Here is a 140,084-nt window from a genome sequence, read left to right as displayed (position 1 = left end):
GCTGACCAGGGACTGTCCCTCCCTCAGTGGTCACCACTGGCCTCCTGTCAGAACTAACCAGGGACAGTCCCTCCTGCTGTGGTCACCACTGGCCCCTGTCAGAACTGACCGAGGACTATCCCTCCTGCTGTGGTCACCACTGGCCTCCTGTCAGAGCTAACCAGGAACTGTCCCTTCACAGTGGTCACCATGGCCTCCTGTCAGAACTGACCAGGGACTGTCCCTCCCTCAGTGGTCACCACTGGCCTCCTGTCAGAGCTGACTAGGGACTGTCCCTCCAATCAGAGTCAGCCAGGGCACGGCCCTGATAGTGGGTGTGGGGACGGGGAGCCACAGGCTAGAGCCAACACTCGGGGCCACGCCCAGCCAGGCCCTCAAACAGTCCCCAGCACCCCCACCCCAAGAGCCCAGGAGTGGCCCTCTTTGTCCCCATGAGGAGTGGGCCATCTCTGTCCCCGTGAGGGGTGGGCCCTCTCTGTCCCCGTGAGGAGTGGCCCCTCTCTGTCCCCGTGAGGAGTGACCCCTCTCTGTCCCCGTGAGGAGTGGGCCTCTCTGTCCCCGTGAGGAGTGGGCCCTCTCTGTCCCCATGAGGAGTGGCCCGTCTCTGTCCCCATGAGGAGTGGCCCCTCTCTGTCCCCGTGAGGAGTGGCCCCTCTCTGTCCCCATGAGGAGTGGGCCTCTCTGTCCCCGTGAGGAGTGGCCCGTCTCTATCCCCGTGAGGAGTGGGCCCTCTCTGTCCCCTTGAGGAGTGGGCCTCTCTGTCCCCATGAGGAGTGGGCCTCTCTGTCCCTGTGAGGAGTGGCCCCTCTCTGTCCCCGTGAGGAGTGGCCCCTCTCTGTCCCTGTGAGGAGTGAGTGGGCCTCTCTGTTCCCGTGAGGAGTGACCCCTCTCTGTCCCCGTGAGGAGTGGGCCCTCTCTGTCCCCGTGAGGAGTGGGCCTCTCTGTCCCCGTGAGGAGTGGCCCCTCTCTGTCCCCGTGAGGAGTGCCCTCTCTCTGTCCCCGTGAGGAGTGGGCCTCTCTGTCCCTGTGAGGAGTGGCCCCTCTCTGTCCCTGTGAGGAGTGGGCCTCTCTGTCCCCGTGAGGAGTGGCCCCTCTCTGTCCCCATGAGGAGTGGGCCTCTCTGACCCTGTGAGGAGTGGCCCGTCTCTATCCCCGTGAGGAGTGGGCCCTCTCTGTCCCCTTGAGGAGTGGGCCTCTCTGTCCCCGTGAGGAGTAAGGCGGTGGTGCACCTGGTTAAGCGCACACACTACAGTGTGCAAGGGCCCAAGTTCAAGCCTCTGGTCCCTACCTGCAGGGGGAAAGCTTCCTGAGTGGTGAAGCAAGGCTGAAGGTGTCTCTGTCTGTCTCTCTCCCTCTCCCTCTCCCTCCCCCTCTCCCTTTTTACCCGAGCACTGCGCAGCTCTGCCTTATGGTTGTGCGGGGGTGGGGGGGATTGAACCTGGACTTTGGCGCCTCAGGCAGGAGAGTCTCTGCATAACCATTATGCTATCTACCCTCCGCCCTCTCTATCTCCCCTGCCCTCTCAACTTCTCTCTGTCTCTGTCTAATAGTAAATAAATAAGACTGGACCTGCTGCCCAGACTACAGAAGGTCACTCTGTCACGCAGTCTTCACAAAGAGGGTGACAGTGCTGTGGTCATGGTCACTCACAACTGGAGGCAGGACCCTCAGAGCAGAGCAGCACTCTGTCCTTAGAATGTCGGGAGCATCCGGAGGGGAAGCACCTGGCCACAGACAATTGACGGGGGGACACCTGGCCACAGACAGTTGACAGGGGGGACACCTGGCCACAGTCAATTGATGGAGGGACACCTGGCCATGGCCAATTAACAGGGGGAGCACATGGCCATGGCTGTCGAGCTAGCTTCGCGGGCAGGAGAAAGAGACGACCAGGGACTCATGCCTGAGTGGTACACAGTTCAGTCTTTATTCTGTGGAACGCAGCGCAATCTAAGCTATCTCTAATCACAATCCTGTCTTTATCCTGAGGCGGAAGAGTCAGGTCTGAAGAGGATGTACGTAGGATAGGGGGTGGGGAGAAGGAAAAAGTGTGCAAAACAGGGAGGATTAAACCAGTGCCCTGCAGGCAGGGCGGTGCTTAGTTAACAGTGGTTATGTAAATAGAATACAGTGTTAAGCAGGGGGGATTAAACCAATGAAACAGAAGGGGTCTTAGAAGCAGAATTAGAAGCATACCAACAATTCCCCCTTTCTTTTTAACTAATGGCCATAGTATCAGGAGTGTGGGGTGAACAGAAACCTATATCGTACAGGCATTTTCAAAAGAACTGGCAGAAGACATGGAGGAACAAGTAAGAGAGCAGCAAGAACAGTGTAATGCCAAGGGGAGGCCTGAGGGGGAGTTTCCTGCCTCAAGGGCAGAGCCTAGCGGACGAAAGGGTGTTTCCTGCCTCTGTGGGCATCTCTTTCCTCTAGGGGTGTTTCCTGCCTCAAAGGGCATTTCCTGCCTCTATGGGCATTACCTAGTGAGGGGGGGTTTCCTGCCTCTGGGGACAGGGCCTGCAGGTGAGGGGACATTGCCTATGGAGTCCCAAGGCTCTGGCTGCAAAGTCCATGGACTGCTGCGGTCAGTCTTTGAGAAACCTAGCAGTGTAAAGGGAAGCTGCTGTAAAGTTGTGTAAAGTGTCCACAAGGTGTGCCAGTAAGTTCGATAGAAGTGTCAGTCCAAAGCAGATGACCACGGATGAAATGCCAGGGGATGAAACGCTGCACGTCTGTCTTGATGGGGAAGGTCAACCACTATGATTCTGCTTTTCTGTCGAGAGTGAGCTCTGGAGTCTGTGAATCAGTTTCTTCAGGTCGTGCCAGGTCACATCATTGGTTTCAGGGGCGGGGGGCTGCTGTAGTCATGCCATCTTGTGGGTGATGTCAGAGGACAGGGGTCCAAATGGATTTCCGGGGATTCCATTTGAGCAGATGTTTTTTCATGTGAAGACGACAGCTGTAATTTACTTACAGAAACAAAACTTTTTAAGGTTGTTTAAACAACATAAGCTCAACAGAAGAACCATGGTTAGAAGCCTCAAGATGAGAATCATTAGCATAACCATTATGCTATCTATCCCACCCATATTTATACAGTTTTCACAATTAAACATTTCACATTTATGCCAAGACGTAAAAAAAATCAAAAGAGAAAAAAACAATTTTTGGATTGTTTCGGGATATCTCTAGAAATCATGACTGCGTCCAGCTTTTTTTTTTTGTAAAGTCAATGTCATACAAAAATTCAGTCATTCAAATCACTGTCTTATGAAACGCAACTGAAAGCAGACAGCAAACAAGATATTCAGAGAACAATGAAGAGGGAATCGAGAGAAAAGCCGTAGGCAGCTTTTGCTTCTTTCACCTTGAACCAGATTATCCAGATCTCACCATGGAGCATCATGAGTCCCCAGAGGGTGCCCTAGTCCAAAAAGCTCTTTGAAATTCCATTTAGGCTGCTTCTGACTGTTCCTGCAGGATTGCTGCAGGCACCCATTTTTAAAAACATCTTCCCATCAAAGAAAGAATCGAATCAGGAGGGTAGAACTAACCACGTGTCTCCATTCTCGGGGACTGTCAGGGTACTGGAGAATGCTCTTCAAGTTAGAGTAGTCCTTCTCCATGGGAAACATGCGAGAGGGAGTCCAGAAAGTCCCAGGGGAAATCTCCACATATCTTCCAAGCTCTACGATCACAGTCGTAAGAAACCAAAGTGTGGCCAAGAGCAAAATGTAGTCCTTCTCGGGAAACATGGGAGAGGGAATCCAGAAAGTCCAAGGAGAAATCTCCATGCATCTTCCAAGCTCTAAGATCACAATCATAAGGAACCAAAGTTCCCAATCAGGGAACCAAAGTGTGGCCCAGAGCAAAATGTTCCAGAGTCAGAGAAACTGTCTCATGACGGAAGAGTAGAGGCTTTGGTAAACCTCTTCATAAGTAGAAAGGCAACGCATGGCGGATGGGTAGCCAAGTTTACTTATCTGGGATATGGGCGGGTTAGGTCCCACGTTGGTTGGGACACCTGGCCACGGCCAATTGACGGGAACACCTGGCCATGGCCAATTGACAGGGGAGCACTTGCCCACGGCCATTTGACGGGGGACACCTGGCTGCTAGGTCCTGATGGGGAGGTGATCGCTCACTGCTGCTGCCATCAGGGCTCCCTCCGGCAGGCTGGAGGAGGCCTTGAAGGCTGGAGGAGGCCTCTGGCTTCCCGTCCCCCACAGCAGCTCCCCACAGACTCCCTGCCTCACTTATCAAACTGTTCTGCTGCTTGCTGATAAAAGTCTACAATCCCAGGGTTTGGCTCAGCTAGTAGGAGCGGGCGGCCCAGTGCACAGGGCTTCACCACCTACCGTCTGTCTTGGGGAGGGTCGCTGGAGCCTCTGAAGCCAGAGTCCTGAGGATGGTCCCTGCACTGCAGCCTTGAGTCCCCCAGGGAGGAGGGGAGGGCCAGAAGGCCAGGACTGTTTGGGCATAGGCAGGGAGGTGTTCGTGTCCCCCTGTCCTTCCCTCCACCCGGACCAGGGACCCACACCACTGGCACAGCACCCAAAGGTCTGCCTTAACTGGCCCACATTGTCACATCAGGCAAAGTGAGTAGGAAGGAAGTGGGCTGGTGTCCCTGGGCTGGTGTCCCTGGGCTGGTGTCCCTGGGGTGGGAGTCCCTGGGCTGGTGTCCCTGGGCTGGTGTCCCTGGGGTGGGAGTCCCTGGGGTGGGAGTCCCTGGGCTGGTGTCCCTGGGGTGGGAGTCCCTGGGCTGGTGTCCCTGGGGTGGTGTCCCTGGGGTGGGAGTCCCTGGGCTGGTGTCCCTGGGCTGGTGTCCCTGGGGTGGAGTCCCTGGGGTGGTGTCCCTGGGGTGGGTGTCCCTGGGCTGGTGTCCCTGGGGTGGGTGTCCCTGGGGTGGTGTCCCTGGGGTGGGAGTCCCTGGGCTGGTGTCCCTGGGCTGGTGTCCCTGGGGTGGAGTCCCTGGGGTGGTGTCCCTGGGGTGGGTGTCCCTGGGGTGGGAGTCCCTGGGCTGGTGTCCCTGGGGTGGTGTCCCTGGGGTGGGTGTCCCTGGGCTGGTGTCCCTGGGGTGGTGTCCCTGGGCTGGTGTCCCTGGGCTGGTGTCCCTGGGCTGGAGTCCCTGGGGTGGTGTCCCTGGGGTGGGTGTCCCTGGGGTGGGTGTCCCTGGGCTGGTGTTCCTGGGGTGGGTGTCCCTGGGATGGTGTCCCTGGGCTGGTGTCCCTAGGGTGGGTGTCCCTGGGCTGGTGTCCCTGGGGTGGGTGTCCCTGGGCTGGTATCCCTGGACTGGTGTCCCTGGGGTGATGTCCCTGGGCTGGTGTCCCTGGGGTGGGTGTCCCTGGGCTGGTGTCCCTGGTGTGGGTCTCCCTGGGGTGGTGTCCCTGGGCTGATGTCCCTGGGCTGGTGTCCCTGGGGTGGGTGTCCCTGGGGTGGGTGTCCCTGGGCTGGTGTCCCTGGGCTGGTGTCCCTGGGGTGGGTGTCCCTAGGCTGGTGTCCCTGGGGTGGGTGTCCCTGGGGTGGGTGTCCCTGGGCTGGTGTCCCTGGGGTGGGTGTCCCTGGGGTGGTGTCCTTGGGCTGGTGTCCCTGGGGTGGTATCACTGGGCTGGTGTCCCTGGGCTGGTGTCCCTGGGGTGGGTGTCCCTGGGGTGGGTGTCCCTGGGGTGGGTGTCCCTGGGGTGGGTGTCTCTGGGGTGGAGTCCCTGGGGTGGGTGTCCCTGGGCTGGTGTCCCTGGGTGGGAGTCAGAAGCTGGACTCTGCAGAGACGTCTCTGGAGAGTGACTAAACCAAGGACAATGGCCGTGGATTGGTTGTCCATTTTCAGAAGCAAACGCTCCCCCCCCCCCCCCCCTGCCGACTGGTCCTTCCAGAAAGGCCGCCTCTCCCTCACATGTGAGACTGACTGGCGGGCGCCGGCACCCGGAGTGTCTCCCTCAGAGAAGGAGTAGGGAGTCCCGAGGCAGCACTGTCCTGCAGCACAGCCGGCGGGTCTGGGGACAGAGGCGGCTGACAGGGACACCAGGGCCCGGCAGCACCCACAGTCCCTCCCCAGCCTCACGGACGGTGGGGCAGATGGGAGGTGACACCCTTATTTTAATTCATAAACAAGAGAGAAAGGCAGAGAGGGACGTCCTCCATCCTGGCTCCAGTGCAGAGTGTGGAGACCCGCTCTAGTAACAATGTCCTCCCCACCCCAGGGTGACACCAGCCTCACCACTGACAGACCTGGGTGACTGCTGAGTGGACATCAGTGTAGGAGGGGTGGGTGCTGGGGGCTAAGTGGACCATGGAGGGGATGGGTGTTGGGTGGGCGGTGGGTGAGGAGAGAGTGGGTGCCGGGTGAGGAGGGTGTTTGCTGTGTGAGGAGTGGTGGGCGCCGGGTGAGGAGAGGGTGGGCGCCGGGTGAGGAGAGGGTGGGTGCCGGGTGAGGAGGGTGTTTGCTGTGTGAGGAGTGGTGGGCGCCGGGTGAGGAGAGGGTGGGTGCCGGGTGAGGAGAGGGTGGGTGCCGGGTGAGGAGAGGGTGGGTGCCGGGTGAGGAGAGGGTGGGTGCCGGGTGAGGAGAGGGTGGGTGCCGGGTGAGGAGAGGGTGGGTGCCGGGTGAGGAGGGTGTTTGCTGTGTGAGGAGTGGTGGGTGCCGGGTGAGGAGAGGGTGGGTGCCGGGTGAGGAGAGGGTGGGTGCCGGGTGAGGAGAGGGTGGGCGCCGGGTGAGGAGAGGGTGGGCGCCGGGTGAGGAGGGTGTTTGCTGTGTGAGGAGTGGTGGGTGCCGGGTGAGGAGAGGGTGGGTGCCGGGTGAGGAGAGGGTGGGTGCCGGGTGAGGAGAGGGTGGGTGCCGGGTGAGGAGAGGGTGGGTGCCGGGTGAGGAGAGGGTGGGTGCCGGGTGAGGAGGGTGTTTGCTGTGTGAGGAGTGGTGGGTGCCGGGTGAGGAGAGGGTGGGTGCCGGGTGAGGAGAGGGTGGGCGCCGGGTGAGGAGAGGGTGGGCGCCGGGTGAGGAGAGGGTGGGCGCCGGGTGAGGAGAGGGTGGGTGCCGGGTGAGGAGAGGGTGGGTGCCGGGTGAGGAGGGTGTTTGCTGTGTGAGGAGTGGTGGGTGCCGGGTGAGGAGAGGGTGGGCGCCGGGTGAGGAGAGGGTGGGTGCCGGGTGAGGAGAGAGAGAGTGCTGTATGAAGAGTTTCTCCCTCAGAGGCTGGCTCCTGGCTCTTAGCTGATGTCACTACAGAGAGCTTTCTGTTCACAGCAGAATGGACCTCTTGTCCAGGCCCTCACTACTGTCTCCAGCACATAGGTGACAGTGTTTATTTTCTGTCAGTTAGCCCTTTGTCAGTGAGGACAATCACAGAACTCAGCAGGAGTGGGTCCACTGGGATTAACAGTCACCCAGAGGGCCCCCACTCTGTGTGCTGCTCCTGGTGCCACCAGCCTGGGTGTCCTGGGCTCTGTCCTGTCCTGTCCCTGTCCTGGGCTCTGTCCTGGGCCCTGTTCTGTGTTCTTTCCTGGGCTCTGTCCTGTCCTGTCCCATCCCTGTCCTGGGCTCTGTCCTGTCCTGGGCTCTGTCCTGGGATCTGTCTTGTCCTGTCCCATCCCTGTCCTGGGCTCTGTCCTGGGCCCTGTTCTGTGTTCTTTCCTGGGCTCTGTCCTGTCCTGTCCCATCCCTGTCCTGGGCTCTGTCCTGTCCTGGGCTCTGTCCTGGGATCTGTCTTGTCCTGTCCCATCCCTGTCCTGGGCTCTGTCCTGTCCCATCCCTGTCCTGGGCCCTGTCCTGTCCTGTCCCATCCCTGTCCTGGCTCTGTCCTTGGGCCCTGTCCTGTGTTCTTTCGTGGTCCCTGTCCTGGGCTCTGTCCTGGGCTCTGTCCTGTCCTGTCCTGTCGCATCCCTGTCCTGGGCTCTGTCCTGTCCTGTCGCATCCCTGTCCTGGGCTCTGTCCTGTCCTGTTCCATCCTTGTCCTGGGCTCTGTCCTGGGCTCTGTCCTGTCCTGTCCCATCCCTGCCCTGGGCCCTGTCCTATGTTCTTTCCTGGCCTCTGTCCTCTCCAGCCCCAAGCCCTGTCAGCAACTAGACTCCTTCCATCTCCTCACAGTGGACCCTGGACAATGGTCTCCACTCTCACAGCCTGCTGCCCATGGCTCCAGGCCCAGTATCTGTTTATTTATTTATCTATTAATGTTGGCTAAAGACAGAAACTAAGAAGGGAGGGGAAATAGAGGGAGAGAGACACCTGTAGCCCTGCTTCACTGCTTGTGAAGCTTCCCCTGTGGCTGGGGAGGGAGGGCCCATGACCCATGAGTGGCCCCGCCTGGGAGCCCTGCAGTCACCTTCCTCTGCAGACATCTGTCCATCCGTCCTCAGCCACCAGCCACTGGGCCCTGCAGGCCCTCTGAGCCTTGGGCATCTGCGGACAGGCGGTGAGCCCCCAGCCTGCCCACGGGAGGCCTGGCCCAGTGATCAGCCTCCTCCCCACAGGGCAGCGACCACTCTGCTCCCGACCTCTCGCTCTGTCCCTGTCACAGAGGGACCCCCAGACGAGGGTGTCTGAAGGGCTGACGCGTCTTCTTGAGTCACAGACACAGCCGCCACGGTGCTAAGGCGGCTGGGACATCAGCTCTGTCATCCATGTCTCCAGACAGAGAGAGACGAGAGAAAAGAGAGATGGAGGTGGGGAGAGAGATGAGGAGGAGAGAGACACAGGGAGGGAGGAGAGAGATATGGAGAGAAAGACAGAGAGAGGAGAGAGATGGGGAGAGAGGGAGGAGAGAGAAATATGAGGGAGAGAGATAGGGAGGGGAAGAGATAGAGACAGAGGGAGAGAGAGGAAGGGAGGAGAGAGAGATGGGGAGAGAGGAGAATGAGAGATGGAGAGAAAGACGGGGAGGGAGGAGACATGGGGAGAGAAGGAGTAGAGATAGAGACAGTGGAAAAGGAGGGAGGGAGGAGAGAGATGGGAAAGAGAGAGGGAGAAGAAAGAGGGAGGAGAGACAAAGATGGAGGAGAGATAGAGGCAAGGGAAGAGAGGGAGGGAGCGAGAGATGGAGGGGAGGAGAAACAGATGAGAGAGAGACTTGAGGGAGGGAAGAAAGATGAGGGGAAGAGATGCAGAGAGCAAGGAGAGACAGGAAGGAGAGAGGGAGAGGAGAAGAGAGAGAAAGGGAGAGGGGAAGAGCGAGGGGAGGGGGACATAGGGAGGGAGAGGAAGAGACAGAGAGGGAGAGACAGACAGACAGAGGAGCAGAGCTCCCACGTGCTGGGGGCTGAGCAGACGTCCCCCAGCTGAGCTGTGTCCCTGTCCCCTCAGAGCTGCCTGAAAAGCAGATCCGTAAGTTCGTTTGATGAGAATGAGAGAGGCCAGACACCATGAGGCCAGCCCCAGCAGACTGCAGAGCCGGGCCTCGAACCCAGGGCCCTGGGCCGCAATCCCGTGCTCCAAGGCTGAGCTCCCCACCGGCTCCCCTAAGAGTCCGGGGTGGGGCATGAGGGAACGGAGGCCACGGGGGCTTCCAAGGCATCTTAGGACCCCACTCTGGGCCCGGGCAAAATCCTGGATCAGTCCCTGCCCACCACAGGGCTGAGAAGGCCGCTGGGTCCTCACTCTCCCTTCCTGAGTGGTGGAGCAGGGCTGCAGGTTCTCTCTCTTTCTCTCTCTCTCTCTCTCCCTCTTCCTTTTCCCCCTCTCTCTCCCCCCCATGAATGGTGGGACAGTGATAGTCTTTGTCACTCTTCTTTCCTGAGTGGTGGAGCAGGGCTGCAGGTTCTCTCTCTCTCTCTCTCCCCATGAATGGTGGAGCAGTGACAACCTTAGTCACTCCCTTCCTGAGTGGTGGAGCAGGGCTTCAGGTTCTCTCTCTCTCTCTCTCCCCATGAATGGTGGAGCAGTGACAACCTTAGTCACTCCCTTCCTGAGTGGTGGAGCAGGGCTTCAGGTTCTCTCTCTCTCTCTCTCCCCATGAATGGTGGAGCAGTGACAACCTTAGTCACTCCCTTCCTGAGTGGTGGAGCAGGGCTGCAGGTGTCTCTACCTCTCTGTCCCCATTCTCAGTTTCTCTCTTTCTCTATCTAACATACATGAATGAATGAATGAATGAATGAATGAATGAATGAATGAATGATTGAATCTGGATACTGGGCAGCAGACTGTAAGAGTAGAAACCATTGTCCAAGTTCTGCCGTGAGGAGGTGGAGGGAGTCCAGCTGATGGGGCCTGGGGATGGAGGGACAGAGCCCAGGACAGGGGCGAGGACAGAACCCAGGACAGGGGCCAGGACAGGGGCCAGGACAGAGCCCAGGACAGGGTCCAGGACAGAGCCCAGGACAGGGGTCAGGACAGAGCCCAGGACAGGGGTCCCCAGGATGGGGACCAGGACAGGGGTCAGGACAGAGCCCAGGACAGGGGTCAGGACAGAGCCCAGGACAGGGGTCAGGACAGAGCCCAGGACAGGGTCCAGGACAGAGCCCATGACAGGGATCAGGACAGAGCCCAGGACGGGGACCAGGACAGGGGTCAGGACAGAGCCCAGGACAGGGGTCAGGACAGAGCCCAGGACAGGGGTCCCCAGGATGGGGACCAGGACAGGGGTCAGGACAGAGCCCAGGACAGAGCCCATGACAGGGATCAGGACAGAGCCCAGGACGGGGACCAGGACAGGGATCAGGACAGAGCCCAGGACAAGGGTCAGGACAGAGCCCAGGACAGGGGTCAGGACAGAGCCCAGGACAGGGACCAGGACAGAGCCCAGGACAGGGACCAAGACAGAGCCCAGGACAGGGGTCAGGACTGGGCCTAGGACACTGGTCAGGACAGGGGTCAGGACTGGGCCTAGGACACTGGTCAGGACAGGGGTCAGGACTGGGCCTAGGACAGGGGTCAGGATGCCCAGGCTGGTGTCACCAGGTGCAGCATGTGGGGTTGGGACTCCATGGCTGACTTCTTTTAACCCCACATAAGTCTTTAAAATATATGAATGATGATAGATAGATAGACAGACAGACTAGACAGACAGACTAGACAGACATATGGAAGCAGCCCAGTTGTTGCATCCTGAGTTCAATTCCTCCCACCTCCCTCTCCCTTTTTCTGAGCTATAAATAATGAAATATTTACTTTAAGAAAGTTATCTTTTTAAAAAGAACATTGTTTTTAAAGGAAAGGAAGTGAAGTGGAGCTGGCTGACCCTACCGTTAGTTCCTTTTTTTGTCTGGTTTTGAGTCTGGTGATGATTCACGCTGAGCCAACAGGCCAAGGCTCAGTTACTCTGCACCAGTCTCCCTGCTGTACCCTCCTTTCTCTCTCTTCCTTTCTCTGCCTCCCTCTCTCTCTTCCCCCCCTCTCCCTTTCTCTCTTCCTCTCGTTCTTCCTCCCTCCCTCTCTCCCTCCTTCTCTCTCTCTTCCTCCCCACTTGATTTTCTGTCTCTACCCAGCAAACAAATAAGAAGGAAAAGGTCCAACCAGAAGTATCAAATCTTGTGTGAGCCCCAGCTCAGAAACAAAGTCCAGTGGCGGGGGGCTGCGTCTCCCGCCAGCCCTGTAGCCCTGCTCTGCCCTCCCTAGGGACCCCCTGCCCACCAAGGTGGAATCCTACACTCCTGCCTCTGGGCCTGGCCCTGGGTCAGACCCTCAAGGTGGATGCCAAAATGTCACTGGGGCCACATTTCCTCACTTTGGCCCCTGCCGCTGGACTGTGGGCCATCTCTCTCTGTGGACAGTCTCTCCCTGCAGGCTGTCTCTCCCTGTGGACAGTCTCTCTCTGCACACTGTCTCTCCCTGTGGGTCATCTCTCCCTGTGGACTGTCTCCCTCTGCAGGCCGTCTCTCCCTGTGGATGGCTCTGAATGACTGACTGAAGATCTGTCACCCACACTCCAGATAGTGGTTTCAGGGAAGTGGTTCAGAGTCCCCAGGGCTCAGCACGGCAACCAGGGGAGTGGGGCTCAGTGATCCTCACAGTGTGGGCTCTCTGGGTCCAGGGTGAGGAGTGGGGCTCAGTGATCCTCACAGTGTGGGCTCTCTGGGCCCAGGGTGGGGAGTGGGGCTCAGTGATCCTCACAGTGTGGGGCTCTCTGGGTCCAGGGTGGGGAGTGGGGCTCAGTGATCCTCACAGTGTGGGCTCTCTGGGCCCAGGGTGGGGAGTGGGGCTCAGTGATCTTCACAGTGTGGGCTCTCTGGGTCCAGGGTGAGGAGTGGGGCTCAGTGATCCTCACAGTGTGGGCTCTCTGGGCCCAGGCTGAGGAGTGGGGCTCAGTGATCCTCACAGTGTGGGCTCTCTGGGTCCAGGCTGAGGAGTGGGGCTCAGTGATCCTCACAGTGTGGGCTCTCTGGGCCCAGGCTGAGGAGTGGGGCTCAGTGATCCTCACAGTGTGGGCTCTCTGGGTCCAGGGTGAGGAGTGGGGCTCAGTGATCCTCACAGTGTGGGCTCTCTGGGCCCAGGGTGGGGAGTGGGGCTCAGTGATCCTCACAGTGTGGGTTCTCTGGGTCCAGGCTGGGGAGTGGGGCTCAGTGATCCTCACAGTGTGGGCTCTCTTGGTCCAGGGTGAGGAGTTTGGACTCAGTGATCCTCACAGTGTGGGCTCTCTGGGCCCAGGGTGAGGAGTTTGGACTCAGTGATCCTCACAGTGTGGGCTCTCTGGGCCCAGGGTGGGGAGTGGGGCTCAGTGATCCTCACAGTGTGGGCTCTCTGGCTCCAGGGTGAGGAGTTTGGACTCAGTGATCCTCACAGTGTGGGGCTCTCTGGGTCCAGGGTGAGGAGTGGGGCTCAGTGATCCTCACAGTGTGGGCTCTCTGGCTCCAGGGTGAGGAGTTTGGACTCAGTGATCCTCACAGTGTGGGCTCTCTGGGCCCAGGGTGGGGAGTGGGGCTCAGTGATCCTCACAGTGTGGGCTCTCTGGCTCCAGGGTGAGGAGTTTGGACTCAGTGATCCTCACAGTGTGGGGCTCTCTGGGTCCAGGGTGAGGAGTGGGACTTAGTGATCCTCACAGTGTGGGCTCTCTGGGTCCAGGGTGAGGAGTTTGGACTCAGTGATCCTCACAGTGTGGGCTCTCTGGGTCCAGGGTGAGGAGTGGGGCTCAGTGATCCTCACAGTGTGGGCTCTCTGGCTCCAGGGTGAGGAGTTTGGACTCAGTGATCCTCACAGTGTGGGGCTCTCTGGGTCCAGGGTGAGGAGTGGGACTTAGTGATCCTCACAGTGTGGGCTCTCTGGCTCCAGGGTGAGGAGTTTGGACTCAGTGATCCTCACAGTGTGGGCTCTCTGGGTCCAGGGTGAGGAGTGGGGCTCAGTGATCCTCACAGTGTGGGCTCTCTGGGCCCAGGGTGGGGAGTGGGGCTCAGTGATCCTCACAGTGTGGGCTCTCTGGGTCCAGGGTGAGGAGTGGGGCTCAGTGATCCTCACAGTGTGGGCTCTCTGGGCCCAGGGTGGGGAGTGGGGCTCAGTGATCCTCACAGTGTGGGCTCTCTGGGCCCAGGGTGGGGAGTGGGGCTCAGTGATCCTCACAGTGTGGGCTCTCTGGCTCCAGGGTGAGGAGTTTGGACTCAGTGATCCTCACAGTGTGGGCTCTCTGGGTCCAGGGTGAGGAGTGGGGCTCAGTGATCCTCACAGTGTGGGCTCTCTGGGCCCAGGGTGGGGAGTGGGGCTCAGTGATCCTCACAGTGTGGGCTCTCTGGGCCCAGGGTGGGGAATGGGGCTCAGTGATCCTCACAGTGTGGGTTCTCTGCGCCCATGGTGGGGGGGGACTGGAGACCCTCATGGGGTGTCAGCCTCCCAACATCAGCTGAAGGATTTAACTGGCAACAGACTTTTTGTGTGAGCTTCCTTATCTTTATTTTATTCTATTCACTTCATTTTAATGAGAATGAGATATGCTAGCCAAAAATCCTGCTGAGCTCAAGCTGATGGTGGTGCTGGGAACTGAACCTGGGACCTCAGAGCTTCAGAAATTAAAGTCTTTTTGCAGAACCACTATATTGTCTCATTATTATCATTATTATTATTTTTCCCAGAGCCCTGTTGAGCTCTGGCTGATGAGGTGCTGGGGATTGAACCTGGGACCTCAGAGCCTCAGGCTGAGAGGCTTTTGCATAATTACATTGGGTGAGTTGACTAGAGGAATCAGCCCCCCCCCACACACACACACACATGGCCTGGGGGACCCCCACCCAGTGCTCCCAGAGAGCAGGTGCAAAGGTTTAGAGGGAGTCTGTCCCTGAGGGTCTCAGCTCCAGGGGGCAGCGGCCTCTGGACTGAGCCACCACTGACCCCAGCAGACAGACTGACTGACCTGGGGAGGAGGTGCGAGTGTAAAGGTCCCTCTCAGCCCTTTCCCCACCACACCCTCCCCTCAGAGTGGAAGGTCCTGAAGTCTCAGGGATCTGTCTGTCCGTCTCCCCCCCACCCCCAACACACACACAGCACAGCAGAAGGTTCTGGAGTCTCTGTGCCAGTCCCCACCCTACCCCAGGGCGGAATGTTCTAGATTCCCGGGGCCCTGTGGCTGCCTCAACCTACCCCTGGGCAAAAGCTTCTGGAGTCTCAGGGCCTTTTGTCTGCCCCCCACCAAAGCGGAAGGTTCTGGAGTCTCAGGGCCCTGTGCCATCCTGGCTCTCTGCAGAGCTGGCCGTGACCCCAGCTCATAGGGTGTGGCCGCCCTCAGCTGGGTGCAGGCCTGGAGGAAATGAGAGTCTCCCTTCCTCATCCTGAGGGTGTCCCCTGGGCTCCCCACCCACCAGGACCTGGACGCTTGGGGAGAGGGCCTGAGCTGGTTGCCGCTGGCTGGGAGGGAAGTCTTGCTGGTGAATGGACGCCAGGCCCTGCTGGCCAGAGGTTGGGCATCTGGTGCAGCTGTCACCAGCCAGGACTTCATGTCAAAGGTTATTTTATCCATTTCACCACATAGAGAGAGAGTGAGGGAGGAGGGAGAGCCGGGGCTACGTGCTGGCCTATGCAGTGCGGGGGATCGGACCCAGGGCCTCACACTTGCAGGCCCAGGTTCAAGCACTGTAGGGGCCCCTGCCTGGGCACATATGACGTCATGTGCACAAGGACCAGGGTTCGAGCGCCCAGCCCCACTTGCAGGGGGGAGCTTCACAGGAGGTGCAGCAAGGCTGCAGGTGTCTGTCCCCCTGCCCATCTCTGTGTCTTACTCTCTGTAAAAGGAACCCATCCCCAGGGAGGGGTGGAGCTGTGAGGGTGTGGAGCCCCAGTCACCACCCTGCAGGGCCAGGCAGTGCTGTGCCTGGGTTAGCACACGTTTCACCATATCACATATCAAGCAAGGGCCCTTGTTCAAGCCCCACCTGTCTCACAAGTGGTGAAGCAGGTCTACAGGTATCCCTGTCTCTCTCCCTCCCTGTTTCCCCTCTTCTCTCATGTTCTTTCTGTCCTGTCCAATAAAATAGAAAAACAACAAACAAACAAAGAAAGCATGGCCACCAAGCACAGTGGACACTATAAAACCTCCCAGCAATAACCCTGGTGGCAGTAAAAAAAAACATTTGGCAGAAGGTGGGGCAGTGCCCCTCTTCCCGGGCCACCCCACCATGACTGAGTGAGGCTCAGCGGGCTCCCTGCTCAGATCTGGGGGATGGCCTCCCCAAATCAAGGAGAAAGCGCCCCAAGGTGCAGGCTCAGAGCCTCAGAAGGGAGAAGGCTCCTGACACCTTCAGCCCAGGACAGCCTCCCCCAGCCCTGGAAAGGGGAAGCCAGTGCTGCAGGTCAGACTGGGCACGGCCAGTCTCTGGCTTGGGGACACTCTGGGTGGATGGTGTGTGGCTCCGGCGTGAATGCCCCCACCCCCACCCAGAGCCTGGCCTGAGGGATCCAGCGCCCAGGATTTTCTTTGAAAATTCACAGGGCCAGGGGAGCCTTAAGTCTGCTGTTTTTGAGACAGTCTTGGGTAACAGATGGAGAAATAGGGCCCATGTTTTTTCCTGTTGGTTTATTTTATTTCTAAAGGTGTGTTTCACAAGATAGAAATAGAGCAAGGGAGAGAGAGAAAGCCAGACACAGATGATGTGGAGCTCATGTCTCCTGCACTCAGAGCCGTGCCCACTCAGACATTACCACCCACAAGGACCCGGGTTTAAGCCCCTGGTCCCCACCTGCAGAGAAGCTTCACGGGCAGGGGGCCAAGCTGCAGGTGTCTTCATGTCTCTGTCTCTCCTTCTCTATCTCTGTTTCAACTTCTATCAGAAAGCAGGGGGCCTGGGGGCAGATCTGGGGATCTGGGGGCAGATCTGGGGGGCCTGGGGGCAGATATGGGGGCCTGGAGGCAGATATGGGGGCCTGGAGGCAGATCTGGAGGCCTGGGGGCAGATCTTGGGCCTGGGGTCAGTTCTGGGGGCCTGGGGACAGATCTGGGGGCCTGGGGGCTAATCTGGGGGTCTGGGGTCATTTCTGGGGGGCCTGGGGGCAGATCTGGGGCCTGGGGGCTGATCTGGACCCTGGGGTCATTTCTGGGGGCCTGGGGTCAGTTTTGGGGGCCTGGGGTCAGTTCTGGGGACCTGGGGGCAGATCTGGGGGCCTGGGGGCTAATCTGGGGGTCTGGGGTCATTTCTGGGGGGCCTGGGGGCAGATCTGGGGCCTGGGGGCTGATCTGGGCCCTGGGGTCATTTCTGGAGGCCTGGTGGATGATCTGGGGCCTGGGGGCAGATCTGGGGGTCTGGGGGCAGATCTAGGGGCTGATCTGGGGGCATATCTGGGGGGCCTGGGGGCTGATCTGGGGCCTGGGGGCAGATCTGGGGGCCTGAGGGCTGATCTGGGGCCTGGGGTCAGTTCTGGGGGCCTGGGGGCAGATCTGGGGGCCTGAGGGCTGATCTGGGGCCTGGGGTCATTTCTGGGGGGCCTGGGGGCAGATCTGGGGGGCCTGGGGGCTGATCTGAGGCCCCGGGGTCTCCCCCACACAGGAGGAGCTGTGTGACCCCCGGAGCAGGCTATAGGCCCTGAAGGGCAGGGATGGCCGGCCATCTCAGGGCAGGAGGAGCCCATGCTGGGGGTTAGGGAGGCCACCCCGATGGTGCTGCCCAATGGGCGCTGTCTGTCCCAGAGCCCGTGGCCACAGAACTCACCCAGCTTTCCTTAATCTCCTTCACCTTCCCCACGTGAGTAAAAGATCCTGGGTCAGAGGAAGGGAGACGGAGCTGAGCCACCGCAGGCAGCCCATGCTGGGCTCAGAGCGGGAGCCCTGCTCATACCTGCACCATCCACGCCGAGCTCCTCCCTGGACGACCTTTCATTTCTAAGATGTGTTGACCCATCGTTTTTGTGAGAGGGAGAGCGGCTGGCAGGCGGTGGTGCTGGGGACCGAGCCTGTGGCCCCCAGGCCCTAGGCAGGAATCTGTGTGCTCTGAGGGGGTCACTCTCCTGATCTGGCCCATCGGGTCAGCGGCTGGCAGCATCCTGGAACCTGGCGTCCCCGTGCCCTCTGCACGCGGCGGGGACTCCTGTGTCCTCCCATCCTGGGTGTTGCGCCCACAGGGACGTCCTCCAGCTACTCCAGAGTCATCCTCCCTCTTTCCATAGGACACCATTGTTCCGCAAAGACATTTTATCAGAGGACAGTCTGTCCTGAGACGGCAAGGGAGGGACCCAGGGTGGGAGGGAGGAGTAGGCAGTGATGGTGTGGGGGACAAGGGGACACTTCTTGCATTCCTTTCCTTTCCTCCTTCCTCTCTTCCTTCCTTCCTTCCTTCCTCCCTTCTTTCCCTCTTCCTTCCTCCCTTCTTTCCTTCCTTCCTTCCTTTTTTATAGAACAGAGAGAAACTGAGAGGGGAGGGGGAGACAGAGAAGGAGGAGTAGAGACACTTGCATCCCTGTTTCCCATCTCATGAAGCTTCCCCCCTGCAGATGGGGACTGGGGGCTTGAACCCGGGTCCTTGTGCCTGAGAACATGTGTGCGCTACCTGTTTGACTAGTACTCAGCCCCCCTGGAAAGTAGACATTTTCTCCCTAAATGGAAATTCTTTCCACTTTTTTCCTTATTGGGGGATTACTGGTTTACAGTCGACAGTAACATACAGTAGTTGGTACATGTGTGACAGAGAACTCTCTAAACCCCTCCTAGGTCCACCCCACCCCACCCGAGTCCTTTATTGTGTTGCAATACACCACTAGACATTTGAAGCTCTCACTTTATTTCCCCCTGCAAAGCCTGAGCACAGAATTGATGTGAAAAAGCTTATTTCGCAATTCAGACAAGTCTGTGCCCTTAAGACACCAGCTTTGGGGCCCAGCAGTGGTGGCACAGTGGGCTAAGTGCTCACATCACAGTGCACAAGGACCCAGGTTCAAGCCCCTGGCCTCCACCTGCGGGGGAAAGCTTCATGAGCAGTGAAGAGTGGTGCAGGTGTCTCTCTGTCTCTCTCCATCTCTGTCTTCCTGTACCCCCTCAATTTCTGGCTGTCTCTACCCAATAAAGAAAGATAAAAAATAAAAAATAAATATCTTGTCCACAAGAGCTAGTAGGAACTTCCCTCCTGTTTCCTGGGCCTTGCCCAGCATGGAGAGGCCCGACCTCCGGCCTTCTCAGAGTGGGGGCTGTGCAGTGGGCATCACCATCCAGCCCTGCATCTGACATTATTAGTAGTTAGTGGGAGAGCATATAAGTCAATATTTTCTGACATTTTTTTTTCAGATTTGCTATTATGGCTGCGTTGACATTGGCTTGCCAGAACTGCTGGCTTTCACACTCTCCCCACTTAGGGATATGTGTGTGATGTGCCCACCACCTGCAGCCCCCGGGCCCCGGCGAACTCCGCGGGTTCCATGGGTCTCAGGCGGTCTGGCTGTCACTGCTTTGGCTTCTTCTCTCATTTCATGCTCAGTACCCCACACTTAAGTGAGAGCGTTCAGTAACTGTCTTTTGCTTCCTACTTAGTTTAGGACAATCATCTCCGGTCTGTCCATTTTATCCCAAATGGATTTGAGAGGGGCTGTTTGTTTGTTTATTCATTTACTTATATTCTGTTCCCAATGTCTCCGCTTCAAATCCCATAAAAAGATAGTGTCATCTCTTTCTGAACTGGCGTTTTAAATACCTAATCTCCAAACAGCTACAACATTCACCCCGAGAGCCTTGGTGAAGGGCATCCTCCAGCAAAGGGTCTGAAAACACCCCAGTCTCTGGGAAGAACGTGATAGGCCCCATCGGCGAGTTCTCTTGTCTCTGGACTCAGGTGCCCCAGAACACTGAGTCTTCCTGGGGGCTACACGCTCCTGTTCTGACCTGAGAAGTCATCTGACAGGTCACGTGGCAGCAGTGGGAAGCAAGAGGGACATTGCTGTGGCGTGAGAGCTAGCAACAGCATCCCAGGGCCCAGGACTCCAGGGAGCACCCCAGCGAACATCCCAGGGAGCACCCAGGGCCCAGGACTCCAGGGAGCACCCCAGCGAACATCCCAGGAGCACCCAGGGCCCAGGTCTCCAGGGAGCATCCCAGTGAGCACCCGCAGGGTCCAGATCTCCAGGGGCACCCCAGGGAACATCCCAAGGGAGACCACCAGGCCCCAGGACTCACTGGGAGCACCCACAGGAGGTATGCACCCATATGCCTTAATCAAACTGAGTGGCACCTAGCCAGCCCTGCAGAGCCCTCACACCAGACTCTGATGGCACCAGGTGCTTGGTCTCTGCATCTCACCTCCTCCACCTCCTCCTTCTCTTCTTTCTCTTTCTTTTTTCTTTTTTTTCCTTTAGGGTTATTGCTGGGTCTTGGTGCCAGCACTGCTCCTGGAGGCTATTTCCCCCATTTGATTGGGTAGAAAGAAATTGAGAGAGGAGGAGACAGGGAGAGAGAAAGAGAGACAACAGCAGACCTGCTTGGCCACTCATGAAACTTCCTTTCTGTAGGTGGGAAGCAGGGGTTCGAACCTGGATCCTTAGGCTTATTGATATGTGCACTTAATCAGATGTGCACTGCCTGCCCCCCTCTCCTCCTCCTCTCTCTCTCTCCCTCTCTCTCCGAACTATAAATCCCCCGCTCCTGGAGGCCAGTTTTTCTATTTTCTCTTCTTTCTATTTTTACTTGGCAGGGCAGAGAGAAATTGCGAGGAGGGAGGGATAGAGAGGGAGAGAGAAAGAGAGACACCTGCAGCCCTGCTTCACCGCTCATGAAGCGTCCTCCCTGTAGGTGGGGAGCAGGGGCTCGAACCCAGGTCTTTATGCAAGGTGATACGTGTGCTTGACTGGGTGTGCCACTACCCACCCTGTCCTCCTCCTCCTCCAACTTCTCCTCTTCTTCCTTCTCCTCATTCCGCCTTTTCTATTTATTTTTGGATATAGACAAAGGAATTGAGAAAGAGGGAGAGAGACAGACACCTGCAGCCCTGCTTCTCCACACGTGAAGCTTCCCCCCTGCCCCCCACCGCAGGTGGGGAGTAGGGGCTTGAACCCAGGTCTTGTGCACTGTAATGTGTGCACTCACCCAGGTGCATCCCCTGGGCTGGGGACAGAGGGGTGGACAGGCTGGGGATAATGGCTGGGAGGGAGGGATGCAGCAGGAGGCACGAGGCGTGGGGGTGGCAGGCGGTGCATCCAGGCTCAGGGTGGGGGTAGGGGCCGTCCAGTGGCCGGGTGGCCAGGCCACAGCACCCGTAGCCCCCCCACCCACGGCAGCTGTAAAGGAAGTGACATGGGATGGGGACGTCAGCTGGGCCCACCTTCCCCAGGGCCCGCCCCATGGGTGGGGTCTGCGTCTCCCCTCCCTCCTTGTTCCTGAGACTCTGAGAGCTGGGAAACTAGAGCCGTTTCCTGCCCGGCTGCCTCCCCTGTCCCTGGGCCGTCCACGTGTCCGGGGCTCCCCCAAACAGGTACGTGGCTGCCCGGGCTCCCCTGCCCTGCACCTCTGGGTGTGGCGTGGAGCCCTCCATCTCTCCCTCTCTCTGTCTCCCTCTCTCTTTTCCTCTCCCCTCCCTCTCTCCTCTCTTCCCCTCTCCCCTTTCCTCTCCCTCTCCCTACTTCTCCCCCCTCTTTCCTTTCCTTCTTTCTCCCTCTCTCCCCGCCATTCCTTCTCTCCCAGCCTGGGAAAGGATGGGAAAAGGAGGGTGGGAGGAGGAAGAGCGGGCCGAGGGTCAGGGGCTGGGCCTGGGCCGCATGGTCTCTCTGCTCCTTGCCCCCCTCCCCCCCCCAGCCCCAGCATCCTCCTCATTGCCCCCAGGAAGGTTCCGGACAGATGGTGGCTTTGTGTCCTGCAACATGTTATTCTGCCTGGCGTTGCTGTGGCAACCACAGAAATAAACCCCTGGGGGGGGTTCCTGGGGCCCGGGGCTCCCCACCGCTGGGTCTGGTGCCTGGGCAGAGGGTGGGGGCGGCCACTGGGGGAAGGTCTCTGTAGAGCAGGAGTTGGGCACAGTGACGGGGGCCCTCTGGGCCTCTCAGGGGCACAGATACCCGTGAGGTGTGGCTCTCTGGCTGGCTGCGGGAGAGGACTGTGACTTTGCTGAGAGGAGGTGAGAGCCAGCGGGGGGCCGGCTGTCACCCAGGTGGGGGGGTGCTCTGGCTGCAGCTCAGGGTGATTGATTCCCCAGGGGAGAATCAAGGCTGGGAGTGTCTTCCCTTGGGTGCCCAGCCTCACCCCTTCATGCCCACAGGACCCATCCCCACCCTCCCAGCCCCAGGCTGTCCAGTGAGCCTGCAGCTGGTGCCTCTGGGGAAGCAGAGCCTTCAGGGACTCTCCATGGGCCACAGGGACCCTCCACGGGCCACAGGGACCCTCCATGGGCCTCAGGGACCCTCCACAGGCCACAGGGACCCTCCACGGGCCACAGGGACCCTCCATGGGCCTCAGGGACCCTCCATGGGCCTCAGGGACCCTCCATGGGCCATAGGGACCCTCCATGGGCAGAGACCCTCCACGGGCCTCAGGGACCCTCCACGGGCCACAGGGACCCTCCACGGGCCTCAGGGACCCTCCACGGGCCTCAGGGACCCTCCACGGGCCACAGGGACCTTCCATGGGCCTCAGGGACCCTCCATGGGCCACAGGGACCCTCCATGGGCAGGCATGAATGTGAGTGTGTGAGTGTGAGACCCTGTGACTGTGTGTGGGTGTGTGAGCCCGACACCCAGGGTGTGTGAAAACAGGTGGGTGAGTGTGGCAGAGTGAGCACCTGTAAGGGTGTGGGGGCCGGGAGGCTGCACAGGGGTCTGCAACAGACTCTCCTGCCTGAGGCTCTGAGGCCACAGGATCAATCCCCAGCACCACCATGGTCTCTGTCTCCCCACATTTCTCTTATCAAAATAAGTAAAATACTTTGAAAAGAATACATCTGTGAATGTTGAGCGTGCATGAGTGTGTGTGAGTGTGTGTGATCGAGTGGGCAGGAATATGAGGGGTGTGAGTGTGTGTGTGTGTGTGAGTGTGTGTGATCGAGTGGGCAGGAATATGAGGGGTGTGTGTGAATGTGTGTGTGTGTGAGAGTGTGTGTATGTGTGTGTGCGTGTGTGTGATGAGTAGGCAGGAATATGAGGGGTGTGTGTGTGTGTGTGTGAGTGTGTGTGATTGAGTGGGCAGGAATATGAGGGGTGTGTGTCTGAGTGTGTGTGTGAGTGTGTGTGCGTGTGTGTGAGTGTGTGTGTGTGTGAGTGTGTGTGAGTGTGTGTGCGTGTGTGTGAGTGTGTGTGTGTGTGAGTGTGTGTGTGTGAGTGAGTGTGAGTGAGTGTGTGTGAGTGTGTGTGATGAGTGGGCAGGAATATGAGGGGTGTGCGAGTGTGTGTGAGCATGTGTGAGTGTGGGGCTGAAAGTGTGAGGGGGTGTGTCTGAGTGGGTCTGCGAGTGTGTCCGAGTGTGTCCAGCTGTCTGGATTAGTGTGTGTGTGAGAGTGTGAGCATGAATGTGCGTCTGAGGGAGAGAGCGTGAGTGGTCAGGGACAGCAGAACGGGCAGTGCACGGAGCTTTGAGCAGGAACTGGGAGCCTTCTCTGGGTTAGAGGAGGAAGCTGCCTTGTTTTCAGGAACCCTGGGCAGGAGGGGAGCTGAGTCCACTCACTGGCCAGTGTCCATGTGAGCACTGACTTGGCTGTGACTGGGGAGCACAGGGGTGGCCCAGCCAAAGGCTCCTCAGAGGAAGCCTGGTGGTGGGGGCAGGGGTGCTGGAGGCAGCTTCATCCTCACCAGAACCTTCCAGAATTTTGCTAGAGTGGGAGAGAACTGGGGCCACCTGAGCGGGGCACAGCTCCTCCCTGGCAGAGAGCAGGTTCCCTGAGAAGGGAGGGTCCCAGAAGGCAGTTCCCTCTCTCAGCACCCTGTCCTGGACCCCAGGTTCCCCCAGGGCTGCCAGGCCCTGGTAGCCATTCTGCTCCCCGTGTCCAGGTCTGGGGTTTCCAGAGACCTTGAGGGGAGGAAAAGGTGGCGGGATCCTTAGGAACAGAGACTGTGCGGAGTCAGAGCCAGGCTGAGGGGGTTCCTCTCCTGGACACTGAGGCTGGCGGCTGCTGGGCAGTCGGGGGGAGGGCAGAGGTCACGGTGCCCCACCAGGCTCAAGGCCCTCAGCTGTGAGGGTGCTGGGTGGGGCAGCCTGGGCCTCACACCAGGCCCATCCCTGCATCTGAGCAGCCTGGCTGTGGCCCAGTGCCCTGGCTGGCTGACTGTCTGACTGGCTGTCTGTCTGCCTGTCTGACTGACTGGCTGGCTGCTGGCTGGCTGCTGGCTGGCTGGTTGACTGACTGACTGACTGTCTGTCTTTCTGTCTGTCTGTCTGACTGGTTGGCTGTCTGGCTGTCTGGCTGTCTGGCTGTCTGGCTGTCTGACTGTCTGTGTCTGTCCGACTGACTGTCTGACTGGCTGACTGTCTGTCTGTCTGGCTGACTGACTGGCTGACTGGCTGACTAACTGTCTGGCTGACTGACTGGCTGAGCAGCTGAGCTCAGGGAGACTTGCTTTCTGGCCTTGGAGACCCATCATCCAGATCCTCTGCGTTTCCTTCTGTAAACAGTGAAACAGGCAAGGCCTGAGCTCTGGGGAACTGCTGGCTCCCTCAAGACACACAGACACAGACATAAAGACACACAGAGAGATACAGGCAGACACAGACAAACAGACAGACACAAACACGCGGGCAGATGGAAACACACACAGACACACATGCACAGAAACACACACATGGCAACAGAGACACACAGACAGAAAGACACACAGAGAGATACAGGCAGACACAGACAAACAGACAGACACAAACACGCGGGCAGATGGAAACACACACAGACACACATGCACAGAAACACACACATGGCAACAGAGACACACAGACAGAAAGACACACAGAGAGATACAGGCAGACACAGACAAACAGACAGACACAAACACGCGGGCAGATGGAAACACACACAGACACACATGCACAGAAACACACACATGGCAACAGAGACACACAGACAGAAAGACACACAGAGAGATACAGGCAGACACAGACAAACAGACAGACACAGACACTCAGGCAGACGGAAACACACACACACACATGCACAGAAACAGACACACGGCTTTTGTAATGGCCAGGGAAATAGCTCAACTACTAGGCAGGGTGCAGGACTTGCACGCCTGAGGCTCTGGGTTAGATTCCACAGTTGTGTCCTGTACTCTCTCCTCTCTCTCCCTCCTTATCTCTCCTTCCCTCTGTCCCTCCCTTTCCTTCTCCCTCTCCCTCTTTCTCTCTCTCCCTCCCTCCCTCTCCATCTCTCCCTCCCCTCTCTCTCTGTTAATTTTTTATTTATTATTAGAGACAGAGAGAAATTGAGAGGGGCAGGGAAGATAGAGAGGAAGAGAGACAGAGAGACACCTGCAGCCCTGCGTCACCACTCATGAAGCTTTCCCCCTGCAGGTGGGAGCCAGGGGCTTGAACCTGGGTCCTTGCGCACTGTGACATGTGAGCTCAGCCAGGTGCGCCCCCACCTGCCCCCCTCCCCTCTCTCCCTCACACTCTCTCCCCATCCCCTCAGCTTGGTCTTATATGAAATTAATCAGGCTTTTAATGTAAGAAATGTCTGTGTGATTTTCATGTTCAGCTATGGCTGGGGGTGGTGGTGGTTCCTGAACTGGCCCCCCTGCTACATAGCCAGTGTGCTGTCTGCCTGTCTGTCCGTCCGTGTCCCCTGAGCAAGAAGGGCATTTGGAAGGGAAACTCCAACCCCCTGGCCCGGTGGCCGTGACCAGAGCCAGCTGGTTCCCAGGTCCAGACGCTTCTGCCAGGAAGGTTCCAGAGCCTTGGGAGGCCTCTGCTGGCTCTGCCTGGCCCCCCAGCACCGCTCTTCCTGGGGAAATCACTGCCCTCCACTGCCCTACAACCCAGGACTTAGTGGACCTGTCTAGTCTCCACAGGACAGCTGCCCCGGGCCTGGGCTCCCCTGGGAGGGGTGGGGGGTGCAGAATGCCTGCTCTGTTGCCCTTCTCCCTTCCTCCCTCCCTCCTCTGTCTCCTCCTATTCAGCTCCAGCTCCAGCTGTGGCCTGCACACCTGCAGTTCCCCTGCCCTGAGGAATGGAGCCCCTACGGGTCTGGGTGCCTCATGGGCCCTACCCACTGAGCTGTCTCTGGCCACAGACACTGTCAGCAGGCGCCCCAGGCTATTCCGGTTATCACCACTGAGTATGAGGTGATGAGTACTGTGCAGACAGCAAAAAGAAGTTTAGAAAGAAGTGGAGAAGCCAGGTTCCTGGGCCAACAGAGCTTCAGTGCTGAAAAATGAAATGAAAGAGGCTTCCAGGGGCTCCGAGTTGGGTCACAGGATGGAAGCTGCTAACAAGGGGCAAGGGGCAGACAGGACAGACAGACAGACGGGTCAACAGTGCTCCCTCGGCCTGCTCAGTGATGGCCCAGCCCGTGGGGATGCTCAGCCAGCCTGTCCTGCAGGGAGCTTCCTTCTGCCTGCAGGCCTCCCCCGCAGGGTTCCATCTCTCCTGGGAACTCTGTTTTTCCAAGTGGAGAGTGAAAGGTGGCAGGAGAGAGAGGGAGAGAGCACAGTGCCGAGCTCCCCCGCTGCTGTGGTGCCCACAGCTTCCCTGTGGTGGGGGGCTCAGCAGCACAGGGCCCCGACCCGACCTGGGAGCTGTCTCCCGGCCCTGCAGGGTGCTGCCTGGGTGGGGACCCAGAAGGGTGGGGGTGGAATCAGAGACTGCTACTGTCTGAGACCCGCCCTGCTTATCTGGGGAACTGAGATGGGAGAACTGGCTGACCCACCCTCCCCCTTGGGTGGGGCTCAGCATGGGCCTCTCGCTGGGTACTCACGGGAGGGTCCCCACAGACGCAGCTCTGAGCAGCATCTGCCCTCCCCCAAGGACCTGGGCTCCTGGACTCTCCCTGCCCAGTTGACACGGGTGAGAACCTCCTCCCCACGTAGCCAGCTCAGGGATGAGTGCTCCCTCAGCCTGCTCAGTGTTCCCTCAGCCTGCTCAGTGCCCCTCAGCCTGCTCAGTGTTCCCTCAGCCTGCTCAGTGCCCCTCAGCCTGCTCAGTGCTCCCTCAGCCTGCTCAGTGCCCCTCAGCCTGCTCAGTGCTCCCTCAGCCTGCTCAGTGCTCCCTCAGCCTGCTCAGAGCTCCCTCAGCCTGCTCAGTGCCCCTCAGCCTGCTCAGTGCCCCTCAGCCTGCTCAGTGCCCCTCAGCCTGCTCAGAGCTCCTCAGCCTGCTCAGTGCCCCTCAGCCTGCTCAGAGCTCCCTCAGCCTGCTCAGTGCCCCTCAGCCTGCTCAGTGCTCCCTCAGCCTGCTCAGAGCTCCTCAGCCTGCTCAGAGCTCCCTCAGCCTGCTCAGTGCCCCTCAGCCTGCTCAGAGCTCCCTCAGCCTGCTCAGTGCTCCCTAAGCCTGCCCAGTGCTCCCTAAGCCTGCCCAGTGCTCCCTCAGCCTGCTCAATGCTCCCTCAGCCTGCTCAGTGCTCCCTCAGCCTGCTCAGTGCCCCTCAGCCTGCTCAGTGCCCCTCAGCCTGCTCAGTGCTCCCTAAGCCTGCCCAGTGCTCCCTAAGCCTGCCCAGTGCTCCCTCAGCCTGCTCAGTGCCCCTCAGCCTGCTCAGTGCTCCCTCAGCCTGCTCAGAGCTCCCTCAGCCTGCGCAGTGCTCCTCAGACTGCTCAGTGCTCCCTCAGCCTGCTCAGTGCTCCCTCAGCCTGCTCAGTGCCCCTCAGCCTGCTCAGTGCCCCTCAGCCTGCTCAGTGCCCCTCAGCCTGCTCAGTGCTCCCTCAGCCTGCTCAGTGCCCCTCAGCCTGCTCAGTGCCCCTCAGCCTGCTCAGTGCTCCCTCAGCCTGCTCAGTGCTCCCTCAGCCTGCTCAGTGCCCCTCAGCCTGCTCAGTGCCCCTCAGCCTGCTCAGTGCTCCCTCAGCCTGCTCAGTGCCCCTCAGCCTGCTCAGTGCCCCTCAGCCTGCTCAGTGCCCCTCAGCCTGCTCAGAGCTCCCTCAGCCTGCTCAGTGCTCCCTCAGCCTGCTCAGTGTCCCTCAGCCTGCTCAGTGCTCCCTCAGCCTGCTCAGTGCTCCCTAAGCCTGCTCAGTGCTCCCTCAGCCTGCCCAGAGCTCCCTCAGCCTGCTCAGTGCCCCTCAGCCTGCTCAGTGCCCCTCAGCCTGCTCAGTGCTCCCTCAGCCTGCTCAGTGCCCCTCAGCCTGCTCAGTGCCCCTCAGCCTGCTCAGTGCTCCCTAAGCCTGCCCAGTGCTCCCTAAGCCTGCCCAGTGCTCCCTCAGCCTGCTCAGTGCCCCTCAGCCTGCTCAGTGCTCCCTCAGCCTGCTCAGTGCCCCTCAGCCTGCTCAGTGCCCCTCAGCCTGCTCAGTGCTCCTCAGCCTGCTCAGAGCTCCCTCAGCCTGCTCATTGCTCCCTCAGCCTGCTCAGTGCTCCTCAGCCTGCTCAGAGCTCCCTCAGCCTGCTCATTGCTCCCTCAGCCTGCTCAGTGCCCCTCAGCCTGCTCAGTGTTCCCTCAGCCTGCTCAGTGCCCCTCAGCCTGCTCAGTGCCCCTCAGCCTGCTCAGTGCCCCTCAGCCTGCTCAGTGCTCCTCAGCCTGCTCAGTGCCCCTCAGCCTGCTCAGTGCCCCTCAGCCTGCTCAGTGCTCCCTCAGCCTGCTCAGTGCCCCTCAGCCTGCTCAGTGCCCCTCAGCCTGCTCAGTGCCCCTCAGCCTGCTCAGTGCCCCTCAGCCTGCTCAGTGCTCCCTCAGCCTGCTCAGTGCCCCTCAGCCTGCTCAGTGCCCCTCAGCCTGCTCAGTGCCCCTCAGCCTGCTCAGTGCCCCTCAGCCTGCTCAGTGCTCAGCAGCTCTGCAGAAGTCACCGTGCATGAGACTCCTCATCTCAGGCTTACCCCCTGCCGCCCCTCTGTCTCTCCCTCCTATCCTCTTCCTCCTCTTTCTTTTTCCCCAGGGCCCTGCTGAGCTCTGCCTGAGGCTAGTGCTGGGGGTTGAACCTGGGTCTGGAGCCTCGCTGTCCCCTTCTGTACAGGACTCTGCTCACTCTCTCCCAGGGCTGCCATGCCTGCACCCCCAACATGCCCCAGGGCTTCTGCTTCCCACATCCGCCAGCCTTGTTTCCACTCAAGCTGACGGCGGCTGTCCTTCCCTGCTCGAGAATGTGGGTTCAAGTCCCCGCTCCCCACATGCAGGGGAGAGGTTCACGAGTAGTGGAGCAGGGCTGCAGGTGTCTGTCTCCCCCTCTCCTTTCAATTTCTTGCCGTCCTATCACATACATAAACGGAGTTAAAGAGTGTCCAACTCCAACTGTTGGGGGTCAGGCAGTAGCGCAGCGGGTTAAAGTGCAGGTGGCGCAAAGCACAAGGACCGGCATAAGGATCCCGGTTCGAGCCCCCGGCTCCCCACCTGCAGGGGAGTCGCTTCACAGGCGGTGAAGCAGGTCTGCAGGTGTCTGTGTTTCCCTCCCCCTCTGTCTTCCCATCCTCTCTCCCCCTCTCTGTCTTCCCTCCTCTCTCCATTTCTCTGTCCTATCCAATGACAGCAGTAACGACAACAAGGATAAACAAGGGCAACAAAAGGAGGAACACCGGCTCCAGGAGCAGTGGATTCGTACTGCAGGCACCGAGCCCCCGCAAGGAGCCTGGAGGCAAAAATAAAGTGTCCAGGAGTCCCGGCGTGGGGTGCTGGTCTCTGGGGTGTGTGTGGCTCCGAAGCTGACTTGGAGAGGGGTCGCCCATGGTGCCAGGGATGGAACCCGGGGCATCGGGCCTGCGCGTCCCGTGCTCCAGCACTGAGCCAGCTCCTGGAGTGAGAAGCTGTTTTCTGTCTCCCCACCTTGCTGGTGGTTTCTGTTATAGTCGCTCCTGGAGCCGCCCGGTGCCCGGGGGACACCCGCCATCCGAACCCGCTGACTGCGTGCCCGGGGGACACCCGCCACCTGGACCCGGCCTCCCCGCCTGACTGCGCCCGCCCGCCCGGGGCCATGGGCCTGGTGGCGCTGCTCAAAGCGCACTTCCTGTGCCAGCTGGCCTTCTGCTACGTGTTCGTGGCCTCGGGCCTGATCGTCAACGCCCTGCAGGTGCTCACGCTGCCGCTCTGGCCCCTCAGCCGGAGGCTCTTCCGCAAGATCAACTGCCGGCTGTCCTACTGCGTGTCCAGCCGTGAGTCCCTGGCCCCGCGCCCCTGCACCTGAGTCCCCGTCTCTCCCTGCGTCTCCCTGCATCTGAACCCTGTCTCTCCCCGCGTCTCCCCTCCTGTCTCTCCCCGCGTCTCCCTGCATCTCTGCATCCGTCTCTCCCCTCCTGTCTCTCCCTGCGTCTCCCTGCATCTCTGCGTCCCTGTCTCTCCCCGAGTCTCCCCGCATCTCTGCGTCCCTGTCTCTCCCCTCCTGTCTCTCCCCGCATCTCTGCGTCCCTGTCTCTCCCCGAGTCTCCCCGCATCTCTGCATCCCTGTCTCTCCCCTCCTGTCTCTCCCCGCATCTCTGCGTCCCTGTCTCTCCCCTCCTGTCTCTCCCTGCATCTCTGCGTCCCTGTCTCTCCCCGAGTCTCCCCGCATCTCTGCGTCCCTGTCTCTCCCCGAGTCTCCCCGCATCTCTGCATCCCTGTCTCTCCCCTCCTGTCTCTCCCCGCATCTCTGCGTCCCTGTCTCTCCCCTCCTGTCTCTCCCTGCATCTCTGCGTCCCTGTCTCTCCCCGAGTCTCCCCGCATCTCTGCGTCCCTGTCTGTCTCTGCACCTCCGTGCATCTCTGAGGCCCTGTCTCTCCCTTGTGTCTCTGAGTCCCTGTCTGGCCCTATGTCTCCCACTGTGTCTGTGAACCTGCAAGGAGTTAGCCTGTGAGTCTGTGTCTGTCTGTGTGTCTGTCCCGTGTTAAGCGTGACTGACTGCGCACTAAAGGAGGAATAACACTGCTGGCACTGGTGACCCGATGGACCGAGCCCCAGCAGGCCCATCTGTTACTTGGAGCCCTGTCTGGGGAGAGAGAGAAGACTGTGTCCAGACTAGGGCAGGTGGGCCCTGGTGGGCAGGCAGGTGGGTGGGTGGGCGAGGGCAGCTTGAGGGTTCCACCTGGCCCATCCCCAGTGATGCCCCCTCTGCCTCAGTCCCTGCACACAGGTTCACACAGCTGCCTGTGGAGAGCCAAGCGGGCAGCCCCAGGCCAGGCTGGGCACCCAGGGAACAGGGGGAGGGGCACTGGGGAGGCTCTGAGGGAGGGGGTCTCTGGGGAGGGGCTCGTGGGAAAGGGCTCTGGGGAGGGGCTCTGGGGGGAGGGCACTGGGGAGGGACTCTGGGGAGGGGCTCTGGGGAGGGACTCTGGGGAGGGCACTGGGGAGGGACTCTGGGGAGGGGCTCTGGGGAGAGGGGCTCTGGGGGAGGGGCTCTGGGGGTCACTGGGGAGAGGGCTCTGGGGGAGGGGCTCTGGGGAGAGGGCACTGGGGAGGGGCTCTGGGGAGAGGGCTCTGGGGGAGGGGGTCAATGGGGGAGGCTCGTGAGGGAGGGGCTCTGGGGGTCACTGGGGAGAGGGTTCTGGGGGAGGGGCTCTGGGGAGAGGGGCTCTGGGGAGGGGCACTGGGGGGAGGGCTCTGGGGAGAGGGCTCTGGGGGAGGAGCTCTGGGGAGAGGGGCTCTGGGGGAGGGGCTCTGGGGAGAGGGGCACTGGGGAGGAGCTCTGGGGGAGGGGCTCTGGGGAGAGGGCTCTGGGGAGAGGGCACTGGGGAGGGGCTCTTGGGAGAGGGCACTGGGGAGGGGCTCTTGGGAGAGGGCTCTGGGGGAGGGGGTCAATGGGGGAGGCTCGTGAGGGAGGGGCTCCGGGGGTCACTGGGGAGAGGGCTCTGGGGAGAGGGCACTGGGGAGGGGCTCTGGGGAGAGGGCTCTGGGGGAGGGGGTCAATGGGGGAGGCTTGTGAGGGAGGGGCTCTGGGGGTCACTGGGGAGAGGGTTCTGGGGGAGGGGCTCTGGGGGAGGGGCTCTGGGGAGAGGGGCTCTGGGGAGGGGCACTGGGGGAGAGGGCTCTGGGGAGAGGGCTCTGGGGGAGGGGCTCTGGGGAGAGGGCTCTGGGGGGGGTCAATGGGGGAGGCTCGTGAGGGAGGGGCTCTGGGGGTGGGGGTCACTGGGGAGAGGGTTCTGGGGGAGGGGCACTGGGGAGGGGCTCTGGGGGAGGTGCACTGGGGAGAGGGGCTCTGGGGAGGGGCACTGGGGGAGAGGGCTCTGGAGAGGGGCTCTGGGGGAGGGGCACTGGGGGAGAGGGCTCTGGGGAGAGGCTCTGGGGGAGGGGCTCTGGGGAGGGGCACTGGGGGAGAGGGCTCTGGGGAGAGGGCTCTGGGGAGGGGCTCTGGGGAGGGCCACTGGGGAGGGGCTCTGGCGGCCAGTTGCTGGCCAGGCACCCCAAGGGTTCATGAATAAATCAGCCGGCCCAGCGCCACCCGCCTGCGTGAGGGTTCGGTGTCTGCAGCTCCAGTTACTGCCCCGTAGGTCTCGGGTGTGACCTGGGTGTCCTGTGACTTCCTGGCCCCTGGAGTGTGGGGCAGAGAGCACCCTGCACCTCCCGCACCCGCTCCGACCCACACAGGGTCGCATTAAGGCCTCACACGTCTCAGAGACTATGGGGGTGGGCACAGGACCTGGGTTCAAGCCCCACTCCCCACCTGCTGGGGAAGCTTTGTGAGCAGAGGGCAGGGCTGCAGGTGTCTCTGTCTCCTCTTCCCTCTCAATTTCTCACTGTCCAATCAAATTAAAAAGCAATGAAAATATTTTTATTTTTATAAGAAGATAAAAACAGGGAGTCGGGCCGTGGCGCAGCGGGTTAAGCGCAGGCGGCACAAATCGCAGGGACCAGCCTAAGGATCCCGGTTCGAGCCCCCGGCTCCCCACCTGCAGGGGAGTCGCTTCACAGGCGGTGAAGCAGGTCTGCAGGTGTCTGTCCTTCTCTCCCCCTCTCTGTCTTCCCCTTCTCTCCATTTCTCTCTGTCCTATCCAACAACGACAACATCAGTAACAGCAATAACTACAACAATGAAAAACAAGGACAGCAAAAGGGAAAATAAATATAAAAAAATTTAAAATAAAGATAAAAACAATACAAGAGGCCCATTTCTATGTGTATAAAACCCACATGTTGTAATGGGGCATATTTAGTTCTTGTTTTTCTTTTGTTTGCTGGGGCTGGGTGCCTACACCACAAATCCACTGCTCCTGGTGGCCATTTTCCCCATTTTGTTGCCCTTGTTGTAGTTATTGTTGTTGTTATTGCTGTTGTTGTTGTTGGATAGGACAGAGAGAAATGGAGAGAGGAGGGGAAGACAGAGGGGGGGAGAGAAAGACAGACACCTGCAGACCTGCTTCACTGCCTGTGAAGCAACTCCCCTGCAGGTGGGGAGCCGGGGGCTCGAACCGGGATCCCTGAGCCGGTCCTTAGGCTTCGCACTGTGTGCGCTTAACCCGCTGCGCTATTGCCAGGGCCCCTGTTCTTGTTTATAAACTAGTTTTGGTGCCAGGCCTGAAGGCAGGGCTCAGAATACAGGTGCGTGGGCACACACTGCACCACTGAGCCGCACGCCAGCCCCAGGCTCCAGCTGTTTGCTCACAGGCCCGGGGGGTGAGGGAGCCAGTGCCCCTGTCCCTCTGGCTTCCCGGGTGCTGGACTGAGGTCTCCACTCTGCCACCCCCTCCTCCTGCACCTGTCTGCCAAGTGTTTAAACAGTGATGACTCTGACCTGCTCCCGCCCTGGGCTCAGGCCTCAGGTGTCACAGACAGACTTGGGGCAGCACCTTCTGAAACAGCCTAGTGCCTTCTCACCTCCGTTCCAGCTGACTAGGTGCCGAATCAAGTCGCTTTATTAAGTAGAATTAAGCCCTTCCGGAAGGAAGCACAGGGATGCGGTGGGGCTGACTCCCCTCAGCTGTGGGAGCTTTGGCTGGTGACCAGGAGGAGGCCCTCCAGCCCTCGAGTGAGGCCAGTCCCCTCCCACCGTCCCAGGAACCTACAGGTGTGACAGGGCAGGAGAAGGGTGCTGTGTGCTCAGTCAACACAGAGCAGGAGCCCCTTTCAGAATCAGTGATCCACCTCACCCCGTGATCATGTCCTTGAGTCTTTTTTTACAATCTTTATCTCTTTGTAAAAGTATCCTATTGAGGCCTGGCAGTGGCGCACCTGGTTAAGCACTCACATTACAGGGCACAAGGATGCAGGTTCAAGTCCCTGGTCCCCACCTGCAGGGGGGAAGCTTCACAAGGGGCGAAGCAGGGCTGCAGGAGTCTCTTTCTCCATCTCCCCTCCTCTTTCAATTTCTGTGTCTATCTAATAATAATAAATAAATAAATGAAACTTAGAGAGAGAGGGAGGGAGAGGGAGGAGGCTTCACCATTCGTGAAGCTTCCCCCTGTAGGTGGGGGACCAGGGGCTTGCCTGTGTCCTTGGACGTGGTAATGTGTGCACTCTACCAGGTGCGTCACCTCCTGCCTCCTCCCTTTTATTAATCCTTTAAAGTCTTGTTTCCTCCCTTCCTTCCTTTCTTTTTTAAAAGATTTTATTTTATTTGGATAGACAGAGAAACTCAGAGGGAATGAGTAGAGAGAGAGAGGGACCTGCAGCTCTGCTTCACCACTCGTGAAGCTTTCCCTTTGCAGGTGGGGACGGTAGTGTTTGCGCTTAGCCAGGTGGGCCACTGCCTGGCCCGCTCTAGTTTGTGTTCTAATAGGACAGGGAGAAATTGAGAGGGGAGGGGAGTGGAGAGGAGGGAGAGAGAGGCAGACAGACAGACAGAGAGAGAGGTGGGGCGGGGTAGACAGCATAGTGATGATGCAAACAGACTGTCCTGCTTGGGGCTCTGAAGTCCCAGGTTCAATCCCCTGCACCTTAAGCCAGAGCTGAGCAGTGCTCTGGTAAAAAGAGAGAGAGAGACAGACAGACAGACAGACAGAGTCCTACAGCCCTGCTCCACCACTCGTGAAGCTCCCCCCAACCGCCTGCAGCAGGAGTCTGGGGCTCAAACTCGGGCTTGAACCCAGCTGCATCCCCACTAACCCCTGAAGTCTTGCTTACTGTGAGATAGGGGAGGGAGCTGTGGTGCAAAGGTGTGGAAGGCAGGTCCAGAATAACCCCCCAGTGCTGGTCTGGGTCTGGCTCTGTCTGGTCTGGGTCTCTGGGTCTGGGTCTCTGTCTGGTCTGGGTCTCTGTCTAGTCTGGGTCTGGGTCTCTGTCTGGTCTGGGTCTGGCTTTCTGTCTGGTTTGGGTCTCTGGGTCTGGGTCTCTGTCTGGTCTGGGTCTCTGTCTGGTCTGGGTCTCTGTCTGGTCTGGGTCTCTGACTGGTCTGGGTCTGGGTCTCTGTCTGGTCTGGGTCTCTGTCTGGGTCTGGGTCTGGGTCTCTGTCTGGTCTGGGTCTGGCTTTCTGTCTGGTTTGGGTCTCTGGGTCTGGCTCTCTGGTTTGGGTCTCTGGGTCTCTGTCTGGTATGGCTCTCTGGGTCTCTGGGTCTCTGTCTGGTCTGGGTCTGGGTCTCTGTCTGGTCTGGGTCTCTGTCTGGGTCTGGGTCTTTGTCTGGTCTGGGTCTGGGTCTCTGTCTGGTCTGGGTCTGGGTCTCTGTCTGGTCTGGGTCTCTGTCTGGTCTGGGTCTCTGTCTGGTCTGGGTCTGGGTCTCTGTCTGGTCTGGGTCTCTGTCTGGTCTGGGTCTGGGTCTCTGTCTGGTCTGGTCTCTGTCTGGTCGGGGTCTCTGTCTGGTCTGGGTCTGGGTCTCTGTCTGGTCTGGGTCTGGGTCTCTGTCTCGTTTGGGTTCAAGCCCCTGGTCCCCGCCTGCAGGAGGGAGGCTTCACAAATGGTGCAGCATAGTTGCAAGTGTCTCTCTATCTCCCCTATGAGTTTCTGCCTGTCTATCCAGTAAATAAAAAGATAATAGAACAAACAGTGTTTCCTTTTGTGGCATAAACAGTGTTTCTTTTTGTGGCTAGAGCACAGGACTTGCATGCCCCAAGCTCTGGAAGCTGCAGATTCAGACCCAGTGGTGGCTCCAGCTAGGCTGAACTCATTCACTTACTTACCTGGGCAGGGGGTGGGGGTGCGGGGAGCAGGGCCTACTGGGGCGCCCGGCCCTCCTAGAGGCTCCTGCAGGGCTGCGGGGCTGTGGGGCGCTGTCTGAGCCGCTGTCTGCCCGCACAGAGCTGGTGATGCTGTTGGAGTGGTGGTCTGGCACCGACTGTGTCATTCACACGGACCCCAGTGCCTACGCCAAGTTCGGGAAGGAGAATGCCATCGTTGTCCTCAACCACAAGTTTGAGATTGACTTTCTGTGCGGCTGGAGCCTTGCTGAGCGCTTCGGAGTCCTGGGGGTGAGTGCCCCTGCCCCCGGCCTTTCCCTGCCCTCCCACCTCCCTGGCCTACCCTCCCTTGTCCCCTGCCCTGCTCTGCCCTGCCCTGCCCTGCTCTGCTTTGCCCTGCCCTCCCACTGCACCTCCCACCTCCCTGGCCTACCCTCCCGTCCTCTGCCCTGCTCTGCCCTGCCCTCCCACTGCCCGTCCATCTCCCTGGCCTACCCTCCCTTGTCCTCTGCCCTGCCCTGCCCTGCCTGACATCCCCCCACAGGCCTCCAAGGTTTTGGCCAAGCAGGAGCTGGCCTACGTGCCCATTATTGGCTGGATGTGGCGCTTCACCGAGATGGTCTTCTGTGCCCGGCGCTGGGAGCTGGACCGCACGGCTGTGGCCCGGAGCCTGGAGCGGCTGCGAGACTACCCCGACAAGTACTTTGTGCGTGCAGCCGACTGCACCCCCGACTCTCAGGGCCCATCCCCAGGCCTCATCCCCAGGACCGAGAATCCCTGACCCCTGGGGCCCTGTGCCTAGGCCCTCCGTGCCGCAAAGCCAGCACCCCAGGCCCCTGGACCCCAACCTCCAGGACCCTATGCCCCCAGGACCTCCATCTTCCAGGCCCCGGCCCCGGCCCCTAGGACCTGTCCCCAGATTTATGCACCTGCATACACACTCACACTCAACCAGATACACAGACTCGCTGACACACAGACACACAAACACACACACTCACATTCTCATACATCCTTATTCACACACTCAAATACACATTCAGACACACACACACCACACTCAACAGATACAGACTCACTGACACACAGTCACAAACACACACACACTTTCACATTCTCACACATCCCTATTCACACACTCAAACACACACACACACACACACCACACTCAACCAGATACACAAGACTCGCTGACACACTCAGTCACACACACACACACACACACACACTTTCACATTCTCACACATCCCTATTCACACACTCAAACACACACACACACCACACTCAACAAGATACACAGACTCGCTGACACACTCAGTCACACACACACACACACACACACACTTTCACATTCTCATACATCCCTATTCACACACTCAAACACACAGACACACACACCACACTCAACCAGATACACAGACTCGCTGACACACTCAGTCACACACACACACACACACACACACACACTTCCACATTCTCACACATTCAAACACACATTCAGACACACACACACCACTCAAGCCACACTTCCATACACTTACAGTCACACACTCACTGTTATACACTTTCACACACCACACACACAAATTTATACACATACATTCATACATACGTTCACACACACACATTCACACACATTCATATACACATCCACACTCATTCACATTCACATACCCACATTCTCACACACATTCACACCTACATTCATATTCACACACACCCACATTCACACACTCATTCATATTCACACTCACACCCACATTCTCACACACATACACTCATTCACATTCACACACCTACATTCACACACTCATTCATACTCACACTCATTCACACTCACACCCACATCCACACACACACACTCATTCACATTCACACACACACTCATTCACATTCACACACACACTCATTCACACACACACACACACACACTCATTCACATTCACACACACACTCATTCACACACACACATGCACACACACACACACACACTCATTCACACACACATTCACACACACTCATTCACATTCACACACACACACACTCATTCACACACACACATTCACACACACACACACACACACTCATTCACATTCACACACACACACACTCATTCACATTCACACACACACACATTCACACACATACTCATTCACATTCTCACACACACACTCACACACAGCAGGAGCCCCACACCAGGGCCCCAACAGGAGGGTGGGGTCTGAGCCAGACCTGGGTGCCGTGTAAGCCGGGTACCCCTTGACGCCGCCCGTCCCCCCAGTTCCTGATCCACTGCGAGGGCACGCGCTTCACGGAGAAGAAGCACCGAGTGAGCATGGAGGTGGCTGCCGCCAAGGGGCTGCCCCCCCTCAAGCACCACCTGCTGCCCCGCACCAAGGGCTTCACCATCACCGTGAAGAGCCTGCGGGATGTGGGTAGGTGCTGAGCCCTGAGCCCCCAGACCAGGATGCCCTCCCCGACCCTCCCCAGGGCATGTCAGCCGGCCCCCCCAGAGCAGCCCGTGGGCCTCAGCATTCTCATGTCAGCCGGGACCCCCAGAGCAGCCTGTGGGCCCCCGGCATTGTCACGTCAGCCGGGACCCCTAAGAGCAGCCGTGGGCCCCCGGCATTCCCGGCATTGTCACGTCAGCCTGCCCCCCCAGAGCAGCCCATGGGCCCCCAGCATTCTCACGTCAGCCGGGACCCCAAGAGCAGCCGTGGGCCCCAGCATTGTCACATCAGCCGGGACCCCTAAGAGCAGCCGTGGGCCCCCAGCATCCCCGGCATTGTCACGTCAGCAGGGTGGCAGTGGCCCTGCAGCTGCAGGGAGGGCTGGGCCCCTCCCCCGGACCCCTCACCTGACCACCCTCTTCCCTCTGGGGTGTGGGTGCTGGGGCCTTTCCCGCGGCCCCGTGGCCCCTTTGTGGGGCGAGTGTCCAGCAGGCCTGTGCAGCCAGTGTCCCCTGGGTGCTCGTGGAGGGGGAGAGGGAGAGGAGGCCGAGCTCCAGGTCACACACCGGCCGGAGCCTCAGTCGGCTAGTCCAGGGCTCCAGCCACTTCCCTCTGAAGCACTCTGCTCTTACCCCGCTGTACCTTCTTGGTGCTCGGTGCTCGGTGCACACCCCTGGGTGCTGAGGGTGCTGCTCCGCCTGCTGTGTGGAGCTGAGGTGCTCACACCCCGCCTCTGTTCTGTCCCCCAGTCTCCGCTGTGTATGACTGTACACTCAATTTCAGAGACCATGAGACCCCGACTCTGCTGGGCGTCCTCCAGGGGAGGAAGTACCACGCGGACCTGCACGTGCGGTGAGTGACGGGGCAGCGGGCCTCAGCTGGGCTGTCTGTGCATGTCTGTCTCTGTCCTGCATGTGCAGGGAGGCCCGCTCAGGCCTCTCCTGTCTCCCAGACGCATCCCCCTGGAGCAGGTCCCGGAGGATGAGGAGCAGTGCTCTGCCTGGCTGCACAGGCTGTACCAGCAGAAGGTGGGCACAGGGCCGGGGTGAGGGCGGGTGGGGGAGTCAGGCTGGGGGTATCCAGGCGTCCAGGAGCAGCACCTGGGGCGGTCAGGGCGGGTGGGGGGGTCAGGCTGGGGGTGTCCAGGCGTCCAGGAGCGGCATCTGGGGAGGTCAGGGCGGGGGTGTCAGGCTGGGGGTGTCCGGGCATCCAGGAGCGGCACCTGGGGAGGTCAGGGCGGGGGGGGGTCAGGCTGGGGGGTCCGGGCATCCAGGAGCGGCATCTGGGGCAGTCAGGGCGGGTGGGGGGTCAGGCTGGGGGTGTCCGGGTGTCCAGGAGCGGCACCTGGGGCGGTCAGGGAGGGTGGGAGTGTCAGGCTGGGGGTGTCTGGGCATCCAGGAGCGGCTCCTGGGGCGGTCAGGGCGGGTGGGGGGTTCAGGCTGGGGGTGTCCGGGCGTCCAGGAGCGGCACCTGGGGAGGTCAGGGCGGGGGTGTCAGGCTGGGGGTGTCCGGGCGTCCAGACAGTGACCTGACCCTCGCCCGCAGGACGCCCTCCAGGAGCAGTACTTGCGCCACGGCCGCTTCCCGGGCTCCCCCATGTGCCCACCCCGCCGGCCGTGGGCGCTGCTGACCTGGGGGTGCTGGGCCGTCCTGCTGCTCGGGCCCCTGCTCCGTCTGCTGGTCACCTCGCTGAGTGCTGGAGCCCTGCTCCCGCTGGCCGGCCTGGGGCTGCTGCTGACGGCGGGTGAGTGGGGACAGGACAGGAATGGAGGGACAGGTGGGGGACGGGGGGCAAGGGTGAGGGACGGGACAGTGACAAGGGAACAGGGTGAGGGATGGGACAGGGATGGGGAATTCGGGGACAGGGAGACAAGTAGACGGGGACAGGGGGGACAGGGGATAGAGGACGGGGGATGGGACCTAGGAGACAGAGGGAAAAGGGGACAGGGGAAGAAGGGGATGGGGCAGGGGACAAAAGGACAGGGATGGGCGACAGGAGACACGGGTGGGTGATGGAGAACGGGGGACAGGAGATAGGAGACTGGGGAGGGAACAGAGACGGGTAATGGGTGCAGGACACGGGGGCTTCCTGTCTCCCTCCCCCCCGCCCCGTGTTCAGCCCAGGTGCAAGCTCTCCCTGCCTCCACACTGTTCCTCCTCCCCACCCCTGCCCCATGTCCTGCCCGGTGTGAGCTCTGTCCCCCCACAGCCCCCCTGGCCGTGCGAAGGATGATCGGGGTCACCGAGATCGACAAGGGCTCAGCCTACGGTGATGCCGGCCGCTCCGCCCCACACCTCCACTGACCTGGACCCGTGCCCCTCTGCCAGGGGACACCAAGGGACCCACCAGCCATGGGGACACGCCAGAGGACCTAGGGACCCTATACCGCAGAACTGGGGGCCCGCAGGGGATGCCACTAGGGGACCTGGGGACCCGCCGGAGGGCCGTCTTAGGACGGGGGCCGCCAGCCGTGGGCACCCGCCACCATGGGGACCCGGCGAAGGCCGCTGTCACCCTGCACAGCCCTGTTCCTGAGGGGACCCTGGTCTCTGTGGCCCCCTGCCCATATGCCTGTGGGCGTGTGGGCACGTTCCATGTGTGAGTGAGCATGTGGCCTGTTCTGTGTATGTTCCACATGGGAGTGTGTTCAGTGTGAGCGTGTCCCGTGTGTTCCACGAGCGTGTTGGGACAGGTTCTGTGTGGTATTCCATGTGTGGTGCTTGTGGTGAATGGGGCGGGTGAGAGGCAGGCTGAGCAGAGCTGCTCCCTCCTGAGCTGTTTCCGGAAGTGTGGAGGCTGAGGAGGCCCCTAGACCCCGTCCACCCACTCACCCTTCCACCCCCCACACCCAGTCTCCTCAGGACATTAAAGCCTTTCTCCACACGCAGCCACCGAGTCAGTGTCCTCAGGGCTCTGGGCTCAGCTACACAGGGGGTACTGCTTCTGGGGACGTGGGATGGAAATGGGGGACCCTGTGAGGGGACATGTCTGTCTGTCAGGGCATGTGTGCATCATCTCCACAATTCTGTCTAGGGTTCCTGTCTGTCTGTAGTCTATCTTCTGCCTGTATCGGCCTCGGGCCAGCAGCTGAGGCCAAGCCAGGCCCTGAGCAGAGCTGTGGTGGGGCGGGAGGCCGTGTGGCCTGAGGCTGCACCAGCTCCTAGTGGACACACAGCAGCCCAAAGGCACAACAGTCAGTGCTGACTGCAGCTCTGGACCCAGGTGGAAACAGGCCTTGATGACGCCCCCCCCCCAGGTCAGAGGACAGTGCCTCCTGCACCCATCCTTGGGGGCCTGATTCCTGTCCCCCCATCTGGCCTGTCTGCCTTGGCTACCGCAGTCAGAACCTCACCCCCCATAGGCGGCTGGGTGACACCGGCAGGGGCAGCAGGGTGGACACCGGGGGAGGGGGTCAAAGGAGACACTACAGGGCAAGATGGCAGATGGAAGTTGTCTTCAACAGACAAGAAATCACATCCCTGACCTAGTGGGAGAGAACACACGTGCAAACACTTCCACATGCCTGATTCACACACAAAACTAACAGGCAGGTGTCCGTGGCGGGGGACACAGGTGCTGCTCAGAACCCCCCGGGGCAGCAGAGCAGACCCCAGCACACGAGGGAGGCACTTCCGACCGTGTCCAGTAGAGGACATGACCCCAGAAGACCCAGGAAGCTCCACAACTCGCAAGATGACAAACAGCTCTGTTGAAAATGCTGGACAATTTACGTTAGGCAGGACAGGTGGACACAGTGGCGCAGACACTGCAGACCGGGCGGTGAGGATAGCCGTGCAGCAGTGAGACCGGTCAGACGGGCAGGGCCCGTGATTCTCGAACCATCCACTGGGGTCACACCCCAGGACCCCAGCCCCAGCCTGAGGGGCAGAGTGGCTGCCACAGGCCTTGCCCGCTGCGGAGCTGACCACCACAAACACGCTGCAACTGCTTTCCTAAAATAAACCATTTATTGAAAAAAAAAAAAAAAACCTTTTTCTTGAGTTCCCTTGTCGGCGCCCTGAGGTCCGGGCGCTGCACCCCGCCCGGCAGGACAGTAGTAATGGCACTGGGTACCGGGCGTGCCACCCGGCTGGGCCAGCGGCTGGGCCGGCATCACCTCTGGGCAGGGCTGGCGCTGGGGTGTCTGCAATGTCCCACGTGGGAGGGGATGGCCATCCGTGGCAAGCTTCACTCCTCATCCGTACACACCTGGGGGGAGCCAAAGCTGACAAGAGGCCAGGGGTGTTCTCACCCCCACAGGGTCCTCCCTCCAGACCCCACCCTCTATGGGGGCTCTCCCTGCTGAACCCTTGCGGCTGGGGAGGGCACAGGGCCTCACACCCAGCAGTGTCCGCTGTCTGCAGAGCAGCCCGGCCTCCGACCCCACATCCGCCAGCATGGAAGCCGAGCGATGCAGACCTTGACGAAAGAGTGGTCCAGGAGCTGGCTGGCCGTCCAGCGCGCCCGCGGCTCACTCTCCAGGCAGTGAGAGAGGAAGTCCTTCCCTTCTGGGCTCAGCCGCTCAGGAATGGGTGGCTTGTGGCCCATGCCCACCTTGTACATGATCTGAAAGTTATGCTCGTACTCGTGCCAAGGCCGCTAAGAGGAGAGAGTTGGGTTAGGCCCCACGGCCAGAAGATCCACTGTTTCACCCCGGGAGCCCAAAGCCAAGTTGAGTTTCCGTCTTCACCGCCTCTGTTCTCTAGAGAACTCTCCCTCCCACTGCAGCGTGAACCAGCCAGGGAATAGCCAGGGGAGCACTGCATGTGACTCCGTGACCTCATGAGTGTCTGTGACCACGTGGCCGCACCTGCCAGTGCCTCGTGCCCTCCCGACAGGCCCTTTGGAGCTTCTCCCCGTGGGCTCTGTTTACCTTGCCTGTGACCATCTCTATGACGACACACCCGAGGCTCCAGACGTCGGCCGCGCGCCCGTGGCCCTCTCCCTTGGCCCGAGTGATGACCTCTGGAGCCATGTACGCTGTGGGAACCAGGGGGACGGTGGTCACAGACAGCCCAGAACCCAGAAGAGCAGGGACAGCAGCGCTCAGTGCCGCATGCGGTTCCAGAGGGGAAACATCTGACTCCTTGAGCTACGTGACAGCAAGTACCAAAACTGAAGTTGGGGTACTTTAAACAGATGTCTGAAATGGGTATGCTAGTGGCCCAAGTATCTGCCTCTTTTTCCTTCCAGTTGGGGCCATATCCATGCTGGTTTCACCTCTCCCAACCCGAGATTTTACTCAGCCGAGGGGCTTGGAGACAGACGGGAAGAGAGGGGACGGACCCCTCAGTACCGAGCTGCTCCCTGAGAAGCTGGGCTAAACCCGGCAGCGACTGATGAGGAGAGGGCACCTCAGCCTCCAAATCATCTCTCAGAAGACGATTGCTGGTGTGTGTGCTTACAGGTGAACTGCATTCACAGTGATAGATATGAAAGGAACCTCCCCTGACAGCTCCCAGGAGGCGCAGGACGTACACCCTGTAACAGCGCTAGGGCTGGTCTCTCACAACATAAGGAAGCATCCTGTGTGTGCAGACAGAGAGACCAGCATGCGGCCTCCTTCAACACTGGGGCTGGGGCTGGGGCTGGGCTGGGGCTGGGCTGGGGCTGGGGCTGGGGCTGGGGCTGGGGTTGGGGCCCGGGGCTGGGGCTGGGGCTGGGGCTGGGGCCTGGGGCTGGGCCGGGGCTGGAGCTGGGGCTGGCCGGAACCTGGTCCAGGCGGAGAAGCTGCACAAGGGGCAGGGGAGCTGTTCTTGGGCCAGTGAACTTCTTTAAAACACGTGGACGTAAGCCTGCACTTCAGCTAGTCATTCCAATAGCCCCGCTGTGAACAGAGGCTCCCAGGCAGTGGGGGCCTCCCCCTGCACCCCAGGAACACCAGGCCCCCAGGTGGGCAGCAGCTTGGGGGAGGGGCCTCAGAAGCCTTTACTCCCAGGGCCTGCTGATGGTCAGTGAGAGTCCAGCAGAGATGGCACCCACCTGCCGTCCCCAGGGTGCTGGGGACATAGGGGATGGACCCAGTACCCACCTGCCATCCCCAGGGTGCTGGGACAGAGGGGAGGGACCCAGCGCCCACCTGCTGTCCCCAGGGTGCTAGGGACATAGGGGAGGGACCCAGCGTCCACCTGCCGTCCCCAGGGTGCTGGGACAGAGGGGAGGGACCCAGCACCCACCTGCCGTCCCCAGGGTGCTGGGACAGAGGGGAGGGACCCAGCGCCCACCTGCCGTCCCCAGGGTGCTGGGACAGAGGGGAGGGACCCAGCGCCCACCTGCCGTCCCCAGGGTGCTGGGACAGGGGGGAGGGACCCAGTGCCCACCTGCCGTCCCCAGGGTGCAGGGACAGAGGGGAGGGACTCAGCACCCACCTGCCGTCCCCAGGGTGCTGTTGACTTCCCCAGGCATGGTCTGCGCAATATTTTTGAGCTTCACGGAGCACCCGAAGTCGCCCAGCTTGATGAGGCCGGAGGAGGTGAGGAAGATGTTGGCCCCTAGGAGGGCAGTGTCAGCCTGGCAGGGGACCCCACACCCTCATCCCCAAGGGCTCCCACTCCTCAAAGGCAGAGGGTCTCAAGCCCTGAGTCGAAACCCCTGCAGCTTCAACACAGCCACGATTCTCAGAGAAACAGCTGATGGGGCCACTGCTCAGGCAGAGCTGGGTGGGCAGCCTGCAGGGGTGGGTGGGGGAGGGAAGAGGGGCAGCCATGTAGGGATGAGGGGGGCCGGGGCAGCCTTCCCTGGGGCCAGAGGGGCCAGTAGAGGTGGCGCCCACCCTTGATGTCGCGGTGGACGATGCCGTGCTCGTGCAAGACGTGGATGGCCACGGCGATCTGTTTGGAGTATAGGCGAATGACGTGTTCCTGCAGGCCCAGGCGGGACACCTCCTCCAGGGTGCCCTCATCACAGTACTCCATGAAGATGTACATCTCCTCCTGGGGAGACAGGGTACAGGTAGGTGGGTCCTAGCCCCTCACCCCAGGGTGCCCAGTCACAGTACTCCATGGAGATGCCCATCTCCTCCCTCAGGTGCTGGGGGGGGGGTGTCTGGGTGCAGCACTGAGGTGCTGGGGGGGGTCAGGGTGCAGCACTGAGGTGATGGGGGGGTCTGTGTGCAGCACTGAGGTGCTGGGGGGGTCTGTGTGCAGCACTGAGGTGCTGGGGGGGGGTCTGGGTGCAGCACTGAGGTGCTGGGGGTCTGTGTGCAGCACTGAGGTGCTGGGGGGTCTGTGTGCAGCACTGAGGTGATGGGGGGGTCTGGGTGCAGCACTGAGGTGCTGGGGGTCTGGGTGCAGCACTGAGGTGCTGGGGAGGCTAAATGCAGCACTGAGGTGCTGGGGGGGTCTGGGTGCAGCACTGAGGTGCTGGGGGGGTCTGGGTGCAGCACTGAGGTGCTGGGGGGTCTGGGTGCAGCACTGAGGTGATGGGGGGGTCTGGGTGCAGCACTGAGGTGCTGGGGGTCTGGGTGCAGCACTGAGGTGCTGGGGAGGTCTGGGTGCAGCACTGAGGTGCTGGGGGTCTGGGTGCAGCACTGAGGTATTCAGGGAGCAGCAATGAGGTGATGGGGGGGCTGCGTGCAGCACTGAGGTGCTGAACAGGCTCTTGGGTGCTTCCTGGGGGCAGGCTGGGCCTTGTCTTGTCATGATGCCAGGCTAGTGGCGCCCACCTGCAACTTCCACTGTAGGAAGTTCTCTTCCTCAGTGTGCAGAAGGCAGAAATGGGGAGCCTGGGGGTGGGGTTTGAGAGCTAGGCAGAGCTTCTGTGATGGAGGTGAAGGCCTGAGCTGGGCGCAAAAGCTTACTCTGTGGAGCTCCACCCCAAAGTAGCGCACCAGGTTGGGGTGCTTGATGCCCTCAAAGATCTTCAGCTCGTCAGCGGTCTCCTTGATAGTCTTGTGGTCGTTAGGCTGAAAGCGGATCTGCAAGGGCGAGAGGGCCTTGAGGAGTGGCCGCGTCCCGCAAGGCAGAGCCCCTGGGTGCTCTGAGCCAGAGCCGGCCCTCTCTCGCCCTCCAGGACCTTCCCTCCGCCGCAGTGAAGCCCACGTGCCCACCCAGAGGCTGCTGCTGACAGGATGGTGGCAGTTCAGCTTGCTGTCCTGCTGCCGACTGAGGGAGCGAGGGCGATAAAATGCCCAGGAAGCAGCAGTGAGCTTGGCTGGTGGCTCTGGGTCGTATGGCTCTGGGCGGTGGGGCTCTGGGTCATGGGGCTCTGGGCTCTGGGAGGTGAGGCTCTGGGTGGTGGGGCTCTGGGCTCTGGGTGGTGGGGCTCTGGGTAGTGGGGCTCTGGGTGGTGGGGCTCTGGGTGGTGGGGCTCTGGGTCATGGGGCTCTGGGCTCTGGGAGGTGAGGCTCTGGGTGGTGGGGCTCTGGGCTCTGGGTGTTGGGGCTCTGGGTAGTGGGGCTCTGGGTGGTGGGGCTCTGGGTGGTGGGGCTCTGGGTCATGGGGCTCTGGGCTCTGGGTGGTGGGGCTCTGGGTAGTGGGGCTCTGGGTGGTGGGGCCTGTGCAGTGGGGCTCTGGGTGGTGGGGCCTGTGCGGTGGGGCTCTGGCTGGTAGGCTCTGGGCAGTGGGGCTCTAGCTGGTAGGCTCTGGGTGGTGGGGCTCTGGGCGGTGAGCATGATAAAAGGGGAAGAACCAGCCTGCCCTCAGGCCACAACCAAGCTGGAAGCAGTTTGGAAAGGTGTAGCTGGAGTGGGGAGACTGTTTCTAGAACACTCTCCTGCAGCCCCAGCTGACAAGCATGGCTAGTGCTGAACCTGGGCTCCTGACAGGCCTTGTCCTCCAGGCCTGAGAGACACAGCAGCTGCCCCCAGCTCCCCTGGGAGATGCCCCGAGGCAGCCCCCACTTTGTGTGCAGGTGCTCAGGAGTTCAGCCCCCACACCTTGGGTGCGATTGGTCACTCGTCCTGTGTGTAGGGATCATGCGCCCCCACTGGTGTGTGCAGGTGTGTACTCAACCCTCATATGAAGGGTCAGGAGTCCCTGTTACCCTCACACGCTATCTGGGCCTGGTGTGGAGGGTCTGCCAGGCAGCTGAGTAGGTGGCCCTGTGGACAGAAGCCAGCTGGGCCTTGGGACAGCTTGACACACGCCTCCCACCAGCTGGGCCCCAGGTCGGCCAGGACACACGCCTCCCACAGGCAGTGCAGATGCCCTGTGACCACTTACCTCCTTCATGGCCATCAGCTCCCCAGTGTCCACACTGATGCAGGTGTAGACCTTCCCGTATTGCCCTTCCCCTGTGGACAGGGACACATGAACACTGTCAGCAGCGGTGACCTGCATGGGGCCCCCAGCCTCTCTGAAGGTTCCCAGTGGACAGCAGCTGGGGCCGCCAGTCCCACCTGCCTCACCTTGAGTGAAGGCTCCTTCTGTGCATTCCAGAAGCACAAAGGGCCAAATGTCCATGATCTGTAGCAGGAAGTGGCCCTGGAGTGCGGCACAGCCATGTGTCACCCTGAGTGTCTGGGTGTCTGTCAGGTGCTCTTGGGGACTCGGGTGCAGGCTGTGTAAGGCTGCTAGGAACTGACAGCCTGCTGCTGACAGCTTCATGGGAACCTTGTCCCCAGTGCAAGTGCCCAAACCCCCAGTGTGTGTGTGAGTGTGTGTGTGTGTGTGTGTGTGCGCGTGCGTGCGTGCGTGCGTGCGTGCGTGCGTGCGTGTGAGCTCCTGCTCTTTCAGATGCTAATGCCTTACAGATGTGGGTGGGGCCTTCTCTCACACAGCCCACCAGCCACTGTATACAAGCTATTTCATCTGGAAAGCAGTTCAGCTGCCGATGCTGTAAGAATGAGGCTGCCTGGCCTCTGCTCAGTGAGGCCGCTGAGGGCTAAGGGCACAGGCTGGCTGGGGCGGTTACACCCATGTCCTGCCCATGATCCTGGCCATGCTCAGGACCTGTGCACAGCCGCACAGCGTGGACTATGCCACTCTCTCCAGAATCACTGAGCACCCGGTTCATAGTTTTACAGGTGAGGAAAAAGCAGAACATGACAGAAGCAACTGTAAAAGGCCCAGTGCACTCCTGCCAGTCTCCAAAGGCCCAGTGTGCCCCGCCAGTCTCCAGAGGCCCAGTGCACCCTGCCAGTCTCCAGAGGCCCAGTGCACCCCGCCAGTCTCCAGAGGCCCAGTGCACTCCTGCCAGTCTCCAGAGGCCCAGTGTACTCCTGCCAGTCTCCAGAGGCCTAGTGCACTCCTGCCAGTCTACAGAGGCCCAGTGCACTCCTGCCAGTCTCCAGAGGCCCAGTGTACCCTGCCAGTCTCCAGAGGCCCAGTGTACTCCTGCCAGTCTCCAGAGGCCTAGTGCACTCCTGCCAGTCTCCAGAGGCCCAGTGCACTCCTGCCAGTCTCCAGAGGCCCAGTGTACCCTGCCAGTCTCCAGAGGCCCAGTGTACTCCTGCCAGTCTCCAGAGGCCTAGTGCACTCCTGCCAGTCTACAGAGGCCCAGTGCACTCCTGCCAGTCTCCAGAGGCCCAGTGCACCCTGCCAGTCTCCAGAGGCCCAGTGCACCCCGCCAGTCTCCAGAGGCCCAGTGTACTCCTGCCAGTCTCCAGAGGCCCAGTGCACTCCTGCCAGTCTCCAGAGGCCCAGTGCACTCCTGCCAGTCTCCAGAGGCCCAGTGCACCCCGCCAGTCTCCAGAGGCCCAGTGTACTCCTGCCAGTCTCCAGAGGCCCAGTGTACTCCTGCCAGTCTCCAGAGGCCCAGTGCACCCCGCCAGTCTCCAGAGGCCCAGTGCACTCCTGCCAGTCTGGAAACGCAATGGGCCCGATGGACAGGCTCAGCTTCTGGCAGGTCTTACCTATCTTGTTTCCTCGCTGCCACTTGAAGGTCACCTTCCTCAAGCCCACATGCATGACGTTATCATAGGACTTCGGGGTGTCGCAGACCTGGCCGATGATGTTCTTTCTCCGCATCTCTCGGTGCCTCTTCTCCTCAAACTGCCGCACCGACTTCTGGATGGCTTCCATGGGCCCGTGCTTAGAGGAGGAGTCTGCAGGGGATATCAGAGTCCTGAGCCCTCGGCAGGATGAGCACAGTCACCGCTGACTGTCCACACAGACAGACACACAGACAGACACACAGATAGCAGGTGGGTTACAACTGTCCAGGGCTGACTGCTCCCTGGAGAGTATCCACAGCTACACACCAAGCACAAGGTGCTCGGGCAAGACTGACATGGCCCCATGAAAGGTGCAGGGTGACGGCCATCAGTCAACCCGGCCTGGTCTCACCTCTCTCCAGGGCCACTGGTAGCACTTTGTCACAGCACCCTGCTGTCGGCCTGCTCTCCCCTCTCCCCAGGCCCAGTGGTAGCACTCTGTCACAGCACCCTGCTGCCGGCCTGCTCTCCCCTCTCCCCAGGCCCAGTGGTAGCAGCACTCTGTCACAGCACCCTGCTGTCGGCCTGCTCTCCCCTCTCCCCAGGCCCAGTGGTAGCAGCACTCTGTCACAGCACCCTGCTGTCGGCCTGCTCTCTCCTCTCCCCAGGCCCAGTGGTAGCAGCACTCTGTCACAGCACCCCTGATGCCAGCCTGGTTTCAGATAAGCTCGGCTGCACAGACCCACCCTTGGGGGGCCTACTGGACCTCTCTCCCTCCTGCCTCTCCACATCGTGCTGCCTCAGATGCTATCTTCTCCACAGTGCCCATGGAGTGCGCTAACATTGCCCCTGCCAGGGAGTCTGTCCTGAGCTGGAGCCCAGGTTCCGGGAAGACCACAGACAGCTCTGAGCTGAGCACCCACTGCAGCGGCCCTGAGCTGAGCACCCACTGCAGACAGCTCTGAGCACCCACTGCAGACGGCTGAGCTCTGAGCACCCACTGCAGACGGCTCTGAGCACCCACTGCAGACAGCTCTGAGCTGAGCACGGCTCATCCCAGATGTCGGACAGTGGCCAGACACTCAGGAAGCAGAGAGCAAGTTGAGGCACAAAGCTGTCAAAGCTGTAGGTTGTAGCTGCGGGGCACTAGCCCGGGGCTGAGGCAGGAGCCTAAAGGATGCTCACCACTGACATGGCCCCCCCAGGCTCTCCAGCTCTGCTCGTGCAGCAAGGTAGCCTGGCTCACAGCAAGAAACAGCCTTAGTCCAGAAAGAAAGACAAGGAAGACTGTTCATGAGTCACCCTCACTCTTACCGCCTGTGACTGGGACCTCATCCTAGTTTTGGGGTGCTGATCTGACAGCTCATGCCTCTCCACCAGCTGTGGAACCCTCAATTTTCCAGCAAAGGGAATACTGAGGGCTGAAGCAACCCAGAGGTCAGACTGAGAAAAGAAATTCCCAGAGACTTGCAAGGCTCTACTGACAGACTCAGGACAGTTCTTTCTTAAGAGCATGGGCCCTGGCTTCACCTCCATCTCTGACGTGCCAACTTCACTTGGCTACAAACAGGATTTTCACAGATGTGAGGACACGGGTCTCACTGTCAAATATTGATGGGAAAGGCTTTTTTCCAGTAAAAATTTCTCAAGATTTCTTGGTCTTTCATCTGACATCATGAATTCACCCGGAAGTTTTCAAACATCCTTTGCAGAGATCATAGAAGAGGCCGGCATCTGTGTGAGCCACCAGGAGCTTCCTGTCCCCCAGGCCCAGTGTACCCCACCCCCAATCTGCCCAGGCCTGCCAGGTGTCCCCCCCAAGCTTTCCTGCCTCTGTTCTGTTTTATTTCAGCCGCCTTAGTCCACTCTTGCTCTACAGGGCCTGCTAGGAAGCCATCGTGACCTGTCTGCTAGTGTCCCCTCCTGGTGAGTTGGCTGGCCCTCAGGCGCAGTGGAGATGGACCACACCACTGGCCAGCCTGCTGCCATCACTAGGCCTGCAGGTCCCTTCTCTCCTGGTACGAGGCTGACCCGTCTTTCCTCCGGCTAAGCTCACACCTCAGCCTGGAGGAGTTTCCCCGCTTGCCCCAGGCCTTGCTGGGCCACGGTCCTCCTGGGGTCACCTATCAAGGGGGTGTTGTGGGATGCACAGAGCGGGAGCTTCTGATGCCACCTCCTCACTGACCACTGGGCTAAATTATCTGGACTCTCAGAAACACTTGCTTCTCATTTTAAAAAAGAGAACAAACTCTATCCCGCCAGTCAGCGGGGGTCTTGTGGCAAGAATGTCGGCCTATCCCGGGCCAGGAGGTGCTCCGCAGGGCTTTCCTGCTAGTCACCTTTCTGCTTCCCTCCGGCTCTTCACCGAGAGTGCCCAGGCAGGACGCACGTCCCAGCAGGTGCGTAGCCGGGAGGTGTCTCTACCTGAAGGACAAAGTGGCCTGCTGTGGTGAGGCCGTGCACGTTCGAGGACTTGTCTCTACACACTCACTGTCTCTGTCTCTCTCTCTCCCTGCTCCTCAGCATCTCCACACACTCTGTCTCCATCTCTCTCTCTCTCCCTGCTCCTCAGCATCTCCACACACTCACAGTCTCCGTCTCTCTCTCTCCCTGCTCCTCAGCATCTCCACACACTCTGTCTCCATCTCTCTCTCTCTCTCTCTCTCCCTGCTCCTCAGCACATGAGCTCATTCATCTCCTTGCTCCGGAGAGCAAGCACAGGAAGGCCCCATGGAGGCACCCAGTCACACTGTTCAGCCCAGGCTCGAGGCCCAGAGACGATGGGACCTGCTTCCTGCAGGTGAGCTGCTGGTCCTCCTCCTCCACGGCAGACGCCCACCACGTGGCAGGCACAGCATGGTGTGGATGGCGACCGCACAGCCCGAGGTGGCGAGCGTCAGATGCTCCCCGATGCCCAGGGCAGCCCGCCTCCCTGCGCTCAACTCACCCCTGTTCTGACTGATGAGCGTCCGAAGCTCCCAGCTTCTCCGGGCAGACCCGCTGGAATCCGTTTTGGGGTATGCTGGCTCTGCAAATAAATCCAGACTTAATGAGGCAGACACTTAACGGGTAGTAGGACTAAAAATCCAGACTTATGAGGCAGACACGTAATGGGCAGTAGGACTAAAAAGATGAGCTGGGGGAGTCGGGTGGTGGCGCAGCGGGTTAAGCGCACGAGGCGCAAAGTGCAAGGACCAGCAGAAGGATCCTGGTTCGAGCCCCCGGCTCCCCACCTGCAGGGGAGTCACTTCACAGGTGGTGAAGCAGGTCTGCAGGTGTCTGTCTTTCTCTCCCTCTCTCTGTCTTCCCCTGTCTCCATTTCTCTCTGTCCTATCTAACAACGATGACATCAATAATAACAACAATAACTACAACAATAAAACAAGGGCAAAGTAAGTAAACAGGAAAAAAAATCTTTAAAAAAAAAAAGATGAGCTGGGTGGCTGGTGGCATCAGCCCACCCTTTCCAGTGACCACTTCCAGCCTGGTGGAAGGAGACACTGCCTGGCAGGCACAGTGGGGCAGCTTGCAAGGAGGGGGCTTCACAGTGGGACATCAAGCTGGGAGCTGGGTGCTGGGTGCTGAGACACCTCCCCCCACAACCAACCCTTCAGAAAAAAGAAGAAAACACCCGCTCAGAGCGGCGGAGCCAAGCTCCCGCTGCCCGCTGGAGCAGATGGAGCTTAGGCCTCACGCCAGACTTGCAGGCGGGAGGGGCTCCCTGCCTCCCTCTGAGCGACAAGCACACCATGAGCTCTTCTCCTGGACTCCGTCACAGAGGCCTTGAGGCCACAGACCGGAAGCCAGGGATGGGGTGGGGACAAGGTGGGGGGGACACTGGGGGGGACGAAGCGGATGCCCAGCCCAGGACACTCACCGTCGCGCTCCTCCGTGGGGCTGGAGTGGCGGCTGAGGGAGCGGAACTGCAGCTCTGTGGCGATGGAGGCCAGCCGGTCATTCTCAGGCACACTGGAGCCCCTGAGAGTAAAAGCCAGGCTGTCAGAGCACGGGCTCCGTGCAGACGCGGACTCGACCCTTCCTGGGGGCTCTGCCCAGGACACCTGTGGCTAGTGGCCAGAGGACAGATGGCGTGGGGACTCTGCACCCTGCAGGGACAGCATTGCTGGACACAGGAGAGCCTTGCTGTGTACATTGCTTTGTGTAAGAACCACTGGGAAAATGCTCTATATCGAAGCCTCACTGAAACATGGGAAGACCAGTTCAAGCCCCGACTAGATAAAAATTATCCCCAAACCTGGCTAACATTTCAGATCACAATCAAATCGCATGTGCGTACTTAAGATTCAGCTTAAAGTTCTAAAGTCACTACTATTCTGAAGTGATAAAAGGGAAACAGACACGAGGCCAAGCAGAGGTGAGGCGAGCAGGGAGCTTGCACACAAGGACAAGTTACAGAGGCTGAGACGCTCGCCCGCCAGGACCCTCAGAGGAGAGCCCAGAACTCAGCCAGCCACTAGCCGCAGCTTCAAAGTGTGACCTGAGTGCACGTGGGTGAGTGTGTGTGAGCCAGGAAGCAGGCAGCACCGTGCCCCTTCAGCCACAGGGACAGGAGAAGGGACCCTCCTGACCCTCCTGAGCCCCAGGCTGGTCCCAGCACGTAGCAGCCAGGTCCCATTTCCTGGGAAAGCTGCCGAGCTGAGGAACTGCCTCTCTGCCTCTGACCTGTGTCAGGCTGGGCGTCCGCAGGGAAGCCCCGTGGTGCGCACCTCTCCTTTGCTTGCTTCCCAGAGGGGGACTGGCCGGCTCCTCGTCCTCACAGACGTGTGCCAGGGAAAAGGCAAGAAGACGCACTTAAATGAAGAGATGCCCTGGTGGACACTCAGTGGGCTTCCAGGGGCGGGATAGGGCACAGGCAGCTTCTGTGCTGGAACGGCCAGCCTGCAAAGCCCTGAAACGTGAGCTGTGACTCCTGCGAACAGCTGCAGTCAGCAGAAGCAGGACACTGCACAGACTCTCATAAAAGAAGCTAAGAAACCTGGAGGCGGGGGGCGGGCGGTAGTGCAGCAGGTTAAGTGCAGGTGGCGCAAAGCACAAGAACCGGCATAAGGATCCCGGTTTGAGTCCCCGGCTTCCCACCTGCAGGGGAGTCGCTTCACAGGCAGTGAAACAGGTCTTCAGGTGTAAAAGAAAGAAAGAAAGAAAGAGAGAGAGAGAGAGAGAAACCCGGAGGCCAGAGCCTGACCAGAGCAGCACACTCAGTGGGGGGCTGAGGGCCAGCAGATTCACTGAGCCGATGGTCTCACAGCCACAGCTACTGAGAGCAGGAGACACTACCTGCCAGCCGCAGAGGGGTAGGGCCCTCTCTCCTCTGCCCCCACTGCAGGTGGGCCACCCAGCTGGGGGCATGTCCATGTTACAGGCTGTCTTGAATCCAGGCACAGAGCTACACAGTGGCACCATGAGCCTGACACCAGAGCTACACAGACTTCTCAGGGCTGTGCCGCTCTCCACCCAGTCCCAGGGGCAGCACCTCGGGGCAGAGCTGCACCTCACAGGGCGCGAGCTTGGCTGGCAGAGCACCAGACTGGCTAACCCGAGGCCCAGGTAGCCATGGCTTTGAGTGAAATCTGCTCAACCCACAGCCTTCAATGAGGGCGCAGGTCTGATTTTATGGAGTCAGAGTCAGCTCTGGCCTGCTGGTGGGCCTAGGGCAGGGTCTCTGCTTCCAGGGCTGGGCTGGGCCTGCCTGCATCATGGGCACAGCTGGTGGGCCTGCCTGCATCATGGGCACAGCTGGTGGGCCTGCCTGCATCATGGGCACAGCTGTTGAGCCTGCCTGCATCATGGGCACAGCTGTTGAACCTGCCTGCATCATGGGCACAGCTGGTGGGCCTGCCTGCATCATGGGCACAGCTGTTGAACATGCCTGCATCATGGGCACAGCTGGTGGGCCTGCCTGCATCATGGGCACAGCTGGTGGGCCTGCCTGCATCATGGGCACAGCTGGTGGGCCTGCCTGCATCATGGGCACAGCTGGTGGGCCTGCCTGCATCATGGGCACAGCTGTTGAGCCTGCCTGCATCATGGGCACAGCTGGTGGGCCTGCCTGCATCATGGGCACAGCTGTTGAGCCTGCCTGCATCATGGGCACAGCTGGTGGGCCTGCCTGCATCATGGGCACTGCTGGTAAGCTTGCCTGCATCATGGGCACTGCTGGTAAGCTTTCCTGCATCATGGGCACAGCTGGTGGGCCTGCCTTCATCATGGGCACAGCTGGTGGGCCTGCCTGCATCATGGGCACAGCTGGTGGGTCTGCCTGCATCATGGGCACAGCTGGTGGGCCTGCCTGCATTATGGCACAGCTGGTGGGTCTGCCTGCATCATGGGCACAGCTGGTGGGCCTGCCTGCATCATGGGCACTGCTGGTAAGCTTGCCTGCATCATGGGCACAGCTGGTGAAACAGTCCATAGCTGGTGGCACTGCTGGCACCATGGGCACAACTGGTGGGCCTGGTGCAGGGCCTCTGCCTGCAGGGGTGTGTGGCTACCTGGTGTCATGGGCACTGCCGGTGGGCCTGGACGCAGGGTCACTGCCCGCGGGGCTGGGGCGGCAGGCAGCAGTAGCCGAGGCAGCAGAGGGGCTGCAGTGGCTCCGTGAGTCTGAAGGCACACTCCGAGTGCTGAGATGAGAAGAGAAGCTTCAGCAAAACAGGAGAGACAGGGCTGGGCTTGCATGCAGTTTACAGGCATAAAATGAAAAATGCCCCTGAGGGAGGGGGCCGGGCGGTAGCGCAGTGGGTTAAGCGCACTGGTGTGAAGCACAAGGACCGGTGTAAAGATCCCGGTTCGAGCCCCCAGCTCCCCACCTGCAGAGGAGTCTCGCTTCACAGGCGGTGAAGCAGGTCTGCAGGTGTCTGTCTTTCTCTCTCCCTCTCTCTTCCCCTCCTCTCTCCATTTCTCTCGGTCCTATCCAACAACAACAACAATAATAAAAACAACAAGGGCAACAAAAGGAAAAATAAAAATAAAATATATATTAAAAAATTTTTAAAAACATAAAAAAGAATACCCCAAATAAGAGACGCAAACTGAGACCCCCAGCCCATCTTGGAGTGAAAAGGAGAAGACTAAATTTAGACTAATTATTGAAAAACCAAAAAGCACTGGAAACCTCCTAGCAAATACTGTCAAATGAGAAAGAATCTTCTTTGACACGGTGACATTTACAGGACAGAAGATACGAACTCAGGGGCAGAAACATTTCCATGTTCAAGGAGAGCAGACACACCCAGTAGGTTGTTGAGCTCACTGCGGCCTATAAGCTGCATCACAGCTATGACCACACACAACACTGGCGAGATGCAGTTCTGATAGTACTGTTGTCCAGTGGTGTGTTTGCTGTGCTGTGCACGCTCAGGTCTGTTTTCCTTAGCTCACTTTTCAAAGACAGAGCAGGGTTATTGCAAAGCTAGGAAGCAGTCAGTAGCTTGAGGCTGCAAGTGAGAGCAGAGCTCAGCTGTGAGGGAGGAGGCTCCTGCTCTAGGTGGGCCCATCACGTCCTCCAGCCTGGGCCCCCAGCCAGGCAGACGGGAGCGTCCACAGTCTGAGCCGCAGAGCAGCGGCTCTGTGAGGGCTGGCATGCAGGCCGAGGAGGCCCCAGGGCACAAGCCTCCTCAGGCACCAAGTACCTGAATCCTTCTGGCGTCGGGATGATCAGATGGGGGTTCGGAGGGTCGCTGTGGCATCGTGGTACCTTCACGGGCCGGGGGCTGTTCCGGTGAATGGCTGACGGAGAGAATGGCAAGGCGCGAGCAGTTACGGAGGGAGCCAAGGACCGTGAGGGCTGGTAGCTAAACAGAAAGGGCACTGATTCCCACAGGAGGCTGACACCCAGGGCAGGGCACTGGCAGGGTGGAGCACGTCACCTTTAAGCAGCCAATCTAGGTCACACTGCACTGCTCTGCCAAAAAGGCTTTCTGAACTACTGAGTGCATGAAAGCAGAATAAGGAATTTCACCTTTTTTAGGGTAGGTGCAATGTGGCCCTGTGGCTGTGCCGCCTTCACTGTGCAGAGGATTCTGGGCAAAGGGCACTCACTGCAGGGGCACTGTCCCGTTTGTGCAGAGGGTCCTGGACAGAGGGCGTTCACTGCAGGGGCACTGTCCCGTTTGTGTGCAAGGTTCTGGGCAGAGGGCACTGCAGGGGCACTGTACCATTTGTGCAGAGGGTTCTGGGCAGAGGGCACTGCAGGGGCACTGTCCCGTTTGTGCAGAGGGTCCTGGGCAGAGGGCGCTCACTGCAGGGGCACTGTCCCGTTTGTGTGCAAGGTTCTGGGCAGAGGGCACTGCAGGAGCACTGTACCGTTTGTGCAGAGGGTTCTGGGCAGAGGGCACTGCAGGGGCACTGTCCCATTTGTGCAGAGGGTCCTGGGCAGAGGGCGTTCACTGCAGGGGCACTGTCCCGTTTGTGCAGAGGGTCCTGGGCAGAGGGCACTCACTGCAGGGGCACTGTCCCGTTTGTGCAGAGGGTCCTGGGCAGAGGGCACTCACTGCAGGGGCACTGTCCCGTTTGTGCAGAGGGTCCTGGGCAGAGGGCACTCACTGCAGGGGCACTGTCCCGTTTGTGTGCAAGGTTCTGGGCTGAGTGCACTGCAGGGGCACTGTCCCATTTGTGCAGAGGGTTCTGGGCAGAGGGCACTGCAGGGGCACTGTCCTGTTTGTGCAGAGGGTTCTGGGCAGAGGGCATTCACTGCAGGGGCACTGTCCCGTTTGTGCAGAGGGTTCTGGGCAGAGGGCACTGCAGGGGCACTGTCCTGTTTGTGTGCAAGGTTCTGGGCAGAGGGCACTCACTGCAGGGGCACTGTCCCATTTGTGCAGAGGGTTCTGGGCAGAGGGCACTGCAGGGGCACTGTCTCGTTTGTGTGCAAGGTTCTGGGCTGAGGTCACCGTCCCGTTTGTGCAGAGGGTTCTGGGCAGAGGGCACTCACTGCAGGGGCACTGTCCCGTTTGTGCAGAGGGTCCTGGGCAGAGGTCACTGTCCCATTTGTGCAGAGGGTTCTGGGCATAGGGCACTGCAGGGGCACTGTCCCGTTTGTGCAGAGGGTCCTGAGAAGAGGGCTCTCACTGCAGGGGCACTGTCCTGTTTGTGCAGAGGGTTCTGGGCAGAGGGCACTGCAGGGGCACTGTCCCATTTGTGTGCAAGGTTCTGGGCAGAGGGCACTGCAGGGGCACTGTCCTGTTTGTGCAGAGGGTTCTGGGCAGAGGGCACTGCAGGGGCTTTGTCCCGTTTGTGCTCACCCAGCAGGTAGGTCTAGAAGCTCTGTGGCTACGGTCTCACCCAGATACAAACCTGTAACAGGACTGTGTGGCTTTCCGATCACATGCCCGATACATTCATTCATCAGGGCTTGCAGACTCTGGAGCCAGAAGAAGCGAGAGGAGGCAATGAGCACGGTCTTGTAAGCAGTGCACGTCAAGTTCCCAGCATATTCAAGAGGAACATTCTTTATGTAGTGAGCCTTTTAAGTTAGCTTGAAAGGAAACAGACACAACCATGCAACACACAGGGCCGGGAACAGTGGAGCGTGACACTCCCTGCGTGTTCACAGCCAGTGTCTGGCAGTCAGCTCCACCTCACGGCCTGGTGTGAGGCAAGAGGCCTCTCTCAGTCTCCTCGAGACCTGGAGTTAGACGAACAGCACTGCTGAGACAGCAGTGAAGATATTGAACATTTGGCAATACTTTCTCAAATAAGGCCTAACAACCAGTCCTTATTTTTAACTAAGTCAGCACTTTCCAAAACAGAGAGCTGGCGATTACTCTGCATGTGCCAGCCTTGTAAACAACCAAAGACATTCCAGAGCACACAGACTCTGGGGACTGGAGTCATGATGGGAAGAGGGGAGAGAGTAGTGGGGTATGTTGGCATCTCAGCGCCATCATGATCATGACAGCTGCACAACAGGCTGGAATCTGCAGCTGCAGGCTCACAATCAGGCTCATTTATCTTTTCATAGAAACAGTCCAGTACTCCATACCAAGAAGTCATCTTCTGGTAAAGCCGAAATAAAGGCAGGTTCAATGGCTTGAAGAAAGTCAAAACCTTGAGTTGCCCACCTATCACAAGAAAAAATCCAGTGATCACAAAGCAGCCAAGCAAAGCAGCGACACTCAGAATCTACAGGACACTGAAGAGCAGCCTCACTGGGAAGCGGGCATGTGGCTGAAACACACGTTTGTCACGCAAGTGCCAGGGAGTGAGCATGTTGAGAGCATGGCTCAAGAATGGTGGCAAACGGCTCTACAAAGAGGAACGGATTAGAAGCTTGTTTTCTGTTTATCGTGGCCGTCAGCCTTATGTTTCAGGAGAGGCAAAAGAACTAGCTGCCAGCAATACCTGTCACGGGCATACGGGGACTCAGAGGGGACTCTGCTGGGAGCACTTGGCTCTTTCAGCTCTCAAGAGCTATGGGGCCTGCTAAGCACCCTCCGTAAAAACAACTTCCACCCCCCATCACCAGGGAGTTCCAGGTGCCCCTGTGCCACATGCAGCGTGAAGGCCTCCAGCCCTGTGTGGCTCGAGAAAGAAGAACCCCTCTGGCCGTTACCTGGGCCTGGTACCTCTCCCGCTCTCACACTTGGTCAGGACGTAATTCATCCACTTCCGGGCAAAGCTGATATATTTGTCTCCTATCTTCTGTCTAAAGTCTCCAGACATTAAACGAACAGCCTCCTTATGGTACTGTAAGAAAGATTCGTGCTTATCAAAACTGAGATGAGGGCAGCTGTACAAACACTTACACACTAGAATGCTGTTCCGGCTTCAAGTGTCCCTGTCTAAACACACCAGAGCAGACCCGACTGAAACCAAGAGATTCTGAGCATGCTATTTTCAAGTGCAGTGTCTCAAGTGTTACGCTTAAGTCTGTCTGGCAGTTTAAAAGTAAAAAGAGGGTTGGGAGGCCACTCAGGATTTGCGAGAGAGGCCTGAGAGGCCGCAGGCCCCGTCTCCGGCACCACCATTTGCAGAGCGAAACGGAGAGCAGTGTCTGCCTCTCTCTCCACTTTCTGATACACCAGCACATACATGAGTGGTGACTGCAACCCAAGAGGTTTCTGAGTCAGATGTGGTGACAGTCGACAGTCTTGACTAATGCCACTCGGGACGCAGAGCACTTGTTGCAAGTAGGTCACAGCGCAGCTGCTCCTGACGGGCACTTTCCCTGTTAGCTTGCACCCACCTCGAACCCAAAATTGTAGCCCTGGATCATTGCTTCTCGGTAGTACTGCTGCAAGGTGACAGATTCCGACTCTTCGACTTCAGCATCGAATTCTGAAGTGAACATGTGGTCCACGCGGTCAATGGCGTCACTTATTCTGTTGCAAAGCTCTAAGGCATCATTCTGAAGAGTCCCAAGCCACAATCAATGCAAATGAAAGGAACACATGGAGCTATTTCAGAGGAACACATCAGGCATGGCCACAGACATTATTATTACTCTGGGGGAGGGCTATTCAGGAAAAAAGGGCCCCAAACTGATGGAACCACAAGACTTCTGCTTCTTTGTGTCTGCACCCCCAGAGGGTGTGCGAGTCTCCCATTCTAGTGAGCCAGCGGCAATGTGCTGAATGGCCCCTAGTACTATGTGTCCCCCTACAGCAGAGCAGCTGGGGCTCGAGCCTTGTGTGGGTCCTCGAGCTTAGTACTATGTGTCCTGCTACAGCAGAGCAGCTGGGGCTCGAGCCTTGTGTGGGTCCTCGAGCTTAGTACTATGTGTCCCCCTACAGCAGAGCAGCTGGGGCTCGAGCCTTGTGTGGGTCCTCGAGCTTAGTACTATGTGTCCCCCTGCAGGTGGGCAGCTGGGGCTCGAGCCTTGTGTGGGTCCTCGTGCTTAGTACTGTGTGTGCTCAACCCGGCACCACTACCCTGCCCATCATTCCTTTTCCTCTTTATAGAGCAGTGGGTCAGGTCCTTAAGGCAACAGGTTTTTAAAAATATTTTATTTTATGTGATAGAGAGAAACTGAAAGGGAAAGGGGAGATAGGTAGAGAGAGAGAAACACCTACAGACCTGCTTTACCACTTGTGAAGCTTTCCCCCTGCAGGTAGGGACTAGAGGCTGGAACCTGGGTCCTTGTGCACTGTTAACGTGTGTGCTCAACCAGGTGCGCTACTGCCTGGCCCCCATCTTTTTAAGTTCAACAACAACCAGTGTCTTAGAGAATTCTCAGCTTGCAGAGCTCATTAACTCAAACTAAAAGCAAAGAGAGAGTTGCCATCCAGCACTGGAGTGGGCTGACCATTTAGCAAGATGCGTGCGGAGGAGAGAAGGCAGCTGGGTGGCAGGGGACGCATGTCCCACAGCCAGGCTTGACCGTGACTAGAGGACAGGAGCCATGGCCTGGCGCAAGTGTGGAGGGGGCCAGCCTGAGTGGCGGACAGTGATGGGACCGGCCGTCACAGAGGGCGAGGCCTTGGCTCTCCTGGACAGAAGGGCTTGGTGCTTGGCTGGGAGAGGCTACAGGGCAGTGACTCACTAAATAAGAGAATCAACTCATCTCTTCAGACTCAGGATGCTCTTGGCTCAGACACAACAGAGTCTGGGCTGGGGAGCACATTTGAACTCCAGTCCCTGCGAATGTAACATCTCGGCAAGGAGACTGTCCCCACACGCACCACAGGTTAGGGAGTGGGTGAGGCAGAGCTGAGGGAAGGCCTTACCTTCAGCTGCTGCAGAGCCTGGGCGGTGACCGGCTGGCTGGACGTCTGCTCCTGGCGGAGGGTCAGGAGCCCCTCGATGGCCTGCTGGAAGGCCTTCCTCAGGATGGTGAGGTGAGCTGACTGTGTGACAATCAGCAGGACATTGTCCACCTGGTGAGAACCGGGCACAGGGACTAAGCACGGTGGGGTACTGCTGCCCCTGTGGCTTCCCTCACCACTCCCAGACCCAGAGCAGCCAGGCCACTGGCCACCTGACAGAAAGAGTTTGTCCTCCCAGAGACGCCATGCAGAGGACATGCTGCGTCCAGACAGGGCAGTCCTCCAGGCTGGTGTGCACGGCCTCTGTGCAGCACCTAGAGCCCCAGGAGTGGCAGCACAGGGCAGAGCGCGTGCGCGAGAGGGAGAGACGCGTAGCGCGTCCAGACTGGGAGGCAGGAATCATGGGAGAGGGGAAAGAGCTTTGCATGAAACAAGTTAAGCTTTGGCCATGACTTTTCTCCAGGTGACAGTCACTACGGGCTTCTGAGCAGGTCCCCAGTGGGTTCCAAAGGTGCATCAGAACAGTCCTTCTGGGGGGGAACAGGCGGACACGGGCTTAGGTGTGAGGAAGGGAGGAGGGGGTTGCGGCCAGAGCCCACCTCACCACACAGGGAGGCTGGGCCGAAGCCAACTTCATGGGCTTGGTGACAGCTCACCAGGGAGACCGCCGGTTTCCAGCCCCACACACTCGGCACCCATGATCCAGGGCCTCACCTGCATTGTCCGCAGTGTGTCCAGCGTCTCCACCTGAGGCAGTACCCTGACGGCCAGGCCCTCCCAGGCGGCCCCGCCGTCCCCGGGCTCGAGCCCATGGTCGCTGTGCTTGGTCAGCAGCAGGTAGGCATCCAGGAGCACGTCATCGGCGTCCTTGGAGCAATCCTTCCCCGCGGCTGCGTTGAGTAAGCGCAGCACGAGGCCCTTCTCCTTGGCCAGCACGTCGGGGACGAACAACTGCAGGCCCTCCAGCCCGGGCACCTGGACCTGGGACACAGGCAGCTGCTATGGGGACGTGGCACCTCCAGATGGAGATGTGTCTGTAAGCCACTGCTTACTAAGAGCCAGGCCAAAGCACTGCTCACCAATCAGTTTGTTTTTGTTCTCCGTATCTGTTTCTGCCTTTGATTCACATGGACAGAAAGTGACAACTGGGAGAGATACCACAACAGAGTCCTGCCTGTTGCCACGACACCTCCTGGTAGTCCCAGGGCTCAGATCCGGTGGTTCAGATCACACAAACTAGAGTGCACGGCCAGTTGGTAAGCTTTCTCCATGGCCCCTCTTTCTCTGCTGTGGCACATGGCTGATTGTGCGCCAGTGACCAGGGCCTCACCTGCATGTCTGACTGTGCGCCAGTGACCAGGGCCTCACCTGCATGTCTGACTGTGCACCAGTGACCAGGGCCTCACATGCATGGTCTGACTGTGCGCCAGTGACCAGGGCCTCACCTGCATGTCTGACTGTGCGCCAGTGACCAGGGCCTCACATGCATGGTCTGACTGTGCGCCAGTGACCAGGGCCTCACCTGCATGTCTGACTGTGCGCCAGTGACCAGGGCCTCACCTGCATGTCTGACTGTGCGCCAGTGACCAGGGCCTCACCTGCATGTCTGACTGTGCGCCAGTGACCAGGGCCTCACCTGCATGTCTGACTGTGCGCCAGTGACCAGGGCCTCACCTGCATGTCTGACTGTGCGCCAGTGACCAGGGCGTCACCTGCATGTCTGACTGTGCGCCAGTGACCAGGGCCTCACCTGCATGTCTGACTGTGCGCCAGTGACCAGGGCCTCACCTGCATGGTCTGACTGTGTGCCAGTGACCAGGGCCTCACCTGCATGTCTGACTGTGCGCCAGTGACTAGGGCCTCACCTGCATGGTCTGACTGTGTGCCAGTGACCAGGCCTCACTTGCATGGTCTGACTGTGCGCCAGTGACCAGGGCCTCACCTGCATTCAAGGCATAAAGTCTAGCACTGTGTCACCTCCTCGGCCCAGAAACGTGACTTGGGCAAAGCAAACAGACAAGCAGAGTTGGGGAAGGAGATGAGGGAGGCAAGCAGTGCAGCAGGAGAGGAAGAAAGAGTCAGTTCAGCCAGTCAGGAAGAGGGAGGGGGGCTCAGGGCCACTGGGTCTAGGACCCTCCTCCACTACTTAAAATTTTTTTTTAAATCTTTACTTATTCGATAGTGACAGCCAGAAATCAAGAAGGAAGGGGTAACAGAGAGGGAGAGAGACAGAAAGACGCCTGCAGCCCTGCTTCACTACCTGTCGGGCAGCCCCTGCTCTGCTCCATCGCTGACGCTGGGGTCTGTTTACATCATCACTGTTTTGCTGAGACCCGCCCTGCCTGCAGGGTGCTGGTTAACCCCACTGGGTAGAACCTTCCCAACAGCTGCTACGGAAGCTTGCTACCTTCCCGCTCTTTTCTCCACCTCCTCTCCTAGCCAGTTCCTTTCCCACTTGCGACTTCCGGTTAAAGAGATATATAAAGGCGCTGTCTCTGATCAATACCGGCATCGCACTGCGCTTCCGCTCCGCCACCAGTTCCTGGTCTCGTCTCTCTCCGGCGACGCTAGCCTGGCAACCACTCGCAGAGCTTTCCCCCCGCAGGTGGGGGACCAGGGGCTTGAAGACGCTCAACCAGGTGCACCACCACCTGGAAGCGCCCCCCCCCCCACTTCTTCTTTTTCTCTTATTTATTGATTTATTTTATTGATTTATTGATTTATTTTTGCCTCCAGGGCTATTGCTGGGGCTGGGTGCCTGCACTACGAATCCACTGCTCCTGGAGGCTATTTTTGCCCATTTTGTTGCTTGTTGTCTTATCATTATTGTTGCCACTGATGCTGTTGTTGTTGGATAGGACAGAGAGAAATGGAGAGAGGAGGGAAGACAGAGAGGGGGAGAGAAAGACAGACACCTGCAGACCTGCTTCACCACCTGGGAAGCGACTCCCCTGCAGGTGGGGAGCCGGGGGCTCGAACCAGGATCCTTATGCCGGTCCTTGCGCTTTGCACCACCTGTGCTTAACCCGCTGCGCCACTGCCCGACCACCCTCCACCATGCACTTCTTTTTTTTAAAAAAATATTTGTTTATTTATTGATTGATTCCCTTTTTGTTGCCCTTGTTCTATTATTGTAGTTATTATTGTTGTTATTGATGTTGTCATTGTTGGATAGGACACAGAGAGAATTCTGCCACTGAACCACCCATGCACTAGAAAGGACAGAGGGAAATGGAGAGAGGAGGGGAAGACAAAGGGGGAGAGAAAGACAGACACCTGCAGACCTGCTTCACCGCCTGGGAAGCGACTCCCCTGCAGGTGGGGAGCCGGGGGCTCGAACTGGGATCCTTACGCCGGTCCTTATGCTTCTGCTTTGTGCCACCTGCGCTTAACCCGCTGCACTCCCTCACCTTCCACTTCTAAGGCCATCCTCTCACTGCTCTTTGATCAGCAGCCAAGGTGAGCCCTCCAGGGCAGCAGTGCCCGCCCCTCTGAACGGCCTCGGCCAGTGCGACCTGTGGCGCTCAGGCGCTGGCACTGGGCTTGGCTACAAGGCAGGAGAGGCCGCCGCACGCTCAGTGGACGCTCTGCGAGGTGGTGACAGAGAGCCTTCTTAAGGGATGGTCCACAGGCATGTCTGCCACTGTGCCACTGTGCTGTGCAAACCACACCCAATGCAGGCATCGTAAGACCGTGGGCTTGGGATAGACTCCCCACTAAGAGCATCACATGCAGCTTGCGGAAGTACAAATCCAACTTCCATTGGAGCCAAAGTGGTGACTCATAAGATGGCCAGGACACTGGCGTCAAAGACACACATAAAGGACTCAAGACTATCCCAGGAGAGGTGCAGTGAAAAGCAGAGCGGAGCCATCGTTTCAGAGAGGTGAGTGTCCGCACTTCCCCTGGAATACGAGTCTAAACTACCTAGCACATGGGCCCTCAAGAAAAGGCCTCCTTTTAAAGTACTGGAGGGAAGACACACTGCCAGTGACCCCGCCTCACAGGTACCTTCACGTACTGCTTCGATCTGAGAGCATCCAGCAGGTCTCTGACCGGAGCCGAGAGGATGAACTCTGCTGCTATCTCCAGGTCCTAGGGTCAGAGTGCAGAGAAGCAGCTTTAGACCGGGTCCCGCTAAGTTTCCCTGGACGTTCATTTAATACCGGCTCACACAGTGGGGCTGCAGCTTCAGTCCTGCCCGGGGCGCGCCTGAACCAACACAACAGTCACGGGTCTGTCGCCTCACCTTCCTCAGCATCTTGGCAAAGCCCAGCGCTTTGGAGGCCCTTTCTCTCGCCTCGTGGAAGAGCTCCTTCAGTGCTCTGCTGATCTCGATCACAGACCGCCTGCAGGAATGAGGAGACACAAGGTCATCAGGAAACCGGCAGGAAAGAGGGGCTGAGTCCCAGGTCCAGGTCGCAAGGCGGAGCCTTCACAGAGGGAGCAGGGGAGACTGAGGCTTTGCCAGACACTCACTCTCTGGAAGCCTGTCTGCTCTGCCACGAGCAGGACACATCTATGGCCTCCAGGTGGCAGCAGGCCCACGCTTCTAAAGGGTTCATTATGGGAGGCCAGGTGGCGGAGCACCCTGTTGAGTGCACACAGTATGAAGTGCAAGGAATGTGCAAAGATCCTGGTTTGAGCCCCAGCTCCCCACCTGAAGGGGGGATGTTTAAGATAGAAAAAAAGGAGGGGAGTCGGGTGGTAGCGCAGTGGGTTAAGCGCAGGTGGCGCGATGCACAAGGACCGGCATTAGGATCCCGGTTCGAGCCCCCGGCTCCCCACCTGCAGGGGAGTCGCTTCCCAGGCGGTGAAGCAGGTCTGCAGGTGTCTGTCTTTCTCTCCCCCTCTGTCTTCCCCTCCTCTCTCCATGTCTCTCTGTCCTATCCAACAATGACGACGTCAATAACAACTACAACAATTGAACAAGGCAACAAAAGGGAAAAAATAAATATTTAAAAAGACGAAAGAAGGAAGGAGGGAGAAGTGGGGGAGGGAAAAGCATGACTTCCAGGTGGGGTGGATTCATCAAGGAGGTGCCCCAGTGACAAGCCTGGAGGCAGAAAGAAGTGTACAGGAGGGTAGCAGCAGCCGCCCTGAAGACGTGCAGGACGACACGAGAGCACGGGGCCCAGACCCGCTGAGGTCCCACCCCTCTCCCTCATGCCCAGTCCACATGAATGACTTTCTCCTTTCTCTACAGACACCACCTTGATTCTGCTATATTAATCACACATTTCAAGTTCTAATTCACCTTTAAAGAAAACGTCACGCAGAATGAGATGTGAAACTGTATGGAAAGCGAGGACAGATGTGAATGCCTTTGTGACCCAGAGCTCGGAATCCAAGCTATCCGGGCGCACAAGCTCGGCCCCGACTCCCTGCAAAGCAGATGGCAGGGAGCGGCCCGCTGAGAGCAGAGAAAGTGCGTCTACACCTGATCTCGTCAGAAGCGCTGCTGTCATCCGCACTGCTCCAGAACTCGGCACAGCTCTCCTGCAAGCCAGACTCCAGAAAACCGCCTGTGGACTTCAGCAGCATGCCTGCAATGTCACTGAGGAGACAGGGCATAGGTGAGCGATGGCCCGCTCTGTAGCTCCGGACGAGAAGCTGAGAGGAGCAGCGGCCTTAAGCTTTGAGCCTGGCTGCAACGAGAACAGCTTCCCTGTGCAGTGCGAGTGAAGCTGCAGACGCCGGAATCTGGAGACAGCACTGATCTCCTTTGCCCTGTTCCCACGGCTTTCAACGTGTACCTTCAATTCGTAAACGTCGTTTATAGCAGTTATGTGATCGTTATGCAAACATTCAAAATGGCAGTAAGTGGTCTCAAATACATACTTATAACCAGATGTTTCTCAAAAGCTGATGGACAGCACACGAAAGAAAGTTCCTTAAACACACGAGTTCCCCTTATCAGCACACCCAAACGGACACTGGGAACGCTTCCTGCTGAGTCCAGTCTAGACGCAGGATGAACTGTGAAGCCCAGTGGGTACAGGCCCCCAGGGGCAGGGCAGGGAGGCCCCGGGACGGCTGGGCAGAGGGAGAGGGAGGGACAGGGGAGAGGGAGGGAGTGCAGGGAGACTGCGGAGCTGGCTCTCCTACCAGAAGAGCTTCCCGGCCTGGGCTTCTCCTCCTCGGATGTAGTGGGTTATCTCTTTGGTGAAATTCCATTCTTCTTCTAGCAGATTTTTTAAGCTATGGGAGGCCTGAGGTAACTGCTGTAGCATTTGGATCCAGCTTCTCATGTAATCAAAGTAGACCTTCAAGACAAAAAGGGTCTGGTTGGGAACAGAATACAGCAGCTGACCTCTTCCCCCAGACGAACAGGGAAAAACAGTGGCCCCAACGGGCCAGGCAGCCCCCAGGAGAGAGTCCTCATCTCCAAGGAGTCCCCTTCCACCACGGAGCTCAGCTCTTCAGCAGTGGGAACAGGTGAAGGGACGCAATGTATACAACACAGTGAAGCAAAACATTAAAAAAAGCACAGGGAGTCAGGCGGTAGCGCAGGACCAGAGTAAGGATTCTGGTTTGAGCCCCGGCTCCCCACCTGCAGGGGAGTCGCCTCACAGGCGGTGAAGCAGGTCTGCAGGTGTCTGTCTTTGTCTCCCCCTCTCTGCATCTCTCTCTGTCCTATCTGACAACGACGACATCAATAACAACAACAATAACTACAACAATAAAACAAGGCAACAAAAGGAAAATAAATATTAAAAAAAAAAATGTACAACAAAAAAGCACCAGCAGGAACCACCGTTAACAGATGGTGAACATTTCCTCCGAAAGGCTGGACTCTTCACCCAATTCTTTTAAAGATTACCTGCTGGGAGACAGACACTGGCCAGAGCTCTGCCCCAGTGGGCACGCCGGGCCCTGGTGTTCAGCCTTGGTCCCAGCGCCTCGGCACGGCAGCTGCACTGTTCCTGAACTCAGTTTTCTCAGCTCCCCACCCTGAGTTGTTTCACTTTAGTTTTTTGGTCTGAAATTGGAGGCAAATCCCATTTAAACACTTGTGGGATTGGGCTGCTGTGGCTAGCTCCCTCCTGTGCCAAACGTGGAGTATCCTGCCTCCCTCTGGTGGCTTTCTAGCATATTTCAAGGCAAACGCTGTGGGACTGCCTACCAGAAGCCGTTCCCTCCTTGGCTAGCAGTTGACTGGCCTCTGAGACCTGCTTCCTGAGGACCAGAGCCTTCAGCAGGCAGGCCGTTTGCTCTGCCCTGGGCACGGCCCAGGCTGGACCCAGGTCTCACTGACACACTCTGGACCAGCAGAGATGCCCTGTGGCGTCTCCTCCCTGAGTCAAAGCCAGAGGACAGCCAAGCGGCTCTCGGCCTGTGGGCCCGCACCTGGTGGGCCCTGGGCACCCCCACCCCATTTCAGAGGAAGTGTTGGTGCCGTGGTTGTCTCTATGTGGGGCAAACAGCTACCCTGTTTCAGAGGAAGCTGTGGTACTGGTGGCATCTTTCCCTTACTGTCTTTACCTGGGGAAAAGGAGGCTGCAGTGGAAAAGCTCTGTCAATAATAAAGTAAATAAGCAAGGCTTGGGAGCAGAAACCATGCATATGCAAGGCCACAGGTTAGTGCACTGTGCACACACACCCATGCAAACAAGACACTCACACTCATGCATGCAAGCACAGACACACTCACCCATACATACACACTCACACTCATGCATGCAAACACAGACACTCACACCCATGCAAACACAGACACACACACAAATGCAAACAGATACTCACCCATACAGACACTCACCCATGCAAACACTCACACCCATACAAACACACACACAAATGCAAACAGACACACTCACCCATACAAACACACACTCACACTCATGCATGCAAACACTGACACACTCACCTATACAAACAGACACACTCACACTCATGCATGCAAACACAGACACACTCACCCATACAGACACACTCATGCATATAAACACAGACACTCACACCCATGCAAACACAGACACACTCACCCATGTAAACACAGACACTCACACCCATGAAAACACACTCACCCATGCAAACCCACTCACACCTATGCAAACACACTCAAACCCATGCAAACACAGACGCATACACTCATGCAAACACAGACACACATACACCCATGCAAACACAGACACACACAACCATGCAAACACACTCACAGCCATGTAAACACAGACACTCACAGCCGTGCAAACACAGACACTCACAGCCGTGGAAACACAGACACACCCGTGGAAACACAGACACTCATACCCATGGAAACACAGACACACACAACCATGCAAACACAGACACTCACACCCATGCAAACACACAGCCATGCAAACAGACACTCACACCCATGCAAACACACTCACACCCATGCAAACACACAGCCATGCAAACAGACATTCACACCCATGCAAACACAGACACTCACACCCATGCAAACAGATACACTCATGCAAACACACACTCACCCATGCAAACAAAGACACTCACACTCATGCAAACACAGACACACACAACCATGCAAACACAGACACATACACTCATGCAAACACAGACACTCACACCCATGCAAACACAGACACACCCATGCAGACACAGACACACTCACCCATGCATAGACACATATACTCATGCAAACACAGATACTCACACCCATGCAAACACAGACACACTCACACATGCAAATACAGACATTTACACCCATGCAAACACAGACATTGAAACCCATGCAAACACACTCACACTCATGCAAGCACACATTCAATCATGCAAACACACACACTCACCCATGAAACAGACACACACACGAACACCCATGCAAACAGACACCCACACTAATGCAAAACAGACATAGACTCATGCAAACAGGCACACACACACGCAAACAGACACACACACTCATGTAAACACACACAAACACACATACCCATGCAAACAGACACATACACATATACTCATGCAGAGACTCACAGACACACTCACACACACACACATGTAAACACACACAGACACACTCACACACACTCATGTAAACACACACAGACACACTCACACACACTCATGTAAACACACACAGACACACTCACACACGCACACACACTCATATAAACACACACACACTCACACAGACACATACTCACTCACACATGCACACAAACAGACACACTCACACACACACAGAGACACTCACACACACACACTCACACACACACTCACGCACACACACACTCACACATGCACTCACACACAGAGACACACACACACAGACACACTCACGCACACAGACACACACACATGCACACACACACCCACACACTCACAAACACACACAGAGACAAACTCACACATACACACACAGAGACACACTCACACACACATGCACACAGACACACTCACACACACAGACACACTCACACACACAGACACACTCACACACACGCACTCACACACTCACACACACACTCATACACATGCACACACACACTCACAAACACACACACTCACACATGCACACACAGACACACACACAGATACACTCACACACAGACACACACACTCACACATGCACACTCACACATGCACACAGACACACTCACACTCACACACAGACACACTCACACATGCACACAGACACACTCACAAACACTCACACAGAGACACACTCACAGAGACACACACACACACTCACGTAAACACACACACACAGACACACGCACACACACTCATGTAAACACACACACAGACACACTCACACACACTCATGTAAACACACGCACACAGACACACACACTCATGTAAACACACACAGAGACACACACACTCATGTAAACACGCACGCACACACTCACACGCACTCTCAAACACATTTATACAGTCTCACAGATGGAGTGGTGCGTAAGTGCCCCCCCCCAAAACACACTGAAAAGGAACAAAGAGGTGGCACAGCAGGCAGGTAGAACGACAGGCACAAGGACCTGGGTTCCAGCCCGCAGCCCCTGCCTGAGCCGTGAACCAGGGCTGCAGGTGCCTTGCTTTCTTTTTTCCTAGCTCCCACCTCCCTCCAATTTCTTTCTGTCTCTATCAACAAAAGAAAAAAACAAAAGGAAAGAAAATGGATATCAGGAGTAGTGGACTTATCACTGAGTCCCAGTCATAACCCAGGTGGTGATTAAAGAGAAATAGCAAAGAATAAAAATAGGGGCTGGGAGGCCAAAAGCAGGACAACATATACTCAAGGCTCTGGGCTCATTCTCTGAGTCCATGAAAGAAAGATGCTCAGAACCTCTAAGATGTGGGTGGAGGCCGGCAAGCAGGGTGAGGGCCCCTGCAGAGGCAGACATGGACAATCACCCCCAGTCAGATAGGGATGCCCCACCCCGCACAGAGCAGAGCAGAGAGAGCAGAGAGAGCAGAGCAGAGAGAGCAGAGCAGAGCAGAGAGAGCAGAGCAGAGAGAGCAGAGAAGAGAGAGCAGAGCAGAGCAGAGCAGAGAGAGCAGAGAGAGCAGAGCAGAGAGAGCAGAGAAGAGAGAGCAGAGAAGAGAGCAGAGCAGAGCAGAGCAGAGCAGAGAGAGCAGAGCAGAGCAGAGCAGAGAGAGCAGAGCAGAGAGAGCAGAGCAGAGCAGAGCAGAGAGCAGAGCAGAGCAGAGAGTCAGAGAGAGCAGAGCAGAGCAGAGAGAGCAGAGAGCAGAGCAGAGAGAGCAGAGCAGAGAGAGCAGAGCAGAGCAGAGCAGAGAAGAGCAGAGCAGAGCAGAGAGAGCAGAGCAGAGCAGAGCAGAGCAGAGAGAGCAGAGCAGAGCAGAACAGAGAGAGCAGAGCAGAGCAGAGCAGAGAGCAGAGCAGAGAGAGCAGAGCAGAGCAGAGCAGAGAGCAGAGACAGCAGAGCAGAGCAGAGAGAGCAGAGCAGAGAGAGCAGAGCAGAGAGCAGAGCAGAGCAGAGCAGAGAGTCAGAGAGAGCAGAGCAGAGCAGAGAGAGCAGAGAGCAGAGCAGAGAGAGCAGAGCAGAGAGAGCAGAGCAGAGCAGAGCAGAGAAGAGCAAAGCAGAGCAGAGAGAGCAGAGCAGAGAGAGCAGAGCAGAGCAGAGAGAGCAGAGCAGAGCAGAGAGAGCAGAGCAGAGCAGAGAGAGCAGAGCAGAGCAGAGCAGAGCAGAGCGAGCAGAGCAGAGCAGAGCAGAGAAGAGCAGAGCAGAGCAGAGAGAGCAGAGCAGAGCAGAGAGAGCAGAGCAGAGCAGAGAGAGCAGAGCAGAGAGAGCAGAGCAGAGCAGAGCAGAGAAGAGCAAAGCAGAGCAGAGAGAGCAGAGCAGAGAGAGCAGAGCAGAGCAGAGAGAGCAGAGCAGAGCAGAGAGAGCAGAGCAGAGAGAGCAGAGCAGAGCAGAGAGAGCAGAGCAGAGCAGAGCAGAGAGAGCAGAGCAGAGCAGAGCAGAGAGCAGAGCAGAGCAGAGCAGAGAGAGCAGAGCAGAGCAGAGAGAGCAGAGCAGAGAGAGCAGAGCAGAGAGAGCAGAGAGAAAAGAGCAGAGAGAGCAGAGCAGAACAGAGCAGAGAGAGCAGAGCAGAGAGAACAGAGCAGAGCAGAGGAGAGCAGAGAGAGCAGAGAAGAGAGCAGAGAGAGCAGAGCAGAGCAGAGCAGAGAGAGCAGAGCAGAGCAGGAGAGAGAGCAGAGAGAGCAGAGCAGAGAGAGCAGAGCAGAGACAGCAGAGCAGAGCAGAGAGAGCAGAGCAGAGAGAGCAGAGCAGAGGGCTGAGCACAGCAGAGAGAGCAGAGCAGAGCAGAGAGAGCAGAGAGCAGAGCAGAGAGCAGAGCAGAGCAGAGAGAGCAGAGCAGAGAGAGCAGAGCAGAGCAGAGCAGAGAGCAGAGCAGAGAGAGCAGAGCAGAGAGAGCAGAGCAGAGCAGAGCAGAGAAGAGCAAAGCAGAGCAGAGAGAGCAGAGCAGAGAGAGCAGAGCAGAGCAGAGAGAGCAGAGCAGAGAGAGCAGAGCAGAGCAGAGCAGAGAGAGCAGAGCAGAGCAGAGCAGAGCAGGAGAGAACAGAGCAGAGAGAGCAGAGAAGAGAGAGCAGAGAAGAGAGCAGAGCAGAGCAGAGCAGAGAGAGCAGAGCAGAGAGAGCAGAGCAGAGCAGAGCAGGAGACAGAGCAGAGAGAGCAGAGCAGAGAGAGCAGAGCAGAGCAGAGAGAGCAGAGAGAGCAGAGCAGAGAGCTGAGCACAGCAGAGAGCAGAGCAGAGCAGAGCAGAGCAGAGCAGAGAGAGCAGAGAGAGCAGAGCAGAGAGAGCAGAGCAGAGAGCAGAGCAGAGCAGAGAGAGCAGAGCAGAGAGAGCAGAGCAGAGCAGAGCAGAGCAGAGAGCAGAGCAGAGAGAGCAGAGCAGAGAGAGCAGAGCAGAGCAGAGCAGAGAAGAGCAAAGCAGAGCAGAGAGAGCAGAGCAGAGAGAGCAGAGCAGAGCAGAGAGAGCAGAGCAGAGCAGAGCAGAGAGAGCAGAGCAGAGCAGGAGAGAACAGAGCAGAGAGAGCAGAGAAGAGAGAGCAGAGAAGAGAGCAGAGCAGAGAGAGCAGAGAGAGCAGAGCAGAGAGTGCAGAGCAGAGAGCTGAGCACAGCAGAGAGAGCAGAGCAGAGCAGAGAGAGCAGAGCAGAGAGAGCAGAGCAGAGCAGAGAGAGCAGAGCAGAGCAGAGCAGAGCAGAGCGAGCAGAGCAGAGAGAGCAGAGCAGAGAGAGCAGAGCAGAGCAGAGCAGAGCAGAGCAGAGAGAGCAGAGCAGAGCAGAGCAGAGAGAGCAGAGCAGAGCAGAGCAGAGCAGAGAGAGCAGAGCAGAGCAGAGCAGAGAGAGCAGAGCAGAGAGAGCAGAGCAGAGAGAGCAGAGCAGAGAGCTGAGCACAGCAGAGAGAGCAGAGAGAGCAGAGCAGAGAGCTGAGCACAGCAGAGAGAGCAGAGCAGAGCAGAGAGAGCAGAGCAGAGAGAGCAGAGCAGAGCAGAGCAGAGAGAGCAGAGCAGAGAGAGCAGAGCAGAGCAGAGCAGAGCAGAGAGAGCAGAGCAGAGCAGAGAGAGCAGAGCAGAGCAGAGCAGAGAGAGCAGAGCAGAGAGAGCAGAGCAGAGAGAGCAGAGCAGAGAGCTGAACACAGCATAGAGAGCAGAGCAGAGCAGAGCAGAGAGAGCAGAGCAGAGGGCTGAGCACCCACCATGAGCATCTTGTGCAGGTCCTCCTGGAAGGCGTCGATGTTGCAGGCGCTGTGGCCCGGCTCCCGTGGGACGTTGCGTAGCATCACCTGGTAGTACTGCTTCATCAGCAGCCCACCCTTCAGCACCTCCTTGCACTCCCTCACCAGCTGCAAGACAGGAGCCCGTGGTGTGAGACCCCACCTGAGTGCCTGCACTGCTGGGGGGCGCCCTGAGAGACGCCCAGACACGCTCTGTGCCTGCTTCATGCGCACGTCTCCCTAGTTCAGTGAGAAGACAGGCTGGATCAAAACACAAAAGCGCCACAGACTCGAGGACTGGAATCTTCTATAGAAAATGAGCTTTGCGGGGCCGGCCAGCCTCGCACCAGGTTGAGTGCACTCATTACCCTGCAGGGGAAAAGTTCAGGAGTAGGGTAGCAGTGGAACAGGGGTTCAGGTGTCTGTGTCTCTCTTACACTTTTTAAATTATCTTCATTTATTTACTTTTTAAAGATTTTTTTGATATTTATTTATTTCCTTTTTGTTGCCCTTTTTTTATTGTTGTAGTAGTTATTATTATTGTTGATGTCGTCGTTGTTGGATAGGACAGAGAGAAATGGAGAGAGGAGGGGAAGACAGAGGGGGAGAGAGAAAGACAGACACCTGCAGACCTGCTTCACTGCCTGTGAAGCGACTCCCCTGCAGGTGGGGATCCTTCCACCAGTCCTTACGCTTTGCGTCACGTGTGCTTAGCCCGCTGCGCTACTGCCTGACCCCCTATTATCTTCATTCATTTACTGGATAAAGACTGCCAGAAATTGAGAGGAGGAGGGGAGCTAGAGAGGGAGAGAGAGAGAGACACCTGCAGACCTGACTCACTACTTGCAAAGCTTTCCCCCTGCAGGTGGGGGCCGGGGACTCAAATCCGGGTGCTTATGCCCTATAACATGTGCACTCAACCAGATGTGCCCCTCTCATTCCCTCTCTATCTCCCCCCCCCCGCAATTTCTCTCTATCAAATAGAAAATAAAAGACAATTTTTGTAGAAACGTGACTATTTTCCCTGCGAGCTAACACTGTGAAACAAATAGGAGAAGCTGGTCACTTTAAGCCGGAAGATCAGTGCCAAGCTGTCTCCACAGAGCCTCAGCGCAGTGTGTGTGTGTGAGTTCCAGTTTACAACAACAAGAACCTCCAGCCATGTGAGACACTCTGAGGAATTTGATGGAGTTAGATGGAGCGGAAAGAAGAGCCACAAGCACACACGGGGAGGCAACATGACCCAAAAAAAGGGGAAAGGCTGATGAGGCAGATGGCTGCGACTCCAGTGTTGGTGACACGCAGTCCCAGCCAGGAGGGCCAGGTGCAGCACTGCAGCTCACTTCAGCACTAGCGCAGACAGCTGCAACTCCACTGTGTTGGTGACACGCAGTCCCAGCCAGGAGGGCAGGTGCAGCACTGCAGCTCACTTCAGCACTAGCGCAGACGGCCTGCGACTCCACTGTGTTGGCGGCACGCAGTCCCAGCCGGAAGGGCCAGCTGCAGCACTGCAGCTCACTTCAGCATTAGCGCAGATGGCTGCAACTCCACTGTGTTGGCGACACGCAGTCCCAGCCGGAAGGGCCAGCTGCAGCACTGCAGCTCACTTCAGCACTAGCGCAGATGGCTGCAACTCCACTGTGTTGGCGACACGCAGTCCCAGCCGGGAGGGCAGGTGCAGCACTGCAGCTCACTTCAGCACTAGCGCAGACGGCCTGCGACTCCACTGTGTTGGCGACACGCAGTCCCAGCCGGGAGGGCAGGTGCAGCACTGCAGCTCACTTCAGCACTAACACATGCTGGCTAGGACCCAAGAACTCTCGGCATCCCAGTGGAAAAGTAAACAGGCGAGAAATCCCTGGGATGTTAGACACAGGGTCCACTCACTTCGTGTGGCGTTTTATAGTCAAACAGTAATGGAAGATATGGGCTAAAACTTACATACAATCGATCTATGACAATATAGTTGAAAAAAACAGGGACTGGAGTGCGGGTACATAGCATAATGGCTATGCAAAGAGATTCTCATGCCTGAGACTATGAAGTCCCAGGTTCAATCCCCCACGGTACCATAAGCCAGAGCTGAGCAGTGCCTTGGTAAAAGAAACCACCAGGGACTGACACTCCGCTGCAGGCTATGAGATCTGGCTTTTAAAACATGCCTACGGGTTAAAACTCATAATCGTTTCTCTTTTACCTGGAAGTGCAGGAAATGTCTAAGTTTACTGCTGACAGGATAGGAGGACACTTTTCACTTTGTATCATCGTCCATACTTTCCACTTTTCTACAATAAACACAGAATTATCCACAATGACTGCAATGACTAGAGTCAATCTGTTTAGATCATACCTACAAATGTCTGTTACGGAAGCCTCGGGGGCCGGGCGGTGGTGCACCTGGTTGAGTGCACACATTACCACGTGCAAGAACCCAGGTTCAAGCCCTGATCCTCACCTGCAGGGGGGAAGCTCTACGACCGGCGGAGCAGATGTGCAGATATCTCTGTCTCTCTCCCTCTCCTCTCAATTTCTCTCCATCCCATCTAATACCAAATAGAAAGGCAAAAAAAAAAAAAGGAAAAAGGAAAATGGCTGCTGGGAGTGGTGGATTCGTCGTACCAACACAGAGTCCCAGGGATAAACCTGGTGGCAATAAAAGTAACTAAATAGGGAGTCGGGCGGTAGTGCAGCATTTTAAGTGCACGTGGTGTGCAAGGACCGGCCTAAGGATCCCGGTTCGAGCCCCTGGCTCCCCACCTGCAGGGGAGTCGCTTTACAGGTGGTGAAGCAGGCCTGCAGGTGTCTGTCTTTCTCTCCCCGTCTTCCCCTCCTGTCTCCATTTCTCTCTGTCCTGTCCAACAACAACAACATCAATAACAACAATAATAACTACAACAATAAACCAACAAGGGCAACAAAAGGGAAAATAAATAAATATAAAAAAATAATAATAAAATAAAAAATAAATTAAAAAAGAAAAAAATATTTAGATGCATTTGGCTAATTTTTTTCTTTCTTTTTACATATTACCTTTACGTATCTGTTAGATAAAGCCAACCAGAAATCAAGAAGGAAAGCATGGTAGCGAGCGAGAGAGAGAGACGGCGACACCTGCAGACTCGCTTCACCACTTGCAAAGCTTTCTCCCTGAAGGTGGAGAAGCTGGGGCTTGAACCTGGGTCCTAGTGCACTGTAACATGCGTGCTCAACCAGGTGTGCCACCTTCCCCCCTCCCCCCCCGGATTTCTATTTGTACGCTAGTGATGCCACAGCTCTCCCAGCAGCCTCCCTGGCAAAGGCAAACTAGGGGTGGGGGGACTCAGGTACTAAGTGATGACCTGGCACAGGCGGGAGAAGGGAGGCAGCGAGGAGAGAGCCTGGCGGGGCTCCCAGCTCCTCTGCCCACTCTGCCCCATCTGCCCAAACCAGGCCCACGTGCCCTGACTGCCTGGCCTGCCACTCAGGCAGCCCTGAGCCCTTCGGTGGCCATGCAGGCAACAAGAACTGTATCGGCTTCTCCCGTTAAGATCTGAAGTATTGTGGGCCTGGACAGACATCTCACTGGGGAGGATGTGTGCTCTGCTGTGTGCACAGAAATCAAGTCTGGGTCCCAGCACCATAGGGGAGGTGCCATGGAGCCTGAGGAAGCTCAAGCACTGTCTGAATGAAAACGCGGCCTGGAGTGCTGAAACGACATTCAAGCCACCCCCCCACACACACACACACATACAGACAACTTCAAAAATCCGGGTGTTTTAGATCATGTCACCCTGGTGCTGTCACCAGCATAACAGTAACAGTCTCCCCTCACACTCTGCTAGGTGTGGCTGCTTCCAGTCCTCCTTTCTCCTGGACTAGCAGACTCTGGAAATTCCAGGGACAGCGGATACCCAGCAGTCGCCACACTGCTCACACTGTGCGATTGCCTGGAGTAGGCGGAAAAGCCCCAACGTCTCTTCTTTAACCCTCCAGAGTCACTTCTCTGTTTACATCTCGCTCAAAGACAACAAAAAGGCTTATGGGAGTGGAGCTTTCTCCAGTGAGTCCCAGGCTTCCCACCAGCTAGTAACAGGGTAGAGAGGGGTCACCGCACCCACCGGCTAGTAACAGGGTAGAGAGGTCACCACACCCACTAGCTATTAACAGGGTAGAGGGGTCACCGCACCCACCGGCTAGTAACAGGGTAGAGGGGTCACCGCACCCACCGGCTAGTATCAGGGTAGAGGGGTCACCGCACCCACCGGCTAGTAACAGGGTAGAGGGGTCACCGCACCCACCGGCTAGTAACAGGGTAGAGAGGGGTCACCGCACCCACCGGCTAGTAACAGGGTAGAGGGGTCACCGCTCCCACTGGCTAGTAACAGGGTAGAGGGGTCACCGCACCACCTCCCTTCTCACCGCACCACCTCCCTTCTCTGCCTTGCAGCTGCTGTTGTGTCAGAGCCCAGCTCAGTTCTGGCTCATGGCGGACTGAGAATTGAACCTGGGACTTTGTAGCCTCAGGGGTGATTCTTGGTGTGAAACTGCCATGCTATCTCCTCCCAGCCCAGCATTGTGAACAGGGAGGTAGGAGGCAGAGAGGCTGGCCCAGCTGTGAAGAACACTCTGAACTGCCACACGGAGAGCAGCTGCAGAGCCCTGGCATGCACTCGCTGCTCACTCGTGGAGAATGAGTGTGCAGGGCGAGCCAGCCAGTGCCCAGCGCCCACCGGGCCTCTGAACGGACCTGCTTGATGCTCAGGAGGGACGGCTCTCCGGCAGGCCTCTGCTCCAGACGCAGCTTCAGACACTCGTGGATGACGTTGAGGAGGACCCGGCAGAGAACCAGGAAGGCGGGCTCGAAGGAGGGCAGGTCCATGGCGCGGAGCTCGGCCCAGGAGCCACTGCTGTCCTGCTCTGCAGGGGGCGGCCCGGATAGCTGCACGTAGTCAGAACCCCACATGGCGGCTGGGAACTCGGAGAACTGCAACGGACGCAGCGCAGGTCAGCGGGGCACACAGTGCCCAGCGTGCCCGCAGCCCTCCTCCTCTTGCTGATGCACAAAACTGCGACTGCAGGAAAAGTCATCCTTAGAATACCTCAGCATCTGCCATATCCACTGAGCAAGTGCCGGAAGTATTTGGAAGCCAGAACAAGAACTAAAACAAAACCATTAATTTTTAAAAAGGATAAAAAGGTTCAAGTTTATCTTCATTATTCTTAAAACTATCTAGACACTTACTTTTCTAGACCGTGAAAACCAAAGGACAATCAAAATTCTTTAAAAAAAAAAAACTGCACAGCTAGGCAGTGATTTATTTTTTTTATTTATTATTATCTTTTAGTTATTGGATAGAGACAGCCAGAAATCAGAAATCAAGAGGGAGAGACAGAGACACCTGCAGCCCTGCTTCACCACTCATAAAGCTTTCCCCCTGCAGGTGGGGGCCCGGGGCTTGAACCCAGGTCCTTGCGCATTGTAATACATGTGCTCAACCAGCTGCGCCACCACCCGGCCCCTAGGCAGTGATTTATACAGACACAGAAGGCTGACTGTCCGTCCAGCTCCCGTGGCAAGTACTAACAGAAGTTCCCTATCCCTGGGCCCACCTGCACTAACAGAAGCCCCCTTAGCCCCAGGCCCATCTGCACTAAGAGAAGCCCCCTTAGCCCCAGGCCCAGCTGCACTAACAGAAGCCCCCTATCCCTGGGCCCACCTGCACTAACAGAAGCCCCCTATCTCTGAGCCCACCTGCACTAAGAGAAGCCCCCTATCCCTGGGCCCACCTGCACTAACAGAAGCCCCCTATCCCTGGGTCCACCTGCACTAACAGAAGCCCCCTATCCCTGGGCCCACCTGCATTAACAGAAGCCCCCTATCCCTGGGCCCACCTGCACTAACAGAAGCCCCCTATCCCTGGGCTCACCTGCACTAACAGAAGCCCCCTATCCCTGGGTGTTGGTATCTTCTAATTCTGCTTTTAAAAACCCCTTCTGTTTCATTTGGTTTAAATCCTCCCTGCTTAACACTGCATTCTATTTACATAATCACTGTATTCTATTTACATAACCACTGCCATCTATTTACATAAATCACTTTTACATTTACATTAAGCACCACCTTCCCTCCAGGGCATTGGTGGTTTAGTGGTAGAATTCTCACCTGCTCCACCCCCTCTCCTTGTCACACCCTGATCCTCTCCTTGTCACACCCTGATTTTCACTGGTCACTTTTCTCTCCACCCTCTCTGCGTCACATCCTGTTCACACCCTACTTGGGAAGTATATATAAAGACAACATTGTTCGTTTTAGTTAGTTGTTAGTTTAGCTTAGCTTGGTATAGATTGCGCTGCGTCCTGCATGAATAAAGAGATACTGCTTTTAAAAATGGGTGCCTGAAGCAATCCAGCAGGAACAGTCAGAAGCACCCTAAATGGAATTTCGAGGAGCTTTTTGAACTAGGACGCCCTCTGGGGACTCTTGGTGCTACATGTTTTGTTAGACAAGTAAGTGAATTTCAGCTGTCAAGTCTTCACATGAAAAAGCATCTACTCAAATGAAAATTTCTGGAAATGCATTTGGACCCCTGTTCTCTGACATCACCCACTAGATGGCATGACTACAGTGGCACACCCCCCCGAAACCCTAGATGTCACCTGACGTGATCTGAAGAACCTGATTCACAGACTCCAAGGACAGAACTTTTTTTACTGCCTGTCTGCCTTTCCTGCTTTTGCTTTCACCTGTCACGTTTTGGCGGTTCCAGCTCACTCTCTACAGAAAAGCAGAATTCCAGAGGCTGACCTTCCTCATGCAGCATCTCATCCCCTGCCATTTCTCCCCCTAGTCGCCTACTTTGGACTGAGACTTCTATCGGACGTGCTGGTATACCCTTTGGACACTTTAGACAATTTTACAGCAGCTTCCTTCCCTTCACGTTGCTGGTTTTTCATAGACTGACCCTGAGTAGTTCATAGACTTTACACATTGTTGCCCTGGGCATTAGATAAAAGGAAAGGGGGAGATGCTGGGAAATTGTGCAGATGCAGTCACATCTGCCATGTTGTCCCCTCAGGCTACTGCTAGTTCCCGCGAGAGTTGGGACATTCTCGGAGTGCCTGTTCCACCATGTTATGCCCTCAGAGCATTGTCTATATCCCCGCGATATCCGGAGTGCTTTGGTTACTCCTCCCCCCTCCCATTCTCACAAGAGTTATCATCCTATCCTGGAGTGCTATGGTTACTCCTCCCCCTTCCCATTCTCACGAAGGCTAAGCCTTTCTTCTTCCACACCTCGCTCTCTTGCCAGCGCTCCACTCCGGTGTTCAGACGCAGGAAAGGTTACTGCGTGAGGCAGCCATTTTCGCTACCTCCACGTGGCCCAACCTGCTTCTCTAGCACCCAACTCTGAAGTGCCAGCGCAAATAAAGATTTGTGTTTCCTCTTCGCTCTGGACCCCCTCTCTCTTCTCCGCGGCCCGCGCACAACAACATCTGGCTCAACAACACCTGGGCCCACCTGCACTAACAGATTCCCCCTTAGCTCCAGGCCCATCTGCACTAACAGAAGCCTCCTTAGCCCCAGGCCCATCTGCACTAACAGAAGACCCCCATCCCTGGGCCCACCTGCACTAACAGAAACCCGCTAAGCCATCAAACAGAAACCTGGGGTTGGTCTGTATCACAGGTTAAGCACACGCTGTGCAAAGTGCAAGGATAGGAACAAGGATCCCAATTTGAAACCCCACTCCCCACCTGCAGGGGGGTCACTTCACAGGCAGTGAAGCAGGCCTGCAGGTGTGTCTTTCTCTCCCCTGTCTTCCCCTCCTCTTTCGATTTCTCTCTGTACTATGCAGCAACAACGAAACCAACAACAACAACAATAATAAGACAACGATAAACAACAAGGGCAACATAAGGGAAAAATAGCCTCCAGGAGCAGTGGATTCCTAGTGCAGGCACCGAGCCCCAGCAATAACCCTGGAGACAAAATAAAAAATAAAAACACAGGAACCTCGGCTTGACTTTTCAACTGAAAGCGTCATCAGTTCCTACTCCCCTGCCCCGCCCTTCAGCTGAGTCGCCCTGTCACCTCCCTGTGCTGTCCGCTGCCCCCACTCAGAGTCTCTGATGGAAAGATGGGCTTCTGCATGTACACAAATTCATGCCCAGCTTGCTGTACCCAGCATGAGTTCCTCAAGTAGCATACAACCTTAAAAATGACTACCTGTGATGATGTAATCAGGGTTAAGACTTGCCTGCTAAGACCAGGCCGTGGTGCACCTGGCTAAGTGCACACGTCACAATGCACAAGGACTCCGGTCCAAGCCCCTGTCCCCATTTGCAGGGAAAGCTTCACAGTGCTGAAGCGTGCGGCAGGGCATCTCTCTGTCTCTCTCCCCTCCCAATTTGTCTCTGTCCTATCAAGTAAAGGAGACACGGGCATCAGGAGTGGTGTCTTCATCACGCAGGGGGGAGCCAGCAGTGATGCTGGTGGCAGTTTAGGACCCTGGAATTCTGAAATGAACTCCACAGAGGCAAGGAGAAGAGGATAAATGCTACCAGAAACTGGATAGGTCAGACATCAACTGCACAGATGGTCACTAAAACCCAGAGGAAAGAGAAAAGGAGGGGGTTTGGGGAGCAAATAAGAGATACAAGGAATAAAAGAAAAGCAGTAAAAGGAATAAGGGAGGGAGACAGCTCCCTGCAGCACTAAGACCCCACCAGTGTGTGAAGGGCAGAAGTCACTGGGTGCCCCATAATGTCTGGAGGCAACAGAGGGGCTGCAGAGGCAGCCCAGTTGGGGAGAGCCTAACGGGTGACAGAGTGACTTCTGTGCCCTGTAGGCCTTTACCCAGCCCCAGGGAACCCAGCGGGTGAGAATTTGATGCCTGTGCCCATGGCCCTGACCAGCCCCAGGGAACCCAGCGGGTGAGAATTTGATGCCTGAGCCCATGGCCCTGACCAGCCCCAGGGAACCCAGCGGGTGAGAATTTGATGCCTGTGCCCATGGCCCTGACCAGCCCCAGGGAACCCAGCAGGTGAGAATTTGATGCCTGTGCCCATGGTCCTGAAAGCCCCAGGGAACCCAGTGGGTGAGAATTTGATGCCTGTGCCCATGGTCCTGATCAGCCCCAGGGAACCCAGCGGGTGCGAATTTGATGCCTGTGCCCATGGCCCTGACCAGCCCCAGGGAACCCAGCGGGTGAGAATTTGACGTCTGTGCCCATGGTCCTGACCAGCCCCAGGGAACCCAGCGGGTGAGAATGTGATGCCTGTGCCCATGGTCCTGACCAGCCCCAGGGAACCCAGTGAGTGAGAGATGCCTGTGCCCATGGTCCTGACCAGCCCCAGGGAACCCAGCGGGTGAGAATTTGATGCCTGTGCCCATGGTCCTGACCAGCCCCAGGGAACCCAGTGAGTGAGAGATGCCTGTGCCCATGGCCCTGACCAGCCCCAGGGAACCCAGCGGGTGAGAATTTGATGCCTGTGCCCATGGCCCTGACCAGCCCCAGGGAACCCAGCGGGTGAGAATTTGATGCCTGTGCCCATGGTCCTGAAAGCCCCAGGGAACCCAGCGGGTGAGAATTTGATGCCTGTGCCCATGGTCCTGACCAGCCCCAGGGAACCCAGCGGGTGCGAATTTGATGCCTGTGCCCATGGCCCTGACCAGCCCCAGGGAACCCAGCGGGTGAGAATTTGACGCCTGTGCCCATGGTCCTGACCAGCCCCAGGGAACCCAGCGGGTGAGAATGTGATGCCTGTGCCCATGGCCCTGACCAGCCCCAGGGAACCCAGTGAGTGAGAATTTGATGCCTGTGCCCATGGTCCTGACCAGCCCCAGGGAACCCAGCGGGTGCGAATTTGATGCCTGTGCCCATGGCCCTGACCAGCCCCAGGGAACCCAGCAGGTGAGAATGTGATGCCTGTGCCCATGGTCCTGACCAGCCCCAGGGAACCCAGTGAGTGAGAGATGCCTGTGCCCATGGTCCTGACCAGCCCCAGGGAACCCAGTGAGTGAGAGATGCCTGTGCCCATGGTCCTGACCAGCCCCAGGGAACCCAGCGGGTGAGAATTTGATGCCTGTGCCCATGGTCCTGACCAGCCCCAGGGAACCCAGCGGGTGAGAATTTGACGCCTGTGCCCATGGTCCTGACCAGCCCCAGGGAACCCAGCGGGTGAGAATGTGATGCCTGTGCCCATGGTCCTGACCAGCCCCAGGGAACCCAGTGAGTGAGAGATGCCTGTGCCCATGGTCCTGACCAGCCCCAGGGAACCCAGCGGGTGAGAATTTGATGCCTGTGCCCATGGTCCTGACCAGCCCCAGGGAACCCAGTGAGTGAGAGATGCCTGTGCCCATGGCCCTGACCAGCCCCAGGGAACCCAGCGGGTGAGAATGTGATGCCTGTGCCCATGGCCCTGACCAGCCCCAGGGAACCCAGCGGGTGAGAATTTGATGCCTGTGCCCATGGCCCTGACCAGCCCCAGGGAACCCTGCGGGTGAGAATTTGATGCCTGTGCCCATGGTCCTGACCAGCCCCAGGGAACCCAGTGAGTGAGAATTTGATGCCTGTGCCCATGGTCCTGACCAGCCCCAGGGAACCCAGCGGGTGAGAATTTGATGCCTGTGCCCATGGTCCTGACCAGCCCCAGGGAACCCAGCGGGTGAGAATTTGACGCCTGTGCCCATGGTCCTGACCAGCCCCAGGGAACCCAGCGGGTGAGAATGTGATGCCTGTGCCCATGGTCCTAACCAGCCCCAGGGAACCCAGTGAGTGAGAGATGCCTGTGCCCATGGCCCTGACCAGCCCCAGGGAACCCAGCGGGTGAGAATTTGATGCCTGTGCCCATGGTCCTGACCAGCCCCAGGGAACCCAGTGAGTGAGAGATGCCTGTGCCCATGGTCCTGACCAGCCCCAGGGAACCCAGCAGGTGAGAATTTGATGCCTGTGCCCATGGTCCTGACCAGCCCCAGGGAACCCAGCGGGTGCGAATTTGATGCCTGTGCCCATGGCTCTGACCAGCCCCAGGGAACCCAGCAGGTGAGAATTTGATGCCTGTGCCCATGGTCCTGAAAGCCCCAGGGAACCCAGTGGGTGAGAATTTGATGCCTGTGCCCATGGTCCTGATCAGCCCCAGGGAACCCAGCGGGTGCGAATTTGATGCCTGTGCCCATGGCCCTGACCAGCCCCAGGGAACCCAGCGGGTGAGAATTTGACGCCTGTGCCCATGGTCCTGACCAGCCCCAGGGAACCCAGCGGGTGAGAATGTGATGCCTGTGCCCATGGCCCTGACCAGCCCCAGGGAACCCAGTGAGTGAGAATTTGATGCCTGTGCCCATGGTCCTGACCAGCCCCAGGGAACCCAGCGGGTGCGAATTTGATGCCTGTGCCCATGGCCCTGACCAGCCCCAGGGAACCCAGCAGGTGAGAATGTGATGCCTGTGCCCATGGTCCTGACCAGCCCCAGGGAACCCAGTGAGTGAGAATTTGATGCCTGTGCCCATGGTCCTGACCAGCCGCAGGGAACCCAGTGAGTGAGAGATGCCTGTGCCCATGGTCCTGACCAGCCCCAGGGAACCCAGCGGGTGAGAATTTGATGCCTGTGCCCATGGTCCTGACCAGCCGCAGGGAACCCAGCGGGTGAGAATTTGATGCCTGTGCCCATGGCCCTGACCAGCCCCAGGGAACCCAGCAGGTGAGAATTTGATGCCTGTGTCCATGGTCCTGACCAGCCCCAGGGAACCCAGCAGGTGAGAATTTGAATTTGATGCCTGTGCCCATGGTCCTGACCAGCCCCAGGGAACCCAGCAGGTGAGAATTTGATGCCTGTGCCCATGGTCCTGACCAGCCCCAGGGAACCCAGTGAGTGAGAGATGCCTGTGCCCATGGTCCTGAAAGCCCCAGGGAACCCAGTGGGTGAGAATTTGATGCCTGTGCCCATGGCCCTGACCAGCCCCAGGGAACCCAGTGAGTGAGAATTTGATGCCTGTGCCCATGGTCCTGACCAGCCCCAGGGAACCCAGCAGGTGAGAATTTGATGCCTGTGCCCATGGCCCTGACCAACCCCAGGGAACCCAGCAGGTGAGAATTTGATGCCTGTGCCCATGGCCCTGACCAGCCCCAGGGAACCCAGTGAGTGAGAGATGCCTGTGCCCATGGTTCTGACCAGCCCCAGGGAACCCAGCGGGTGCGAATTTGACGCCTGTGCCCATGGCCCTGACCAGCCCCTGGTGAGAGCCGCACTGAGGCGAAACCAGTTCCAGGTGCTGGGGCCGAGCCTCAGTGGCCCTCCTTCTTCTCTTACTGATAAAAAACTCAAACCGAATTTTAAAAATAAGCAAGAGAAAGGGGCTGTGTGAGACCCCATTTGTGGCCAGCATAAGCAAAGAGAAGCAGCAGCAAAGGAGTCTATTAAAAAGAGACAACAGAAAGATGCGTCTGCTGGTTAGTCCATTTCTAAGGCCAGCTTAAAAGAAACTAGGGCAAAATATTTTTAAAAATGACAAGTTTGTATTAGTAGGGCTCATGAATGAATCTTAAAAAAAAGTCATAAACCATTTCAAGAACTAAAAAAGAGAAAAGAAACATATGAGCCAATAAGTACGGTGCATAACGTCTTCAAAGAAATATGAAGTAAAAAGGAAGCAATCTTACAAATAAACACGAATGAAAATGAAGAGAGCGAGATGAAGAGAAGACAGGCGAATAAAATTCAGAATACAAAGAGATGATTTTCCAAGAAGATCAAAGCAATGAAACAAAAATAAATACTGAATTTTTCAATTAAAATACAAAGACTAAACAGCAAAGGCCTGAAACTCTATTGAAAGGGTGCGCCAAGATATTCAAGTATATCAACGTGAAACAGTCAACACAAAGTGCAATCAGTAAAGCTTAAAGAAAAGAAGAAAGAACCCTCTGGCTACTAGGTTATAAATAAATAAGCCAAGCTCCACATAATGGAAACAGAAAATAGAATCACAGTCATCACACTTCATAACCTCAATGCCACCTGCCAAAAGACAATGACATCTATTAAGTTTATTTGCAACACAGAAAACACAAGTCCCAGATTTCATCACCAGCCAGACTGCAAATGCCAGGAAAAGGCAGAGGCCCGGGGCAGAGTCCTCGGAGGGCCCAGGGCGTCCCCTGACCACAGCGCCACAGGTTCTGCCATAGGTTCTGACAGAAAAGATCTGAAAACAAACCGTGAACTAAGACTAAGGGGCAGGCGCAGAGAAGCCCCTCACTGTGCCAGCGCTGAATGGCCCTGGAGGGTGGGGGCCCATCCTATGGCAATGCCAACGAATACATCTATATACGGTGAGAACGACAACCAGAGAGGATGGGCCTGCCTAGCTCTCCGTTTCCTATCTGTGTCCTCTTCTGTCCATCCTGTTGAACCAAGACTAAGTAACGATGACAAGGAAGAAAGTGTTTTCCACAATGGTGAAATGACCTACAAATGTAGGCAAAGAACAGCCATAAGAATGTGGGAGAAAGGGAGTCTGAAATGCAAGTGAGAAAAAGCCTTTGAATGAGCGTGGGGGTGGGGGACAGGGACTTCCAATGTAGCTCCCAGGTGGGGGCAGGACACAGAGACCCCGGGACCCAGGTGGACAGGTCAGAGAGAGCTGAGGACCCAGGAGGAGCCAGGACAGAGAGACCCCAGGATGCAGGTGGATAGGACAGAGAGACCCCAGGACCCAGGTGGACAGGACAGAGAGACCCCAGGATGCAGGTGGACAGGACAGAGAGACCCCAGGACGCAGGTGGACAGGACAGAGAGACCCCAGGACCCAGGTGGAGTCAGCACAGAGAGACCCCAGGACGCAGGTGGACAGGACAGAGAGACCCCAGGACCCAGGTGGACAGGACAGAGAGACCCCAGGATGCAGGTGGACAGGACAGAGAGACCCCAGGATGCAGGTGGACAGGACAGAGAGACCCCAGGACCCAGGTGGACAGGTCAGAGAGACCCCAGGATGCAGGTGGACAGGACAGAGAGACCCCAGGACCCAGGTGGAGTCAGCACAGAGAGACCCCAGGACGCAGGTGGACAGGACAGAGAGACCCCAGGACCCAGGTGGAGTCAGCACAGAGAGACCCCAGGACGCAAGTGGACAGGACAGAGAGACCCCAGGACCCAGGTGGACAGGACAGAGAGACCCCAGGACCCAGGTGGAGTCAGCACAGAGAGACCCCAGGACCCAGGTGGAGTCAGCACAGAGAGACCCCAGGACGCAGGTGGACAGGACAGAGAGACCCCAGGACCCAGGTGGACAGGTCAGAGAGACCCCAGGATGCAGGTGGACAGGACAGAGAGACCTCAGGACCCAGGTGGAGTCAGCACAGAGAGACCCCAGGACGCAGGTGGACAGGACAGAGAGACCCCAGGACCCAGGTGGAGTCAGCACAGAGAGACCCCAGGACGCAAGTGGACAGGACAGAGAGACCCCAGGACCCAGGTGGACAGGACAGAGAGACCCCAGGACCCAGGTGGAGTCAGCACAGAGAGACCCCAGGACCCAGGTGGAGTCAGCACAGAGAGACCCCAGGACGCAGGTGGACAGGACAGAGAGACCCCAGGACCCAGGTGGACAGGTCAGAGAGACCCCAGGATGCAGGTGGACAGGACAGAGAGACCCCAGGACCCAGGTGGAGTCAGCACAGAGAGACCCCAGGACGCAGGTGGACAGGACAGAGAGACCCCAGGACCCAGGTGGAGTCAGCACAGAGAGACCCCAGGACGCAAGTGGACAGGACAGAGAGACCCCAGGACCCAGGTGGACAGGACAGAGAGACCCCAGGACCCAGGTGGACAGGACAGAGAGACCCCAGGACCCAGGTGGAGTCAGCACAGAGAGACCCCAGGACGCAGGTGGACAGGACAGAGAGACCCCAGGATGCAGGTGAACAGGACAGAGAGACCCCAGGATGCAGGTGGACAGGACAGAGAGACCCCAGGACCCAGGTGGACAGGTCAGAGAGACCCCAGGATGCAGGTGGACAGGACAGACAGACCCCAGGACCCAGGTGGAGTCAGCACAGAGAGACCCCAGGATGCAGGTGGACAGGACAGAGAGACCCCAGGACCCAGGTGGACAGGACAGAGAGACCCCAGGATGCAGGTGGACAGGACAGACAGACCCCAGGACCCAGGTGGAGTCAGCACAGAGAGACCCCAGGATGCAAGTGGGGCCAGCACAGAGAGACCCCAGGACGCAGGTGGAGTCAGCACAGAGAGACCCCAGGACGCAGGTGGACAGCACAGAGAGACCTCAGGACCCAGGTGGACAGGTCAGAGAGACCCCAGGATGCAGGTGGGGCCAGCACAGAGAGACCCCAGGACCCAGGTGGAGCCAGGACAGAGAGGCCCCAGGACCCAGGTAGAGTCAGCACAGAGAGACCCCAGGACGCAGGTGGACAGGACAGAGAGACCCCAGGACCCAGGTGGACAGGTCAGAGAGACCCCAGGATGCAGGTGGGGCCAGCACAGAGAGACCTCAGGACCCAGGTGGAGCCAGGACAGAGAGGCCCCAGGACCCAGGTGGAGTCAGCACAGAGAGACCTCAGGATGCAGGTGGACAGGACAGAGAGACCCCAGGATGCAGGTGGACAGGACAGAGAGACCCCAGGACCTAGGTGGACAGGACAGAGAGACCCCAGGACCCAGGTGGAGTCAGCACAGAGAGACCCCAAGACACAGGTGGACAGGACAGAGACCCCAGGACTCAGGTGGACAGGACAGAGAGACCCCAGGACCCAGGTGGAGTCTGCACAGAGAGTCCCCAGGACGCAGGTGGACAGGACAGAGAGACCCCAGGACCCAGGTGGAGCCAGCACAGAGAGACCCCAGGACGCAGGTGGACAGCACAGAGAGACCCCAGGACGCAGGTGGGGTCCTCACCTCAGACCACCCTCACTCACCTCAGACCACCCTCACACGCTCACACGCTCACACACACACACACACACACACCACACACACACACACACACACACACCACACACACACCACTTATAGAAGGTGTGCTCATGAAACAGAGAGAAAAATACTTCTGCTTCCCCACTAAGAAACTTCTATTTAAGATCTCCATGTCTTGTCAGTCTGAATTAATTCCCAATATGGAAGTTCTTTCCTGGGGCACTTCGCCAGCTGATGAACATTTCCTGTGACAAGGCAGAATGGCAGAAGCTGGAGCAGATCACCGACAAAGGATTCTGATTGTCTTTAATTCACACGCTTAGTAAGCTTTCTGTTTCTGGTTGTTTGTTTGCTCTCTAACAAGGGTAAACTCCCCAGGGAGCAGCTGTGATGGAGCCGAGTTCAGGGTGGCCTTCCCAAGGGGGCTATGTGAACACGCAGCTGCTCTCCACCACCTGACCACGCACACGGGACTGGCCAAGGAGAGCAGGGCAGGAGGGCAGCCTGGGGGAGGGAGCAGAGCCGTTTGCAGAAGTCCCACGTCCTCCATGGACCCAGGACAATCACCGGGGCAGCGAGGAGGCAGTCCCACCATCGTCCTCGATTCAGACTGCTTCAAAAGACAGAGCTCCACAGTGAAAATCGACCCTCAATGCTGCCGTGCCCACACCTGTCCTTGCTGGAACTGCGGCAGGCCCGAGTCCCTAGGCCTAGGCCAGAGGAAGGCGTTCGCCATGGGAAAGTGACAAGTTTCAAGCAAGTCCTTGTCACCGCCCAGTTTCGCTCAGGATGGGGAGACCTGTGCTGCACTCAGAGCCCACAGGGGAGGTCACTGATGGACCAAGGAGCAAAGCTCATCTGCTCTAATAAAAAGATGGATACAGCACCATTCAAAGAAACAGTGGCACTTTATTTTATTTTATTGCCTCCTAGGTTATCATTGGGGATCAGTGCCTGAACTACGAATCCACTGCTCCTGGAGGCCATTTCCCCCCATTTTTGTTGTCCTTGTTGTTGTATTTATTGTTATTGCTGTCATTGCTGTTGTTTTTGAATAGGAGAGAGCAAAATTGAGAGAGGAGGGGAAGACAGAAAGGGAGAGAGAAAGTTAGACACTTGCAGACCTGCCTCACAACTTGTGAAGTGACCTCCCTGCAGGTGGGGAGCTGGGGGCTCGAACCAGGTTCCTTATGCCAGTCCGTGCGCTTTGGGCCACTGCGCATAACCCGCTGCGCTACCGCCCAACCCCCATAAGGTCACTTGACTGCTTCTGATCAGAGCCACTCAGAGTAGCACCTGGGAGGAGCACCACGAGCACACCTGAGTCCTGACACACAGCAGATGGTCTGACTCTCTCCCTTCTCCCTCAGTAACAAGTAAATGAAAGTCCATTATAAAAAGCCACTCCAAATAAACCAGCCTCTACAAAAACTCTGATTCATCTTGCAAATGTCCCGCTTTCCCCGTTAGGCGCCTATGATCAGGTCAATGAATTTCAAATACTAATGCTGCAGACGCAAGAGCCCTGGGAGGTCCCACCATAAAGAATGCCTTCTGTGTTACACTGACTCCAGCATCGTGAGCTGCATGTGGAGAAGTAAGGGCACAGTCACACTTCTGCACAGCTCCTGAAATTTAGGGCCCTGACACAGGGGAAGCGGAAAGCCAGTCCCAGTCTTGCTGCCTTCCTTTATCAGGTGAAGATACGAGCTCAAGCTCTCAGGAGACTCGGCAGAAAACCTTCCCAGTCACAACGGAGCATCAGGCTGTCAAATCCAAATCTGGACTATTTTCAAACCACTTCCTGTCTAGCACATTTCTCTCACAAAGTCACTGTGTGCTTACTACGTGTATGTGGACATATTCAGACTCCCTTAAACGCCCATCTTTAGGAGTGCCAAACAGTGTGTGCTGTGTCCTCTGATCCTTCCTTTAAAAAGTAGGTCTATTTATTCAAAAGAAAGAGCCTGATGGCCAGGGGACACTTCACTGGACCAGGCCACGGTCAGGCCTGGCAGCACAGGGGGTGCTCAGCACCACAAGGTTCAGTCCTATGACACCTCTCCTCCCTCTGAAGAAAGAAGAATGAAAGGAAAAAGCACTGACCTGGGAGTGTAGACCCTGAGTTGAGAGGGAGGAAGGCAGAGGACACTGAGCACCACTCTGGCACCTGCCAGAGAGGAGAGGAGAGGAGAGGAGGGGAGGGGAGGGGGGAGGGGAGGGAAGAGGGGAGGGGAGGGGAGAGGAGAGGAGAAGAGGAGAAGGGGAGGAGGGGAGAGATAAAAGATGGGGAGGGGAGGAGAGAGGAAGAGGAGAGCAGCCGACTCAAGGCATTTCCGTGTTCTGTGGCTTCCTCACTGAGTGGCGTTCACTGTGGTCACCACGGGGTGTTTCTGCTCTGCTTAAGCCAGACTGTCCACCGCCCTGTGTTTACATGGCCGAGCTCTCTCCCTCCCCATTGGGCCTGAACCTACCTCCACAGGGCACTGGTTTATAATCCTGAAATCCTCTTTCCTCCTGCGTTCTATTGTCTGGGGTGGCATGATACCACAATTCCATCAGGCATGCCTTAGTCTTAAACACCTACACCCAGATAATTGGATTTTAGCGACACAGGAACTTACATCAGGCAATTATGGGGCACCCGCTATGACACAGGTTTATGCAGCTACCCCACGTAACCAAAACGGGGCCTGCTTTCAGTGCGGTCGCCAAGGGCACTGGCGTAACCAATGTCCAGATAAGCTGTGACCACGCCTCCGGTCAGGGCAACCCCGCCTCCGGTCATGGCAAACCTGCCTCCAGTTAGAGCTACCATGCCTCCAGTCAGGATAACCCTGCCTACAGTTAGAGGTACCACGCCTCCAGTAAGGGCAACCCCGCCTTCAGTCAGGGAGCCAGAAGCCACATACGGTGTGTCCCAGATGCCGTAGAGGGTTTCATTGGAAGAGAGATTGTTGGTCCAAATTTTCACTAAGATGACACGCCCCTGAATGGTACAAATTCGGGGCCTGAGATTTTGTGGACCACTCCTGTTTTAGAACAAGGTCATCCTACTACGACAGTAAAGATTGACAATATTCCTTTTAAATTTTTGATTGACACAGGGGCAGAAAAGACGATTTTAAGGCAAGTAGAGGTTCCCCAAAATTGGGAACTCCTCCCTAGACCCCGTATACATGGGGTTGGAGGGGTGACCCAATCCTTTCTCACAGGAGATTCGCTCATGTGGGAAGACCCGGAAGGTTCTACCAGACACTTCCGCCCTTTGGTAGCTGATATTAGCACCAACCTATTGGGCAGGGATCTTCTAGAATGTCTTGATGTTAGGATATCCACAGACGCCTCTGCAGAGCGTAACACCCGCTCCTGCGAGACCAGATCTAACCAGCACCCCCAATACTAACTGCTACTGTTCGTATGCAAACTCCCCGCTTAGGCTAGCTTTCTAATGAGCCTGTCTGGGTGGAACAGTGGCCTTTACCTAGGGATAAACTAGAAATTTTAAAGGAGCTCATCCGAGAGCAGTTGTCCTTGGGACACATTCGTCATTCTCGAAGTCCATGGAATACTCCTGTCTTTGTGATTAAAAAGCGCTCAGGAAAATGGCGCCTCCTCCAAGATCTCCGTGTGGTTAATAAAACCATGCAGGTCTGGGGCTCGCCCAAAGGGGTTTGCCTCTTGCTTCTGCAATTCCCACGGGAATTCCAATCATAGCTACTGATATACAAGATTGTTTTTTCTCTATTCCCTTGCATCCGAAAGATTGTAAATGTTTTGCCTTCTCTGTTCCTTCTATTAATAACGCCAGCCCTGCCGATAGATTTGAATGGGTGGTGCTGCCCCAGGGCATGGCCAATAGTCCTACAATTTGTCAAGAAGCTGTTAAATCTGCCCTTTTTCCATATATCCATAAGGGCCTTAATGTTTTTCATTACATGGATGACGTATTAATATGGGGAAAATTAAATACAAATCTCTGTGCCCTACGTGATTTTCTCATTCCTGCGTTAAAGAAAAGCGGCCTTAATGTGGCTCCTGAGAAGATACAGCTAATTCCTCCAATATCTTTCTTAGGTTCAGAGATTTCTCTAATGCAAATTCGTCCCTTAAAACCTAGTGTTACTTTTCCTTCTAACCTCACTCTTGCTTCTTTACAAAGTTTTCTTGGAAATTTAAATTGGCTTAGGCAGTATCTTTATCTGCCTACAAGCTGCCTCCAACCACTGTTTGACCTGTTAAAAGGAAACAAACAGCCCTCCTCAAAACGTAGGTTAACTCCCGATGCCTCCTCGGCACTGGAAAGGGTTAACCAGGCCCTCCAGGACATGCACCTTGTTCGATTCTCCCCCTCCTCTCCGATAAACCTTTTAATCTTTAACTCCACCCCCACAGTAGTAGGGGCATTGTGGCAGAACCATGGGGTTCTCGAGTGGCTTCACACGCCAGTAGGCGGAGCTCCAAGACTCCTCACTGAGATAGACGCATTAGCATTCATGGTTCGCCAAGGAAGAAATAGGTCTGTGCAGGTCTTAGGGAAAGAACCAGATTTAATTATTCTGCCCTTTTCTCTCACAGATACAGAGTGGCTCATATGCCATCATTCCTGCTTTGCCATATGTTTTGTGGGGTTTCCAGGACAAATAGATAACCATTTTCCTTCTAATAAATTGATAGCTTCTTTACCTCTTCTGCCTCTACTAGCACCTAAACTTTTCTCTCAAGAGAAGACTACAAAAGGTGGCTCACAGAGCCCTCTCTCCTACCCCTCCCCTGAATGTCTTATGTTATGACTGGCCAGTTGTGTTTTGTGAGTGAGTGTGTTGAATGACCAAAAATTTTTGTATGACCCAACTGCTCAAAGTACTCTAAATGTTAAAACAATTGTCACTAACATGCGTTAACTCTCTAAGTAACCTGAGTCTGTTTATACTCCAAAGTAAAAATGGTTAAAAATCAATATATATTTTAACTATAATTGGTCTAAAGATCCTGCTGTAGAGACTGCTACAGGAGGTTAGATTAGATGACCTTTTAACAAAATCATAAAGATATTCAAACCAATTATAATCATCGAGGTATCAATTATAGTAAATGTCTAACTTGTTACAAGTTTTAATTTTTTTCACAAGTAAGTGAGTACATCTATCAGGCCTTCATATGAAGAATCATCTGTTCATATGGTAAGGTATTAAACTATAAAAAGTTTCTCCATACACAACCTATGCAAATTAACAACATTCACATATTCTTGTACACTTAACTGGTGTATCTTGTCTTGCCACCATAAGCCATGCCTTTGTCAGCCAACAATTTAAAGATGTTTCCCTTTATAACATCACCCATGCCACAAACATCCTTTACTACCCCCAAAGACAAATGGCTGTTCCCCTAGACATCACATCCACTGACTGTTTCCCTTAGACTTGAGATATGATCCCACCTCTTCATACCAATGGATACATTCCCCCTTCCTTACCTGTCTACCCTTAGTTGTGGGACCCTAGCTTGTTTTACTTCTTCTGCTCACAATAGGTCCCATAATTATTTTTTTAAACATTTTAATTTATTTATTAATGAGAGAGAGGAGGAGAGAGAAAGAACCAGATATCTTTCTGGTACATGTGCTGCCAGAGATTGAACTTGGGACCTCACGCTTGAGAGTCTAACGCCTTATCCACTGCGACACCTCCCAGACCACGGTCCTATAATTTTTAATAAGCTCATGGCCTTTTTGCAACAACAGATTGATGCCATAAAGATGCAACCTATACAAACTCACTATCATAGGCTGGACATGGCAGAACATTGAGTTGCTGTGGAGGATTTGCCCCCCTCCATCAGAATGTCCACCATATAGAGGACTGGCTAGCCAATGATGGGTAAGGGGAAACTAGCACTATCCAGTCAACCTAAGACAGGGCATCTGGTACTACTGGGCAAAAATGACCAGGTGTTCCAATGACGGGTAAGATGGAAGGCTGATCCCCAACCTAAGACAGGCACAGTCCTCCCTGCCACAAAACAAAGTCTGCCAAACATCAAAACATGATATAAGAAAGGGGGACATGTGGGGAGCCACATGTAACCTCAAGGTTGCTATTGGCATGGCCATAGAGTTTATGTTAAAAGATAGTTCCTGGGAATCGGGCGGTGGTGCAGTGGGTTTAGCACAGGTGGCGCTAAGTGCAAGAACTGGCTTGAGGATCCCAGTTAGAGCCCCTGACTCCTCAACTGCAGGGGAATCACTTCACAGGCGGTGAAGCAGGTCTGCAGGTATCTCTTTCTCTCCTCTTCTGTCTTCCCCTCCTCTCTCCATTTCTCTCTGTTCTATCCAACAACCACAAGATCAATAACAACAACAATAATATTACAACAATAAAACAACAAGGGCAACAAAAGGCAATAAATAAATAAATACAAAAAAAAAGGGATAAGTTCCCGCTTCCCTACACCTTAGAGTCTTTGTTAAAAGATAAGTTCTTTTTCCCCATGAATCACCCAGGACCTTCCAGATAACGGCTGATTACCATGACAAATAATAATAATAATAATCAATAAATAGGAAAGATACATCCCCCAATACTCAGTTGGCTAAGGCACCAAACCTCTTTTTCTATAAAAAATTCAAATCAGATGTCCTGCTAACCACGAGAAGCAGGTTGTTTTTGTTTCTTCCACAGGAATCCTGGAAAAAAACTATCTGGACCCCTGCACACCCTGACATTACCCACTAGATGGCACGACATAGTGGCACACCCCCCCGAAACCCTAGATGTCACCTGACGTGATCTGAAGAACCTGATTCACAGACTCCAAGGACAGAACTTTTTTTACTGCCTGTCTGCCTTTCCTGCTTTTGCTTTCACCTGTCACGTTTTGGCGGTTCCAGCTCACTCTCTACAGAAAAGCAGAATTCCAGAAGCTGACCTTCCTCATGCAGCATTTCATCCCCTGCCATTTCTCCCCCTAGTCGCCTACTTTGGACTGAGACTTCTATCGGATGTGCTGGTATACCCTTTGGACACTTTAGACAATTTTACAGCAGCTTCCTTCCCTTCATGTTGCTGGTTTTTCAGACTGACCCTGAGTAGTTCACAGACTTTACACACTGTTGCCCTGGACATTAGATAAAAGGAAAGGGGAAGATGCTGGGAAATTATGCCGATGCAGTCACATCTGCCACGTTGTCTCCTCAGGCTACTGCTAGTTCCCGCGAGAGCTGGGACATTCTCAGAGTGCCTGTTCCACCATGTTGTGCCCTCAGGGCATTGTCTATTTCCCCACCATAGTTGAAGTGCTTTGGTTACTCCTCCCCCTTCCCATTCTCGTGAAAGCTACTCCTATAAAAGCCCTTCTTCTTCCGCACCTTGCTCTCTTGCCGGCACTTCACCTCTCTTGCTAGCGCTCCACTTCAGTGTTCAGACGCAGGAAAGGTTACTCCGTGAAGTGGCCATTTTCACTACCTCCACGTGACCCAACCTGCTCCTCTAGCACCTAACTCTGAGGTGCCAGCGCAAATAAAGATTTGTGTTCCCTCTTCACTCCGGACCTCCTCTTTCTCTTCTCCGCGGCGCAAAACAACAAGGCAGGCACCCACCTCCACGGGGCACTGGGTCCTGACTTGGGACCAGGCAGCACTCACCTCCATGGGGCACTGGATCCTGACTCGGGGCCAGGCGGCCAAGCACCCACCTCCACAGGGCACTGGGTCCTGACTCGGGGCCAGGCGGCACCCAACTCCATGGGGCACTGGGTCCTGACTCAGGGCCAGGCTGGCACCCACCTCCACGGGGCACTGGGTCCTGACGTCGGGGCCAGGGCAGGCACCCACCTCCATGGGGCACTGGGTCCTGATCGGGGCCAGGTGGGCAGGCACCCACCTCCACAGGGCACTGGGTCCTGATGTCGGGGCCAGGTGGGCAGGCACCCACCTCCACAGGGCACTGGGTCCTGATGTCGGGGCCAGGTGGGCAGGCACCCACCTCCACAGGGCACTGGGTCCTGACGTTGGGGCCAGGTGGGCAGGCACCCACCTCCACGGGGCACTGGGTCCTGACTCGGGGCCAGGCAGCACACACCTCCACGGGGCGCTGGGTCCTGATGTTGGGGCCAGGTGGGGAGGCACCCACCTCCATGGGGCGCTGGGTCCTAACCTCGGGGCCAAGCGGCACCTACCTCCACGGGCTGCGTACTGAGCAGCGCAGCGCGCGCCCTCTGCAAGGAGCCATCCATCAGCTTGTGCAGCCTCAGGATGAGCTTGCGCAGGCCCATCTGCTTCAGCGCCTTGTCCACGAACGGCCGGTACACGGAAGTCAGGCAGCGGCCGCTCCAGCCCGGGGGGCCGTCCCCGGATCCCCGCCTCCCGCACCAGGTGTCGCAGGCCTGCTCGCCCTCGCTCTCTTCCGCGCTGCCGCCAGGCTCCCGCAGCCCCGCCTCCGCGTCCTCGGAGGTGTCCCCGGGATCCCCCGAGGCACGTGGTGGGGGCGCTCGGCACACCGGCCAGCCAACATCTGCTAGGTTCTGCAGGCCCAGCACGGTGCCCATGATGCGCAGCTTCTGGTCCAGGTCCTGTGTGACGTTGAGCCACAGGCAGAGCGCCTGCACCCTGTCCTGGAAGTCGGGTGCCGCGTACCTGTCGTAGTCCTTCTGCAGGGCCTGCAGCGACGGGTACAGCGCCTCCATGTACTCCAGCAGCTCCATGACTCGCCGCACCTGCGCCAGGGCCACGCGTTGGCGCCGCAGGTGCAGCTGGCCCGGGCCGCCCGGCCCGCCGGCGCCACCATAGTCCACGCGGAAGGCCAGGATCTCGCTGATGATGTCAGGGATGGCCTGGCGGGCCGTGTACAGGAAGAGATCCTGGTCGCCGATGGAGCGGCCGGCGTGCCAGGCCTGCAGCTCCAGCCAGATGAGCTCGTTGGAGCGGCTGAACCAGAAGGCCGACGTGCTCTCCTGGCCGCGCTGCTCGCGGTCCTTCTTCTTGGACACCGACGTGAGCTTGAGCAGCAGCCGCAGAGTCTCGAAGAACTTGAGGCGGTCGGCCGGGCAGTCGGTCCTGGAGGTCTGGCGGGCCGCCCTGGGGATGGACATGGGCAGGGACACCGGGAGCTTGGCGTGGCTGCAGCCCAGGCTGAGGTAGGGCTTGTGCAGGTCCACGTCGGGGATGGGCTTCGCGGGCAGCGGGCCGACCGCCGCGTCCAGCACGAAGGAGCACTGCAGGCTCTTCTTGTGGTCGCGCTCCGTGCTGCGCAGGGCGGCCCGCTGCTTGCGCTCCTGCCTAGAGGCATGGCTGTCCGTGGGCTCGGTGGGCTCCCCAGGCTCCCGGTGTGCAGGTGGGCCGGCCACACTCGCCTTCTCTGCGGGAGAGCAAACACAACAGCTAGCACTCACACCTGCCATCTCACTCACCCACCTTCCCTGTGGCTCTGGGGGAAAGCACGCCACACACTGCGAATGCAGGCAATAAGACAGGCAGGTAATGTTTCTCTCCAGAATCTCTGGGACATTCTGTCTGTGCCTCTCCGCTACTGCAGTGGCAACTCTCCGTGACTGACCCAAAGGGAGCTGGCCGGCTTCCTACTACAAAGTGAGCGAATGTCCACCTTCCGCCTAAGAAGGGCGAGTGCCTGCCTTGACACACTTGTCACCCAGGCTCCAGCCCCCAGCTGACCCCACGGGGGAACACTTACTACAGCACGAGGGGGTGCTTCAGAGCTGTTGTACCTACCCCTTCTATTTGAAAACCTCAGCTCAGAACAGTGAAACAGCAGCGGAAGGAAAGGAGGGAAGGAGAAGGAGGGAAGGGGGGAGAGAGAGAGAGAAAGAGAGAGAGAGAGAGAAAGGGAAGAAAGGAAACAGCACGACAGATGGGACAACACTGGCAGAGAAAATAACAGCCAAACCCTGCCTTTGCCATGGAACAAATCACTTCAGTTTCAGGGCCAAGAGGCTTTACATGCCAAGTTCTAACTAAAATACTATTAATTAGTGTGATAGCATAAGACAATTGATGTACCGTCTCCAAATACCTAGACGTCACAGTTTGTTTTTGTAGTCCAATTGAAGCAAACCTCCAGAAAGCTCCCTTTATCTCCGGCCTGGCAGCAGCAAAGCTAAAGTCACAGAGGAGAGGAAGAACTGTTGTCATGGAGTGGAATGGAGAGGGCCGGGGTGGGCACCGGGACTGCCTGGCTGGAAAGGCGAAAGGCTTAAGTCCCACCACCGTCCAAGCATAGAAACGGAGGCCAAGAACATGTGTGAAATGCAGCTTCTGTGTTCACTACACTGACCGCTGACACCCAAGACACTGAGCTTCCCAGCCTCGAACTGGGCTGTGCTCAGGAAGGACTGGGCCCTAGCCAGTGGGTCACCTCTAGCCCGCTCTTTACCTCTCTACCATTCAACAATGTCCTAAGCCATCAGATGGTCAGACTGAAGGCTGAGATTATGTAGTTTGAGAAGACCGAGATTATGTAGTTTGAGGCTCCTGAACTTAACGAGAGGCTGGGCATCTCTAAACGTCTTCCTGTGAAATGCAGCCCCCCACACCCCACTCACCGGGACTAGAGGACACCACATTTGGGATCACTGCTCCTTCAGGTAGGGACTCTAGCCACTGGTGTAGTCAACACATGCTGAGGAGCACAGGTGGTCAGACAGATAGGGAAGGTGAGCACCTGTTCTGATGGCCAATCACAGGCGGTCAGACAGATGGGGAAGGTGAGCACCTGCTCTGATGGCCAATCACAGGAGGTCAGACAGATGGGGAAGGTGAGCACCTGCTCTGATGGCCAATCACAGGTGGCCAGACAGATGGGGAAGGTGAGCACCTGCTCTGATGGCCAATCACAGGAGGTCAGACAGATGGGGAAGGTGAGCACCTGCTCTGATGGCCAATCACAGGTGGCCAGACAGATGGGGCAGTGAGCTCTGGCCTCATGCCTTCATAAGGATCCAAGCTGCTCTCTCTTAGGCTCTGGCTGACCACAAGGTGAAGAAGCTGAGGGCTCTGAAGGAGGCCTTGATCTAGAACCCTCGAGACAAGGCCAGGTCCCTGGCCAGGGCTGAAGGAGTCAGATCAAACAAGCAGTAGGGGCGGGGGCAGGGCGGGGGTTGGGTTGGGGAAGGACCCTCAGGCCACGCAGGCAGGTGAGCCTGACCTATCGCCACTTCCACCAGCTGCTGTATCACCAGCAGGGCTTCGGCAAAGAGCGGGAGCAAGGTGGGGCGGCCCTCATCTTCCCAGTGCCACAGTCCCGAGGCTCCCTCCTCCCAGCTGAGCCTGCTTGCCGGCTCGTACCTGTTCTGCCCTACAGCAGAGCTACTTTTTTGCACAGAAAAAGTCGTGTCTCACTACTGTTAGCTAATGGCCACAGACGCCTGCACACACAACACTGAGATGCTTGCCAGTAAAGGCAGATTCCTATGTGGTGATGTCTGTGCTCACGGGTGTTATATCTGCTGCAATTCTTAAAAGCAGATTTTGAGACAACCTGTTTTTTATGTTTAGTCTGGCTGCTGAAATGTCTTAACCGTGCTGGAAATGGTAGCTGCTCAAACTGTGAGGATCAACAACTCGATGGCCTTCTCTTAAAGCAACCTGCAGAAGAAACAACTGCATGTAGTTGGTGGCTGTCCCAAGCTGATGAGAATCTCACTGACCACCGCTGGGTGCTGTAGAAAGCGCTTCTAGCCCCAGACCCTCCTTCCAGGAAGCCCTGGGCTTCTCGCCCCAGCAAGGACCACGTGGCCGTAGGCAACAAGGTGTCTTCTCCCTGTTTCTTTATCACATAAGCGCTGCCTGTCTGGAGTCATGTGTTCTGTCGAGCACACATGTTCCCAGGCGCAAAGACCAAGGTCCAACCCCTGGTGCCCACCTGGTAGGGAAGCTTCCCAGTGAGCACTTGAGCAGTGTTGCCGGTGTCTGTCCCTCTGTCTCTCACTCTCCATCAGAGGAAAGAATGGCTGAGAGTGGAGTCACTGTGCAGGCACCAGGCCCCAGTGATAACCCTGGCAGCAAATCAATAAATAAAGACAAATTAAAAAAAAAATAGTTTCCTCTCCCTAGTCTCACTTTGCGACTGTCTTCGTCTTCATGAAGTCTCAAATGCTACCCTCTAAACCTCTTTCATTCATTGTTTTCTGACAGTAGCTACTCACCATTATTTAAAAGTACAATCTTTCCTTTTTTAGCACTGGGGAAGGAACCACAGCCTAGCACATGCACTGTATTGTGGAGAAGAAAAAAACAGAGAGACAGAAACACCCAGGCACTCTGACATCCAGGGACTCCCTGGTCCTGTGCCCAGTGCTCCTGTGTGGTGCTGGAGCTGAAACCCAGGGCCTCGCACCTGATGTGTGTTCCACCCTGCGAGCTAACTCAGAGCCTATAAGCACGATCCTAAGAGACGCCAGGGAAGCTCTGTTACTCATTCTGGTGAGAACTGACTCAGGAGCAGAGGCAGACTCCATGAGCAGACCTGCCTTCCTAGGCAAACAGGCTAACTGTCCTTCCCAGATGCCAAGGCACTGTGGCAGGCTGACCACATTCTCAAAGCAATGTTGTCTCTAAGGTTTCCAGGGAAACTCTGTGGGCGTGATGTCTGCCTCTGCACACAGCTAGCCATGTTCACCGCCAACAGCACACACAGCCAGAGCCCACTCCTGCACTCCTCCCCCACACCCCCACAACGACTCTGACCTCAGGCAGTCACAATGACCCAGGCTGGTGGTTCCCACATGCGTATTACGAATGGCATAGCAGACGGCAGGTGGCACAATCACTCTGCAGCCTACACCAGGGGAGCTGGAGTCCCACACCACTCCCAGGAGGGGGGCAGAAGGACAAACACGCTCCAGGCACTGAGCTCCTGGAACCCTTGCACACACATACCCCCACCGGTGCATGATGGACGTGTCTCTCATTATTCGGAAGAAACCCCTTTAATCAAGTCTAAATGTGCACTGATGTGGATGGGACCTGCTGGGCTCAGGAGGGTGCTGGTCATAGTGGAAGCCAGTGGTCTGAGGGCCAGAGTTCAGTCCTCAGGCTTCCAGAAGTAGATGGGTTGGGGGAGAAAGCTCTATAAAACCCTGAACAAGAGGGATGGTGAGCTGCCAGGCAGTGTCACGTATGGGATACCTGGGAGCCCCATCCCCTGCCCTGCACCCCACATGTGCCCAGAGGAGTCTGCTCCTTCACCACAGACGGACAGACATACCCAGGCAAAGTGTGTTCCCAGGAGACGGCCTGGGAGCCCCAGCCCCCAACCCCTCTTGAGCCTGGAGGAACCTGGCTCTTCATGACAGACAGACAGACAGGCAGACCGACCTAGGCAAAGTGTGTTCCCAGGAGATGGCCTGGGAGCCCCAGCCCCCAACCCCTCTTGAGCCTGGAGGAACCTGGCTCTTCGTGACAGACAGACAGACAGACCTAGGCAAAGTGTGTTCCCAGATGGCCTGGGAGCACCAGCCCCCAACCCCTCTTGAGCCTGAAGGAACCTGGCTCTTCGTCACAGACAGACAGACAGACAGACAGACAGGCCTAAGCAAGGTGTGTGCCTGAACTGTGCAAACAGCCTCAGCAAGTCGCCAAAGGTGGAGACTCGCAGCTGCGCATGTGCTCAGGACAGCAGCTCTCCCAGTGCTGATGGAGTCCGGACTTTATCTCACTCCCTTTTAACATCTCTGGACCCTCAGCTCCTCCAGGGGGTTCCTGACAGCTTGGCCCAGGACACCCCTCAGCTTCATGCAGGCAGCAGCGAGTCTCTCCCAAGAGCCAGGGAACTTCGTGGGTGCTGAGGCCAGCACCATCCACTAGAGTCCCGTCGGCCCTGGGCGGCCAGAAGGTGAAGAAATGAGCCTTGCAGCGTCCACCTTGATCTCCGTAACACTGGCCTGAGGGAAGCTGGCCGCCATGTGGAAGCCAGCCCAGCAGCACAGAAAGTGACCTGGGAGCCAGCCAGTGCTGCTGCCCGATCCTGAGCCCTCAAACAGCAAAAGGTGAGCAGGAACTCCACACATGCCTTACTGGGACATTCACTGCAATTCAGAGCGTAGTTGTAAAATGATGAGCGTGATTCAGTCTTTGCCTATAGCCAGAGAAATAGCGTGCCAGTTCATGTTTCCCTGGCAAGCTTTTAAAATAAACCTGACCAGTCTAATCAGTTCTAGAAACCTCTTGAAAATAATGGGGGTTATACTGAAAGCTATGAGTCACTGTTGAAGGAAATAGAAAAAGATACAAAGAAGTGGAAAGATATCCCATATACATGGATTGGAAGAACTAACATCGTCAAAATGGACATTCTACCCAGAGCTATATACAAATCTAACGCACTGCCAATTTGGTGTCCAGCAGATACTCTTCTCCCCAGAACTGGGGCTGCTTCCTCTCCTGTGCTGCAGTTTGAAACCCCATTCCCTGGAAGAGGAGAGGTCTTCTCTCTTGCTGCTGTGCCAGACTGCACTTCTGGTCTCAGCTGGCTTTACTGTTAGAGAAGCCTTCACACCCTGTGCATGGAGACACTGGGCACGTTCACACCCCTGCAAAACACTGAGTTCCCGCTTGAAAGGTGCATATTTAATTTTTTTTATTGTGGGAGGGATAATGGTTTGTAGTACAGTTGTGGCATCTAATCTGACTGCCTTCTCTCCATCTTTTTTTTTTTTTTTAAAAAAGATTTTATTTATTAATGAGAAACATAGGAGAAAGAGCTAGACATCACTCTGGTACATGTGCTGCTGGGGATTGAACTCAGACCTCATGCTTGAGAGTCCGGTGCTTTATCCACTGTGCCACCTCCCGGACCACCTCTCTTTGTCTTTTAGTGCATGTAGAAACATTTACAAGTAGTCAGCAGATGCTGCACAGCCTCACAATATTACTGTCTAGTGACTCTGCATTCCTTCTAGAAAAGTCTAGCTCTCTGTCTAGCCGCAGCAACACCTGGGATGGGAGCTCCACGGATGGCAGAGGGCAGAGGAAGCAGCGCTCTGTGGCACGTCAGTGTGTCTGTGTCACCCCACCTCCAAAACAGAAGTTAAGCTGTAGTCCTGGGAAGGCCACTCAGCGGTCCCAATGTGTGTGGAGACCTACTGTGACCTCTGCACCACAGGACAACACACAGTGAAGGGCTGACTGAGATCACCAAGGGCCTCGCCTTCTGTCACCTCACCTCACGCTGTCTGTCTCGGGGCTACACTCTCATGGCCCCCAAACCAAGGGCCTCGCCTTCTGTCACCCCACCTCACGCTGTCTGTCTCGGAGCTACACTCTCATGGCCCTCAAACCAAGGGCCTCGCCTTCTGTCACCCCACCTCACGCTGTCTGTCTCGGGGCTACACTCTCATGGCCCTCAAACCAAGGGCCTCGCCTTCTGTCACCCCACCTCACGCTGTCTGTCTCGGGGCTACACTCTCATGGCCCTCAAACCAAGGGCCTCGCCTTCTGTCACCCCACCTCACGCTGTCTGTCTCGGGGCTACACTCTCATGGCCCCCAAACCAAGGGCCTCGCCTTCTGTCACCCCACCTCACGCTGTCTGTCTCGGGGCTACACTCTCATGGCCCTCAAACCAAGGGCCTCGCCTTCTGTCACCTCACCTCACGCTGTCTGTCTCGGGGCTACACTCTCATGGCCCCCAAATGCATCAGTAAACTTCAACCATCACCTTTATCATTCTTTTAAAAACTTTTTTTATCCTTTCTTTTATTTGACAGGACAGAGAGAAATTGAGAGGGGAGGGGAAGGTAGAGAGGGAGAGTAACAGAGACACCTGCAGCCCTGCTTCACTGCTCGTGAAGCTCTCCCCCTGCAGGGGAGACTGGGGCTCACACCCGGGTCCTTGTGCGTGGTCGCGTGTGCACTGCGCTGGGCACACCACTCAAAGCCCTCGTTATCCCTGCTGGTTAAGGGAGACAGGGTAGAGAGCAGGGTGAAAGCCGGCTTCAGTGCGGGTGGTGGGGGTGGGCTCGACCCGGGTGGCACGTGCCGCCCAGGTGAGCTGTGCTGTCTCCCGGGCTGGAGACCCACCTTTCGGCCCAGCCCGGGCGGCAGGCCTCCCCACACCGCCCCGCTGGTGCTTGGCCGCCATGCGTTTCATCTGACGCGGTGTGCTGGGGGGAGAGGTGCCGTACAGGCTCTCTGTGCTGGCCTCGTCTGAGGAGTCTGCAGGGTCCGAGTCGGAGTCCGAGTCCTTACGGGGGGGCTCTCCCACAGGGCTCTCCTGCCTGTGAACAAGAAGCAGAGAGGCGCTCAGGCTGTGGAAGGGGCTCCAGCCTCCGCACTGGGCACTGCCCCCGCCATGCCTGCGGGGGCGCCGGCTTCCCTCTGGCGTCCTCCTCCTCCTCCTCCTCACAGCCAGTTGTGGGCTGCAGCTTCTAGATTCCAGAGGGCTAATCGGGCATGAGTGAGGGCTTCAAGGGAACATGTGGATTAAGGGTGGGAAGACCAAAGACCAGGACAAAAGATCACACAGACTAGATGTGGGCTGTGCACCAGCCTAACAACTGAAGAGCAGACAGGCCCACCCTGCCCCACCGAGCACCCGTGACTGAGCCCACGCGGCCCAGGACCCAGCTCACCCTGCCCCACAGAGCAGAGCACCCGTGACTGAGCCCACGCGGCCCAGGGCCCAGCCCACCCTGCCCCACCGAGCACCCGTGACTGAGCCCACGCGGCCCAGGACCCAGCCCACCCGGCCCAGGGCCCAGCCCACCCTGCCCCACAGAGCAGAGCACCCGTGACTGAGTCCACACGGCCCAGGGCCCAGCCCACCCTGCCCCACAGAGCAGAGCACCCGTGACTGAGTCCACGCGGCCCAGGGCCCAGCCCACCCTGCCCCACAGAGCAGAGCGCCCGTGACTGAGTCCACGCGGCCCAGGGCCCAGCCCACCCTGCCCCACAGAGCAGAGCGCCCGTGACTGAGTCCACGCAGCCCAGGGCCCAGCCCACCCTGCCCCACAGAGCACCCCTTGTATCCTGAGTCCACAGCACTGGACTCTGCCCCATCTGCACCACAGTCAGCAAGCACTTCCCACATCTGTTCAGCTTCAGGGTTGTCTGCCTGGTGCCAAGTGCTGCAGTCCCAACTCAGCCTCAGGTGGGGAATTGGGCACAGGAGGCTGCTGCCAGAGGGAAAGGAAGGATTCTTTTCACCCTCAGTACACAGTCTTCATTAATTCATTTTCTGGAAACAATTCCTGCCAATATCTATCCTCAGCCAACGTCTCAACTTTTATTTTGATAAAGTTCTGAAAATAAAATTTCACGATCCGGAGAACAAATTCAATTCCAAAGCAGACTCCGGGCCGGGGGTCCAGGGGCTTTCCAGCTGCAGAGGATACACCTTGCTTGGTGTGGCCCTGGGGTCCTTCCCCAGGAACCACACCACAAAAACTCAAAGGCAGTGTTAACACAGCAACCTGGAAGGAAACACCCATTAAGTCCCGTTCAAATGTGTAGTACTGGGCTACTTCACTCAGACTGGTGGTGTGGACAAGACATTTTGTGCTTTATAGTGACACCTGCAGACCACATGGAGAGGCCGGCCAGTGCTCCTCTCGGTGGTTACAATCTGATATCAAACCTCTTTCAAGATCCTTAAGGAAAAAGAGCCACTCAATTTGTGTGATAGTGTTACTGTTGAACTGGACAGAAGATAAAAGATATTTTTGAAAAGTTAACAGCTGCAGAATAACAGAAATGTACAGCCCTGGACTCTGCAAAGAATCCGCTGGTAGGTGCCAAGGTGACCTCGAGCAATCAAGCGGACCCCACCACACAGCCTGGAGCAGGCTGGGAGGGAGGCTCTCCACAGTTACACCCAGAGCAGCCACTGCTGCAGCTTGGTCTTAGGGTCACAGGACAACAGCCGCTCGCAGATAATCACACGGTTCCTGAGACCCACTTCTTCAGGCCTGCAAACCCCTCGCGGACTGGCTGCTGTGAGAACTGGTCGAAGGCTGGGTGGCTGACCCCTTGGCAGGGGTGGCTCTGTGCTATGAGGACGTAGGTTCAAACCTCGGCTATGCTGGCCACTAGCTGTGTGGGCCTGGCCAGGTTAGTTCAAACCTCCCTGACTGCACACTTACAAAACAAGGGTAATAAGAACTCAGACTCCATATCCACAGGGACTGAATCCACTAACATGTGCTTAACAAGAGTGCTGACAAGTGAGGCCAGCTGAAGACTGGTCTTCCTCCTCCCACCACCAGGTTCTCCACACAACACCCAGCGAGCCTCAAGTCCCCACCCCTCTGCTTCCCGTCACAAGTCAGACCTGAGCTCAGCACAGAATGGCTGGAGGCACTCACTGACTTTAGCAGCTCTGGGTTCTTTCAAATTTAATATCATGATCCTTTTGTTCCATAAGTTTCCTTCTGAAAACATCAGAACAAAATAGAGGGCTCTGGAGATACTAAAAAGTCTCTCAGGCATATAAAGTGGTACCTGGACTAGCACCAAGCAGAACCGGGCAGGTGAATGGACAGAACGCAAATACAAGTGGCAGAGAAGTCTCTGGAGGGCTGAGGAGTCCAGGTAGCAGTGGAGCCCAGCAGAGGCCATAGCCGTCATATCAAGGCCAGGAAGGCCCATCTGGCCTGTGTGTCTGGGAGCCAGGCAGACACATAGCAGCCAGGGAAGCATACGTCCTGGAAGGGTCGCTGTTCCTCTCAAGACCTCACGGGGGCCCTGCCTGCCTCGCCCCACCACACCTGAGCCTCACAGGGGCCCTGCCTGCCTCGCCCCACCACACCTGAGCCTCACAGGGGCCCTGCCTGCCTCACCCCACCACACCTGGGCCTCACGGGGACCCTGCCTGCCTCGCCCCATCACACCTGGGCCTCACGGGGACCCTGCCTGCCTTGCCCCATCACACCTGAGCCTCACGGGGGCCCTGCCTGCCTCACCCCATCACACCTGAGCCTCACGGGGGCCCTGCCTGCCTCGCCCCATCACACCTGGGCCTCACGGGGACCCTGCCTGCCTTGCCCCATCACACCTGGGCCTCACGGGGACCCTGCCTGCCTTGCCCCACCGTGCCTGGCAGGCATTTTCTAATTTGTTTGTCTATTCTCAAATAGCGGGTAAAAGGCAGAGGGAGAGAGAAGGGCAAAGAGGAGGAGAGTCCACAGCACTGCCTCACCCTGTAGGAAGCTTCCTCTTGGTATGACCGGGTACGACTGGTGGCCGGGAGCTTGTCCCTGGACCTGTACGTGAAATAAGCCATCTTCCAGCCGCCAACGAGTTAACTCTTTTTTTAAAGAAAAAAAAAAATCTTTATTTTGTTTATTTATTTATTTTCCCTTTTGCTGCCCTCGTTGTTTTATTGTTGTAGTTATTACTGTTTTCGTTGTCGGATAGGACAGAGAGAAATGGAGAGAGGAGGGGAAGACAGAGAAGGGGAGAGAAAGACACCTGCAGACTTGCTTCACCGCTTGTGAAGCAACCCCCCTGCAGGTGGGAAGCCAGGGAGCTCAAACCAGGATCCTTAGGCCTGTACTTGCGCTTTGCACCACCTGCGCTTAACCCGCTGTGCTACCACCCACCTCCCCATGGGTTAGCTCTTATGAAGACTTTAACTTGCAAAAAGGAAATTTGTATAGTACTACCCCCAACTATGAACATGTCATGTCTCTATGTGTAAAAAAAATTCACCTGTCTGCTCTTTGAAGATAAAAGGAGAAAGATAAATCCTTCCGATTAATTACCTTTGTTTATTGGATAGAGACAGCCAGAAATCGAGAGGGAAGTGGGGGAGATAGAGAGGGAGAGAGGCAGAGAGACACCTGCAGCGCTGCTTCACCACTCGCAAAGCTTTCCCCCTGCAGGTGGGGACCGGGAGCTTGAACCCGGGTCCTTGCGCATTGTCACATGTGCCCCGTCCCCCAAGATAAATCTAAAACTTCCACAGAAGCCGAAGCTCTCCTTTTCAGTCTCACCTCTACTGGGAAACAAAACCACAGTCCTCAGTCTCTAACCCTCTGCCCTGGGAATAACGAACAACAGCTGATCTCAAAGTTTTTCCTCAAAGCACTACTCTTCTAAGACCAAGCATACATGGGATGAAGATGAATGTGTGACAAGCAGTATGTCAAGGGGCTGGGTGGTGGCGCACCTGGGTGAGCACACATACTACAGTGCCTAAGGATCCATGTTCAAGCCCCTGATCCCCACCTGCGGGGGGGGGGGGGAGCTTCATAAGTAGTGAAGCAGGTCTGCAGGTGTCTCTCTTTCTCTCTCTATCTTCCCCTGGCTTTTCAATTCCTCTCTGTCTCTATGCAATAATAAATAGGCAAACTTAAAAAAAAAAACTATATCAAAGTAAGATATAATGTATCTCATCCCTCCTCATTCATCATGCTTCTCAGAAACTAAAGGGGAAAATGAAATATGGTGCTGTCAGACACTGCATTTTAATTTCACTGTTTAAGTTTTAGGGCAGGTCTTACACAAAGGTGAGACTGTGTACCTAGAAGTTTCTGTACTTAACTTTGTCAGGAGAATTTCCACACTTGTAAATATTACTGGTTTCCATTCCATCAGGCAGCTTACTAGTAACTGAACTGCACATCAGAACAAAACCAAGCTTATTTAAAGAACCGGTTTAAGAGGTCTAGCACCCAAAAGATAAAGCTCAATATCTGCCACACTATCAAAAGTCACCAAAGAAATAGAAAAATACAGCTCAGGTTGGGAGAAAAACCAACAGACATAAACAAGAAATTAAGCCGGTGAAATTTACAGAGATGAAAAACATGCTTGCGATAAAGACTTTGGGATGAAAATCAGTAAGACGCGGCAGACAAGATGCAAAGATGGGCGGACCTGGAGACAGAGCAACAGAGACCTTCAAAACTGAGCAGAGATAAAACGACCAAAGGGAAGACGGTGAGCATGTCAGCACACTGGGGAAGCAGCGACCAGTGAGCAGCACGTGGCGCTGGACTCCACAGAGGACAGGGAGGTGGGGAAAGACATCTTCCGCGGCTGTAGGTAGGAAAGTGGAAATCAGACAGGCACGAAACTCAGCTAACTCCAAGCAGAGCTGTAGAGAAACTGCAAGTCCCTCATCTACACAACCAAAAGTGAAAGCCAGGGGTGAAGAAAAAGCCCAAAAGTAGTCAGAGGAAAACAACTTCACTGGGAAACCTCTTTGAAGTAGAAATTAGAAAAGGTGGAAAGGAAGAGAAGCAAAAGCTTATTCTGCTTTCTGCTTTTTCTTGAAAGCACGTGGACACAGAATCGAAGAAAATAAACACTTGCTGTCAGTTCGAATGAACTTGCATCCTTCAGCAGCCCTGTCCAGAGCAGCCAGACCTCAGTCTCCGTTGGCTTCTGGAGATGTGCCTGCTGGCTTCTCAGTGTCCCATGGATACCGGCTGCTTTGGAGGAGGGAAGCGGGACAAGGTCTACACCGGCTGACCAGAAACATCCCAAAACATACAAACGTCAAGTGGCTTCTGGGTTTTAAACTTCAACAGTCACAGAACACCAATGCCTCAGTCTTTTAACATAAATCTGCGATACTGCGCTACTCGCTTGACACTGAGAATCTAGTCTGCGAGTTTTAAACTTAACTCAGGGAGTTTGGTGCAGTTTTCAAGTACTAATTGTGCAGCTGGGAGAAAACTGCAAGTAACTGGGGCAAATAGTTCTGCTGTGATCTAGTAGGTGAGTCACAGGGCACCTGAAGAGACTCATCCAGAAAATGAGGCAGCTGGGTGAGTCTGAAGGCAGCTGTGATTACGCAAAAAGCCTACTATTTTATTTTAGCTCATTCACTGAAGTCCTGAGAAGTGAAGTACTTTACTCACTCATCAGGCGGCACTTACAGACCTCCACTGAGTACTACCTAAAGCGGCACTTCCAGGCCTCCACTGAGTACTACCTAAAGCGGCACTTCCAGGCCTCCACTGAGTACTACCTAAAGCGGCACTTCCAGGCCTCCACTGAGTACTACCTAAAGCGGCACTTCCAGGCCTCCACTGAGTACTACCTAAAGCGGCACTTACAGGCCTCCACTGAGTACTACCTAAAGCGGCACTTACAGACCTCCACTGAGTACTACCTAAAGCGGCCTCCACTAAGTACTACCTAAAGCGGCACTTACAGGCCTCCACTAAGTACTACCTAAAGCGGCACTTACAGGCCTCCACTGAGTACTACCTAAAGCAGCACTTACAGGCCTCCACTAAGTACTACCTAAAGGGAGCTTGCTGCTGCTGGGGAGGACGGAGGAACACCGAATTTTCTAGAGGGTTAAGAAAGAAAACAAGAAAAAACTTGCGTAACTCGCTCGGTCTGCGTACTACATCAAGGGGTCGTTCCGACTGAGCCGAGCTGAGCAGGTATTGGCTGGCCTCAGGCGTCCCCAGCTCCCACGTGTACACGGGCTCCTTGCACAGAATCACTTACAAACTCAGCAAGTCATTTTCCAGCACAGAAATTCAGACTTTGCTTTTCAACTGAAAACTACCTTTTAACAAAAGTAGATTTAAAAAGCAAAACTCCCATGGAGATGAACAAGGAATTGTCCCCACAACCAGCCGCAGGGCAAGGCCCCACCTGGTTCTGCAGGACTAAGAATAGCAGCCACTGACTGTCCGCTGAAGAAGGGATTCACCCCTGCCCACTGTCTGAGAGCCACTAAACTGCAGTCACGAGCATGCACTTAAAGATGTCCCTCTGCAAGGCTGCGGCAGTGAATGGGTGCAGATCTCTGGCTGTCACTGCAGATGTGATGCTGGGCACCAGGTGCCGAGGCAGCATGGGCTTTGTTGAGGGAAGAAGAGCCTGGCCGGCAGATCAGCACAGGCACGATCCCTACGGCCCTGGTGTCTTGGCAAAACAGCTCACCTGGACAGTGTGAGGCCCAGATTCGAGCCCGGCTCCTATCTCACTGGAGCTTCAGTGTTGAGGCCTCGATCTCTCTCTTCTCTTTCTGATAAGAAGGAGGAGGAGGAGAAGGGGAAGGAGGAGAAAAGAATACAAGTCTTAATCAAATTGTAGGTCTACTTGTAAGCACGAACACTAGACCTCTATCAGATGTCAGCTTTACAGATATATGCTAGTATCAAAGTCCATTGAAAAGCTGGGTTTTTTAAAAATTATTTTTATTTATTCCCTTTTGTTGCCTTGTTTTATTGTTGTAGTTATTGTTGTTGTTATTGATGTCATCATTGTTGTTAGGACAGAGATGGAGAGAGGAGGGGAAGAGAGAGAGGGGGAGAGAAAGACAGACACCTGCAGACCTGCTTCACCGCTTGTGAAGTGACTCCCCTGCAGGTGGGCAGCCGGGGCTTGAACTGGGTTCCTTGTGCCAGTCATTGCACTTCGTGCCATGTACACTTATCCCACTGCGCTACTGCCCGACTCCCTTAAAAGCAGTTTTTAAATGAAACACCTAAATTTAAAAAAAAAAAGAAAAGAAACCTTCTGGCGCTCTCCTACACACAAGCCTGGCCTCTAGGGCTCCCCCCACCCCAGCAGCCAGCCCTGAGGTTGGGTGCTATTTGTGAAGCCCCCCACGAGCCAGGCCTCAGGGTCTCTCCCTAACCTCAACAGGCTGGGGTGCCTGTTGCCCTCCACGACCCTGAGTCCCAGGCCCCCCCCCCCCCCCCGCATCACCTTCTGAGGTTGGATGTCTGCTGTGAAGCCAGTGGAATGTATCAGAGGTGACAGAGGTGGGGAGCGGGGGCTTGCAGAGGTGGCTCTGTCCCCCAGAAAGGCAGCCCTGTCAGAGGTGGGGAGCGGGGGCTTACGAAGGTGGCTCTGTCCCCCAGAAAGGCAGCAGCCCTGTCAGAGGTGGGGAGCGGGGGCTTACAAGGGTGGGCTCTGTCCCCCAGAAAGGCAGCAGCCCTGTCAGAGGTGGGGAGCAGGGGCTTGCGGAGGTGGCTCTGTCCCCCAGAAAGGCAGCCCTGTCAGAGGTGGGGAGTGGGGGCTTACAAAGGTGGCTCTGTCCCCCAGAAAGGCAGTCCTGTCAGAGGTGGGGAGCGGGGGCTTACGGAGGTGGCTCTGTCCCCCAGAAAGGCAGCCCTGTCAGAGGCTGTTATGGTCCTTCCAGCTGCACCCCCTCACCCGCAGCTGATGCCAGCACCTCGAGATGCAGAAGAGCAGCCACTCAATCCACAGCAGAGAACAGGCTTCATCTTAAGCCACTAAGCCTTGGAACGGTTTGATGGACTCAAGCAACAGCTCATATGCCTGCAGACGTAACGTGTGCTTTTCCCTGTGAGCTGGCCAAGAGGCTGGGGCCCACCACAGCCTAATGGGGGCCAGTCTCCAGAGCAGGCTCTGACAGCAGTCACAAGCCAACTGTCCCTTACTCCCCGGCCAGAGTGCACCGTGAACACAGCCTCCACTCTCCATTTCTTCAAAGCAGAGCAAACATCCGAGGACTTGGGTGGAGCAGGTCTTTCTGGACCACCGTGATTTCACTTTCTAAACTTTAACAGTTCTCTCCTAAAGGTAATCTGATAGCAGAGTGCATGTCTGCGACAGACAACAGACACACCTGTCTGGAGGTTTTCGGAGTATTCAATCTGGTTTGCAGAATCATTTCATGTTTTAATAGAGCTAGGACACAGCTCAACAACAGCCAGGAGCGCAAAGATCAACATGTTTACAGTAGGACGGGAAGCTTAGGTCTTGGGAAGGACACAGGAGGAGGGACACAGGCTGGGTGACCTCGGTCTTTCACGGCACTCGGAGGTCTACAGGAAGCACACGTCAATCAGTCACTGGAAATCATGAAAACAAAAAGATCAGACAGGACTGGGAAGACACCTCAGCCTGCTGCTAGGGCACCACCTTTACTGCCTGAGGCTCCAGGGGATGCAAGTTCAATTCCCAACACCACCATACACCAGAGATGAGCAGTGCCCTGGTGGCTCTCTCTCTCTCTCTCTCTCACACACACACACACAAAGTAAATAAACTTTTTTTAAGGAAGACAGCGAATAGAAACATTCACACACACACACACAAAAAAAAAACCCCTACCTGCCCCCCAAACTGTCCTCATCAGAAGGAAAGATAGCTGTTATTTTTAAAAAATCGTCAGCTGTGGTAATTATCAGAGGCAATAGCACAGGAAGCCCAGGGTTCCCTTTTATTTTATTTATTTTATATTATATTATATTAATGAGAGAAAAACACCAGAGTCCTGCTCAGCTTGAGCTGATGGTGGAGCTGGGGACTGAACCTGGGACCTCAGAGCCTCAGGCACAAAAATCTTTTGCAGAATTATGATGCTGTCTCCCCAGCCAGGGTTCCAACTGCTGTGATGAGGAAAAACTGTTGGGGCCGGGTGGTGGCGCACCTGGTTGAGCGCACATATTACGATGTTCAAGAAAAGCTGTGTGAGCAGTAAAGCAGGGCTGCAGGTGTCTCTCTGTCTCCCTCTCTGTCACCCCCTTCCCTCTTGATTTCTGGCTGTCTCTATCCAATAAATAAAGGTAATAAATAAATAAAGATGAAAAGCCGTCTAAGCTGAGAGGAAAGGGGTAGCGTCACGGGGGCATCCGAGAAGCCGAGGAGAACGAGAGCACCGTGGGTAAGTTCAGGGCCTGCTCTGCCCACTCTTTTCAATAGTGAGAGCACCTTCCTCTTAAACCCCACCCTAACTTGAATCTAAGCACAGAAAAGGCTTTTTATATCACGAGGTACTTTGCTGTCATTTTCAGAAATACTTTCTACAGAAAATACATACTAAGCCTCCCTGGCTAAACAGAACTGTTTTTTGTTTTTTCATATGTTTACTGTAAATAAATACGCTCTGTGAGGAGCTCCAGCCACTGGCAGAGCACACTAGGGAATGCAAGCATGCAAGGGCCCTCCTGGCTTTCAGCCAGTGCACATGGCAGTGGACCACTCCCCCAGATGCTGCAGAGCACGCGGCAGCGCTCCACTCCCCAGATACTGCAGATAATTTACAAAGAAATTTAAATGGCAACAAGACATGAAAATGATCCCACCTAAGCGAGCAACCAGCTGCTCAGAACAGGAGAACCCTTTCTGGCTTCTTTTATCAGCAAAGACAGTTTGGAATCCTCAGAGCTAGCCAGGGCGCACACTCTGCAGAAGGAGATGCCTATCAATAGACAGTAAAACTCTGAAGTGTCCACACTGCTTCTGAGTTCTACACTCAGGAAATGATTTTACAAGAGAGTCAGAAGAGCTATGTACCAGGAGTTGGGTGTCACTACAGTGCTGTGTAAGGCAGTAAGGGACTGGTACTGAACGACGGAGCCTTTAAAAATGGTGAGCTCTAGACAATACTTTCAGCCCACCTGCATGTTAGCTGTCAGGCTCAGACAAAAATCAGTAGTCATGGGTTCCTTGGAATATACCTAAAATAGGCTTCCTAGCTTCTTCCAACATGAAGACCTCAAATCTTACCTACTATATTCTTGCCTTTAAATTCCTGATTACTAAACAATTTGTTCTGCTTTATACTTAATGCTTTTCAGCCACCAAGTTGCAGATGCTACTGTGACACCATCCTGACTTTTCTGGGCAGACAACCTCACCCAGTATGTCCTGGAGCCTCCCCTTCCCCAGAGCCCTGCCACACCAGGGAAAGAGAGAAACAGGCTGGGGGTGTGGATCCACCTGCCAACACCCATGTCCAGCGGAGAAGCAATGACAGAAGCCAGAACTCCCACCTTCTGCTCCCCATTAAGGATTTTGGTTCATGCTCCCAGAGGGATAAAGAACAGTTCGGGATAAAGAAAGCTTCCAATGGAGGGGATGGGACACAGAACTCTGGTGGTGGGAACTGTGTGGGATTGTGCCTGTGCCCTTCTTATCCCACAATCTTGTCGGTCATTATTATTTTTTTAAAGATTTTATTTATTATTAGAAAGGTAGGAGAGAGAGAAAGAACCAGACATTGCTGTGGTACATGTGTTGCTGGTAAATGAACTCAGGGCCTCATGCTTGACAGTCCAATGCTTTATCTACTGTACCACCTCCCAGACCACTTGTCGGTCATTATTAAATCACTAATAAAGAAAAAAGGAGGGTAAAATACAGTAACGTTATTAATTTTTTTTTAAAAAAAGGTGAACTGATGGTCCTTACTAGTGCGTCACTGCTCACTATGTACTACATCCGCCTCAGCCTCCAGGAACCTCTTCCTGTGCCTGAATGATTCCTCAGCCATCAGCTGCCCTGTCATTTCTCTTACTGCTCTAACAGACTAAGCCCCTCACCCTGTTGCGATTCTGCCCAAAGAGGCGGCGTGTGAAACGGAACCGCAGCTTCCTAGGCTGACAGACAAGGTGAATCCCGGCTGTGGGAATTCTGCACCCTCGTGTGTCCGCGAGACTCACACCCTCTTTGGTGTACTGCCCCTCTACTCGTCTGCTGCATCCTTGGCAGAGCAACGCGCTCCACCACGCGGGGGAGGCCCCAGGCCCGGGCGCCAGGTGCACACTTAGTATCATCTGTGCGCCGGACCCGGCGTTCTAACATTTCCAAGGCCTTGTCTCTCCCCTGAAGGATTCCTGGTTCCTCGAAGGCAAGACATATTTTATAGTCCACTTATGTATAATAAAGCACTGTCTGCCGGGGGTGTGTGGGGGTGCTCACAGGATAAGTACCATTTGAAATAACGCCAAGACAAAAGAGAGGAAAGGGCAGCTGACACACCGGCACGCCCATGCGTAGGAGAGGAGCTGAGGGGATGGGAAGACCTACGAAGGGCCCCCCTGGGCCTTGGCCTCAAGCTGGGAGGACAGGGCCGGGCCTGGCCACCAGTGGCTGGCACACGTGCACTGGGAGGCAGGAGCAGGTCTCTGTAGATGTGACGGCACCTGGGCTTCAGGGCTCCCAGGGCAGAGCGCCCCAGGGCCTGAGTACAGCTCTGAGGGGCTGGTCACCATGCCGGGCCGTGTCCGTTTCATGCCCCACTGGAGCTGCACCTCCTTGGCCTTACTCTGCCCGGCAGACAGAGCGACGCAGAAATGGGGCAGGAGACTGAGTGGGGAGCTGGGGTGAAGCAGCTGGGCCCCACTGCTGATCAGTGTGGTTTGTCCGATGCGGGCGGCCACCACCTGACTGCCAAGTGGAAACAAGTATCCTGCAGCCACCATCTACACACACACACACACACTCACACGGCAGCAGGGAAACAACGCCCAGCCCAGTGGCATCAGCACCCACTTGGGGACCTGGCATCAGTGGGACAGTGTGAGTTATGAGCCTTTTTATTCTGAGCCCTTCCCTGGAAACATCCTTGCACGAGCCTGTGGGCAGGGAGCTTTCCGTGCCCCTCCCTCTCGCACTCAGCTCCTGTCCTCTCTCTCGCCTTCATTCGCCCATCCGCCCTTCAAAGACTCCTGAACGGGCTCCCAATGGCACTTGAAGGCCACAGCAGTGTCAGCACTGCTCACCTGGCTGCCTTAGGAGACTCTGAAGCTAAGACATACAGCAGAGCTCAGGACGCACACACGGACAGTGACTCGGCTTCCACTGAGTCTGCAACCTCAGAGCTGGGAATGTGAACATGCAGAGGCCCTACATGTGACAAGTCAGTTCTTTTCTTAAAGCTTCCAAAAGTGTTAGCATCTAAGAATTCTTTTTAGTTATTTATTTTAACAAGCTTTTTAAATTATCTTTATTTATTTATTAGATAGAGACAGGTAGGAAACGAGAGGGAAGGAGGTGATAGGGAGGGAGAGAGACAGAGAAACCTGCAGCCCTGCTTCACCACCTGTGAAGCTCTCCCCCTGCCGGTGGGAACCAGGGGATCAAACATCGGTCCTTGTGCGTTGTAGCACGCGCGCTCAACCAGGTGCGCCAACACCTGGCGCCAGTAGCTACGAGTTCTGCTAGCATTAGTGATAGTGGTGAGTGTCCTGGAAAAAGCTTGCACCTGTTTTCTGTGAAAGAAAGTAAGGGGTGGGCAGTTGCACAGATGACTTACACAGATTCAGGACTAAGCAGAGGAAAGAAGCGGGACTGAAATGGCTACTACTGGGGTTGGGTCGAAGTAAATCTGGTAAGACACACCCACCGCAGTGCATGAGGACCCAGGTTCAAGTCCCTGAACGCCTGCAGGGAGCTTCTAATGCGGAGAAGCAGGTCTGCAGGTGTCGCTCTCTTCTTCCATCTATAGCTCCCTCTCAATCGTTCTGTCTGTTTCAAATGGATAATAACTGATAAAGGAAAGAGGTATGTTTTTATGTTAGACACGAGAAATATTACGTAAGTATCCTGAAGTAGAGATAATTTCTATTCAGCACTCCTTGAGACTATCTACTATGCAATTGTTAAGAAATGTTCTTGGGAGGGGGTGGGTTATGGAGATTGGGTGGTGGGAATTGTGTGGAGTTGTACCCCTCCTACCTTATGTTTTTGTTCATTAATCCTTTCTTAAATAAAACATTTTCTAAAAAAAAAGAAATGTTTTTTAAGGGAGTCGTGCGGTAGCACAGCAGGTTACGCGCACGTGGCGCAAAGCGCAAGGACCGGTGTAAGGATCCCGGTTCGAGCCCCCGGCTCCCCACCTGCAGGGGAGTCGCTTCACAGGCGGTGAAGCAGGTCTGCAGGTGTCTGTCTTTCTCTCCCCCTCTCTGTCTTCCCCTCCTCTCTCCATTTCTCTCTGTCCTATCCAACAACAACATTAATAACAACCATAATAACTACAGCAACAATTTAAAAAAAGGGCAACAAAAGGAAAATAAATATAAAAAAGAAATAAATAAAAAGAAATGTTTTTAAATGGGTCGTAGTAAAGTAACAAATACCACAACAATACAATCTTGTGAGGGCCTCAAGAACCCCATACATGTTTGTTCACTTCTTCACCAAGCACACCCTGAGCATCTCAGGTGGTAAAAACAGCAGAATGTACTTCAGGGACAGAAAGACACTCAGCTGGCAGTCACCATCCTCAGCCCACAGTGAAGGGAGGGAGACAGATAAACCAGCAAACCTGAAAACAGCAGAAAAAGAGATGCAGGTGCCAAGTTGACAGAAGACGCCACTCAGCCTCACAAGTTACTAGAATGCTGGCAAAGACTGGACCATTAGCACCATAATGCTAAGAATAAGCTTCTATGTCTCCTGTGAAAAGCGGTACAGATTCTTGCAAGACACTTGGCAGTATAAACCAAAGACCTGTAAAATTACGCACACTCTAAAATATGGAAGATGAACAGGAAGACAAAATGTGGTATCAACATACAGTGGGGTAGAATTCAGCCACTAAAAAGGACATTCTGGGGAGTCGGGCAGTAGCTCAGCAGGTTAAGGGCCAGCGTAAGGATCCTGGTTCGAGCCCCCGGCTCCCCACCTGCAGGGGAGTCGCTTCACAGGTGGTGAAGCAGGTCTGCAGGTGTCTGTCTTTCTCTCCCCCCTCTCTCCATTTCTCTCTGTCCTATCAAACAACAACAACAACATCAGTAATAACAACAATAACTACAACAATAAAACAACAAGGGCAACAAAAGGGGAAATAAATTTAAAAAATGACATTCTGACCTATGCTATGATATGGACGCGTCTTGAGGACAATATGCCACGTGGAACAAGGCAGCCACAGAGAGACAAGTGCACGATTCCACTTTCGTCAAGTGCCGAGAACAAACCAGTTCACAAGGACTGGGAAGTGGGGGGTGGTGTGGGGAGTCAGCAAAGCAGGTCCTCAGTCCTGCAAGAAGAAAACTGGGGCCTGGGAGATGGCTCGCAGGCAGGGCACATGCTGCCATGAGAGCGAAGGTCCCGTAGCCGCCGATCCCAGGCACACAGGAGCACCATGAGCAGCACTAGGGAGAGATCCAGGATGGGGAGGTGGTGCCGGGCTGTCTCTCCCTCCTGCGACCCTGGGAACACAGAGGTCTCTCAGCAGGGCACACGCAAAAGGTGCTGAGAGCATCCCTGAGTCCCACAAAACAGAGCAAGCGCTGCAGCCCTGCTGCACAGCAACGTGGAGGTGCTGACCTCCGCACACTGAACTGCACTCAGAATGTTAAGCCGGAAAAACGCCCACCGTGGATGCCTGTGACACAGCAGGCAGGGGGACTCGGCAGAGCAGAAGGAGAAACACTGCTTCCCAGAGCATCACAGCTACCTGAGCATTACTGCACAGAGCGGCAGGTGTAAGGGCAGGAGAGAGGGAGAGGGAGGCTCACAGAGCAGCAGGTGTACAGGACAGGGGAGAGAGAGGGAGAGGGAGGCTCACAGAGCAGCAGGTGTACAGGGCAGGGGAGAGAGAGGGAGAGGGAGGCTCACAGAGCAGCAGGTGTACAGGGCAGGGGAGAGAGAGGGAGAGGGAGGCTCACAGAGCAGCAGGTGTACAGGGCAGGGGAGAGAGAGGGAGAGGGAGGCTCACAGAGCAGCAGGTGTACAGGGCAGGGGAGAGAGAGGGAGAGGGAGGCTCACAGAGCAGCAGGTGTACAGGGCAGGGGAGAGAGAGGGAGAGGGAGGCTCACAGAGCAGCAGGTGTACAGGACAGGGGAGAGAGAGGGAGAGGGAGGCTCACAGAGCAGCAGGTGTACAGGGCAGGGGAGAGAGAGGGAGAGGGAGGCTCACAGAGCAGCAGGTGTACAGGGCAGGGGAGAGAGAGGGAGAGGGAGGCTCACAGAGCAGCAGGTGTACAGGGCAGGGGAGAGAGAGGGAGAGGGAGGTTCACAGAGCAGCAGGTGTACAGGGCAGGGGAGAGAGAGGGAGAGGGAGGCTCACAGAGCAGCAGGTGTACAGGGCAGGGGAGAGAGAGGGAGAGGGAGGCTCACAGAGCAGCAGGTGTACAGGGCAGGGGAGAGAGAGGGAGAGGGAGGCTCACAGAGCAGCAGGTGTACAGGGCAGGGGAGAGAGAGGGAGAGGGAGGCTCACAGAGCAGCAGGTGTACAGGACAGGGGAGAGAGAGGGAGAGGGAGGCTCACAGAGCAGCAGGTGTACAGGGCAGGGGAGAGAGAGGGAGAGGGAGGCTCACAGAGCAGCAGGTGTACAGGGCAGGGGAGAGAGAGGGAGAGGGAGGCTCACAGAGCAGCAGGTGTACAGGGCAGGGGAGAGAGAGGGAGAGGGAGGCTCACAGAGCAGCAGGTGTACAGGGCAGGGGAGAGAGAGGGAGAGGGAGGCTCACAGAGCAGCAGGTGTACAGGGCAGGGGAGAGAGAGGGAGAGGGAGGCTCACAGAGCAGCAGGTGTACAGGACAGGGGAGAGAGAGGGAGAGGGAGGCTCACAGAGCAGCAGGTATACAGGGCAGGGGAGAGAGAGGGAGAGGGAGGCTCACAGAGCAGCAGGTGTACAGAGCAGGGGAGAGAGAGGGAGGCTCACAGAGCAGCAGGTGTACAGGGCAGGGGAGAGAGAGGGAGGCTCACAGAGCAGCAAGTGTAAGGGCAGGGAGAGAGAGGGAGAGGGAGGCTCACAGAGCGGCAGGTGTACAGGGCAGGGGAGAGAGAGGGAGAGGGAGGCTCACAGAGCGGCAGGTGTACAGAGCAGGGGAGAGGGAGAGGGAGGCTCACAGAGCAGCAGGTATACAGGGAAGGGCCAGGGGATCCTGTGGGGAAGGGCATGTGAGATGCAGTGGGTGCTCTCATGTCTGTATAATGTATCAGGCCACACAGTTCAAATATTACACATCTGAGTTACATTAAACAGCAATACATATTACACAAGATTTTAAAGTAAAAACAAGCAAGACCTGTCCTGTTCTGCCGAACCGATCAACTGACCTCTCTGTCATCATTCATTATCAAATATACCATGATTCCATAAAGTTGCTTCTCTTACAAATTCAATATATAAGATTTGGTACTTAAAGAGTAATGGGGTATATGTAGGGGAATAAATCATGCACACTTTGATAGCAATTACATGTCCAGGATTTTATTCTAATAAAGCAACTTGGATATACATAAAGATGGAGATGTTTTTTAAATGCTGAGGCCATTATTTGTAATAGCAAAAGAAGTGCAAACACCATGAAAATCCAACCAAGGGCCATTCAATTAACATCACAAATAGCTTCCTAGACTAGAAACAACAGAAAGCCTTCAGATTGAGCCAGCAAGGGACCCCACATGAGTGGCTGGCCTCAGAGCACCAGGAGCCAGAGCTAAGTGGTTCTCTCTCCCCCTCACAAAAGAAAGATTTTTTTTTAAGCACGCAATGACAGTCTGTACACAGCTGCTACAGCAACAGTCCTACTGAGCTAATCAAGATTATGCCAAATACTATGTAAGGGCCACTATATCCCCTTCTCCCTACTCCACCTCCTTCCCCCAGCACTTTCTACTCCTCACAAATTCACCAGGACTGCAAGCAAGCCAGCGCACACCTAGACTTGGAACCTCCATAACACCATATATGACACATCAGGTTTCAAAACAGCCAAAGTCAGTAATTTCCCACAGTGGTCTGGGAGGTGGCTCAGTGGATAAAGCATGGGGCTGTCAAGCATGAGGTCCCGAGTTCAATCCCTGGCAGCACATGTACCAGAGTGGCACCTGGTTCTTTCTCTCCTCCTATCTTTCTCATTAATAACTAAACAAAATATAAATATTTTATTTATTTCTTTTTTTGTTGCCCTTGTTTTCATTAGTGTTGTGGTATTATTATTGTTGTTATTGATGTTGTTGTTGCCGGATAGAAGAGAGAGAAATGGAGAGAGGAGGGGAAGACAGAGAGGGGAAACGATAGACACCTGCAGACCTGCTTCACCGCCTGTGAAGCGACCCTCCCCTGCAGGTGGGGAGCCGGGGGCTCGAACCGGGATCCTTACGTGAATCAGTCCTCAAGTTTCGCGCCATGTGCGCTTAACCTGCTGCGGTACAACCCAACCCCCTAAATAAAATATTTTTAAAAATACATTCGGCAGCTTAAAACCACGTACATTTATAAAATAATTAAATTACTCCGTACATCCTACTTATTTTAAAACATATAATATCTGTGGCCGTACACTGCTTCCTACAACTGATGTAAATTCACTGTTTCAGTTTAATTGCAGAATTTTTGCTTAATGGCAAAGCTATAATGTACCTCACAATTAGGTTTTGTATTTGATGAAATACTTTAAAAGGTCAATCTCGGGACAGGGTTGTGGTGCACCTGGTTCAAGCCCCTGATGCTCATCCCCACCTACTGGGACAAGAACGTAATCAGTAGAATTGTTGCAACATGAACCCAATTGGCGGGACTGTTGGGACATGAATTTAATTAGCACGTGGCTGACGTCAGCCTGAAGAGCTTAAGATGGGCTTACGTAAACCCACAAGGGATTGTGGGTGTGTCGGAAGCTGTTTAAGCGAGTGTCAGAGGAAGTCGCTCTGTTCCCACTGCCCTTGCCTGCTCTCGGGACCTGAACAGGCGTAGCCAAGGGCTGCTAACTGGCCTAAAGGCTCATGGGCCTGCCACCATGACTAGCCTGTCTTTGCTTCTTTGCCTATTTCGCAACCACAGCTTTTATGCACCTAAATAACCCGTGACATAATAAACCTCCCGTTTAAACCCCAGCTAAAACCCACACACAGTTTTTATCTTTTATTTACTATAACCACCTGTGGGAGAAAGCTTCACGTGCAGTGAAGCAGGGCTGCAGGTGTCCCTTTGTCTTTCCCCGTTTCCCCCTTACCCCCTCAATTTCTCTCTGCCTCTACCCAATAAATACATAAATGGGATGTATTTTTTAAAAAGTTTAAGAAGTGAAATGTGTGTGGTCCGGGAGGTGGCGCGGTGGATGAAACATCAGATTCTCAACCATGAGGTCCTGAGTTCAATCCCCGCCAGCAGCACATGTGCCACAGTGATGTCTGGTTCTTTCTCTCCTCCTGTCTTTCTCATGAATAAATAAATCCTTAAAAAAAGTGAAATGTGCATGAGAAAGACAATCTCTTTAAAAGCAAAAGCACTGCAGTGAATATGAGCCAAAGCAACCCTGATTTATTTGTTTCCGTGGGGGGGTGGGGAGGTCGAGCACTGCTCAGCGCTGGCTTGTGGTGGTGCTGCACTGTGAACCTCCAACCTCTGGGGCCTTGGGCTGAGCTGCATCCCGGCTCCCAAGCAAGCTTTTAAATATGAAAACTTCCTTTTCAGAGTGTCAGACTCTTAAGGATCATGTCCAGATACTTAAAGCAAATCACCTCAAGCGATTTGATATCAATGAGACACTGGATGGCAGAGACGAGGTAGTGCTCGGGCATGAGCCAGCTGGCCCTCGCACGTGAAGAGAGGTGAGGACCTTCCCGGCCCTCCGGATGCGGGGCCCTCACTACCCTGCAGACCATGGTGAGACCCACCACTGACCTCAACCTGTCTCCCTCTTCCTTCTCTTGCAACAGCCTGAATAAATCCTCCCCTTAAGCACCTGCCGCTTAGTGAGAAGCAGAGCGTCACTGACACGGGCACAGGCAGTGTCTGGAGCGAGCTCACACCCTTGACTCTGCCGCTGCCCTCCCCCACGACAGGATTGCACCCCTCTGTGCATTGGGCATTTAGGGTGCAGTGGAGACAGAGAGCAAAGGTCTTGGGCCACTGCTCACTAGGGTCCTGGGAACACAGTCTCCAGGGAGCCTCGCCCTGCGCCTTGTAGTCCAGTAACGGCCTGAGGGAGAAACAGCCTGCCCCATCAGCAAAAGGAGCTGCTGTCCTCTCTGAATCCTAGTTTTATTTCCACTGCTAGCTTCATTTGGTTTCACCTGTGGGTCAGGCCACCTGTGGGTCTCTACAGCCAGGAGTTAAGAGTCTTGTCTCTGCTGGGGGACAGATGCCAATGGTCCCATTTTGCCTCTGTTTTCTGCCTTGTCCACCCCTATTTTGAGCTGTCAATCATGAAATTCATGCCCATCAGAAAGCTCACCTCAATGGTGGCCCATTTTGAGTTTCTGTGCATAGCTTGATCCATGGCTAACCGTGTCTAACTGAAACGACACCTGCTGTCTGCTCCAGGTGTGTTTACAGAGAAGACTGCCTCTTGCCACAGATGTGGATGTGTTCTCTGGGCAGGGTAAGAGAGTCAGATGGTCAGGTCTCCCAATGGAGCACTATTGCTGCTGCCTTACACAGAAGTAGCCTGTAAAGTAAATGTTCCTAAAATCCAAAGAAATTAAAGAAACTAAGTATTTCCACATAAGGAAAAAAGATCTTTTAGAAGCCAAGTCAAAAGACTTAATTAAAATTCACATAATTTAGGTAGGTCTTTAATACTGACTTCACATCTAGTTTATTTCACTACTTCCTGGAGTTGTGCACAGGCAAAGAGGCTTGCTATCCAGGTGATCTATTTTGCCAGCCCATGGCTCCTCTCCCTTAACAGTAAAGTATATCTTTTTTTAAAAAATATATATATTCTCTTTTGTTGTCCTTGTTTTATTGTTGTAGTTATTGTTGTTGTTACTGATATTGTTGTTGGATAGGACAAAGAGAAATGGAGAGAGGAGGGGAAGACAGAGAGGGGGAGAGAAAGACAGACACCTGCAGACCTGCTTCACTGACTGTGAAGCGACTCCCCTGCAGGTGGGGACCCGGGGGCTCGAACCGGGATCCTTATGCCCGTCCTTGAGCTTCGTGCCACGTGCGCTTAATCCACTGCGCTACCGCCCGACTCCCAACAGTAAAGTATATCTTTTCTATAACTATTTTATTTACAAGTTTTGGGACTGTTTTTTTTAAATTTATTTATTTATTTTCCCTTTTGTTGCCTTTTTTATTGTTGTTGTAGTTATTGTTGTTGTTATTGATGTCACTGTCATTGGATAGGACAGAGAGAAATGGAGGAGGGGAAGATGGGGACAGAATCATAGACACCTGCAGACCTGCTTCACCACCTGTGAAGTGACTCCCCTGCAGGTGTGGGGACGGACTTTTGTCTTGTTCTGCAGCATGCCAGAAACAACCAGATTTTCTAACTAGCTGCTTTATTCTCACTTTGAGAATTATCAGTGAGGGCTAGAGTCCCTGGGAGTGTTCCCTCCTGCACAGATGGGTGTCTGTTTCACTCTGCTGCCTCCCTGGAGGCATAGAAGGGGTGTCTGAATCCGTGGGCAACTCTGCCAGGCACTTTTGGGGCAGGCTCTGTGGCACACTCAGACAACACTGACACCATACCAGCGGGCTGAGTCAAGACGTCTATTGATAGAACTCTAGGCAAGGCGGTGAACTCACAAAAATGCTAGTTGAGCTCCCAGGAGAACAGGAATTACAGGGGGGATGGGCCAACGCAGACTGTGGGTTTTGTCTGGAATATTGCTGCTACAATAATGATTCATTTACTGAGTATGTAAAAGAACCTCTCTTATTTTGCTCTGGGCCTCTTTTTCATTCAGATAGGAAGATACACAGCATCAGAGCTTTCTCCCAAGTCAAAGCACTTCCCAGGGGTGTCATGGCAAGAACCTGGGCCCACGCAGCAAGGAGCACGGCCGACTAGTGAGGTAGTCACTTCCCAGACTGTTTCTTTCCTCTGAGACCTACAACCCATAGCAATTTAGCAGACTATGCATTTGTCCCTGGAAGTGAACGGTGACTTTCCTTTCATACTAGGGAGAGTAAAACAACCTCTGCCTGACAGTGAATCCACCTTTCTCATCTTTTGTCTTTTTGATAGAGACAGAGAAACTGGGAGGGGAGAGAGAGAGGGAGAGAGACAGACACCTGCAGCCCTGCTTCAGCACTTGTGAAGCCTCCCCTGCAGGAACTGGGAGGGGAGAGAGAGAGACAGACAGACAGACAGACACCTGCAGCCCTGCTTCAGCACTTGTGAAGCCTCCCCTGCAGGTGGGGAAAGGAGACTGGAGCCCAGTGCATGGCAACGTGTGCACTCCACCAGTGAGCAGAGCCTAGCCCCAAACCTAGTACTTTCAAAAAGGAAAAGCAGCAACATTCTCAACTGTCTTAATACCCAAAAAAGTAAGGGTGACAGAGGGCCTAGTGGGGGTTGTATTGTTGTGTTGAAAAGTGAGAAATGTTATGCATATACAAACTATTATATTTACTGTCAAATGTAAAACATTAATCCCCCAGTAAAGAAATTTAAAAAAGAAAGAAAAAAAGAAAAAAATACCCCCAAAAAAGTGCCTCAAAGAGTAATCTGAAATACAGAAAAGTTTACATAAATTTTAACCTCATCACTAGTAAGTAGAAATCTGTCCGCTAGAAAATAATCCAAGAGCAAGTAAAGAAGGCCTATGCGCACAGAGGGACACTGGTTGTACTTTACATGTTTGCAACCTGGGATAAGGCACATGGGAAGAAATGGACGTTTATGTGTCACAAAGCAAGCCCAGGGGAGAAGACGCCAGAGTGCTAAAGGCTGCTTAGATGGTAAGATCGCAGCTGCCACTTTCTTTGCTTTCCAGATATTCCCACAACACACAAGCTGCTTTTAAAAACTTACACTCCAGTTGAGCAAATCACCTCTCAGACAGGCAGATTTAACTTGCTTTGCTGGGGTCACAAATCAGTCTACAAAGTACTGCTCTAAAATACCTCAGACATGAAAATATCATTAATCTAAATCACAGAGGCATACATACCAAGCTAAATAAACAAAAACATTAAAAAAAAGTGAGTTGTGCCTATTGATTAAACAAGAGCATTAGTCACCTGGTTTTATTAGCCATATTCACCAGCCTCCAAGGGCCACTGAATTCCAACACCTATAGGAGTACATGCAGAACGAAGGGAAGGGAAATAAAAAGAAATTTGGTCCCAAACAGCATTCTCCCTTCTATGGCGTCTGTGGGCATGCGGAAAAATATTCCTTGAATTCAGACTGTTGTAACTGGTTTTTAAAATAGTTTCTATATTTAATGAGACAAATGGAAGGAGACAGAGAAGCCAGAACCCTGCTCACATCTGGCCGACGGTGGTGCTAGAGACTATACCTGGGTCCTCAGAGCCTCAGGCATGAAAGTGCTTGAGAGACTCTAAATACTAGGTCTTCAACATAAAAGACCACCATAAAGCAAGCCTGTCCTTCGTTACTGCTCATGCTGTTGCTAGTCTAGAAATATGGTTACCCAAGACACACTCAATATTTAAAGAAAGCCAACTCAAGACAGACAGCTGGAATAGCTCACACATACTGAAAATAAATTCTAAAAAAACATAAGTTAATTTAAAATTTAGCAACAACATTTTCTTTAGATAGCATGAGGATGATCTATTTCAGTTTTTGTGACTTTTAAAAATATTTATTCCCTTTTGTTGTCCTTGTTTTATTGTTATAGTTATTGTTGTTGTTACTGATGTCATTGTTGTCGGATAGGACAGAGAGAAATCAAGAGCGGAGGGAAGATGGGGGGGGGAGAAAGATAGACACCTGCAGACCTGCTTTACCACGATGAAGTGACTCCCCTGCAAGTGGGGAGCCGGGGGCTTGAACTGGGATCCTTACGCGTCCTTGCGCTTTGCGCCACCTGTGCTTAACCTGCTGCACTACCGCCTCGCTCCCAATTTTTGTGACTTATAAGGGAGCTAAGATGTAAGATGGTAAGTGCACTAGTTATAAATCTGGGCTGTGTAATTGCCTTTTTCTTATAAAATAAAATACACAATGTGCCTGCTATGGGCATTTTTGGGGATAAATCAGCATGTATGCTTTCAACATTTTTCTTATGCATGTGCACATAATTAAAAAATGGGATGACAGAATATTAAGAATTTTAAGAAGCAGGCTGGGGAGACAGCATAATGGCCATGCAAAAAGACTTCCATGCCTGAGCCTCCAAAGGTCCCAGGTTCAACCCCCAGCACCACCATAAACCAGAGCTGAGCAGGGTTCTGGTAACACAACACAATACAAGAAAACAAAATAACAAGGCCACCTCAAAGTATTACTCTTCTAAGTAAAAACACAGCAGTGTTTCATGAGCCTGCGATATTGATTGAAACCTAAAGAAAACTGGTCAGAGGACTCTTCTGTGGTTGCACTTTTTGCTGAGAACAGCGCAGCTCGGAGCCGCTGGTGAGAAGTCGTATGCGGCACCGGGAGGCCCAGGGCATCTCTCCCAGCCCAGAAAAATGACAGCACCACGATCTCTTCTGAAGAAACACCCACGAGGGTCAAGAAGGATCTGGTGAAAGCAGCAACTCCTGACAGGTTTGCCGTCCATTCCAGAAACCATGCTGGAGTCTGAGGGTTCAGGCAGAGAGGCAGAGGGGCCCTGGGGGTGGGGCGGCTCAGAGCTTGGGAGACTCACCAGCAGCAGGAATCTGTCTCCATGGAGCTTGGCAAAGGCACCAAATAACTTGAAAGAAAGCAGGAAGGCAAGGCCTGTCCTACTCTGACCACAGTAAGACTAAAGATCAAAGCACTGTCACCTAGACCAGCTAGGGGAGTCAGTGCTAGGAGAGGCAATGGCCTCCTGAAGTTGGGTAAGTGAGTCTGCAGCATGGCCCAGCCAGACAGGTAGTAGGGGCATGTGACAGCGCCTGGCCGCCTGAGTCTCAACTCACTCAGTCAAGCACCCTGCGCCTACCAGCAACCTCTACTCACTCTTGGCCTCACAGGCCAGAGAAGACATGGCCCAGCACAGGTAGACAAGCTGAGTGCAGGGAAGCCTGGCCCTGGCTCCTGCCCAGGGATACAGAGGCCTGCTGACAAGGACCCGGGTCAGAGCTAAGGCCCACCAACGAGGACCCCAGGGTGAGAGGTCAGGCCCATGACAAGGACCCCAGGGTGAGAGGTCAGGCCCATGACAAGGACCCCAGGGTGAGAGGTCAGGCCCATGACAAGGACCCCAGGGTGAGAGGTCAGGCCCATGACAAGGACCCCAGGGTGAGAGGTAAGGCCCATGACGAGGACCCCAGGGTCAGAGATAAGGCCCATGACAAGGACCCGAGGGTGAGAGGTAAGGCCCACGATGAGGACCCCAGAGTCAGAGGTAAGGCCCACAAGGACCCCAGGGTGAGAGGTAATACCCACTGAAGAGGACCCAAGGGTCAGAGGTAAGGCCCAACAGGAGGACCTCAGGATCAGAGGCAATACCCACTGAAGAGGACCCCAGGGTGAGAGGTAAGGCCCATGACAAGAACCCCAGGGTGAGAGGTAAGGCCCATGACAAGGACCCCAGGGTGAGAGGTAAGGCCCATGACAAGGACCCCAGGGTGAGAGGTAAGGCCCATGACAAGGACCCCAGGGTGAGAGGTAAGACACACCAACAAGGACCCCAGGGTCAGAGGTAAGGCCCACAAGGACCCCAGGGTGAGAGGTAAGGCCCATGACAAGGACCCCAGGGTGAGAGGTCAGGCCCATGACAAGGACCCCAGGGTCAGAGATAAGGCCCATGACGAGGACCCAAGGGTCAGAGGTAAGGCCCATGAAGAGGACCCCAGGGTCAGAGGCAATACCCACTGAAGAGGACCCCAGGGTAAGAGGTAAGGCCCATGACAAGGACCCCAGGGTGAGAGGTCAGGCCCATGACAAGGACCCCAGGGTGAGAGGTAAGGCCCACGATGAGGACCCCAGGGTCAGAGCTGGAGCCTTTCCTGACTACCAGAGGCCTGCTGCCTGGCACCATGAGAATGCCTTCAAGTAGGATGCAGACTTCTGCCAGGGCAACAGTTCAGCTGGCAGAGCACAGGACTTGCAAGTCTGGGACTCCTGGTTCTGTCCTCAGTAGCATAAGTAGAGTGGCAGTCTGGCTTCTCCCTCGCCTGCCGGTGGCGCTCTCGCTCTCTCACTGGAAGTAAATCCCACACCACCCTACCTAGTCAAGTGAGGTCACACAGAGGACAAAGACCGTCACCAATGCAAACATGTCCAGTAAGCAGCGGACTTTACGGCCATGTTTCAGCATACTGACAGGTGAGCATGCTTGAAGGAGGCAGAGGCACAGCCCACACTCTGAGCACTGAGGGAGGCACACGGTCCTCCTGTGGGGTGGCGAGCCTCCCCACCTGGGAGTAGGAAGGAGCCTCTGCCTCACCCCAGTCCTCTGCCTGCCCGGTCACCATGTTTGTGCCTGAAGCACCCGAGGTGGCCTCTGCTGTTGCAACGGGCTCAAGCCACACCGGCCATGGCGCTGCCCTGAACCGGCAGCTATTGCAGAAGGTGGAAGTGGCCACAGAGAATAGGTGGCATCTTATGTCAAGGCTGAAACATGACAGTGAAGCCGAGAGAGAGATCAAATAGCCCAAGTCATGGGGTAGCCAAGCACTTTTCTTCAGCAGAGGACCTGTCTTTTCAGATGAACTCACAAGAACTGTATTCTAAAAAGCAGGTAACAGAGAAAGTCATTGTTTTTTTTTTTTTTTAAGTTACTTCTCAGTTCATGTAACATGGGCCTTACAAGGTCAACAGCAGGAACACTGAGGCTATTTTCAACATAAACATTGTACAAGGGAGGTTCCAGATAGGAGCAGTCTTTTATCAGCCTCAATAGGCCAGTTCTGTGCATAACTACAGACTGGAGAAACCACAAGCTGCCCCAAACTGGGTGAATAGGTCTTCTTGTAACCTCGGCATCCTCCTCTGGCTGGCCCAGAAGTTTAAAAAAGATTAAGGAATGTTTACTTCAACGTTTAATCGCTAACAATAACAACTGCTATGCTTATCATGAGTTCTTCATCAGAAATCAGGCCAAGAAAGATGCCAGGCTGACAAGAGGCAGTGAAATGACACCAGCACTGTCACCTCCCAACCCGAGGTGTCCTGGGTCCTTGCGTAACTGTCACGTCAGCGCAGGCAGACATGCCCAGCCGGCACCTGCTGAAGAGCTGCAGCTGGACGTGTGCAGGCCTGGCCTTCTCTCCGGGACTGGGCATCTGAGCAGCCCCCTCCTCGGCAACACACTCGCTCACACCCACAGAGGTGGCAGCAGGGCCTTATCCTGGGGTCCCCAAGCCACTTGTCCTGCGAGCACCATCCCAGTCTGAGTCTCCAAAATTCTCACACGTGGCACCGTGCCCGCTGCGACACGCACACTGAGATCCAAAAGGTGAAAGAAATGCAGGAAACAATAGCAGGACCTGGAAGGGATCTAGTCTGTCAGAGGTCAGCTCTGCACTGAAGAGGACCTGGCCACAGTGAAGGTACAGAGAGAGAGAGAGAGAGAGAGAGAAAGTGACAGCCTTGCCAAGTGATCTGTTTTGCAGGTTCATTGTTGTAACATTAACTGCAATGTTGCTAAGAAAAATATTTCTAAGATCTTTTTGTTCTGTACACTGCTGTTCACTTAATGTTGGATGAAGCCCATCATCCTGACCTATTTTTTTTTTTTAGAACAAAGGCACACAGAAACCTGCCTGGGAAATCAAGTTTTCTTTGTATCACTGGAGAAACGGGCGTTTTAACAATGCGTTTGCCTCGTCTCTGCCCTTTGCACTGTTGGGAATGCTAGCTAGCATTCCCCCCAAAGTGCTGTCTTCAGGAATTCCAGCTTCTGACCATGGGAGCAGGCACTGATCAGACCTGAATCCACTGCTTGGTATGGAATCCTAGACTAAGCTCTACACCTCAATTTCCTCTTTTGTAGAAATAGAAATAATAGGACTGACCTCAGGATCGATGTAAAGATAAAGTGAATTCACAGGGGCAAAGGAAATGCCACATTTTAAGCACTTACCAGTGTTTGTTGTGACTATTTCTAAAGAAACCTTAGGGGCTTGACAGGCAGATGACCTGCAGAGTGTGTGCTCCACTGAAGAGGCACCCCTCCCACTGGGAAGCTCCCCACCTTCTTGCTAGACGGGGAAACCAGCCAGGTACTATAAAGCTGCACTACACAAGGTGCCAGCTCCACAGGGCAGAATTCACAATCAGTGGACACTTGGTCCAAATGTTCACAGACTGAACCTACCCACCGTTCATTTCACATCTTCTGAAAAAACTTCTAAAACTTCTGTTCTCCAAAAGAGAAGATGAGTTCTCAGCACCCAGCACTCAGTGAGCTGGCCTCTGTTCCTTGGGGAATAAGCCAGCTTCCAGCGGGTAGGTGAGCGGTGAGCGCCAAGGCTACAGAATCTGTTTACAGTCTTTCTTGAAGCAGGAAACAGAAGATGAACCTTCCTTCATAGCCTGATTCCTACCCACCCGGGGATGCAGAGGGGAAGGGGACCCGGTGACGGGACCCCATGGCTTCCCACCTCCAGGGAAGAAAGCCATGGTCTGAATTCACAGAACCTTCAAGGGGCAGAAAAACAAAGGCTCTGAGCACTGAAAGTTCCCTCTCCGCCTTCCTGCCGTTAAGTTTCAGACACTCCAGAGTGCCCACCACCTGCCTGGAGAGCCACTGGAGCGGGGCAGGACTGACCTGGAGGTTGCAGGACTGACCCTCAGAGAGCAGGACTGACCACGGGGAGCAGGACTGACCATGAGGGAACAGGACTGACCACGGGGAGCAGGACTGACCACGGGGAGCAGGACTGACCATGAGGGAGCAGGACTGACCACGGGGAGCAGGACTGACCATGAGGGAGCAGGACTGACCACGGAGAGCAGGACTGACCACGGGGAGCTGGACTGACCACGGGGAGGACTGACCATGAGGGAGCAGGACTGACCACGGGGAGCAGGACTGACCATGAGGGAGCAGGACTGACCATAAGGGAGCAGGACTGACCACGGGGAGCAGGACTGACCATGGGGAGCAGGACTGACCACGGGGAGCTGGACTGACCACAGGGAGCAGGACTGACCACGGAGAGCTGGACTGACCACAGGGAGCAGGACTGACCACGACCACGGGGAGCAGAGCTGACCACGGGGAGGACTGTCCACGGGGAGCAGGACTGACCACGGAGAGCAGGGCTGACTACGGGGAGCAGGGCTGACCACGGGGAGCAGGACTGTCCACGGGGAGCTGGACTGGACACGGGGAGCAGGACTGACCACGGGGAGCAGGACTGACCATGACCACGGGGAGCAGGACTGACCATGACCACGGGGAGCAGGGATGACCACGGGGAGCAGGGCTGACCACAGGGGGCAGGACTGACCTCCGGGAGCAGGACTGACCACGGGGAGCAGGGCTGACCACGGGGAGCAGGACTGACCACGGGGAGCAGGACTGACCACGGGGAGCAGGACTGACCATGACCACGGGGAGCAGGACTGACCACGACCACGGGGAGCAGGGCTGACCACGGGGAGCAGGACTGACCATGGGGAGCAGGACTGACCACGGGGAGCTGGACTGACCATGAGGGAGCAGGGCTGACCACGGGGAGCAGGGCTGACCATGGGGAGCAGGACTGACCACGGGGAGCAGGACTGACCATGAGGGAGCAGGACTGACCACAACCACAGGGAGCAGGGCTGACCACGGGGAGCAGGACTGACCACGGGGAGCTGGACTGACCACGGGGAGCAGGGCTGACCACGGGAAGCTGGACTGACCACGGGGAGCAGGGCTGACCACGGGGAGCAGGGCTGACCACGGGGAGCAGGGCTGACCACGGGGAGCAGGGCTGACCACGGGGAGCAGGGCTGACCACGGGGAGCTGGACTGACCACGGGGAACAGGGCTGACCACGGGAAGCTGGACTGACCACGGGGAACAGGGCTGACCACGGGAAGCTGGACTGACCACGGGGAGCAGGGCTGACCACGGGGAGCAGGACTGACCACGGGGAGCAGGACTGACCACGGGGAGCAGGACTGACCACGGGGAGCAGGACTGACCACGACCACGGGGAGCAGGGCTGACCACGACCACAGGGAGCAGGACTGACCACAGGGAGCAGGACTGACCACGACCACGGGGAGCAGGGCTGACCGCAGGGGTGGGCAGGGGAGGCAGGCTGGGGCTGCCCCGGAAAGGAGGTGCTGGAGGAAATGTTCTGGCGCAGGGGTGGAGGTGGACACCAGGCCCGTTGCCCGCCCGACCACCCCTCAACCCTGGATTCCCCGGAACCCTGATCTCCCCTGATCCCCGTGATCCGCCCCCAGCCAGCTGCCCAAACCTCTGGGTCCCCCTGATCTCCCCGACGCCCCCATCTCCCCTGACCCCCTCCCCCGTCTCCCCTGATCCTCCCAAACTCCTCCAATTCCCCATCCCCAGACCTCCCTGATCCCCCAGTCTCCCCTGGTCCCCCCTGATCCCCCTGGTGCCCCCGACCCCCCCCCCCGTCTCCCCTGGTCCCCCCCGATCTCCCCCAGTCCCCCGATCCCCCCTGGTCCCCCCGGTCTCCCCTGGTCCCCCCGATCCCCCCTGGCCCCCCCGGTCTCCCCTGGTCCCCCCAGTCTCCCCCGATCTCCCCTGGTCCCCCCGGTCTCCCCCGATCTCCCCTGGTCCCCCCGGTCTCCCCCGATCTCCCCTGGTCTCCCCCGATCTCCCCTGGTCCCCCCGGTCTCCCCCGATCTCCCCTGGTCCCCCCGGTCTCCCCCGGTCCCCCCCGGTCTCTCCCGATCTCCCCCGGTCCCCCCGGTCTCCCCCGATCTCCCCTGGTCCCCCCGGTCTCCCCCGATCTCCCCTGGTCCCCCCGGTCTCCCCCGATCTCCCCTGGTCCCCCTGGTCTCCCCCGATCTCCCCTGGTCTCCCCGATCTCCCCTGGTCCCCCCGGTCTCCCCCGATCTCCCCTGGTCCCCCCGGTCTCCCCTGGTCCCCCCCGATCTCCCCTGGTCCCCCCGATCTCCCCTGGTCCCCCCGGTCTCCCCCGATCTCCCCTGATCGATCTCCCCTGGTCATCCCAGTCTCCCCCGATCTCCCCTGATCCCCCCCGATCTCCCCTGGTCATCCCAGTCTCCCCCGATCTCCCCTGATCCCCCTGGTCTCCCCCGATCTCCCCTGGTCCCCCCAGTCTCCCCCGATCTCCCCTGGTCTCCCCCGATCTCCCCTGGTCCCCCCGGTCTCCCCGATCTCCCCTGGTCCCCCCGGTCTCCCCCGATCTCCCCTGGTCCCCCGGTCTCCCCGATCTCCCCTGGTCCCCCCGGTCTCCCCCATCTCCCCTGATCGATCTCCCCTGGTCATCCCAGTCTCCCCCGATCTCCCCTGATCCCCCTGGTCTCCCCCGATCTCCCCTGGTCATCCCAGTCTCCCCCGATCTCCCCTGATCCCCCTGATCTCCCCTGGTCCCCCCGGTCTCCCCCCATCTCCCCATATCCCCCTGGTCTTCCCCGATCCCCCCCATCTCCCCCGATCTCCCCTGATTCCCCCCATGACCCCCCCGCTCCCCCCCGGTCCCCTCACCTGGTCGACCGGCAACGCTCGGGCTCGGGCTCGGGCGGCGGCGGCTCCTCCATGGCGGCGGCGGCCTCAGCCGGGGCGGGCGGGGGCTCCAGCGCGGCGGCGGCGGCCTCTCTCATCCGTGCGCGCAGCCCCGCATGGCCGGGCGGCCGGGAGCTGCAGGCCGGCGCGACCCCGGGGCCCGGTGCTGGGGACGCCGCTCCGCCTCCGTCTCAGCCCGCAGCGGGAACCGCTCGCGCAGCCGCCATCTTGGACCGCGAGCCGCCGGCGCCGGGCTACGGCGGGCGACGAGGGACACGCCCCCTAAGGAGGGCGACGAAGGACACGCCCCCGCGCGCCAGAAGGACACGCCCCCTAAGGAGGGCGCCGAGGGACACGCTTCCGCTCGCCGAGCGGGACACGCCCCCGCGCGCCAGAAGGACACGCCCCCTGAGGAGGGCGCCGAGGGACACGCCTCCTCGCGCCAGAAGGACACGCCCCCTGAGGAGGGCTAGGATGCAGGGTCAGCCGGGGTCACGCGGGATCAGGCCCCGCCCAGCGGGCTGAGTTTCCCGCCACCTGCCTTCTCTGGCCGCCCTGCCTCAGGCGTGCCTTGCACAGCTCAGGGTCGTCAGCGGCCATCGAGGTGGTCAGGGGTCACTCAGGTGTTCATCAGCCTGGCGGGGAGGGGTGGTCACGGATCACTCGGGTGGTCAGTGGTTTCTCAGGGGTGGGCAGGGGTCGCTCGGGTGGTCAGGGGCCTGGTGGGGAGGGGTGGTCACGGGTCACTCGGGTGGTCAGGGGCCTGGTGGGGAGGGGTGGTCACGGGTCACTCGGGTGGTCAGGGGCCTGGTGGGGAGGGGTGGTCACGGGTCACTCGGGTGGTCAGGGGCCTGGTGGGGAGGGGTGGGCAGGGGTCACTCGGGTGGTCAGCAGGATGGGAGAGGGAGCCTGTGCCCGTCTTCAGAGTGGCCTCCCTGAAGGGACACGGTGTAGCCTGTCTGCCTGTGCCTCTGCCGGACCTCATCCATTCATGGACAATGGGGAAACAGCACAGGGCCATGCAAATAACAGTAACAGGGAGGCAGCATAGTGGTCAGACAACAGACCCTCCTGCCTAAGGCTCCAGGTCCTGGGTTCAATCCCTACCATCAGTCAGGGCTGAGCAGGGCTTTGGTGTCTCTCCCCATGTCTTTCTGTATTTGTCTTTCATTAAATATAAATAAGTAAAATATTAAAAAAGAAAGAGAAACAGAACAAAAGAAGGAAAGAGAACTGCAGCTTTTCCCAAGCCGGTGTGCTGTGGCAGCGCTGGGAGACCCTGTGGCCTCACGGAGGCCTTGTCCAGTCTGGGACGAGGCACTCTGCACACAGGACATGGCAGTGTCTATCTCCACCTCCCCGCTAGCCCCCCAGATTCTGGGTACACTCAGGAGATGATCAGTTTCTCCACTTCTTGTAATGTGTATGCTTCCCCTTCTCTGCTGAAGAGTGAGAAGTTAGGGAAAACCCCTTCTGTTTTCCCTACTTGGACACAGATCACACCTTGTCACAGATGTTCTCTTCTGTACAAACAAAGGGTCTCAAATGAGCCCAGGCTCTTATTAAACAAACTAGTGTTTTTTTTATCAAGTCATTTTTTAAATCTGCGATTAGTAGTGGTTTACAGGAGTGTAAGCTGACAGGGGCTAGTCCCACAGCACACCCGGCACCCTCCACCTCCCAGACAACCACCAGCCTTCTCACAAGTCTGAGAAGCAGTTTGCTGGCTTGTGCTTATTCAGTCGGTTTTTTCACGGTCACGTGCGCCCAGCAGCTTCTAGACTCCGGTATGACTGCAACCACCAAGCAGTTGTCTTTCACCTGGGAGCTCACTTAATGCCACCTCCACTTCCCCCCATTTTGTCCTGAAATACACACCATCCCTTTTCAGTATAGCAGAACAGTGTTCCAATGGCTTTATGTCCCAGGATTCTTTTTGTCCCCACTTTCTATTTGTGACTAACAGTGGCTTACAAGGTTTATGACTTTATGTCCCAGGGTTCCCTTTCCCCCACTTTCTATTTATGACTGACAATGGGTTACAAGCTGACGAGGTCTCGTTCTGCACCACACCCACCACCTGTGACCACTCTGTGCCCCCAGCCCCCCACCTCCCAGAGAGAACCATGGTTCTCACAAAGTTTTGAGACAGTTTTAAACAACTGATTTAAACATTTTCATCTCTTTTTCTTTCAGTTCTTTATTTAAGCTATACAGCATGAGAAGGAGAGAGAGAGAGAGGAACACTACAGCACTGGTAGTGTTTCACTGCAGTGGGGGCGGGCTCTCCATTGTTTGTAAAGGTCAGAAGAGCAGAGAAGCTCCCAAAGGTGTTGTGAGGGATGGACTCAGAGGGCAGGAGGTGGGCATCTCTCCCGCCTTGGGCAGCCCTGCGCCAGCAGCGTTCACGGAGCAGAGGCTGGACTCCTTGGAGGCAGCAGCAGGAGCCCAGACCTATTACCTGAGGACTTCCCTGTGTCCTGGCCGCTGTCCACCAGGGCTGGGCCAGTTCACATCCCAGGCCAGTAAGGAGGCTCCTTCCTCCAGCACCTGTTCCACTCCACT

At 56.2% G+C, this 140,084-nt stretch overlaps 2 protein-coding genes and 1 long non-coding RNA gene across 6 annotated transcripts; 1 reads left to right on the top strand and 2 right to left on the bottom strand.

The window, feature by feature from the left end:
• Window positions 1-20,632: 20,632 nt before the first annotated feature.
• Window positions 20,633-40,690, top strand: AGPAT4 (1-acylglycerol-3-phosphate O-acyltransferase 4). The gene is made up of 9 exons (XM_007538513.3): window positions 20,633-20,781; window positions 29,187-29,489; window positions 35,474-35,643; window positions 35,897-36,058; window positions 37,634-37,787; window positions 38,552-38,654; window positions 38,755-38,830; window positions 39,348-39,546; window positions 40,012-40,690. The coding sequence occupies exons 2-9, from the start codon at window positions 29,312-29,314 to the stop codon at window positions 40,104-40,106; spliced, it is 1,137 nt and encodes a 378-aa protein (XP_007538575.1). The 5' UTR covers window positions 20,633-20,781; window positions 29,187-29,311; the 3' UTR covers window positions 40,107-40,690.
• Window positions 40,691-41,749: 1,059 nt separating this feature from the next.
• MAP3K4 (mitogen-activated protein kinase kinase kinase 4) lies at window positions 41,750-137,802 on the bottom strand. Of its 4 annotated transcripts, none has more exons than XM_060205126.1 (27): window positions 137,502-137,801; window positions 106,453-106,649; window positions 98,599-99,776; window positions 79,232-79,468; window positions 74,488-74,634; window positions 67,444-67,601; window positions 66,776-66,892; window positions 65,585-65,684; window positions 65,347-65,430; window positions 62,050-62,316; window positions 61,297-61,446; window positions 59,817-59,978; window positions 59,184-59,317; window positions 58,614-58,692; window positions 57,926-57,992; window positions 56,266-56,362; window positions 55,126-55,257; window positions 52,494-52,594; window positions 51,564-51,644; window positions 48,596-48,787; window positions 46,965-47,035; window positions 45,602-45,718; window positions 44,576-44,735; window positions 44,172-44,294; window positions 42,677-42,783; window positions 42,223-42,402; window positions 41,750-42,012 (listed from the first exon to the last, which is right to left on the bottom strand). In XM_060205126.1, exons 1-27 carry the CDS (start codon window positions 137,615-137,617, stop codon window positions 41,992-41,994), a joined length of 4,575 nt encoding a protein of 1,524 aa, XP_060061109.1. In that variant the 5' UTR covers window positions 137,618-137,801; the 3' UTR covers window positions 41,750-41,991. The 4 variants fall into 4 exon arrangements, with proteins under 4 accessions (XP_060061109.1, XP_060061110.1, XP_060061112.1 ...); XM_060205127.1 differs by having other exon boundaries at window positions 45,632-45,718; XM_060205129.1 differs by lacking the exon at window positions 79,232-79,468 and having other exon boundaries at window positions 137,502-137,802.
• On the bottom strand, window positions 79,881-83,460 carry LOC132542459 (uncharacterized). Its single transcript, XR_009553472.1, has 3 exons — window positions 83,186-83,460; window positions 81,994-82,707; window positions 79,881-80,436 (listed from the first exon to the last, which is right to left on the bottom strand). It is a non-coding gene; the product is annotated as an uncharacterized LOC132542459 (long non-coding RNA).
• Window positions 137,803-140,084: the final 2,282 nt, after the last annotated feature.

This window comes from Erinaceus europaeus, chromosome 13 (assembly GCF_950295315.1).
Source record: "Erinaceus europaeus chromosome 13, mEriEur2.1, whole genome shotgun sequence".
NCBI lineage: Eukaryota > Metazoa > Chordata > Mammalia > Eulipotyphla > Erinaceidae > Erinaceus > Erinaceus europaeus.
Note: the sequence above shows the minus strand (reverse complement) of the source record. Positions and strands in the feature narration are given on the sequence as shown.

Coding starts and splice junctions, on each gene's coding strand:
- AGPAT4 (XM_007538513.3), top strand. CDS start 29,312: ATGGGCCTGGTGGCGCTGCTCAAAGCGCACTTCCTGTGCCAGCTGGCC. Junction 36,059..37,633: donor ACTACCCCGACAAGTACTTT/GTGCGTGCAGCC, acceptor CCGTCCCCCCAG/TTCCTGATCCACTGCGAGGG. Junction 39,547..40,011: donor GGGGCTGCTGCTGACGGCGG/GTGAGTGGGGAC, acceptor GTCCCCCCACAG/CCCCCCTGGCCGTGCGAAGG.
- MAP3K4 (XM_060205126.1), bottom strand. CDS start 137,617: ATGAGAGAGGCCGCCGCCGCCGCGCTGGAGCCCCCGCCCGCCCCGGCT. Junction 74,635..79,231: donor CCCTCCTGAGCATCAAGCAG/GTCCGTTCAGAG, acceptor CCTGTCTTGCAG/CTGGTGAGGGAGTGCAAGGA. Junction 61,447..62,049: donor ACACACTGCGGACAATGCAG/GTGAGGCCCTGG, acceptor GGTTCTCACCAG/GTGGACAATGTCCTGCTGAT.